At 43.3% G+C, this 131,781-nt stretch overlaps 5 protein-coding genes, 1 long non-coding RNA gene and 1 pseudogene across 22 annotated transcripts; 5 read left to right on the top strand and 2 right to left on the bottom strand.

The window, feature by feature from the left end:
• Positions 1-306: 306 nt before the first annotated feature.
• LOC122544010 (uncharacterized) lies at positions 307-1,765 on the top strand (annotated as a pseudogene).
• Positions 1,766-25,371: 23,606 nt separating this feature from the next.
• On the bottom strand, positions 25,372-40,218 carry LOC122543910 (uncharacterized). 7 transcript variants are annotated; one of them, XM_087983652.1, is made up of 3 exons: positions 40,040-40,218; positions 35,636-35,801; positions 25,372-26,793 (listed from the first exon to the last, which is right to left on the bottom strand). In XM_087983652.1, exon 3 carries the CDS (start codon positions 26,669-26,671, stop codon positions 25,721-25,723), a length of 951 nt encoding a protein of 316 aa, XP_087839778.1. In that variant the 5' UTR covers positions 26,672-26,793; positions 35,636-35,801; positions 40,040-40,218; the 3' UTR covers positions 25,372-25,720. The 7 variants fall into 7 exon arrangements, 5 of the variants coding, with proteins under 5 accessions (XP_087839778.1, XP_087839779.1, XP_087839780.1 ...); XM_087983653.1 differs by having other exon boundaries at positions 35,636-35,804; positions 40,040-40,088; XR_015754569.1 differs by lacking the exon at positions 25,372-26,793 and adding an exon at positions 32,721-32,987 and having other exon boundaries at positions 40,040-40,114.
• On the top strand, positions 40,101-75,118 carry LOC122543909 (uncharacterized). Of its 4 annotated transcripts, XM_087983627.1 has the most exons (3): positions 40,291-40,408; positions 43,861-45,677; positions 57,910-62,380. In XM_087983627.1, the coding sequence occupies exons 2-3, from the start codon at positions 44,587-44,589 to the stop codon at positions 59,045-59,047; spliced, it is 2,229 nt and encodes a 742-aa protein (XP_087839753.1). In that variant the 5' UTR covers positions 40,291-40,408; positions 43,861-44,586; the 3' UTR covers positions 59,048-62,380. The 4 variants fall into 4 exon arrangements, with proteins under 4 accessions (XP_087839751.1, XP_087839753.1, XP_087839752.1 ...); XM_087983625.1 differs by lacking the exons at positions 40,291-40,408; positions 43,861-45,677 and adding an exon at positions 40,101-40,239 and having other exon boundaries at positions 57,577-62,380; XM_087983626.1 differs by lacking the exons at positions 40,291-40,408; positions 43,861-45,677 and adding an exon at positions 54,937-54,956 and having other exon boundaries at positions 57,577-62,380.
• On the bottom strand, positions 52,103-56,352 carry LOC148136220 (uncharacterized). Its single transcript, XR_015754581.1, has 3 exons — positions 56,307-56,352; positions 52,907-53,036; positions 52,103-52,168 (listed from the first exon to the last, which is right to left on the bottom strand). It is a non-coding gene; the product is annotated as an uncharacterized LOC148136220 (long non-coding RNA).
• Positions 75,119-79,704: 4,586 nt separating the features above from the next.
• LOC122543900 (uncharacterized) lies at positions 79,705-105,910 on the top strand. 8 transcript variants are annotated; one of them, XM_043682783.2, is made up of 4 exons: positions 79,919-80,534; positions 87,452-87,587; positions 102,103-102,882; positions 105,506-105,910. In XM_043682783.2, exons 3-4 carry the CDS (start codon positions 102,186-102,188, stop codon positions 105,511-105,513), a joined length of 705 nt encoding a protein of 234 aa, XP_043538718.1. In that variant the 5' UTR covers positions 79,919-80,534; positions 87,452-87,587; positions 102,103-102,185; the 3' UTR covers positions 105,514-105,910. The 8 variants fall into 8 exon arrangements, with proteins under 8 accessions (XP_043538719.1, XP_043538718.1, XP_043538722.1 ...); XM_043682786.2 differs by having other exon boundaries at positions 80,531-80,645; XM_043682784.2 differs by lacking the exons at positions 79,919-80,534; positions 87,452-87,587 and adding an exon at positions 79,705-79,911.
• Positions 105,911-113,781: 7,871 nt separating this feature from the next.
• Positions 113,782-115,667, top strand: LOC122543895 (uncharacterized). The gene has a single exon (XM_043682765.2). The coding sequence runs from the start codon at positions 114,574-114,576 to the stop codon at positions 115,513-115,515; it is 942 nt and encodes a 313-aa protein (XP_043538700.1). The 5' UTR covers positions 113,782-114,573; the 3' UTR covers positions 115,516-115,667.
• An 8,810-nt stretch (positions 115,668-124,477) lies between these two features.
• Positions 124,478-127,294, top strand: LOC148136221 (uncharacterized). Its single transcript, XM_087983616.1, has one exon. The coding sequence runs from the start codon at positions 125,567-125,569 to the stop codon at positions 127,145-127,147; it is 1,581 nt and encodes a 526-aa protein (XP_087839742.1). The 5' UTR covers positions 124,478-125,566; the 3' UTR covers positions 127,148-127,294.
• The last annotated feature ends 4,487 nt before the right edge of the window (positions 127,295-131,781 follow it).

The following is a 131,781-nucleotide window of genomic DNA, read 5'->3' on the forward strand; positions in this document are numbered from 1 at the left end:
CAGCCTGCTAAAGTGACTGGAATAAAGCACTTACTTTTGTAAAGGGCTACATAACTAACCCTTCTGTAAAAGATATCCAGTCGCTTTTGCTTGAGTTGCTTGTGTTTCTTTATTTTTGCAGCGTTTTCACATGTTCTTCAGTACAGGTAATCCAAATCCATTTTTAATCATTGTAAACAAAAGACACAATCGTCGCACCATTGTCGGTAACACCTCTTTGATGTAATGTTTTTATGGGACCTTGAGATCTTGTTCAGAAAACTAATGTTCTGTATTTGAAATCACAAACTTTCAGAGCATGCTCCTTTGTCAGGTGAAGCCATGTTAGAACAGTGCTCCAAAAGCTTGTGATTTGAAATAAATCCGTTGAACTATAACCTAGTGCTGTGTGATTTCTGACCTGGTCCTTCTCAGTGGTGAACTTTGTTACTTTGAAAGATTCTACAAACATTTTGGTCAAGTTATAGATATCTAAAATCCCACTCCTTTTCCCCTGACCTCTCTCCTCCCACACAGCGTCTTGTTTAGATTCATATTGGGTAACCCTGTAGGAAATCAATTGACCAAGTACAACAATTCAGCAGCTTTCATGTTAGTTTTTCCTTATGCCAGTTCCATAAATGACTGGGCTCAGTCAGTTCAACTTCATAACCTGGCTTTGTTTTCATAGGCTTCTCTCAATCCCTTTTGTTTTAAAACAATTCCACAGCAGAGGGGAGAATTTGGAGTGGGGTTGAAATCCAATGAAGTCACCTGATTTATCACAATTTGAATCTCATCAGTCTTCGAATATGGAGGGAAAAAGCACTGTTCGGAGTGGGGAGAAACTGTACTCATGTGTGTGTGGACGAAGCTTTAGCCAATCAGCTGGCCTGTCAAGACACAAGCGCAGTCACACTGGAGAGAAACCATGGAAATGTAGGGACTGTGGGAAGGGATTCGGTTACCCGTCTGAGCTGGAAACACATCGGCGCACTCACACTGGGGAGAAGCCGTTCATATGCTTGGATTGTGGGAAGGGATTCACTCGGCCATCAAATCTGCTGACACATCAGCGTGTTCACACCGGGGAGATGCCGTTTGCCTGCTCCAAGTGCGGGAAAGGATTCATTGATTCATCAAACCTACTGAAACACCAGCGGGTTCACACTGGGGAGAGGCCGTTCACCTGCTCCAAGTGTGGGAAGGGATTCACTCATTCATCCACTCTTCTGCGACACCAGCGAGTTCACACCGACAAGAGACCTTTTAAATGTCTGGACTGTGGGAAGTACTACAAAAGTTCTGGGGAACTGATGTACCATCAACGTGTTCACACTGATGAGAGACCTTTTAAATGCGCAGACTGTGGGAAGTGCTTTAAAAGTTCCTGGGAACTGATGTCCCATCAACGTGTTCACACTGACGAGAGACCGTTCAGGTGCTCCCACTGTATGGCTGGATTCTTGCGTTCATCTGACCTTGCTGTACACCAGCGCATTCACACTGGTGAGAGACCGTTCACCTGCTCCGAGTGTGGGAAGGGATTCAGCCAGTCATCTACCCTGTTGACACACCAGCGGGTTCATACTGATGAGAAACTTTATAAATGCCCAGCCTGCAGGAAGTGTTATAAAAGTTCCTGGGAACTAAGATGCCATCAACGTGTTCACACCAATGAGAGACCGTTCAGGTGCACTCACTGCAGCGCTAGGTTCAGACGATCATGTCAACTCACTGTACATCAGAGAATTCACACTGGGGAGAGGCCGTTTACCTGCTCTGAGTGTGGGAAAACATTCACCCAGTCATCCCACCTGCAGAAACACCAACGAGTTCATAAGTATCCACAGTGATTGGATTTCATTGTTAATCACATCTAGGACTGAATTATGTTCACTGTGGTCTGTTTTTGCTGATGTTAATAAACTCCATTGCAGTCATACTGATTAATAAAAAGATTAAAAGTCAAAATAAAATCAGCCTTGTGTTAAACACTGTAATAAGAATCATACAGCACGGAAACAGACCCTTTGGTCCAACTCGTCCACGCTGACCAAGTTTCCCAAACTAAACTAGTCCCACTTGCCTGTGTTTGGCCCATATTCCTCAAACCTTTCCTATTCATGTATTTTGTTAAGTATCTATTAAATATTGCAACTGTACCTGCATCTACCACTTCCTCTCCCATTCATTCCACCTATGAACTACTCTCTTCTCATGTTAAAAGTATGCGAATAAACTAGTTCCTCACTAGTTTTTCCCCTCAGGAAATTACTTTTGAAAAATTTTATGAAACTATACAAAATACAAACCACCAGTGAATAAAAAACAGCAGTTTACAAGAAACAGCAATTTATAGAGGATAGGGGTAGCAGCACCACAACCAATTTGACGGAAAATGCGGATGAACAAATGACCTTTTCAATTCACCTTATCTCTGCCCCTCATTATTTTATACACCTTTATACGATCACCCCTCAGCCTCCTATATTCCAGTTAGAAAGAAAAATCCCAGTCTATCCATATAACTCAAACCCTCCATTCTCGGTAACATCCTAGTAAATCTTTTCTATACCTCTCCAATTTAATAATATCCTTGCTATAGAGGGAATTGTACAGCAATTGTACAAACCACAAAAGTGGCCGTGGCCTCAATGTCCCAACTCCTGTAAATCAATAGTCTGAGCACTAAACACCTCCTTAACTACTCCCAACGCTCTAAATCCCCATCCACACATTCTCACTTCTCCTTGTGCCAAAATCAAAACCCATCACACTAACTCAACTACTTATTTCCCTGAAATCCATTTTCTGACCGTCTGTCTGAGTATGCAGTGCTCAAGCTCCCATACAGAGAAGGAGAATATAAAAGAATCATTTTTGCTCCTAGTCACCAGGACTCCAGAACACCAACAAGTGTTTTGTTTTTGTTATTGAGAATAGCACCATAAAATTATAAATCATGGAAAGAGTCCATTCGGCCCATCCAGTCAACAATTCGTTTCCCCCCCCCCCCCCCCCCCCCCGCCATCCTAATCCCACTTCCTAGCTCTTGTTTCATAGCCCTGTGGCCTCTGACATTTTCAAGAGTGCATCGAAATCCATTTTAAAATATGATGAGGCTTTCTTTCAGACACTGAGTTTCAGAGCCCCACTAGCCTGAGTGAAAACAATATTCTTTCTAAAGGTATCACTTCTTCCCCTAAATATGTGGCCCTTGTAACAGGCCCTCTGTCAAAGAGAGGGGCTCCTTCCTATCCACTCTGTCCAAAATGCGTCATTTCATACATTTCCCTGAGTTCTCCCCTCAGCCTAATCTATTCCAAAGAAAACATCGCCAACTGTCCAATCGTTCCTCACTATTAAAATCTTTCAGGCACACCACCTAAGGTGCGGTCACATTATACCACAGAAAGCATCCTATCCGGATGCATCGCAGCTTGGCATGGCAACTGCTCTTCCTAAGACCGCAAGAAACTACAGGGAGTTGGGAACATAGCCCAGTCCATCACACAAACTAGCCTCCCATCCATTAACTTCATCTATAGTTTCCACTGCTTCAGGAAAGCAACCAACATGATCAAAGACCTCTCTGATCCTTGTTATACTCTCTTCCACCCACTTCTGTTAGGTAGAAGATACAAAAATTTGGATAATCCTGTTGTTAACAGACTTTTGAATGGACTTCTTTAATGTTAATCTCTCTCTGCACCTTCTTGGCAGCTGTAACATTGTATTCTGCGCTAGGTTCTGTTACCCTGATGCACAGTATGATCTACTTGTAGATTTTCTCTTTTCTCTGTACACGTGACAGTAATAAATCAAATCCTTCCTGTATGGTAATCAGTGCTCTAACTGTGGCCTAACTGGTGATGCATACAGTTAAAATACAACCTTCCTGTTCTTACATTCCTCATCTGGCTAAATAGGTAAAAAAAACCTGTGTTTTTTCTTAATTGTTACTCTCCAGTTGTGGTATGTTCAGAGATCAATTAACATAAACTCCAAGATAGTTGCAGGGAGATAGGATAGTGAAGAAGGCATTTGGTATGCTTTCCTTTATTGGTCAGAGTATTGAGTGCAGGAGTTGGGAGGTCATGTTGTGGCAGTACAGGACATTGGTTAGGCCACTTTTGGAATGTTGTATGCAATTCTGGTCTCCTTCCTATCGGAAAGATGTTGTGAAACTTGAAAGGGTTCAGAAAAGATTTACAATGATGTTGCCATGGTTGGAGGATTTGAGCTAAAGGGAGAGGTTGGGTAGGCTGAGGCTGTTTTCCCTGGAGGCTGAGGAGTAACCTTATAGAGGTTTATAAAATCATGAGGGGCATGGATAGGATAAATAGATAAGGTTTCTTCCCTGGGGTGGGGGGAGTTCAGAACTAGAGGGCATAGGTTTAGGATGAGAGGGGAAAGATATAAAAAAGACCAGAGGGGGAACTTTTTCACGCAGAGGGTGGTGCGTGTATGGAATGAGCTGCCAGAGGAAGAGGTGAAGGCAAGTACGATTACAACATTTAAAAGGCATCTCGATGGGTATATGAAGAAGGGGGGTTTGGAAGGATATGGCTCGGGTGCTGACAGGTGGGACTAGATTGGGTTGGGCTATCTGGTCGGCATGGACGGGTTGAACCAAACAGTCTGTTTCCATGCTGTACATCTCTATGACTTTATATCCCTTTTCGAGCATAATTCCCAGAATCCTACCATTTACTGTAGAATTCCAACACAGACAAATGTTCCCTGTGCTAAATATTCAGTGTAATTTTACATCAATCCTTTTAAAGCTTATTAGAAGCATATAATTTATGGACAATAAACTCAATATTGATCAGGGTCACTCGATATGATCGGCCTGTGTATGTCAAAATAGAAATGTTTGTTTATCCCGTGTGTTGACTGAGCTTCAACATATCATCTAAGTTGGTGAGAGACAAGGACAGCCACACAAAGGAGAACTGTGGAAACATATGACTGGTACTTGGGTGGCTCAGTGGTTAGCTCTGCTGCCTCACAGTGCCAGGAACCTGGGTTGGATTGTCTGTATGGAGTTTGCACATTCTCTCTGTGTCTGCATGGGTTTTCACCAGGTGCTCCAATTTCCTCCCACTGTCCAAAGATGGACAGGTTAGGTGGATTGGCTATGCTGAATTGCCCATGGATGGCAAGCTAGGTGGATTTCCCATGGGAAATGCAAGGTTTCAAGGATAGGACAGGGTGTGGGTCTGGTTGGGATGCTTTTTGGAGCGTCAGTGTGAACTTGATGCGTTGAATGGCCTGTTTTCACACTGTAGGGAATCTATTTATACATATGTGCAACAGGGAAAGAACATTGTCGTCTGAGGAGATGTTAGAGAGGCTGGGCCTTTAGCTATTGATATTTAGGAAAGAAATGAGAGATACAAGATCCAAGGGTGGAAGTTGAAACCATGTTCTCCTTTGTGAAAGGCACACTGTACACATAAAAGTAGCTGGGGATCCCATATCTGGTCTTGTGAAACTTTGCCCTGTCACCTGACATTCTTCCTGATGTAGGAGCAGAATTAGGCCATTTGGTCCATCATATCTCCTCTGCTGTTCAATGAGATCATAGCTGATCTGACAATCTTTAACTCCACTTTCTTGTCTTCTCCCCATAACCCTTGATTTGCTTCCTGATTAAAAATCTGTCTATCTCAGCCTTTATTATACTTAATGACCCAGCCTCGACAGTCCTCTGTTGTAAAGAATTCCACAGATTCACTAACAGCAGAGAAAAATATTCTTCCCCATTTGACTTAAATGGACAATCCCTTATTCGGAGATTCTGCCCTCTAGTCCTCTGAAACAACCTCAAGTCCCTTCTGTTTCAATAAGGTTGCCTCTCACTCTAGTGAATGCCTGTGAATACAACTGATGGGCTGTTCTGATCTGTTCACTTCCTGTCCCAATTCCAGACACATCACTTTATTTCCCGTTAAGCCTACCCTTGTACCTGGTCGTAAACTCACAATGAGTTTGTAATTTATACTGCAGAATTGGCACAACCTCAGTTCAGCAGTAGCACCTACAGTGCGTATCAGGAGCAAACAGATGATGCTGAACTTGCATTAGACACTCAGCTGGAGTATTGTGTACAGTTCTGGGTGCCACACTGCAGGAAAAATCGTGACTGCATTGGACAAAATGCAGACGAATCAAGAATGAAGTAAGAAAAACTTTTTCATTCAGTGAGCAGTAGAAAGGCACTGCCCAGAGGTGTGATGGAGGAAAGTTTGATTGAGGCATTCAAGAGAGTATGGGATGATTTTTTGGATAAAAATAATGTGTAAGGGCATGCGAAAAAGCAGAAGATTGGTATTAGGTAAAGATGCTCATTTAACAAGTCTGTATTGGTGTAATGAGCTGAAAGGCCGCCTTCCAAACCCTAACACTTCTGTGACTCTGTGATGCTCCAGCTCCCCATGTCTGTGAGATTTATAGTAGATCTGGAATAATAGGGGAATGGGGCCGTTCTGAAGGACAAAGGCTGAAATAGCTGACCCTCCATCCATTCCAAAGATGTGGTTAGATAGATTGGCCATGCTAAATTGCCTATAATGTCCAGGGATGTGTATGTATGTCAGGTGGATTAGCCAAGGGAAAATGTAACGGTTAAAGGCGTAGGGTGGGAGTGGGTTTGGGTAGGATGTTCTTCAGAAGGTTGGTGTGGACTCAATGGGTGAGTGGCCTGTTCCACACTGTAAGGATGCTGTTGATTCTAAAGAGAGTTGGGTCTAGGCCTGGTCCTACTCTCCCTTGATAAATGAAACTCTGCACTCTCTGCACTTTTCGGCAGCTGTAACATAGTATCCTGCACTCTGTTTTGTTACCCTGATGCACTTGTTCAGTATTATCTGCCTGTAAATCGTGGAAGACAACACTTTTCACTGTACTTTGGTACTCGTGACAACAATAAATCAAATCAAATTTGGAAACCTTATTTGTGTCAAACTCCTGGAGAAAACTCAATCTTTCTGTTTGTGGTTTTAAACAGATGAAATCCTGTGGGACCAGACCAAACTTTTCAACATTTGTACACTTCCATGAGCAAGGAAAGGCAGTCTAGGCTTGGAGAGCTGGGACTTATAACTGAAGAGAGGAGGAAATGAAAAGTGAATATTCAGTATTATAACATCAATTAGTCTCCCCTTATCAAAGTGAAACTAAAAGACTGACAGAATTATAACTGATTTATGACTTAAATTGGAATTTTAAGTTTCAACCCAGTTGAGATAACTAACGTCAGCAGCAATAAATACAAACCATCAAAAGGAAGATTGTTCAGTCCTGGATATAATTAACAGCAGGAATAACAACATGTATTTATATAGCACCTTCAAAAACATCCCAAGATGCTCCACAGGAGCAGTATCAAAGAAACCTCCATGCAAGTCCCAGAAAGACGTATTAGACCCATTGAGAGTGCCCTGTTATTCCAAGACTATCTCAGCTAATCAAACACTTTGATGCCTTTTACACATCCCCTCCTCATAATCCTGTATGACACTGATAATCAGAAATCTATCTTAAACATACTCAAAGACTGAGCCTCCACAGCCCTCTGTTGTACTCAATTGCAAAGGTTCTCAACTGGCAGAGTGAAAAAAAATTCTCCTTATCTCACACAAGTAACACCACTCCCTCCCTTATTTTTAAATTGGTTTCAGGCTCATTAAAAAGGGAAACATCTTCCCTCTCTATCCCTTTAAGTATTTTCTAAGTTTCAATGAGATCACCTCTCAATACACGTCCAGTTTGCTTAATCTTGCTTCACACGACAGCTCTGCCAGCCGGAGAACAAGAAAGGGCGATAACATATTTCCCGAGATAATGAGAACAAAACTGCACACAGTATTCCAGGTGTGGTTTAAAAAAGTTTCTGTACATGTGATACTGCTCCTGTACTCAAATCCTCATGCAATAAAGGCTACCATTCTATGAGCCTTCTTAATAGCCTGCTACACTTACATATTAGTCTTAATTATTTACTAACTGGGACACTAAAGACCTTGTAGAATACTCCACACAGAATCACAGCATGGAAACAACCTTCAACCAGTCCATGCAGAACATTATCCCAAACTAAACTAGTCCCACCCCTCTGCCCCTGGCCTACATCCCTCCAAACATTTCCTATTCATGTACTTAACCAAATGTCTTTTAAGCATTGTAACTGTGCCCACATCCACTACTTCCTCAGGTGGTTCATTCCATAAATAAACCACCCCAGGTAAAAAAAATTTGCCCCTCGTCTTTTCTAAATATCTCTCCTCTCACCTTAAAAATATAACCTTAGTATTGAAATCTCCCCTCCTAGGGAAGGTACACCTACCTTTAACCTTATCCATACCCCTCATGATTTTCTAAACCTCTTTAAGATCATCTCTCAACTTTCTGTGCTCGAATAAAAAGTCCCAGTCTATCCAGCCTTTCTTGTTAAATCATACCCGGCATTTGTTCCTCCTAGCAAAGTGGATGACCTCACATTTCACATTATGTTCCATCTGCTAAGTTCCTGTCAAAAAGCTCCTGAAGCCACTACACATTTGCCTTTTATAATATTTGCAAATTTGGAAACATGACACTTGGTCCCCAACACCAAATCACTGATATATATATTTAGTGATCATTCATCACTGATTAGTGATCAGACCCTAAGTACTGATCTTTGCAATACTCCACCAATCACAACTGGCCAATGGGAGGTTGATGGATTTATTTCTAATCTCTGTTTTCTATCTGTTGGCCAATCCTTAATGCATGCCAGTACAAGGCAGCACAGTGGCTCACTGGTTATCACTGCTGCCTCACAGTGCCGAGGTTCAATATCACCCTTGAGTGACGGTCTGTATAGATTTTTTATGTTCTCCCTGTGCCTGCGTGGGTTTCCTCCTGGTGCTCCAGTTTCCTCGCACAATCCAAAGATGTGCAGGTTAGGTGGATTGGCCATGATAAATTGCCCAAAATGTCCAGAGATGTGTAGGTTAGGTGGACTAGCCATGGGAAATGCAGAATTGTGGGGATGGGCTGGACGCTCTTCAGAGAGTTGGTGCGGACTCAACGGGCCGAATGGCCTGCTTCACCAGGATTACTTATAATTCCATCTTAATTTTTCTAACTAGCCTCCTTTAAGGACAATCAAAAGCCTTCTGAAAAAGTAAATATATTACATACAACAACTCTCCTTTATCAGTTTTGTTAGCAAGATATCCATTCCAGTCCCATTGAGGTGTAACCTATCCAGGTTGTCCAGGTCTCACTGCCTCACAACTGCTCAGAAACCTGATGCTCTCCCTCCTACACCTGTCCATTGCCACGAGTGCAATTGTTCGATCTTCCTGTTCTTATATTCATTAAGCACTGAGAGCACTCCTGAGCTTACTGCTCGAGATCCTCCTATTTAATTTCTTAATCATAATTGTTAGTTTTCTAATGTTCAGAGAAAATGTACAGAACCTCCCCCCCCCGAGCTGATCTTCGTGGGTGCAGTAAGAATGTTGATGTGTTTTGAACATCAATTCACCCACAATGCAAATCAGAACCGTTATAATTCTCCCGACTCCACTCTCCAATGTAATCAGCAATTAGCTGATTAGTGGGCAGCATGGTGGCACAGTGGTTAGCACTGCTGCCTCACAGTGCCAGAAACCCAGGTTCAGTTCCCACCTCAGGCGACTGACTGTGTGTAGTTTGCACATTCTCCCAGTGTCTGCATGAGTTTCCTCCGGGTGCTCTGGTTTCCTCCCACAATCCAAAAATGTGCAGGTTAGGTGAATTGGCCACGCTAAATTGCCCGTGGTGTTAGATGAAGGGGTAAAATGTAGGGGAATGGGTCTGGGTGTGTTGCGCTTCGGCGGGTCGGTGTGGACTTGATGGGCCGAAGGGTCTGTTTTCACACTGTAAGTAATCTAATCTTATGCCTATTTACCAAATATATAAATCAGATAGGACTGGGTGGTTTCTAAAACAAGTAAAACACAAATCCAAGGATCGACTTAACTTCAATGAAGTGGCTACGTTCAATCTTCTTTTGAGCTTCGGAGGGTGAGGGGTGACCTTATATAGAGATTTATAAAATCATGAGGGGCATAGATGGTGTAAATAGACATGGTCTTTTCCCTGAAGTGGGGGGGGGGGTCAAAAACTAGAGGGCAAATATTATTCGCCTCCAAACCCGCCACTCATGTGAACCATCTTCTATTTGCTGCTCCAGGGTGACTGCTGTTCCACTGTACCTCTTAGAGAGAGAGAGAGAGAAAAATAACTATAAGACCATGAGCTGATGGCTCTGGATCAGGGTCTGGCTTCACAGTGCTCCCAATACCACCTGGGCCAGCTATCAGCTCCATTGCATCCTCCACATGCTGGAGAGGCAACAACACTTTTGGTCAGACCACATTTGGAGAATTGTGCGCAGTTTTGGGCCCCATATTTCAGGAAGGATGTACTGGCCTTGAAGCATGTTCAGAGGAGATTCCCAAGAATAGTCCCAGGAATGAAAAGCTTAACATCTGAGGAACGTTTGAGGACTCTGAGTCTATACTTGACGGAATTCAAAAGGATGAGGAGGTATTTAATTGAATCATACAGAATAGTGAATGGTCTGGACAGAGTAGATGCTGAGATGTTTCCACTGGGAGAAGAGACTAGGGCCCAAGGGCATAGCCTTAGAGTAAAGGGAAGACCTTTTCGAACGGAGACCACGAGAAATTTCTTTAGCCAGTGAGTGGTGAATCTATGGAATTCATCGCCACAGAAGGTTGTGGAGGCCAAGCCATTGAGTATATTTAAGACTGAGATGGATAGATTCTTAAGTATCAAGGGGATCAAGGGTTATGGGGAGAAAGCAGGAGAATGGGGCTGAGGAAACTTAGCAGCCATGATTGAATGGCAGAGCAGACTCAATGGGCTGAATGGCCGAATTTCTGCTCCAATGCCTTATGCTCTAACAGTGGGAGGTGGTGGCCGAGAGATATTATTGCCAACTATTAATCCAGAGAGAAAAGTAACAAAGAAATGCAGATGCTGGAAATCAGAAACAAAAGTCAGAAAACTACTGGAAAAAACTCAGCTGATCTGGCAGCATCTGTGTTATATAGCATCCACAGTTCTTTGCTTTTTATCCTCCAATCTTTTCCTGGCTACGATAATTTGTGAAGAAAGGTCTGTGGACCCGAAGCGTTAACTCTCTAATATAAAAGCAAATTACTGTGGATGCTGGAATCTGAAACCAAAAAAGAGAAAATGCTGGAAAATCTCAGCAAGTCTTGCAGCATCTGTAAGGAGAGAAAAGAGCTGACGTTTCGAGTCTAACTGATCCTTTGTCAAAGCTAAAAAAAAGGAGAAATTTATACTAGGCTGAGAGAAGGTGAGTCATGGATCCAGAAGCAAAGGTGATAATGACAGTGCATAGAGAGATTATAGGGAGATTAGGAGCGGTGAATGACCAAGCCTGAAGCCAGTGTTATGTGACAAAATATGTGGGGATGGGTGAAGCAGAGGCAAAATGGAAAACAGGGGAGAAGGGTAGCAAAGGGGGAAGAGGAGAGGAAAAAGGTGATGAGTGGGGACCGACAAAAAGAGAGACCATCAAGAAATAAGAGGTACAGAACAGTGAAAGAAATATATATATAAAAAATAAAATTACGGAGCAGAATGAAAACAGAGGGGTCGAGATGGGATAATCATCTGAAGTTGTTGAATTGAATGTTGAGACCGGCCGGCTGTAACGTGCCTAGTCGGAAGACGAGATACTGTTCCTCCAGTTTGCGTTGAGCTTCACTGGAACATTGCAGCAGGCCAAAGGACAGACATGTGGGCATGGGAGCAGGATTGTGTGTTGAAGTAGCAAGCCACGGGAAGGTCCGGGACCTGATTGCGTACAGACCGGAGGTGCTCAGCAAAGCGATCACCCAGTCGGCGTTTTGTCTCTCCGATATAGAGGAGACCACATTGGGAGCAACGAATGCAATAGACCAAATTGAAAGAGGTACAAGTGAAACGCTGCTTAATCTGCAGATGCTACCAGACCTGCTGAGTATGAACCCAGAGACCCAGGTGATATTCTGGGTACCGAGTTCAAATCCTACCATGGCAAGCAGTGCAATTTGAATTCAATATAAAGGTTAGAATTAAGAGCCTGTGACAATTGTCGATTGTCTGAAAAATCCATCAGCTTCCCCTTTAGGGAAGGCATTATTTACTTGGTCTGGCCGACACATGATTTCAGACCCAAAGAAACGTAACTGACTCTTTAACCTCTGGGAAATTTGAAATGGATGTTCAAGTTTTGCCTGGGTCAGGTGAATTGGCCATACTAAAATTGCCCGTAGTGTTAGATAAGGGGTAAATGTAGGGGTATGGGTGGACTTGTTGGGCCGAAGGGCCTGTTTCCGCACTGTAATCTAATCTCATCATCCCTACAGAAAGCCTCCCCATCACTGCGCATGTTCACAAATAGGCGTGATTGACGGCAGTATAGACCAATAGACGAGGCGGGCGGCACCGGAACACACTGAACCAACCAATCAGAACGAAGTGCAACGGTTTGGCTTGACTCGCGCAGCGGGCGGGGCTTCCTTGAGCGCCAACGTTCCGCTGTTCGTTGAAACATGGGGGCGTCCGGCCTTCGAACGGAAAAAGCCGGAGCACGCTAGTTCGAATGTCGCACCGATACCGTCCTATTCATGATTTCCGGCCTGCGCGGGGTATCTATGAAGCCGCTCCACCTCACCTCATCCATTTCGCTAGTTTTATTCCGCCCAGCTGGTGCCGGCCGAGCCAAGCTGCAACGTCGGCTTTGCGCATGCTCCAAATCAAAGGGCCGGCCAGCCTCAGTCATTGATGGTAGGTCGGGACCAATAGGAAGAAGGGGCGGAGTCCAAGCAATCACAGTGAATGAGAAGCGGGAGTACTCCTGGAACTATGTGGAGTGAGAGGTTAATTTCCTATTTCAGAACAACACAATTTGAAAGCTTTAAACTAGAAATCTCAGCTGCTTTTCTTCAGATATGCTGAGTTTTTGTAGTGTTTTTTGTTTCATATTTCAACTTTGGTATTATCTCTTTTGAATGCACAAATATTTTACAATTTGAGTTCCCTCTTACTCTTCTAAACTCCAATCAATACAACCTGTCCTCCCTGTCCTGATCAGACAACTCAGCCTTCTCTGAACTGCTACAGTCACACATTTTCTGGAATAAAGTGACCGAGAGACCTTAAGACACTAGAACAGAATTAGGCCATTCTGGCTATGAAGACTTCCATCTGTTGACTGTGGCTGATATGTTTTTCAACCTCATTCTCCTGCCTTCTCCCTGTAACTCTTCATACCCTTGCTGATAATAAATCTATTTATCTCTGTCTTAAATATACTCAATGACTTGGCCTCCACAGCAATGAGTTCCAGAGGTTCATCACCCTCTAGCTGAAGAAATTCCTTCTCATGCCAGTTGCAAAGGATTGTCCCTTCACTTCAAGGTTGTGCCCTTGGGTTCTAGTAGCTTCTATTAGAGGGAACATCTTCTCCACATCCACTCTATCTAAGCCCCTCAGTTTACTGTCAGTTTGAATGAGATACCCCTCAATCTTCTAAACTCCAGTACAGATTCAGAGTCTTCAACTATTCCACATCCGACAAGCCCTTCATCCCCAGGATCTTTATTATATAGAGTCATACAGTATGGAAACAGACCTTTTGGTCCAACTAGTCCATGTCGAACATAATCCCAAACTAAACTAATCCACTTACCTAAAAGTCTTTTAGACATTGTAACTGTGCCCACATTCACCACTTCCTCTCCACCCTCCATGTAAAAAAAATTGCCCCTCATGTCTTTTTTAAATCTTTCTCCTCTCACCTTAAAGACATGTCCCTTAGTCTTGAAATCTCCCACCCACAGGAAAACCCACCTGCAATTCACCTTATCCATGCCTCTCATGACTTTACGAACCTCTATAAGGTCACCTCTCAACCTCCTCCCTCTGATGAAAATGGTCCCAGCTAACCAGCCTTTCCTTATAACTCAAACCTTTCATTCCCAGCAACATCCTGATAAATCTCTTCTGAACCCTTCTCCAGCTTGATAACATCCTTCCAATAACAGGGTGACCAGAACTGACCACAATTCTCCAGAAGAGGCCACACCATCATCTTGTACAACCTCAACATAACATTCCCAACTCCTATACTCAAAATGTCTGAGCAATGAGGCAAGCATGTTAAATGCCTTCTTAACTACTCTGCATAAGTTCTGCCCTTATTTGTTGTACAAAAATGCAATACTCACATTTATCCAAATTAAACTCGATCTTCCACTCTTTACATTAGATTACATTACAGTGTGAAAACAAGTCCACACCGACGCACAACCCACCCATACATTTACATTTACCCCTTACCTAACACTACAGGCAATTTAGTTTAGCCAATTCACCTGACCCACACATCTTTGGACTGTGGGAGGAAACCGGAGCACCCGGAGGAAACCCACGCAGACACGGGGAGAATGTGCAAACTCCACACAGTCAGTTGCCTGAGGCGGGAATTGAACCCAGGTCTCTGGCGCTGTGAGGCAGCAATGCTAACCACCGTGCCGCCCACTCTTTACCCCATTGGCCCAGTTGATCAAGATCTCTTTGTAAGCTGAGATAATCTTTTTGACTGTCCATTATATCACCAATTTTTGTGTCATCCATGGACTTACGAACCATGCCTTCTATATTCTTATCTAAATTATTTATATAAATGACAAAAAATGTGGACCAAGCACCAATCTCTTTGGAACGTTGCTGGTCACAGGCCTCCAGTCTGAAAAACAGTCGTCCACCATCACTGTTTCCTGGCATTAAGTGAATTTTGTATCCAATTGGCAATCTCACCCTGAATCCAATGTGATCTAATTTTACTATATACCTGTAGTTGACCATGCTTAACAATGTCAAAGGCTTTTCTAAAGTCCAAGTAAACAGTGTCTACTGCTCTGCCCTCATCAATTTTCTTGGTTACTTCCTCAAAAAACTGATTCAAGTTTGTGAGACACAATTTCCCTCACACAAAACCATGCTGACTATCCCCAATAATTCCTTGCCTCTCCAAATGCATATAAATCCTATCTCTCAAAATCAATGTCAACAACTTACCACCGCCAAAGTCAGACTCGCAGTTCCTAAATCTCCTCTGGAACCTGTGACAATGCTGTCACTTTAAAAAGGTTATTTTTGAAGAAAGGTTGTAAAGGCAGAGATGCCAAAGGGTCTTGTTCAACAATGGGAGACGAGTGGCCAGTTTGCCCAGTTCAGGATTTTTCTAACTTGTTTTTAGCTGTAGCCATCAGAAGAGGAGAGTCCAGGGGAGTTTCAAACTTCAGTAAAGAACTCCTCTGACCCTTTTCTGAAATCTCTCTTTGGATTTTGTTCCCTCCTGCCTGTAAGAATCTGTGTTTGAATTTACCTTTTTGCCAAGGGGTGTGTTTATGGAATATTACTGGAATGGAACAGTTAATTAGTAATAGTTGCTATATCAGGTCAGTTAAGTTTTCCAATAGTTAAGTTAGTTAGTTCTCTTATAACACCAAGGCTGTGTTCCAGCAAAATCTCACTTAATAGAAAATTGCTTAATAATGGAGCCCATGGGAAAAGTGGGGTTAGGTGTTAGGTAGATCAGCAAGAAATATCACTCACATCGTTCAAAAATCATCCAATTGGCTAATACAAAGCAAAGCATAGCCTGAATGAAGGTTGAAATCATATTTATTAACAAAACAAAAGTAAATTTTAAAAATGTAAGAAAGCTTTTCTCTGTGCAGTACCTCTCACAGAAAGATGCTCTGTCGGCAGCTGACATTGCACATGTGCAGAATGGCACGAAGACCGTTGCAGAGACATTGGCACATGTGCAGAACAAAGTGTGCGAACCAATCCTACTGGAATCTACTATTGCGAACAGAGATAAGCATTCTCAAAAATACCATTTCGTAATTCTTCAGCAATGTTATAGCCAAATTGCGTGTTTTTCAAGAACTACCCATACTCTATATTCTGTTTTCTTTTATTTGTGTTTCAACTATAGTGTTTAAATAAATTCTGTTTTGTTTAAAGCCAAGTGGTTTGATCAGTTGCATCACACCTAAATATCCACGTCACATCTGCCTTTAAAATAAGTTAGGGTCTAGGCTACCTTCTGAAAATATTTTGAGGGAGTCTGGCCTGGTCCATAACAACCATCTCCAATGGCAGCACATCCTTCCTTAGATACGGAGCTCAAAATGTCTCTCAATATTTGAAATGCAATCTGACCAGAGCCTTATACAGCCTCAGCAGTACATCTTTGCTCTTGTATTCTATCCTTTTGAAATGAACATTAACGTTGCATTTGCCTTCCGACCGCCAACTGAATCTGCATGTTATTCGTAAGAGAATCCTGAACTCAGACTCCTAAGTCTCTTTGTCCTTCAGATTTCCAAAGTTTCTCTCCATTTAGAAAATAGTCCATGCTTCCATTCTTCCTACCAAAGTGCATAACCTCACACTTGCCCACATTATATTCCATCTGTCGCTTCTTTTCCCTCTCTCCTTGTCTGTCCAAGTCCTTCTGCAGACTCCCACTTCTTTAACACTCCTGCCCCTCCACCTATCTTGGTGTCATCTGCAAACATAGTAATGATGACCTAGGTTCTTTCATCCAGATTGTGAATGCCAACTACGTGAATAGATGTGGTCCCAAAACCAACCCCTGTGATCCACCACTTGTCACCAGCTGCCATCCTGAAAAAGACTCCTTCATTCCCAACCTCTTTGCCTTCTGCAAGTCAACCATTCCTTACCCATTACCTTGCCCTGAACACCATGGGCTCATATCTTATTTAGCAGCCATCTTTGCAGCCTCTCTTACTCTAGTCATTCCCTAAAGATCACAACCAATGCCTCCACAATCTCCTCAGCCCTCTCCTTCAGAATACTGGGGTGGAGCCCATCTCATCTGGGTGATTTAGCCACATTCAAACATTTCAGTTTCCTCAGCACCTTCTCTTTCGTGATGGCCACTGCACTCACCACTGCCCCATGATTCTTCTGAAGCTCTGGTATATTACTGCTGTCTTCCACCATGAAGACTAATGCAAAGTACCTATTCAGTTCCTCCAACATTTCTTTGTTTCCCATTACTACTTATAGAGCCCAATAGTACAGAGACAGCCCCATCAGCCCAAACTGGTCCAAGCCGACCAAAATGTCTATACACGCTACCCCATTTCCCTGCACTTCGCCCATATCCTCCTTAACCTTTCCTATCTATATAGTTGTCCAAATACCTTTTAAATGTTGTTGATGTACCCAACCCAACCAATTCCTCTGGCATATCATTCCATATACATACCACCTTGTGTGTAAACAAAAGTTGCCCCTTTGGTTCCCTTTTATTCATTCCCCTGTTACTTTAGACTGATGCTCTCTCGTCCTCAATTCCCCAACCCTGGGGAAAAAAGACTGAGTGCATTCACCCTATCCATGCCTCAGATTATCTTATATACCTCTGTAAGATCCCCCTTGATCTCCCACACTCTAATGATAAAAGTCCTAGCTTGTCCAATGTCTCCCTATAACTCAGATCCTTGAGTTCCAGCAACAGCCTTGTAAATTTATTGTGCACTCTTTCCAATTTAATAACATCTTTCCTATAGCAAGGTGACCAAAACTGAACACAATACTCCAAGTGTGGTCTCACCAATGTCCTTTACAACTGCAACATACCTTCCATACCCAATGCCCTGACTGATGAAGGCCAGTGTGCCAAAAGCCGCCTTTACTGTCCTGTCTACCTGTGACTCCACTTTCAGAGAACCATGCCCCTGAACTCCAAGGTCCCTCTGTTCCGTACGCTCCTTAAGGCCCTACCATTCACCACGAAACTCCTATCTTGATTTGACTCTCCAAGATGCAAGACCTCATACTTATCTCTAGTAAATTACATTTGCCAATTCTCAGCCAACTTCCCCAACTGATCAAGATCCTTATGCAATTTCTGATGCAACTTTCCTCACTGTAACCAAACCAATTTTGTATCCAATAAGACAGTTCCCCCTGCATTCCATGTGACCTAACCTTCCAGAGCAGCCTACCATGTGGAACCTTATGAAAGGCCTTTGAAATGAAATCCATACAGACTACGTCGAATGCCTGCCCTCATCAGTCCTCCTGGTCACTTCATCAAAGAGCTCTAATAAATTTGTGAGGGATCATCTTCCAAGCAGAAGGCCACTCCTGATCACACTTTGTCTTTCCAAATGCATGTATATCTTATCTCAGAATTTTCTCAATTAACTTACCTACCACAGATGTTAGGTTTACTGGTCTTTAGTTTCCAGGTTTTTCTTTGCAGCCATTATTCAATAAGGGCACAACATTTGCTACCCTCCAGTCTTCTGAGACTTCACCCATGGCTGACGATGATGCAAAAATATCAGCCAGGGCCCCTGCAATTTCTTCTGTCGCCTCTTGCAGTGTTCTTGGATGTATCTTGGAAGTGCCGGTGTTGGACAAAGTTAAAATTCACACAAGAGATTATAGTCCAACAGGTTTGTTTGCAAGTACAAGATTTTGGAACACTGCTCCTTTGTCAGGTAGCTAGTGGGGCAGGTACATAGGACACAGTAAAAGATCAAAGTGTCATACAATTGATGTGATGTATTAAACAGACCTAGATGGGCTGTTAAATCTTTAATCACTTAGAATGGGAATGCAGGTTTGATTGATTAATATGTAAATTCCAGAATTTCTTTCAAGTCACAGCCCCAGATAATTTAATGTTTTATCATTAGATTACAAAAAGGTGAGCTCAGACAATGCATTAAAAGTGTGAGGTTAGAGTCTGTCTGTAACCCAATCTGGAGTCAGACTGGTTGTATTTCCAAAGTAGGAAGTTATAAAATATCACATTCATTGACTGCCTACAGATTGTGCACTTTTTGAACAAAATAGAATGTATCTGCAAATTCTACAAATCTGCAATCTACAAATTCACCCCATAGAATTAAGTGTATGTCTGCATGCGCTGGTGTGTGTGTGTGTGAGAGAGAGAGAGAGAGGAAAGAGTGTGTGTGCATGCTTGAGTGTGATAGAGTATATGACTGTGAGCACTTGAGTGAATGTGTGTGTGTGAGAGAGTCTGTATGCGTGTGTGTGCTTGTGTATGATTGTGTGTGTGAGAATGTATCGTGTAGTGGGGTCACCTGTAGTAAGATCCCCATTGAGGCCATCCTCATGGTGCCGAACATCACTACCAGCCTCTGCTCGGCGACTCTGCATTGTTGCTTATCCCAAAGTTCGCCTTGGAGGACCTTCACCCGAATATCTGAGGCTAAATATCCTTGACTGCTGAAGTATCCCCCAACTGGGAGGGGACATCCCTGTCTGGCGATTGTTGCGCGGCATCCATTCATACATTGTCATGGTTTCGCCAATATACCATGCCCTGGGGCGTCCTTCCTTTCAGCGTATGAGATGGACAATGTTGGCCAATTCATGCAGACGCTACATTATACACTCTCACTTATACATGTTCTCTCTCACACACTTGCGCACACCCTCTCACAGGCATATACTCCACCACACTGACATACACACACACCCACACTGTCTCACTCTCTCCCATACACTCTCTCTCTTTCTCACTCACACACACATATAAGTCTATGGGGTGAATTTGCATTTGCAGATACATTCTATTTTGTTCAAAAAACACAATCTGTAGGCAGTCAGTCAATGTGACATTTTATAAATTTCTACTTTGGAAATAAAACCAATCCAACTCCAGGTTGGGATACAGACTCTAACCTCACACCTTTAATGCATTGTCTGAGCTGAAATGTCACCTTTTTTTAATCCACTGATAAAACCTTAAGTTACCTTGGGGCTGTGACTTGAAAGAAATTCTGGGATTTACATATTAATTAATCAAAACCTGTATGCCCATTCTAAGTGATTAAAGACTTAACAGCCATCTAGGTTTGTCTAATACATCACCTCAGTTGTATGACACCTTGATCTTTTGCTTATAAATTCTGTGTCTGATGTACCTACCCAACTGATGAAGGGGTAGCACTCCAAAAGCTTCTACTTTCAAATAAAACTGTTGGACTATAACCTGGTGTTACGTGATTTTTAACTATATCTAATCAGGACCAGATTTATCCACTTTCATACATTCTAATACATTCCAACACCTCCTCTACTGCGATATGGACTTCTCCAGCCTCATTTTCCAGCGGTCCATTGTCCACTTTAGCCTCTCTCTTACCTTTTATGTATCTGATATAATTCTCACCAGTACCCAGTATGACTGAAGTGTGACCCCTCTACTTTGTATTCAGTTACCCTCACAATAAATGATAATATTCTGTTAGTTTTCCTAATTACTTAGAGTACTAACCTCCTCAGATTGATGAACAAGGACACACATTCCCCACTGCATCTCAACTCTGTAATCTTTCACTATGTAGATCATGTTTTTTTGAAATTATTCCTTCCAAAATGGACAATTTCACCTTTTCCAACATTATACTCAATTTAACAGGTCTTTCTCACACACTCAACCTATTTATATCCTTTTGTATCCTCCTTATGTCCTCTTCACGGCTTAGATGTTTTTCTACCTATCACTGCTTCATGAGCAAATTTGGTAAAATTTCCTTTTGGTCTTTTATATCTGAACATTTACATATATTGTAAACAGTTGAGGTTCTGTAAAGATTGCATCCTTTTATTTTCTGTAATGTTGATTGTGGATTGGAATGAGAACCGGACTGTTTTGGAACCAAGGACTGGTGCAACTCATTATGAACTAAGTTTACACGGTTGCTTTGGAGGAATTTAGGAGGAGGTAAGACAGAATGGCACTGAAGTGTGTGTGCAAAGTGAGATTCTGCCAGTAACAGGTAACTGATTCATTTGTTCCTTTGTGACTAGTTGTGGATTCCAAAGGTCATTAGCCTAGCAACAATCTCTGGTACCTGGAGAACTGAAGTATATAGTAGCTGAAAATTTCCAGACAGCTTAAGCCAACTCAGTCACGCCTGGAGACAGACAGTTACTTTCTCCCACCATTTGCTGTATTTTATTACCTTCAACCAATAATTGTGAAAATGAACAATTAAATCTCCTATGTCTTCAGCAAAGAACCAAGGATCTGAAAGGATGGACTTTGGAAGACAAGGATTTGGGAAAGAAAAAGGAATACCTCATCTCAGCCTGTAGATGTGTGCTTTTGAACTATGATTCCCTAATACTTTTCTCCTGCATTCACAACATCCATGGTTTGTCTGTCCCTGCCCGTATGGTGTGGAGGGATTTTAAAGGAGGTTTTAACATGTACAGCCAGGTATAGATAGTTCATGGCTGAGTACTTCTGTTAGAATGTAATTATTTACAATAAACAGAAGTTCTTGTTCAGTACAGGAACCTGGTCAATGTTTTCTATTAAATTGTTCCATCAGACGGTATATTGGGACTTTGTGTTGTGACAATACTATGGCTTTAAGCGATGTATTTTATCCTTGTTTTTGAAGAGAGGTTTTGACCCATAGGTAACAAGCTGTCTCCTCCAAACCAATAAACAACTTGTGAGGCCTTAGGTTTTTTTGAGTTGGAACAATGGAAGCAGCCTGAATGGGTGGAGTCAGGCTCCCACAGAACCAGGGTTTTAGTTTAGCTTTCAGTAGTTGTTGGGGTTTTCAAGTTGGTTGCGGAAGCAGCCATACATCTCCCTCTGCCAGAACTTTCTCTTGGTGCTTTACTCCTGGACAGGAGAAACATCATATTTCAGACAAACTATTTTGCTAAATTTGCCTTTGTCAAGAATAGAATGTGACTATATTGGAACAGTTGCTGTTCAGTAGCTAAATAATCAATTGTTCTGTTAAGTTTTCTAATAGACTTAAAATTATAACAATTCTTTCTTTTGCTTGTATTTAACTGTGTTTTGCTTAAAGCCAAGTGGTGTAACCAATCGAATTACATCTGGAACACAGCACCTTATACTTGCCTTTAAATAAAAGTTAGGTTCTAGATTATCATCTTGATATATTTGAAGGGGTTTTGGTCTGGTCTATAACAGTGTACTTCGATTGAATCATTGACTTTTGTTGCAACCATAAGGGAGTGAGGCTTGAGAATCTGTGCACTTTCCCAAGTGGATCACAATATATGGCAGTTCAGGATTATTTTGAAACAGAAATAATGAGGATTTCTTGGGGTATTAATTAGTGATAACAGTTAAGAAAACATCAAAATTGCAAATAAGAAGTGGACTAGGAATTGCAATGAATTGACTGCATTTAGAAGAGTTGCCCCTGACTGTACGAAGTGAACTTCCAAAGATCCAATTAATTAAATTGGCAAGTAAGGTGGGGTGTGCATTTGCCTGCTAAAGCTAGGAAAACAGATACAATTAAAGCATTAGCACAGCATTTGAATTCAGCAGAAAGACAAGAAAAGATACTCCTCCTGGCAAAACATCAGAATCACATGAAAGCAGTGTGAGCATGAAGAAAAGCTGGAGACAGAAGTAGGAAAGGAAATGGAATTAAAAAGGTAGAAAGTGGAAGTGAGAAAATTCAGATTAGAATTGGAAAGGGGAGAGAAAGACAAAGAACCCAAGTAGAGGTTTTAAAATGCTGCAGTTTAAAAGAAGAGACATCAGATGCTGATGTGGGCCCTAGTGCAGAAAATCTGAGTCATAAAGTCCAGTAATTAATTTTTTTAAATTTGTACAGGTTCTATCAAAATTTAAGGAAAAGCATGTGGAGACGTTCTTCGCGTCCTTCGTGAAAACAGTGGGACAAATGGATTGGCCAAAGGAAACTGGACTTTATCGATGCAGAGTAAGCTGACAAAGCACAGGAAATTTATGCTTCATTGTCAGAAATTTCTAGGGATTATGACTGTTTAAAAAAAAACTTTTGATTGTAAATGAGTTAATGAGGCATATGGTAAAATAGCTTGAAATTTAAGGAAATAATTTAGGCAAACCTACATTCGAATTGAAAGAGTTAAGCAAAGTAATTTGTCAAGTGGGTACGTGCAATAGAAGTTGAAGCCATTTATGAAGTCCTCTTAAAGAAATGTAAAAACTCACTACCTTCCATAATAATACCCATGTTGAGGACAAAAGGGTTGCAACTACTGGACAGACAGCAGTAATAGCTGATAAATACAGCTGATCCATAAAACAAAATATTGTTTCCATCCTACTCAAAAATTCAGAAGTGGGAGGATGAAAGGAAAGGCAAGTAACAAGTATAAAAGATATAACATGAAATTTTGACTTGTATTTTTTTTGTGGGAAGTGATCAGTTATTAAGTACTCCCATTTTACAAAGTTTAAGATGACTTTTACTGTCAGAATCTTACAAAATGGAAACAGACCTGTCAGTCCAAGTCATCGATGCTGAGCAAGTATCCCAAACTTAACTCGTCCCATTTGCCTGCATTTGGTCCATATCCCTCTTCTTTAGCAACATTTAAATAGACAGATATATGGATTTGTTGCGGTCAAGTGGTTAAGACATTGGATACATTGAGAGAATGAATTTATAAACTCAAATAATCAAAATTTCAGTTCTGCGATTAGATCAAAGAAATCAGGGCTGTTCTCCTTGGAGAGACGCCCGAAAGAAAATTTAATAAAGGTTTCCAAAATGAGTGGGCTGGATAAGGAAAAGCGGTTAGATTGGATTTTAGATTAGATTCCCTACAGTTTGGAAACAGGCTCTTCAGTCCAACAAGTCCACATCAACCTCCGAAGAATAACCCACCCAGACCCATTCCCCTACCCTATATTTACGCCTGACTTGGCAATTTAGCATGGCCAATTCACCTGACCTGTACACCTTTGGATTGTGGGAGGAAACGGGAGCACCCGGAGGAAACCCAAGCAGACACGGGGAGAATGTGCAAACTTCACACAGTTGCCTAAGGTGGGAATCAAACTCCCGTCCCTGGTGCTGTGAGGCAGCAGTGCTAACCACTGAGCCACCATGCCGTCCCAAACAAGTTTCCTGCTTGCAAAAGAAAAAAATGAGGGGCATAGATTTAAAGTAATATGCAAACAAAGCAAAGGTGGTGCGAAGAAAAACCTTTCTCCCCACAGGTAATGGGATGCATTGCCTGGAAATGTGGTGGATACAGAATCAATTGAAGAATTCAAGAAGACATTGGATGATTATTTAGATCTAAATGGTATGTAGGGATATGGGGAAAAGGCAGGAGATTGGCACGAGTTGACAGAACCAGTGCAGACACAATGGACTGTCATGAAGGTATAAGGGGTACTGTATCTTTAAGAGTTGAAAGCTAGCAAAGGACTTAGAGAGACACAGAGTACTGGAAAATTTACAATGTAACATTTGGTCCAGCATCTAGCAGTACCTGGGTTGTTATGAGACAAAAACAAATTCAAATTCAGCCAATCAGTTTAAATTAAGCTCCCAAGATACTAAACTCCAATCAAGTTTGAATTTGGTATTTTGACAACATTAAAACCAATGAAATGATCCAATGCTTTGGGGTATTAATATTAAACAAATTGTACAGTTAGAGGAGAACTGCCAATAGATGGAGACTGCTAGTAAGAACTCTGAGAGGTACCTGTCTGGAGAAGGAGTTTGTACAGAGAAAAAACATCGACACTGACCTGGACAGCAAATCTACTGAGGAAGATACAAAGAGACTGTTGGCTGGTTTTGAAAATTGATTTTTTTTTTGTAAATTTTAATCGGAATTTTTATCAGACCAGTATTGTAGAAGGGAAAGTAAAAGATAGGATAGAGAAAGGAGTTGTAAATAGTTGTCAGTTAATTATTCTGTTAGACTTTAAAAAATAAAGTTGTTAGTTGTTATTTTAAATAGTGACTTTTGGGATAGTTCTTTGCCTCTTGAATTTTCACAGATTACCTACCGCATGGGGTAGATCTTTTCTGTGCTCCTGGTTTAAATTGGCAGGGGGGCTTTACCCTGTGTTGTAATAAGACCAAATGGCCTCCTTCAATGCTGTAACAATGATATGATTCACACTGAAGTCTCTCAAACATGGAAATAGTTTCTGATGTTGGACGAGATCAGCTTGTGCTTTCAACCTCTTCTTGACATCACATGGAGTGAACCGAATTGATTTAAGACCAGTGTCTATGATGCCAGGCACGTCAGCAGGAGACCGAGGTAGATCCCTGAAGGAATTGGATCAGATTGTCTGAATCTTCGTGTTAAAGAAACTCCATGAGCTCATCGTCCTTGTCACTGGAGGAGAGGATGGAAGAGATAGTCCTTTGAAAGGAACTGACACATATCACAGAGATAAGAAAGACTTGACACCCTGTATTTAATATGAAGCTGATTTATTTGATTCTTATAAAGAATATTACCCAGTATAACCAGCAGACATATTCCCAGTAAAAATGGTCATGTTCAGGGTATACTTAACAGAAAAATCCAATGACTGTAGAGGGAGTAAATAAACAAGTTCCTATCATCACCTGGAGCAGGAAAACGGCCTCCTTCACTGTGAAGTTAATGGTGCACGCTGAGTTGAGATGATTTCCTGAATTCAGTCCTGCATGGAGGATATGTGCAGAGTCTCTGGGTCAGTGTGGACATGCTGATCAGATCCCACTTCTGAAGATTTCACAGCAATTCTGACAAGACTGCGTATCTAGAAGGTCCTCCCCAACTATGGAGTCACTGCTGTGTCAGTAGGTTGGACATTTGAATGAAGCCTTTCCCACACTCGCAACAGGTGAATGGCTCTTTCCCCATTGTGCGCTCGCTGGTGTCTCATCATGTTAGATGATTGAGTAAATGTCTTCCCACATTCTGAACAGGTGAATGGCCTCTCCCCAGTGTGAATTCGCTGATGTGCAAGGAGGTCAGATGACCTCAAGAATCCAAACCCACAGTGAGAGCACCTGAACGGTCTCTCGTCAGAGTGAACATGTTGATGGGACACCAGGTCTCCAGAGCTTTTATAGCACTTCCCGCAAACTGGGCATTTGAAAGGTCTCTTGTCAGTGTGAACTTGTTGATGTCTCAGCAGATGGGATGACCGAGCAAATCCCTTCCCACACTCAGGACATGCGAACGGCCTCTCCCCAGTGTGAGATCGCTGGTGTGTCAGCAAATCTGATGACAAAGTGAATCCTTTCCCACACTCAAGGCAGGTGAATGGTCTCTCACCAGTGTGGGTTCTTTGGTGTGTCAGCAGGTCGGATGACCGAGTGAATCCTTTCCCACATTCGGAGCAGGTGAATGGCCTCTCTCCAGTATGAACCCGCTGATGTGTTAGCAGGTTGGTTGAATTAATGAAACCCTTTCCACACATGGAGCAGGTGAACGGTCGCTCCCCAGTGTGTACTCTCTGGTGCGTCAGTAGGGTAGACAATTGAGTAAATCCCCTTCCACACTCAGGGCAGGCAAATGGCCTCTCCCCAGTGTGACTGCGCCGATGAGTTTCCAACTTCGACTGGTAGTTGAATCCCATTCCACAGTCCACACATTTCCATGGTTTCTCCCCATTGTGACTGCATTTGTGTCTTGACAAACCAGATGATTGGCTGAAGCCTCGGCCGCATACAGCACAAATGTACGGTTTCTCCCCAATGTTAATGGCACTACTTCCTTCCATGTTCAAAACGCTATGATACTTTGTGATAAGTTGAGCGACTCTGCCAGATCCTGATGTAATGTGATGTTCAGTTTGAAGTCTCTGTCTGCATATCCTTCCCTTCTGATATCTCGTGAAATTAACTTAAAACAAAAAACAAAGGAAGTGAGAGAGAAAACCTACTAAAACATAGCAGGTTGTGTGATAGAGCTGAGTGAATCTGGTCATATGTGGGGCCAGCATCAGGGGAAAGTGACCATGCATTGTCACTAAACTGAATGTCTTTCACGAAATGTCCTTCAGAGAAGGGAACCTGCCATCTAGTCCAGGAGAATGCAACAGGCTTCTTCTGAGGACAGATGTGTGAGACAGACAGAGAGAGAGAAAGAGAGATGGCAGCAGCTGGTAATGAAGGAGAGGGACTTTATATAAACTACAAATCAATCAGATTTTTGACAGACCAATCAACTTGAAAGACGAGATTATCAGGTAAAAAGAACGCCATCTCCTCCAGGTCTCACACAGCATTGACTCATCTGATATCCAGTACTGGATAAACACAAATTTCATTCTTTTAGGTACTGAACAAATCAAAGCCATTGTCTCCAGTCCCTCCTAAAAACCCCATTCCCTCGAGTCTATCCATCGCAACTGTCTAAGGCTGAACCATGATGAAATATTTCACTTCAAAATAAACTTTCACCCTCGTATCCCCATCATCACCAAGATCGCCTTTTCCACGTCTGTAATTCTGTTTGATTCTACCTTAGTCTCAGCTGCTACTGAGACTCCCATCATTCTACTGCTACCTGTAGACTTTTCCATTCTAAAGCACTCCCAACCGCATTCAACCTCCCTGTAATCTTGAGGTCACCCAAAGCGCTTCAGTCCGTTGTGCCTCACACCAAATCTTGTTCACTCACCACATCATGCTCTCTTGACCAGTGAAGACTCTGGCTTAAGAAGCATGTGTTTTCAAATTTATCATGCCTATTTTCAAATCCATCCATTGTCTCACCCCTCACAATCTCGACAATATCCTCCAGCTTCTCAACCTTCCCACATATATGTGCTCCTCAAATTCGAGCCTCCTCATTGTTCCCACTCTTATTCTCTCCACCTTTGTTAGTCATGCTTTCAGTAAGTAATGGAATTTTCTCCATAAACCTCTTCATCTCTTTTACAATACTCCTTAAATTTGACCTCTGAACAAAGCCTTGCTCATCTATCCTTAATACAAACACAGGAACCAGAGTAAGACATTTAATCTGTTGAGCTTGCCACTCAGTATGATTATATCTGACCAAACATTTCAATGCCTTGCATCCACATCAACCCCAATCTCAACCTTAAGAATACTCTCAAAGACTGCACTTCCTCAGTTCTCTATGGTAGAGATTGCAAAGATTCATAACCCTCTGACGAAACAAAATTCTCTTCAAAGACCTAAGTGACATCCCCCTTAGATTTAAATTGCAAACCACCCCCTCCCGCCTCTCCAACCAGAAGAAACATCTTACCTGAATTTATCCTTTCTATCACTGCAAGTGTATTTGTAAGTTTTAATAAGATTGCCTCTCGTTCTGTGAAACCTCTGTGAATGTAGGCCAGTTTGCCAAATGTCTCTTCATATGATAGTCCTGACATCTTTGGAACAAGTCTAGTGAATGTGTGTTATGGCCACAGAGGAAATGTAATATCTTTCCTAAGTTAAAGAGATCAAAACTGCGCATGGTACTCCAAGTACGGTCAAACTAAGCTCCTATACAATTGAAGCAACACTTTACTACTCCTGTACTCAAATCGTCTTGCAATAAAGGCTAACATTCCATTAGCCCTTCTAATACTTTGCTGAAACTGCATGTCAGCTCTTCATGTCTTATTGACAAGGATACCTAGATCCCTCTGTACAACTACACTTTCCAACATCTTATCTCTGGACATCTGCGCCTCCCACCAAAGTTGATAACTTACATTTCCCATATTTACTAAGTGTCAAATATTGACCTATAACACACAGGAATGTTTTAACATGAAAGGTGCTATATTAACAGAGGGTACTATTGTTTTAAACAAATGTCACTGTACCTTCTTTGTCACCACAAGCATAAACTTTAACTCCTTGCCTAACAGCTTTGTGAGAGCACCTGCAAAATACTGACTGCAGCAGTTCAAGATCAAACACACTTAGGCAATAGGGACGGGAGCAGGTACTAGCAGATTTCTGCTGCAAAGAAGTCATTCAAAGATTCAGTGGAAAAAAAATCAAGAGGAGCCAACCACTGATATCCATACTAATAAAAACTGACTGTTAACTAGCCTGCCCATGTTTCTAGACTCAGTTCTGGGAGCAAGCCTGCAATAAGATAGTAGCAAACGACTGAAGCTGCTGGAAATCTGAAAAAAAATACTAGAATTAGCAATATTTGTGGACAAACAAATTTAATATTTCAAGATGTGTAGAATGAATTACGGGTAATAAGCAAGCAGAATTCAATGGTCAATATAAGCTTGGAAAGAAAAGATAAGTGCCAAATTGCCCATAGTGTTCAGTGATGTGTAGGTTATGCGCATTAATCAGGGGTAAATGTAGAGTAATTGAGTAGGTGAATGGGTCTGAGAGGGTTATTCTTCAGAGGGTTGGCGTGGACTTGTTGGGCCTAATGGCCTGTTTCCACATTGTATGGATTCTGTGTCTATGAAATCCTGATTAAAAAAGATCACACTAGAAGATAGAGCTGGTAAGTCAGCAGCATGTGGTCAGTAGATGGGCAACAGTGGCATTCTCATTCAGATACCATGAGTGAAAATAACAGAAGAGACCTAAACATAGCAAAACTACCTGAAGGAAAAGTAGTTCTGCCATGGCTAGGAAGTGATCAAGTAGGACAGTGGGAAAAAGAGCAATGAATTTACATATTTTCAAGTCCACAGTACAGGTGTCACACCAGGCCTAGTGCTATACAATCTCTCAACGGCAACAGAGCACAGCACTGAAATCTGCAGCTGGAAAGATATTGGAAGGGCATATAAAATGCAGAGCACCTGCATCAACACAAACTGTGATCAGCGCACATCACGAAAAATGTGTGGGTGTACAATAGATTTACCAGAGTAAATCTATTTTGACAGATATCAGTTTCATGGTTAGATTGGTGGAACTGGGTTTGTTCTCTTTGGAGGAAAGGTGGTTCTAAGGACATTGGATAAAGAGAGATACAAATTTGTGGGGCGGTACAGTGGCTCAGTGGTTAGCACTGCTGCCTCACAGCACCACAGACTTGGGTTCAATTCCCGCCTCGGTCGATTTTGTGTGGAGTTTGCACATTCTCCCTGTGTCTGCGTGGTTTCCTCCGGGTGCTCCGGTTTCCTCCTACAATCCAAAGATGTGCAGGCCAGGTGAATTGGCTATGCTAAATTGCCCATAGTTTTAGGGGAATGGGTCTGGGTGGGTAATTCTTCAGAGGTCGGTGTGGACTTGTTGGGCCGAAGGGTCTGTTTCCATACTGTAGGGCATCTAATTTAATCTAATTAGGGCATATTGAAATAAGGTGGATAATATAAACTTTTCCCATTAGCTGATCACAAAGGATTAAGGGACACAGTTTTAACAATGTGTACATGGGAATTCAATGAAAACTTTTCCAGGTTTTAATGACCTGGAGCTCAACGTTTACACTTAAATGCCGTTAATGTCCAGGTCCTGATGTATTGAATGATTGTCATATTTTGACATGCTGTTTGATTTTAGGGCCCTATTTTCAAATTTCTCTTTTAATCTGGTGAAAAAGAAATTTATAAACTCCATCAATGTCAGTCTAGGGTAGAAATTCGTAATATTCTCTCGCTTTGTTGCCTGGCCCAGAAGGAACCCTGCTACATGTCGACCCTCGTCGACTGACCCACAATTCAAGGCTGTTGACTCCTCAGGGTCACGTGTAGCTGCTGAGGGTTTTCAGGTGGATGGACAGAACCACATATCTTGGGGCACATGGGGGCAGGAAGCAGTTTGATGGGGGAAGTTGTTCCCACTCTGTTAAAGTAATCTCAAGACCTTTGCCTGTCCAGGGCCCCCTGCACTGGAGCTGTTGTCTGAGCATGCGCCTACAACAACAAACATGGCGGTGGGGACCGGCGCCTAGATGAAGAATGAAGCCTTCAGCTGTACCCTCACTCTGCGCAAACGGGGGAATCGATCAGTTATTTCTGGTGGTTTTCGCCTTCAACGGCGAGTTTTCGGAGTCTTCCCATTCACCCACCGGATCCACCACGCCCTCGGTCTCCGCCTTCATTCTCACCGTTTGCGGTCCCGAGACACCAGCACCTCTCTGCCGTTGAGTCTGCGCATGCTCTGCACAACGTCTGGCACTGCGCCTGCGCATTGCTCTGCAGTGGTATGGCTGGGATGTGGAGAGTCTAGAGGTGGTGCTGGAAATGGTCCAAAAATCACTGGACAACAGGTTACAGTCCAACACTACCACCTGACGAACGAACAGCGCTCCGAAAGCTAGTGTTTTCAAATAAACACGTTGGACTATAACCTGGCGTCGTGTGATTTTTGTCTTTGACTAGATAGGTCTTCTCAATTGTAAGGAGGTGTGGGTAAATACACCCCTATTTGTAGACCCAGTCTGTAACAGGACTTCACTTCATCTCCTCCGATCGTGGAGAAATCATGGATTTAACAGACTGAGTTGATTTACTTAACCAATATAAAGATATCAAACTCAAGCAAAGTGACAAAAACTATGCACGTCAGTACTAATAAATGTCAGAAGTCACACAACACCAGGTTATGGTCCATCAGGTTTAGTTGGAAGTGACACTTCACCTGATGAAGGAGCAGCATTCCAAAAGCTTGTGATTTCAAATAAACCTGTTGGACCATAACCTGGTGTCAATGGACTCCGGACCTCGTCCACCCCAATCCAATACCAGCACCTTCACATCATGGCTAATAAATGTAAACTGTCAGAATGAGCATGGTTCAGTTTGAGATGTGAGTAACAGCAGAAGCAAACATATTTAGGTGACTGGAGGGTAAATATCACTTACTTCCACTGACCTGACAGTCCACGACCTGGTGATCCCTCCTTAATGCATATCATTGTTGTTTTAGTGCATCAGAGGATCCAGGGAATGGCCTCTCTCCAATATGAATGCACTGATGTATCAGTGCTTGGGATGACTGAATTTAATTTCTTCCCACAATAGTGAATGGCATCTCCCCAGTGTGAACTCACTGGTATATCTGCAGACTGACTCACCAAGTGAATCCCTTTCTGTTAAAACTTTTGGAGTCTTAAGTTCTATGTTCGGCAGTACGAGTGATCTTTAATCAGAGTTGTTTTGCCACATGTGTGAGAGGCCAGAGACCACGCAAATCTAGTTTTCACATGGGGACTGCTTGCCCTCTTAAATATAGCTCAGACTGGAGGACAGTGACAGTGCTTCAGCTGAATACAACATTTATATATCTTTTGCATTACAATAATTACATGTCATTGTTAGTTTTGCCAATGTTGAGAGAGGTTGATCTCATTGTACGATGCCACCAAGCCCACTATCTCCTTTCTGTATTCTGACTCATCATTGTTAGATATCTGTCCTACCACAGTGGTGTCATCAGCAAAATTGTAGATGGTGTTTGTTTGGAATTTGGCAACACAGTCATGGATGTACAGGGAGTACAGTAGAGGCCTGAGGCCACACCCTGGTGTGGCGGGGGGGGGGGGGGGGGGGGGGGGGGAGAGGTTCCACCTTTTACAAACATATGGACTTTAAACAGTTCCTTTGGACTGGAGGGCAGCTAATGTAACCCCACTATCTAAAAAAAGGAGGAAGAGAGAAATCAGGGAATTATAGATCAGTTAGCCTGACATAGTTAATAGGGAAAACACTAGATTCCATTAGAAAAGATTTAATAGCAAAGCACTTGGTAAATGATTGAGGTGAGATTATAGCAGGCATACTTAGTATGTTTGCAGATGACACCAAAATTAGTGATATAGTAAGAAAGGCTATCGAGGAATACAGTAGGATCTTGATCAACTGGGCCAGTGGGCCGACGAATGGCAGATAGAGTTTAATTCAGATAAATGTGAGGTGTTGCATTTTGCTAGGACAAACTAAGGCAGGTCTCGATTCACCTGCTCCTTGGATGCTTTTCCAGCACCCCACTCTCGATTCTGATCTCCAACATTTGCAGTCCTCACTTTCTCCTAGTTGATGAAAGGCTCTTCCCCGAAACATCGATTCTCCTGCTTCTCCGATTCCAGCACCCCATTCTCGACTCAGGTCTCACACAGTTAATGGTAGGGCCCGAGGCAGTGTTGTCCTACAGAGAGACCCAGAGGTACAGGTACATAGTTTTTTGAAAGTGGCAACACAGGTAGACAAAGTGATGAAGAAGGGATTTGGCATGCTAGCCATCATCGGTTAGAGCACTGAGTAGGAGTTGGGTTGTCATGTTACAGCTGTACAAGACATTGGTAAGGCCACTGCATACAACTCTGGTTGCCCTGATAAAGGAAGGATGTTATTAAACTGGAGAAGATACAAAACAAAATTTACAAGGTATTACCAACACTGAAGGGTTTGTGTTATAAGGAGAGGCTGGATAGGCTGGGACTTTCTTCCCTGGAGCATAGGAGGCTGAGGGGTGACCTTTTGAGGTTTATAAAATCTTATAGGGTGAATAACCAAAGTCTTTTCCCCATGGTAGCGGAGTCCAAAACTAGAGGGCACAGGTTTAAAGGTGAGAGGGGAAAGATTTAAAAAAGACCTAGGGGACAATGTTTTCCACACAAAGGTGCACGTATGGAATTAGCTGTCAGAGGAAATGATAGAGGTGGTTACAATTACAACATTTGGACAAGTACATGGATAGGAAAGGTTTAGAAGAATATAGACTAAATGCAGACAAATAGGTCTAGTTCAGTTTAGGAAACCTGGTCGGCATGGACAAATTGTGCCAAAGGGTCTGCTTCCATGCTCTATGATTCTCTGACTCTATGACAGGATTAGACAGAATCAGCATGGATTTACAAATGCAAAACTATACTTGGCAAATCTATGAGAAATCTTTGAGGTTGTGACTCACAGAATTAGTAAGAGGGGAGCCGGTGGATGTGGTTTACTTGGGCTTTCAGAAGGCTTTCAATAAGGTTCCCATAAAGAGCACAGGATTCAGGTATTCTACTGATATGGATGGAAAACTCACTAGCCAGGAAACAGAGTAAGAATAAATGAGCCATTTTGCTAGTGACAGACTGTGACTAGTGCTTAGACCCCAGCTATTCACAATAATGTTAACAATTTAAGTGAAGGAACTAAAAGTAATATCTCCCAGTTTGCAGATGACACAAAGCGTGAACTGTAATGAGGATACAGAGATGCTTCAGTGTGATTTGAATAAGATGAATGAGTGGGCAGAAATGCATGGCAGATTAATTATACTGTGGGAAAATGTGAGGTTATCTATTCTGGTAGCAAAAACAGGAAGGAAGATTATCATCTTGAATGGCAACAGATTGGGAAATGAGACCTTATACACCAGTCATTGAAAATAAGCATGTAGATACAGCAGGTGAAGGCGGCAATGGCATGTTAGCTTTCATAGCAAAAGGATTCAAATAGGGTAGCAGGGATGTCTTTCAGTAATTGTATATCTCCTTGATGAAACCACATCTGGAGAATTGTATGCAGTTTTAGTCTCCTTATCCGAGGAATGATGTTCTGGCTATGGAGGGAATGCAACAAAGCTTTACAGAACTGACATTTGAAGAGAGACTGAATCAGTTAGGACTGTTTTCGCTAAAGTCCTGAAGAATGAGTGGGGAATCTCTCATGGAAACCTATAAGTCTAACAGGACCAGGAACGGTAAACGTGGGAAAGATATTCCCAATGACTGGGAAGTACAGAATCAGGGTCACGGTCTAAGAAAACAGGGTAGGCCATTTAGGACTGAGATAAGGAGTAATTTCTTCATCCAGAAAGTAGTGACCCTGTGGAAATCTCTGTCACAGAAGGCAGCTAATGCCAAAACATTGACTATTTTCAAGAAGGAGTTAGATATAGTTCTTAGGGCTGAAGGAATTGATGAGTATGGGGAAAAAATGAGAACAGGGTACTTAGTTGGATGATCTGCTATGATTGCATGGGATGGTGGAAAGGGCTGAATTGCCGACTCATTTGTTTGTTTGTTTCTCTGAAGCCAATGGCCCCACAAAGCTTGCTAACTGCCCTCTCATTGTATCCTGTCACTTTCAAAGATGTGCATGCATCAATCTCTCAGTCCCTATGTCCTTACACACTCTATACAGCTCTGCCATGTGTACATTTCCTCTCACTCTATCTTCTTCCAAAATCCAGCACCTCATTGAGAGATTCAAAGACATGTCACATTCAACTCTTTCCTTCTCCATGGATACTGCCTGAACAGTTACTAGACATTTTATTTTTACACCCCCAAACTGAGAGCAGCAGAATTCTCTCTTGTAAGTATGAAGGTGCTGATGCTCCACAAGATGAAGTGACTTGCTGAATCTCTTCACACGTATTGAGTAGTTGAATGGCCTCTTACTATTGGGAGCTTGCTGGTGCATCAGCAATGAATACCCACTACGTTGATCCTCAACAGGAGGGAAGAATAACAGTATCTTGTTACTGTGAGCTCTCAGAAATTTCAATGTCTTCCCACTATGTCAATCCTTCATGGATTTTGGATCCAACATGCCAAGTTACCCTGAATAGCATGCTCTTTTCCTTTCATCAGTTTTCCATGTTGGACCTATAATGCTCCAAGCTTTAAAGGAGAGGTCGTCCAGCCTCATCCTACTCCCTTGAAACTCAACATGGCTGAACTCCCTCTGTCAGAGTTCCTTTACTATACGAGTAGTTCTGGGATAACATGCTTTTCAGCAGCACGATTTGGCTAGAACGTCACTGAAGAATTAGGGATCGGTATCATCGAGAACGCTTACCTCTTCTGCAATAGCATGATTCCCACAGGGCTCAGTTCACCCGCTTCGTTCTGTGCATGCGTCGATGCTCATGGCATTCTGCACATGTGCTGATGTCCGCACTGTTCTGCGTATGCACAAAATCAGCGAAGGTCTTTGTGCCACACTGCACATGCACCAATGTCAGCTGCTGACAGAACAACTTTCTGTGAGAGGTTCTATACTGAGAGCAACTTTCTTAGATTTTTTAAATGTACTTTGTTAAATTTACTTTTGTCAATAAATATGATTTCAATCTTCATTCAGACTGTGATATACTTCGTGTTAGACTTTTGGGTGATTTTTAAGCGATCTGGAGTGATAATTTTTGCTGGTCTGCTCCAACCCCACTTTTCCGCATTGGTCCTACTATTTTCTTAAGCAATTGTCTATTAAGTGAAGTTTTGCTGTAATGCAACTACGGTGTTATAGTTTGCTATGTCTGTTCTTCTTGTACTAAAGCTCTGTGTTCCCTCCCCCTGCCAAACTAATTTAAACCCCTCTCAACAGCACTAGCAAACTCACCCACAAGGATGTTGATCCCATTCTTGTTCGGTTGCACACTGTTCCACTTGTACAGGTTCCACTTTCCTCAGAAGTGGTCTCAGTGATCCAGATATCTAAAATCCTCCTGCACCAAATCTCGAGCCACACCTTAATCTGCTCTATTCCTCTATTTCTGTACACACTAGGACATGACATTGAGAGCAATCCAGAGATTACAACTCATGAAGTCTTGCTTTTTAATCCACTGCCTAATTCCCTAAATTCTTGATGTACGAACTCATCCCTCAGGGCGCAGAAATGTCTGCCTAATGATTCCTCTATCATTATTGCTCCTCCTTTTCTCTTATCTTCCTCTTCTATACAGTCAGGCTGCTTATGGTGCCAGAGGTTTGGCTCTGTCTGCACTTCCTTGACAAACCAACATCCTCATCAACTTCTAAACTGAAAAACTGATTTGTGAGCAGGACCTAGGAGCAATCTGCTAGTATCAATAGCAGAGACCAAGCCCTTTACTATTACACAATGAATATTCTTAACCTTGTTAACTGGATTTATACAATGGATACTTTTCCCCTTGTTAGCTGACCTTGCACAATGAATGCTTCCAATACTGTTAAATGGCTCTACATAATGACTGCTTTTCCACCTTGTTAACCCATTACCCTTGCCTCCAGCACTCCATTGTTAACTGTAAGTTCTTTTCTGATCTGAGTCATGCTCAGCTGAACTTCGTTTCACAAAACTCAGAACTTAACACTTTCCCTGCCTGCTTATACCCTACATACATTCTCAAAGAAAGCACACCAACACCTCTACTTCCTCAGAACACTAAAAAAAATTGACATGTTCCCAATGACTCTTACCAATTTTTAAAGATGCACCATAGAAAGCATCCTATCCAGATGCATCACAGCTTGGTATGGCAACTGCACTGCCCAAGACCGCAAGAAGTTACAGAGTTGTGAACACAGCCCAGTCCATCATGAAAACCAGCCTTCCGTCCACTGACTCCACCAATATTCCTCACTGCCTTAGGAAAGCAGCCAACATAATCAAAGCCCTCCGGGCAGAAGATACAAAAGTTTGAAAGCACACACCAACAGGTTTAAGAACAGCTTCTTCCCCAATGTTATCAGACTAATAGATAGGCTTCTCATATATTAGAGTTGATCTTTCTCTGCACCTTCTCTGTAGCTGTAACACCATATTCTGCATTCTGTTCTATTATCTTGATGTACTTGAGAGTCTGAAACCTGAATACAAACTGAGCGAGGACATGGAGACTCATGACCTGCGCCCACATGATTAGTGTGACTAGTTGCAATTAGGAGAAACCGCCTGACGGATGCTCTTGGTAACTTAGACTGCAACAAGATGGCTTCTTGATGCAAGTTAGCATGACAAAATGGCATCTCGGCTGCAAACTGCTGATTCTGCTAGAGTTGCATAAACAACTAACCACAGACTGCTGCAAAAAGAGATTAGCAGACAATGCGCCCTATAGAATACAGAAGTAACTTGACAAGATAAGAGAGTACTAACTGTTCTGGTTGACCTTTGGGCACAGGTGCAGCAGCTCTGTGTTGTGAGCTAAAAGTGACCTAAGCATTGGGACAATAGTTGTTGCCCAGTTAATGTCACTGGACCAAGTAATTGCCAATGAAGCAATATCATGTATTGGTTTGTAATTGTTTGAATCTATTATGCGATCACGCCCTGTAACCTGCTTTAATAAAAGTATAAAAATGTCTTTGTATTAAGCTGTCGTGTGCAGCTCCTCCAAGGAATACGGATGTGCTCAACATCTGTGTTTCTGGGTGCTCTGCACCTGACTGTATGAAAAAATAAAAAGTGAAGTCTTAAATAGCCAGACAGATTGTGAGTGCTTACTAACCAATCGTGAAATCAAGAGACCCCACCGGGGGTCAAGATCTTCATATTTATGTAAGGTATGATTTGTCTGGTTAGTACAGAATATAACACTTATCTCAGTATGTGACAATAATAATACTAATAAAAAACCAAATTAATAAACCAAACAGAGGGTTGTGGTAGAAGGCTGTATTTATGACCAGACGCTGGTATCCAGTGGGGTACAAGACGGATCAGTGCTGGGTCCCTTATTTTTTGTGAAATATATAAACAATATAGATGAGAAGGTAACTGGGGGAGAATAAGTTAGTTTACAGATGACACAAAGATTGGCTGAGTGGTTGATAGTGAGGAAAAAAGGTCTTATATTACAGGAAAATATAGACAGATTATTCAGATGCACAGATCAGTAGCGGATGGAATTTAACCCTGACAAGTGTGAAGTTATGCACTTTTGAAGAAATGACAAGATAAGGGTGTATTCAATGAATATCAGGTCACTAGGAAGCTCAGAAGAACAGAGATCTTAGGGTGCTTATCCACAGATCCTTGAAGGCAGCAGGACAGGTTTGTAGGTAGTTAGGGCAGCATATGGAACATATGCCTTTATCAGTCATTGTATAGATTATAAGACCAGGGAGGGTATGATGTAGAAAACTTTGATCAGGCCCCAGTTGAAATACTGTGTGCTGTTCTGGTATAGGAACATAGTATAGGAAGAAGGTGATTGCAGGAGTTGCAGAGGAGCTTCACTAGGACGTGGACTTGGATGAAGCATTTTTGCTACGGAGAGGGACTGGATAGGCTTTAGAGTAGAGAAGGCAGTGGAGGTCCTGACTGAGATGAGTAAGATTGTGAGGGGGCATGGACAAGTCAGATAAGAAGCAGCTGTTCTCCTTAATTAAGATCAAGGGGGAATAATTTTAAGGTGAAGGGCAGGAGGTTCAGGGAGAATTTGAGGAAAAAGGTTAACCAAGAGAGTGATTGAAATCTGAATTGTAATGCTTGGGAGGACAGGAAAGATAAGAAACTTCACAACCTGGGAGAATGTAGTCAAAGAGATGTACAGTACAGAAACAGACCCTTTGGTCCAACTCATCCATGCTGACCAGGTATCCTAAATTAATCTGGTTCCATTTGCCAACTCTTGGCTCATATGCCTCTAAACCATTCCTATTCATGTACTAATCCAGACGCCTTTTTAATGTTATAATTGTACCAGCCTCCACCACTTCCTCTAGCAGCTCATTCCATACATGCACCACCCTCTGCTTGAAAAAGGCATCTGGATGGGTGCATGAAGAGGAAAGGTTGACAGGGATATGGGCCAAGTGCCGGCAAATGAGACTAAATTGATTTAGGATATCTGGTCGGCATGGACAAGTTGGAACGAAGGGTCTGTTTCCGTGCTGTACATCTCTATGACTCTGACTCCCTTGAAATGTCATGATGTGGAGGTGCCGGTGTTGGACTGGGGTGGACAAAGACAAAACTCACACAACATCAGGTTTTAGTCCAACAGGTTTACCTGAAAGTTCCGAAAGCTTGTACTTCCAAATAAACCTGTGGGCAATAACCTGGTGTTGTGATTTTTAACTTTGAAATGTCATAACATTCAAGACTATTGGAAATTGCTAGAAAGCGAAGGATCCCTTTCTGGACCCGAAACGTGAACTCTGCTTTATCTCCACAGATGCAGCCAGACCAGATGAATTTTTCCAGCAGTTTGTTTCTGACACGGACTAGTCCCGCCTCCCGTTCACCCTGATTGGTTGGAGGACCAGACGCGCCCACCTGGTCCTCCAGCCCAATCCCTCTTTCGATTGGCCCGTAGCCGCTGTCAATTAAAAACCGCAAGAACCGTCCATCAGCCGGGCGCTGCACATAACGTCCGCTGAGGAGGTGGCCTGGCAAATCGTGCAGGTGACTGCACTCGGATGGGAGTGACGGAGACCGCCCGTAGACTTATAATTCGACAACAATATTCAAAGTCTGAGTAAACGTTACCGGTGCGAGGACTGAAGCGACAGCACCTACTCGAACTGTCTCCACAAATAACGCCGAGTGCTCGGCGGCCATTTTTACAGGGTAGTGCCGTTGGCGAGGCGCATGCGCAACGACGGGGACGGCTCCACCAACAAGCCCCGCCCTCCGACGGGCTCTCCGCTTTGACTGGCTGGAGGACCGAATGGTTTTGGTCACTCCGGGTATGCACCTTCTTTCTATTGGCCCTCGGTTGCTGTCAATCACTCCCGTGGGCATTGTGAGCTAGTTTCCCCGGGAGGGCTACGGATGTTGTATAGGCACCTGGTGGAGGTCGCGCGCTTTGAAGGTGAATCTGCAGCTCAGGTGCTTTCTACCTCGGAATAGGGACAGGTAAAAGTAAAATACTGTGGATGCCGGAAATCTGAAAGGCCCACGTTAATGACCGGCACCCTGGTTCAGGAGAGAATTGATTGATTCACTGAGATAAGTAGCCTAAAAATCAGAAATCTATTTTTATAATTACTTACATAAATTCAAGAACCATGCAAGGTGAAGTAAAGTTAAAATACGTAACGTAAGGTTAAGGTATGATAGGACAACTCAGCCTCCTGGAGTGGGGCTATCGTGGACATTAGAGCGACACGGGTAACAAGTCAAGGAAAGCCACAGTCTACCAGCACCAATGCAGCTTGAGATCATCCAACTCGCTAAAGGGTGCTCCATTTTCATTGGGTAAAAAGCAGGACTTTAAAAGCAAATAGTAGCAGGAATATTCCCAACGCCACATGCTAGTGAGAGTAGGAAAAGGAAAATTGAGTGAACGCATGGCTGGAGAATTGGGGTCAAAGAGAGTGCATTAGATGTGAGGTACTTGAATGACTCTGTGGCAAATAGAACATGTACAAGATGGAAAAGTTGCATTTTAGCAGATTCTCTACAAATATGTAGATTTGCTAGTGCAGGGGTGGGGGTGTCAACAAAGTTGTTAACTGTAGGTACACTCAAATGTTTATCCTCCCTGTTCCTTGCTGCCATTCTCTGACCTTTGTTTTTCTTATTAATATTTCACTGTTTTGTTCTACCCCATGATTTGTCACATCTATCCCTTGATTTGCCACATCTACCCAAGCTGGATCCCTCACCTCCATTGTTTTCTTTTAAAGGTCTCCCTACTTCACCTAGTTATATGGTTCCATGGAATACTAGACCCATCAGGACTCAGATGCAGACTGTCCCACTGGTTCAAGTGCAAACTGTCCCATTGATGCCATTGCCCCTACTGCCCTACAAACTGGAACCCACTCCTCCCATACTAGTCTCTATTTGTATTTATTTCACCAGCCTAATGCTGTCAATTTTCAACGGGCTGAAGTAATAATGCAGAGATTCAGGTGCTGCTCTTAAATTTGGTGCCTTACTCTCCAGATGTCTACACCGAGTCTTCTTAATAACCCTCCTTGTATGTTTGGTATCTACATGGGTAATGACAGCTGGATCCTATCACTACAACCTCCTGTCCAGTGTTGAGTAAATGTTCCAAAACCTGGCACTGGAGAGTTAACATCGCCTTCTGGAATTGTGCTCTTGGCTGCACCAAACTGTGTGTATCCCCCCCTCAATTACTATCCCTTATTGCTACTACATTCCTTAATACTCCCCTTTTCACATAAGGTATCCTGACCAAAATGTCCTAATCTGTCCATCTTTCCTCTTTACAAACCTTGCTTTCATTAACACAGGTGAGTACCTTGAACTTGTTTCATCGTTGTAAGGTCTAATGCTGCTGCACTCCAGTATTTCCTGACCGGTACTTGCCTCAATGGCAGTCAGACTCTCCTGTCCCTTACTACAAACTGATCCTTCCAGCTGCAATGGCTGTATTTACCACCTCCTTGAAAACTCAAATGCTTTGGCCTCAATGACTTTCTGTAATAGTGAATTCCATAGGTTCATCCCTCTCTGGGTGAAGCAAGTTCTCCTTACCTTGGTCCTAAAGATTCTTCCACTCCCATTCTTCTAAAATACAACAATAACTGACTTAGTCTGTCCTTATTCATCAGTCCTGCCATCACAAGAATCAATTTGGTAAACATTAACTGCATTTCCTTTGCAACAAGAACATCCTTCCTCAGATAAGGAGACCATTCCCAACACATTCTTTGGATCCAGAAATGTCCAAATTCAGCAGCTGCTGACAATTCTTGTCTCACTGTTGTCTGTGTGCTAAATAGTTAAAAGTAATTCATTATGTAAAATTAATTCCTGTTCCTTATCACAGTTTAATTAATGCACATATCTGAAAGTTATCTGGCCCTTAATTAAACAAGTAACTGTTTCAGCTACATACACTAAGCTTTAATACTTTTTAAAATTCATAGCCCGTCCCCTAACTAGTGTCCTAATCAGGTTACTCACATAATCCTTTTAAACTGTGAGACCCTTGTACATTTCCAGAATCCTATGTTGTTTCTTGTTTTTCAGTCTGGACTTTCTAAACTGAGCATGTACTGGCTTCCAACTCCTGAAGTACCGGGCTCTAAAAGAGTTAAGACAGGAAAACCAAAGATACACTTGCTTTCCCTGCACTCCAATAGCTGCCAGACTTCCAGATCACTCTGTGCCTGCTGTACTCAGTGCGAGCTGCACTCCACAGGCACTATGTATATTACTGCTTGTGACTTAGATGAGTCAGCTTTGCTTGCTATTCTTCAGGAACTCATTTTAGCTAGCTCTGTGATTAACTAACTATACTTCACGAGTTTGATGACAAATTGAGTAGGAATGCAAATTATGAGGACACAACAAGCTTCAAGGAGACTTGGGTGAGCTACGTGAATGGTGAGGAATATGGTATCTAGAATATAATGTCAGTAAGTGTGACGTGATCCACTTTGGCAGGGAAAAAAAAGGCAGTGTGTTTGTTAATTAGTGGGAGGTGTTGATCTCCAAAGGGACTTGATGTATAGGAAAGCATTAGAAGGATATGGGCCAAATGCCGACAAGTGGGACTAGTTTAAGGGATATGGTGAGAGCGTGGGTAAATGGAGCTGAGTCCATGAAAGATCAGCCATGGTCTTGTTGAATGACGGAGCAGGCTTGGAGGGCCAGATGACCTACTCCTATTCCTGGTTCTTACGTTCTGTGTTTAGTTTGGAAAACTTGGCCGGCATGGATGAGTTGAACCGAAGGGCCTGTTTCCAGGCTCTGTGGCTGTGTGACTGTGACCTTTTTTGAGTTGTGAAAAGCTAGGTGTAAGTGCCGCAAACAACTAGGGAAGGCAAATAGCATGTTGGCTTTCTTTGTGAGGGTATATAATGTACAATTATAAAGAACCTTGGTGAACCCACATCGGTGCGTTCATATCTAAGAAAAGATGTACTTCGCATAGTGATTGCAACAGATACCTTGGATGGCAGGATTGCTTTAGAGGAGAGATTGAGGAAACTAGGCCTATATGCTTTAGCGTTTTAAAGAATGCGATTGTGTCTCACTCTATTTTACACAACTCTTACAGGGTGGATGTAGGTAGAATGTTGCCCCTGGCTGATGTGCCTATAAGCAGGGGAAACAGTCTGTGAATAAGGGGTACGCTATTTAAGACCTAGATGAGGAGGAATTTCTTCAGAGGTTACTGAACCTTTTGGAATTCTCTATTCCCGCAGACTGTGGCAGATCAATCACTGAGTATGTACAAGACAATACTTGAAAGATACTAAGAATGTGGAGAAAGATGGGGATAGCATTGAGGTAGCTGACCAGCCATGATCTGATTGAATAGTGGGGCAAATTTGTTGGGCTGAATGGCTTATACCTATATATTTATTTTTTTAAAAACCCTGCAGATGCTGGAAATTGAAACAAAAACAGAAATTGCTGGAAAAGCTCAGCAGGTCTGGCACCATCTGAGAGAGAAATCAGAGTTAACATTTCTGGTCTAGTAACCCTTCCATAGAAGCAAGAGCTTATGCCTGTGTTCTGTGTGCCAAATGACAACCTCCCTCTGTCTGCAGGACCTTGAGAAACCAACCAGACTGAAAGGAGGAAGAGAACTGACAGTGGAGCAAAGAAATGGTAGCACTTTTGGATTTTTGCACTCTGAGGTAGAATGTGGGAGACCAACTTGAGAGTTTTGGAGAAATGCAAGAGGAAGAAAAATGTTGCAGCAAAACAGGAATAATCTGTTCTCACTTTCTATCCTGTACTTAGTGATGCTCTTTGTAAACTGTTAACAGGGTGTGAGAAGGCAAAGACTTGAAGATACAAAATTCAGATCAAACATCATGGTTAAGTCACTCAGTGATTCAGGAAACAGATTTTGTCACCCCTGAAGTGTGGCAGGATAAAGTGTTTCTCCATTATATTTATGGGAGAAAGTTTTAAACATCAATGTGACCACAAAAGCATTGAAATACTCTCTCACCTAAGTGAGAACATTCCAGTGCACTGACTGTGGAAAGAGTTTTAACTAGTTAAAAATGCCTTATGTTTCACAGCAGTGAGAGACTGCACGTGTGTCGTGTGGGCAAGGCTTCAACTAATCGTCCAATCTGCAATGACACAGTAACACTATGGAGAAGCCATGGAAATGTCAGGACTGTGGGAAGGGATTTCGATCTCCTTCTGAGCTAGAAACCCACCGACGTAGTCACACTGGAGAGAGACTGTTTAACTGCTCCAAGTGTGGGAAGGGATTTACTCAGTCCTCCCATTTGCTGACACACCAGCGCGTTCACACTAATGAGAGACCTTTTAAATGTCCAAACTGCGGCAAGTGCTACAAAAGTGCCCGGGAACGCATGTCCCATCACCTTGTTCACTCTGAGGAGAGGCCATTCAGGTGCTCTCACTGTGGGACTGGGTTCAGGCGATCATCTGAACTCACAGTTCACCAGCGAATTCACACAGGGGAGAGGCCGTTCACCTGTTCCATCTGTGGGAAAAGATTCACTACCTCATCCCACCTGCTCATACACCAGCGAGGTCATGCTGCGGAAAGGCCATTTACCTGCTCTGAGTGTGAGAAGGGATTCACTAATTCATCGGACCTAATGATCCACCAGCGAGTTCACACTGGGGAGCGACCGTTCACCTGCCCAGAGTGTGGGAAGGGATTCACTCAGTCGGCAACCCTGCTTAGACACCAACGCATTCACACTGGAGAGAAGCCGTTCACCTGCCCTGAGTGTGGGAAGGGATTCACCGATTCGTCCCACCTTTTGAAACACCAGCGAGTTCACACCGGGGAGCGGCCATTCATCTGCCCTGATTGTGGCAAAGGATTCTCTGATTCAGCCACCCTGCTGAGGCACCAGCGAGTTCATACTGGGGAGAGGCCGTTCCCCTGCCCCGAGTGTGGGAAGGGATTCACTTCGTCCTCCCACCTGCTGAGACACCGGCGACTTCACAATGGGGAAAGACCATTTTCCTGCTCTGGGTGTGGAAAGGGATTCACTAATTCATCTGATCTGCGGATACACCAGCGTGTTCACACTGGGGAGAGGCCATTCACTTGCTTGGAGTGTGGGAAGGCATTCACTCTTTCGTCCAGCCTGCTAAGACACCAGCGAGTTCACTCCGTAGAGAGGCCATTCATCTGCTCTCAGTGTGGGAAAGGATTCACTCGGTCATCCCATTTGCTGAGTCACCAGCGAGTTCACAAATAAGGATATTTCTTGTTTGTCGCAAACAGGCCTGAACCATGTCTTTGGTTTACATTTCTGCTGAGGTTAATCAACTTGAGCACAATTCAAAGCATTAATGTTCTGGATCAAAGTCAAATAAAACTTCTTTTTTTTTCTACAAACATATGTTGTCAGATCTTTTTAATAGCTTACACAAGTTACTTTTTTGAATGGGTCTTCTCCCGGTCTTATTTCCTTCCTGACCTCAAGGAACTCAAGGAACATCTTTGTCACCTAAGTTTGAGAAAATATGATCAGCTGTTTCTGCTGCTTCTCACAACAACTTTGAACATTTCCCACTAGTCCCGAACCTACGCCTTTTTATAGTTTATATTTCTCTCATGCGGCTCATTTTATCCATGTGACAACCTATTCCCAATAAACTGGTCACCCAGCTTACCCATGTTCATTGATAGTCTTGAACTTCTGGTAACATGCCCCCCATCCACCCACCAAAACATCTGAAATCAATATCACTACTTCAATATATTAGCCTTGGGTCCCTACAACCTCTATCTGCAACCTCCCTTTCCTCCCAAAAGTCTTTGATCATTTTATCAACTCCTTTAACCTATGCCTTTTCCCCTGGCACTCCATGATTGATTCCGCCCACCCCCCCCCCCCCCCCCGCCCCAATCATGTCTCTGCCCTGTCACAGTACTGAAGCAAGGTAAAAATACAAACCCACCGACTCCCACAGCTACCTGGATTACACCTCTTCCCATCCTATCTCTTGCAAAAATGCCATCCCGTATTCCCAATTCCTCCGTCTCCGCCGTATCTGCTCCCAGGAGGACCAGTTCCACCACAGAACACACCAGATGGCCTCCTTCTTTAGAGACCGCAATTTCCCTTCCCACGTGGTTAAAGATGCCCTCCAACCCATCTCGTCCACATCCCCCACCTCTGCCCTCAGACCCCACCTCTCCAACCGTAACAAGGACAGAACGCTCCTGGTGCTCACCTTCTACCCTACAGACCTCCGCATAAACCAAATCATCTGCTGACATTTCCGCCACCTCCAAAAAGACCCCACCATATATTTCCCTCCCCACCCCTTTCTGCCTTCCGCAAAGACCGTTCCCTCCGTGACTACCTGGTCAGGTCCACACCCCCCCTACGATCCACCCTCCCATCCTGGCACTTTCCCCTGCCACCACAGGAACTGTAAAACCTGTGCCCACACCACCTCCCTCACCTCTATCCAAGGCCCTAAAGGAGCCTTCCACATCCATCAAAGTTTTACCTGCACATCCACCAATATCATTTATTGTATCCGTTGCTCCCGATGCAGTCTCCTCTACATTGGGGAGACTGGGCGCCTCCTAGCAGAGCGCTTTAGGGAACATCTCCGAGACACCCGCACCAATCAACCAAACCGCCCCGTGGCCGAACATTTCAACTCCCCCTCCCACTCTGCTGAGGACATGGAGGTCCTGGGCCTCCTTCACCGCCGCTCCCTCACCACCAGACGCCTGGAGGAAGAACGCCTCATCTTCCGCCTCGGAACACTTCAACCCCAGGGCATCAATGTGGACTTCAACAGCTTCCTCATTTCCCCTTCACCCACCTCATCCTAGTTTCAAACTTCCAGCTCCGCACAGTCCCCTTGACTTGTTCGGACTTGTCCGACCTGCCTAGCTCCTTTTCCACCTATCCACTCCACCCTCTCCTCCCAGACCTATCACCTTCATCTCCTCCCCCACTCACCCATTGTACTCTATGCTACTCTCTCCCCACCCCCACCCTCCCCTAGCTTATCTCTCCACGCTTCAGGCTCTCTGCCTTTATTCCTGATGAAGGGCTTTTGCCCGAAACGTCGATTTCACTGCTCGTTGGATGCTGCCTGAACTGCTGTTCTCTTCCAGCACTACTGATACAGTACTGAAGCAGTTTTAATAAAGATGCAAATTACATCCAATGTGATTTAAGCGACAAGTCCATCTCATCCTGTCGACAGACTTTGTCAAAGTTGATCACACTATCTCCCTCCAAAGCCTCTGCATTGTTATCCACCTGCTCTTGGGTATGCAAGATTATGTGGTTTACCATTCACACTGATGATGTAAAACTATCCCTGCAGACAGACCAAACATTTCTCTCACCACAATGGATGACATGGTGGTTCAGCAATTAGCGCTGCTACCCTACAGTGTCAGGGTCCTAGTTTCAATTCCACCCTCCGGCAACTGTGTGGAGTTTGCATGTTTTCCCAATGTCTGTGTGGGTTTCTTCCCAGTGCTCCAGTTTCCTCCCACAGTCCAAGATATGCAGATTAGGGGTTATGGGAATAGGGTGGGGGATTTTTCTGGGTGGGATGCTATCTTGAGGATTAGTGCACATTTTATGGGCCAGATGTGGAAAAGTCTAAGGTGATTCCATTTGGAAGGAGCAACTGGAATAAAGGGTACTGACATAATGGTAAGATTCTTGGTAGTGGCGATGAGCAGCGAGATCTCTGTGTCCTTGTACATAGATCCCTGAAAGATACCACCCAGGTTGATAGGATTGTTAAGAAGGCATACCGTATGTTAGCTTTTTGTTAGTTGAGGGATTGAGTTTTGGAGCCACAAGGTCATGTTGCAGCTGCACTTGGAGTATTGCATACAGTTCTGGTCATCGCATTATAGGAAGGACATGGAAGCTTTGGAAAGGGTTCAGAGGTGACTTACTAGGATGCTGCTTGGTATGGAGGGAAGGTCTTATGAAGAGAGGCTGAGGGACTTAAGGTTTTCATTAAAGAGAAGAAGGTTGAGAGGTGACAATTGAGATAAGATAATCAGAGGGTTAGATAGGGTGGACAGTGATATGGGGACATAGGTTTAAAGGAGGGGTGATTAAATATAGGACAGATGTCAGAGGCAGTTTCTTTACTCAGAGAGGTAAGGGTGTGGGATACTCTGCCTGCAACAGTAGTCGACTCGCCAACCTTAAGGGCATTTAAATGGTCATTGGATAAATATATGGATGAAAATGGAATAACGTAGGATAGATAAGCTTTAGATTGTTGCACCGACCTGTGAAACCATTGAGGGACAAAGGGCCTGTACTGCAATGTAATGTTCTTATGTTTCCACACTGTAGGGATTCTGTAATCAGAACCCAAGATCTCATTGAGATTTTTCAGTTTCTCATCAGCAAATTGCCTCCCTCTAATTACCATGCAAACAGCATCTACCATTGTCAGTATAAGATAGGAACTTGAATAATCTGTTCTATGGAGCATTGTTTTCCCCTTTCTTCTGTGAATCTACAAATCCTTGTCTCAAACAATCCTTCTTCTTTCTCTCTTTGCTCCTTGCTCCAGAATCCGTGTGTTCCCACATCCCCCAACTTATTCTTCTCAGTCCTCCTGTCCTTAAATTTGTGACTCAGGCTGTGGTTCACCTCAATCTCACTCCCTCACTCTCACTATACGCGATAATACAGTTCACTGCAACAAGTCACCTTTTATTAATTTTTGTAATTTTGAATGCACAAAATTATTTCTAATGGTAGGAAACAAAAAGTCCAGTGATTAGTTCAGAGCTGCTTTTTCCCAGGTTTGTTCTAACAAGCCTGTCTATCTGAGTAACATTTATATAGACTCACTCACCTAGTGATCTGATTTTACAGAACGATGACTGCACCATATAATTATAGAGAGAGTCTTTCAGCATTCAGGGTTGGAATTTACCAAGCAAGACCACATGCTGAAATCAGTCAGTCTCGATCCATTGGGATCTGAAGCATTTGCAAATCTGAAAGGATTTATTTGACCATCTTGGTTTGAAACTGGTGAGAGTCCAATTACTACTACTACTGTTGACCCAGCTGGGAAGCATGCTGACAGACCAGTGAGCTTGCAATGGTGAGAGACTTCACCTCTTCATCCAAACTTGTTCAAATTTGGTGCGAGACCTTTTCATTGCTCTGCCATTGGGGATACCATTGAAATGTCTGAGGAACTGCTCCAACTCCAGCAAGATCACAGTGATGAGAGATCGTCCAGTTTCTCTAATTGCAGGCAGAGGTTCAGGCAGGTGCCATTCCCACGACCTCTCACCCTTGCCTTGAACAGCACCATAGGCCTTCACACACAGGAGAGACTGGACAGTTACTCCCGCTGCAGGGAGTGTTTCAGTGAGTTAGTGCATCTCTCTGAGCACCAGCAAGTTATTAGGTCATGGAGTTGTACAGCATGGAAGCAGACCCTTCAGTCCAACTTGTCCACAATGGCCACATATACTAAATTAATCTAGTCCCAGTTGGCCTATATCCCTCTAAACCCTTTCTATTAATATATCCATCTAAATCCTTTTAAATATTGTAATCATATCAGCCTCCTTCACTTCCTCTGGCAGCTCATTCCATACAGCACTACCGTCTTCATGAAAATGTTGCCCCTTAGGTGCCTTTTAAATCTTTCCTGTCTCACCTTAAAACTATGCCCTCTAGTTTTGGACTCCTATAACCCTGGGGAGAAAAGATTTTGACTAGTCACCCTATCCATGCCTGTCATGATTTTATAAACCTTTATAAAATCACTCCTCAGCCTTTGACATTCTGGGAAAATAGCCCCAGTCTATTGTTACGATACAGGGTAAACCCCTCTGCTAATTTAAAGCCCGCAACACTGAAAGGATTTATCTCATGCAATAATCTGTGAAAATTAACAACTTTATTTTTTTAAAGTATAACAGAATAATTAACTCAAATATTTACACCTCCTTCCTCTAACTTATCTTTTACATTCCCCTCTATAATACTAGTCCAATAAAACTCCTGATTAAGGTTTATAAAACAAAACTTCTTATCACAAAGCCAGGGAGCTTTCAGTTCTTCTCTGTATTCTTGTCGTCTTTTCTTCTTCTTTGGGATTCTGCTTCACTGGTTACTCATCGATAAAGGTACCTTTTAAGAGAGCTATTTTTCAAGCAGTCTTTACATGTTGGTATCTTGGCAGTTTTCCTCCCAACTGTTCAATTTTCCCCAGTCTTATACCCCCAAAGCATTGGATTGTGTCATTTGCTTTTAAGATTGTCAATATACTACATTCAAACGATTGGGATTTGGGATTTTTGGGGTATAATTTAAATTGATTGGCTGAATTCAAATTTGTTTTTGTCGCCTAGCAACTCAGCCAGTGCTATTTGTTCTGAACCAAATGTTACTTTGTAAATTCTCCAGCACTCAATGTGCTTGCCATGTCCTTCACTCTCCTAAAGGTACAGTACACTTCCAAACCTTCATCATACTATTTAGCCTTTCCATTTAGCTCATCCTGGCAACATCCTTTTAAATCTTTTCTGAACCCTTTCAAGTTTAATAACATCTTTGCTATAGCAGGAAGACCAGAATTGAATGCAGTATTCCAATAGTGGCTTAACCAATGTCCTGTACAGTCACAACATGACCCCCCTCCAACTCATATTTTTCATGCACTGACCTATAAAGGCAAGCACACCAAATGCCTTCTTCACTATCCTGTCTCCCTGCAACTCCACTGTCAAGAAACTATGAAAATTCACCCTAATGTCTCTGCTCAGCAATACTCCCCAGGACCTTACCATTAAAGGTATACGTCCTGCTCTGATTTGCTTTGCCAAAATGCAGCACTTCACATTTATCTAAATCAAACTCTATTGGCCATTCCTCGGCCCATGGGTCCATCAGATCAAACTCCTGATGGACTCTGAGATAACCTTCTTCACTGTCCACTACTAGCAACTTCAGCAATTTACTAACCATTCCTCCCTAAGCACGGGACATTCAGCTTCTCCCAGTGTAGAAAGAGGTTCAGTCAATCCTCCCATTACACTGACCACCAGCTGTTCCAGTTGGTTAAGCAACCTTTAAATGCTCTGAATGTAAGAATTATTTAAAATTTGAAGATGTTAAAATTCTTCTCAGTGACTTCTTGTTTATCTGAGCTCCAGCTGGGTCATGTTAAACATGAAAGACAAAAAAAAACACACCTGAGATTCCCTGGCTTTTTTTTTCCTTTTGTTATTGAACTATTAACCAAATGGACTCAAATCAATTTAACTTTTGAGTCTGAATCATTGATATGTCACAAAATGTGGATTCCAACTGGAAGCAGGTGTTGATACATGGTTTATTCCTGGATGTGGTGAATAGCAGCATTAATAGTGGAATACAACCGCTGCTGTTGTGTGTGAACTTGCTGGTATCTCAGGAAGTTGTTTGCCTGAGCAAATCCATTCTGACACAAAGTGCAGTTGAATGACTTGTCCCCAGTATGAACTCACTGATGTGTCAGCAGATGCAGTTAAATTTTAAATCTCTCATTCTGAATGTGACTATGTTGATGAGTTTCCACCAGATAATTGGATCCTTTACCACAGTCTGCAGATTTCCATGGTTTCTCTTTTGTGTGAGCATCCTTGTGTCTTTCCAGGTTGAATGTTCAGCTGAAGTCCTATCCATGCACACACAGGTACCATTTCTCCCTGTTGTGAACATATTGCTGAAAAAGACACATTTTGTTTGAAGCATTATTATCTTGTACTCATCAAGATATGTTGCAAGAATACAAATTCAAGGGTAAAATTGAAACTTATCTTGCATGAGATGTGATTGTTGGACTCTGGTTAGGGGATTACAATTCTGATTGACAGCCAGGCTTTGTAAAATTTTAAACTAGGCAAATTGACTCTGGTCAGGATATTTCCCTAAGAAATGAATCAACAATACTTATTTTGTTGATCTGAAAAAATTGCAGTACATGTACACAAACTTTCTGTCTAAAATTTAAAAAGGGCCAGTTGCTTCCAGTACCCAAAGGTGTGACACAATGTGCATAATTCCTGCACATTCAAGATTATTCAGTAATTAATTGTTGTCCAAAATGTAGGGGGTGGTGTAATTTCAGCCGCTTATCTCGCACAAAAAACAGAATCACGTCGAATATTAGATGCTGTGTAATAGGCTTCGCAAGCATGTGTTGGTTGGGTATGGTCAGTACCTTGATTACTGCAAAACGTCGAGGGACACATTGTTTTAGAAAATCTGTCATTCATTGGGATGAATGACCTAAATATCTATCTTTACACTTGCACTGAAATTCATATAATAATCATACTAATTTCTACAATAGACAGGATTTTGTTTTCATGCGTCAACTGTGGCAGATATCACTTGTGGTTCCGCTGCAGTGCAATTCATAATGCCACTAACCAGATAGCAAATCTCTCTGACCACATACCGTTTCAAGTGAGGAGTTTGTTTTTGTGTATAATTTCAATCTTGGCGTGCCTTTATATGCTTCAAAGAGGAAGAGATATTTGCTGAGCTCGAACTTCTCTGCTTCCAGCTATCCTGCTGCAAACCTCTGTCTACAGAAGACAATAAATCTTGAAAGCGTACATAGCTGATCTAGCAATGTATATTGTGGATTATAAATGATTAAACAAAATGGAATATTCTCAATAGAGCTCATTTCAAATTAGTACTACAGCAAAGTATCAAGATGCTGAATTTCATTTGATTTTAGCATTTCTTAAGTGTGAGACAGTAACACTGATGGGTGAAGGCTGCTTTGTAACAGTTGTAATAGGTGTCTGGTAACTGCTGGAACAATACAGGTAAAAGGATGAAGATGTTATAATCAATGTTTCCTATCTTAGAATGTCCCACTGTGCTTAGGTCAGAATATTACTGACAGTTTATTATAGCGGGCAGCAATTAAAAGCTTCCAGTTTATGGGAGCTCTTGATTACCTGGTTGTAGGTGGGCATAGTGGTAAACACTGCTGCCTCACAGCACCAGAGACCTTTGTTTGATTCCAACCTTGGATAATTGTCTATATGGGAATTTGCATGTTCAGCTCACGTCTGTGTGGGTTTCCTCTGGATGCTCTGATTTCCTCCCATAGTTCAAGCATGTACAAGTTAGGTGGATTGACCATGCTAAATTGCCCCATAGTGACGAACGATGCGCAGGCTAGGAGGATTATCCAAGGTAGATATAGGGTTACGGAATATGGTGGGTGTTTGGTCTGGGTGGAATGCTCTTCGGAGGATTAGTGCAGACTTGATGGACCAAATGGCCTCTTTCAACACTAGGGATTCGATGATTCTATTCTTTTCTGTGAAGGTTTGTAAGGGTTAAGACTCTAGAACTTTCTAACAGCACTGTGGATGTCCCTGCACCCCAAAGTCAGCTATTTTTCAAGAAGGTAGCTCACTACCACCCTCTCCAGGGCAGCTGGGGATGGACAATAATGCCCACATCCACGAATAAATTACAATAAAATGTTGAATTTGGGTGTTGTAAAAAACTGGATGTAAAGTTGAAAGATCAGGGGCCACTGTCCCTCTGTCAGTCTGTGACTGTCCTTCCTCCTACGGTCCATTTAAACTTCACATTACCTCCTTATCTCCCTACTCTCACTCTGCCTTTCTCAGGGCTGCATAACACTCATTCTTCAGTATTCTGATTTAGGAATCCTCATGTCTGGCAGAAAGAAAGGAGGCACAGTGCTCGGTAAAGTGTCGAGGAAAGTGAACCCCGCAAAGTGTTTTGTGATCATGTCAAGGGCATCAACAATCTGGCACTTGGCTTGCCATGCTGGGATCAAGCGGATCTTGGGATGTGTGAGCATGCTGAAAATCTTCCTGAAAAGTGCGATTGGAATGCAGTTACCAATACTGGACTTGCCAAGTGAGAGACGGTCACTACGGATGTGGTGCGTGCTCTGAAATACCAGGGCTGCACTTCGGATTCAGCTACTGAACAACTGGAATCTTTTTGGTCAACCATCTCCTTGCATCGCATTGAGACTGGAATCTGTACAACCCTTATTGCTACGTGCAAAAATGTATTGAATACGGTTGCGCTGGGAGCAAACAGCCTTCCCAATCTGAGATTGGGACGGGAAGTGGGTGAATTGCACATTTTCATTTGTAACAGGAATGAGTGTGTAGCTGGGTGATAATACCACTAGACCATCACCCACCCGAAATACACGCGATGCATTTGCGTGTCTTCCTAACTGTAGTATTTATTCTGTACATTTTCCCGATTAGGATTCCAGGAGAATTAACTGTCAACCAGGGAATCGATGGCGTTAATGTATACCCAGACTGCTCCGCGCTGCAGAAAGCCCCCTACCAATGCATACAGGAGCCCAATACGCAGGAGCAGGGGAGGGCTGTGCTCTGAGCATGCTCAGTGGCAGTCATGGGGACAGTCTGAAGAGGACTGGACGGTTGGAGCAGCAGGAGGAAATTGTGAGGGTAGGAACGGAAACCACGGTACTGGGGCCTGGCAACTTTTTCAACTCTTGGCGGTGGCTTGGGGCCTCAAAGGCCCGTATTTACCCTCCGCAGGCGGAATCAGACCCCGGCGGAGCGGGCTCCCTAACCGCCATCTTATGGGAGTGGGAGCCCAGCGGCCGAGGGAGGAGGGGTTACCCAGGTAACCGGCCACCTGCCATCTTGGTGAAGGGAAGGCGGGGTATGTTCGCTGTGCAAGGCGGACGGGCGGCCATCTTGATGAAGTATCGGGGGAGGCGGGGTTTGTGTCCTCGTGATGAGAGAGAAAATCATTGAGGTTATCACTCACTCTTGAGCTCAGGAGCTGGAGAACCGAAAGTGAGATAACTAGGCGTGGACGAAAGAAATGGTGCGATAGGTTTGGATTTCAGCCAGGAAGAATGGAGAGCGTGAAGTACAGGCATTTAAAACTTTGGAGACAGAAAGAATGGAGGAATGGGGAGCTGCAAAATGATACCTCCTCTGATCGTGTCTGAATGCCATGTGATCAATGTTCCTCAGTTACTCATAAGCGCACACACCCCCTTTACACATCTTTCATCGATATTGAAATGTTACTTTTAGAAATAACAAATTTGTAATTTTCCTATCTGTCTCCCATGTATTTATACAGTTATACAGCTTAGAAACAGATCCTTCATTCTAACTTGTTCACGCCGACCAGATATCCTAAACTGATCTAGTCCCATTAAGACAGCATTTGGTCCATATCCCTCTAAACCCTTCCCATTCATGTCCTATCCAGATGCCTTTTAAATGTTGTAATTGTACCTGTCTTCTCCACCTCCTCTGGCAGCTCATTCCATATGTGTACCATCCTCTGCATGGAAAAAGTTGCCCCTCAGGTGCTTTTTTTAAAATCTTTCCGCTCTCACCTTAAACCTCTGCCCTCTAGTCGAGAAAAAGACCTGGGCTACTCACCTTATCCATGCTTTTCATGATTTCATGAACCTCTATAAGTTCACCCCTTAGTCTCTGATGCTGCAGGGGGAAAAAAAAAAGCCCCAGCCTGTTCAGCCTCTCCCTGTAGCTCAAACCCTCCAATCCTGGCAACATCCTTGTAATTCTTTTCTGAACCCTTTCAAGTTTCACAACATCTTTCCCATGTCAGCGAGTCCAGAATTGATCTCAGTATCTTAAAAGCAGTCTCGCTAATGTCCTGAACAGCTGCTTTTGATCCAAAGCATAAGTCTTTTTTTCTGAAGGGTCCTTGAGCATCAGTAGTGGTCTCTATGTTCTAACTCATTACCCTGCCCAAAAAAAGTTGTTTCCCTCATGATCTGTAACTTATAACCCTAGGCAAATATACCTTGCCTAGGCCTGGGTTACCTGCAAAAAGCCAGGAATGTGCACCGTCTGCTCGAACAGCCTTTCTGCTGGAAAGAGAGGAAAGAAAATAAAATGTTCCATAAAACTTAGTCATGTCAGTTCTGAATTTGCATCCTGAGCTTGTAGTTACATCTTCTGTGAAACACTTTTACACTGAATTTGAAAAGTAGATTTGTAGTAAATTAAATGGGCGGCACGGTGGCACAGTGGTTAGCACTGCTGCCTCGCAGCGCCAGAGACCCGGGTTCAATTCCCGCCTCAGGCGACTGACTGTGTGGAGTTTGCACATTCTCCCCGTGTCTGCGTGGGTTTCCTCCGGGTGCTCCGGTTTCCTCCCACACTCCAAAGATGTGCAAGTCAGGTGAATTGGCCATGCTAAATTGCCCATAGTGTTAGGTAAAGGGGTAAATGTAGGGGTATGGGTGGGTTACGCTTCGGCGGGTCGGTGTGGACTTGTTGGGCCGAAGGGCCTGTTTCCACACTGTAAGTAATCTAATCTAATCTAATCTAAATATCACTTCAAGATTTGATTAATCAAGATATGAATATCATTGGCTTTTAAATATGGAAGAAACAAACATTAATCACGGTGCTGAGAGACCTGTTGTGCTAGAAGTGTGGACAAGGGGTCAATGCATGGTTTGAACTGACAAGATACTTAAACATTTGTTGGAGATGGCATTATGCAGCTTGGAAATGTGTGGAACAATTCGGTTCGAGATCCGAACTGCAAGCTCAATGTCGCCACCATGCCAAGGAACGATGCAACACCTACCCGATTTGTGGGAGGGAATTCACTTTGTCATAACGCCTGGTGGCGTGTCAGTATGTTTACGCTGGGGAGATGCCATTCACCTGCTCTAGAAATCACTTCCTACCCTGTTACAGGACAGTTCATTGTCAGACAGTGGATGAACTGCACCCCTCACAGACCTTAAAGGAGAGTCTAGGACCAGAGGGCATAGTGTCAGAATAAAAGGGTGCCAATTAAGACTGAGATGAGGAATTTCTTCTCTCTTTTGGGATCAAGAGCTGTCAGAGCAATTAGATTGTGGCATTAACAGGAAATGGTTGTGGCAGGAGTTTCTTTTAAATAAAGAAATTAGATGAATGTATGAGAGAAAAGGGATTAGAAAGATCAGTTGAAAGGCTGAGGTGACATAGAGTGAATGGGACTAGAAGCATGAGATGCGTAAATACCTACAGAATAGTTGGACCTAACAGCCAATTTATTTGTTGCATATTCTAAATACTTCAACTCCTTTTACAGGGTATTCAGAGCAGTGGATTTGCAGATAGTAAATTCAAACCAAATATCAAGATTTGACAGAACCATTCAATTTATGGGGACATGAACATCATTGGTCTTTGAATGTACAAGAAGAAATGTTTGTCTCTGGGGGACAAAAAAATTCAAACATCAGTGAGACTGGAAAAGGACTGAAACAGAGACACCTAAATGTGAGTGTTCCAGTGCGTTGACTTTGGAAACAGTGGTTACTGATTACATCACATCACTCATGGTGGATGGGAACCATACACTCGTGTGTAGATGAAACTTCAAATGATCATCCAAACTAGGGACACCCAAAGACAACCATACCATGGAGAAACCATGGAAGTGTGGAGACTGTGGGAAGGGGTTCAGTTACCCATCTGAGCTGGAAACACATCGACGCAGTCACACTGGAGAGCGGCCGTTCACCTGCTCTGTATGTGGGAAGGGATTCACTCAGTCATCTAGCCTCTATACACACCAGCGGGTTCACATTGGGGAGAGGCCATTCACCTGTCTTGAATGTGGGAAAGGATTTAATGCTTTATCCAATCTCCGGACTCACCAGCGGGCTCACTCTGATAAGAGACCATTCAAATGTTCTGACTGCGAGAAGAGCTTTAAAAGCAGAAAGGATATCGTGACACATCAACGCACTCACACTGGTGAGAGGCCATTTACCTGCTCCCTGTGTGGGAAGAAATTTACTCAGTCATCCCACCTCCTGACACACCAACTTGTTCACTCTGATAAGAGACCTTTTGAATGTTCTGACTGTGAGAAGAGCTTTAAAAGTAAAAAGGATTTACTGAACCACCAACGCACTCTGACTGGGGAGAGGCCATTCATCTGCTCTATATGTGGGAAGGGGTTCACCTGTTCATCCCATCTTCTGTCACATCAATTTGTTCACACTGATCAGAGACCTTTTAATTGTCCTGATTGTGAAAAGAAATTTAAAACTACAAAAGACCTTCTGAAACACAGACACACTCACACTGGGGAGAGGCCATTCATGTGCTCTGTCTGTGGGAAGGGGTTCACTCGTTTATCACATCTGCTGAGACACCATCGAGTTCACACTGGGGAAAGACCGTTCACCTGCACTGTGTGTTGGCAGGAATTTGTTGATTCGTCCGACCTTCTGATTCACCAGCGCGTTCATACCGGGGAGAGACCCTACAGCTGCATGCTGTGTGACAAGCGATTCACTCAGTCATCTCATCTCACGACGCACCAACTTGTTCACACTGATATGAGACCTTTTAACTGTCCTTACTGTGAGAAAAGATTTAAAAGTAAACAGAATCTGTTAACACACCAACGGGTTCACACTGGGGAGAGGCCGTTCAACTGCCCCTTGTGTGGGAAGGGATTTGCTCAGTCAAACAACCTCTTGAGACACCAGCAAGTTCATATGCGACAGCAGGGGTTGTATTCCACTGTTAATCACATCCAAGACTGAACTGACGCTGGTTGCCTGTTTACTGTGGGAATCCAGTTTGTTGCACATATTAAAGATTAGACTTAATATTGCGGTCAAGATTAAAAAGTTTGAGGAGAAGACTAAAGTTAATTGACAATGAGAAAGAACTGAAGGAACAGGGCAATAGATTATTGAAGAGGAAAGCAGTGAATTGGAGTCAATCTGCAGAAATGTGAGTTAATGACTTTGGGGAGGACAAACAAGAAAATGGATGGACAACAAATGGCAGGATACTGAGTGTCGAGGAATAAAAAAATCTTGCAATGCTTTCCACCGATCTCTGAAGGCAGATGTACAGGGGATCGGGTGCTCAAGAGGCACTTGGGATCCTTTCTTAGTCAAGGGCTAGAACACAAAAACCCAGGAAAACGGTGCTGTTTAGAGCACAACTAGAGTTAGAACATAGTTCTGGTTACTGCATTAAACAGTTTCATTAGTTGATTGAAATAATCTTTTTAACAGTCATCTATTAGAGTGAGCCCATTGAGAGTCCTGATAAGTTGTTAATTATAAAGGGAGCCTAGACTTAATTCACAAAAACTGAAGTCAATTTGATATTTGTGTGTGTTTGTTTAATCAAATGTAGCGAATAAAGATAACTAATAAGCAAGAGATAGTATAGGTGAAGAAGACTGATCTCTTCAGTAATTTACTATTTGAGATGTTTAGATAATACAAGTTCAGAAAAATACTGGTTAATTCCTGATAAACTAAAGTGATTTAATCCCAATGGAAGAAGCTGATTAGTGAGTATGAAGATGAAGTATGGAATGAAGATGAACCTTCATTTATGTTAAAAGGATATTACTAAACTGGAGAGGGTTTAGAAAACATTAACCAGGGTGTTGCCCAGAATGGAGGGTTTGAGTTATGAAAAAAATAGTCTAGATAGGCTGGAATTTCTTTCATTGGAGCATAGGAATTGAAGGGTGAACTTATAGATGTTTATAAAATCATGGGGGGGGGGGGGCATAGATAAGGTGAATAGTCAAGATTATTTTCTGTAAGGGAATTTCAAAACTAGGGGGCATATTTTTAAGGTGAGAGGAGAAAGATTTAAAAAGGATATGAGGGGCAACATTTTTACACAGTGGTTAGTGAGTGGAATGAACTGCCAGAGGAAATGTGGGATGCAGGTCCAATTCCAAAGTTTAAAAGACTTTTGGATAAGTACATGAATAGGAAAGGTTGGAGGGATATTGACCAGATGCAGGCAAGTGGGACTGGTTTAGTTTGGGAACATGGTGGATGTGGACCGAATCATCTGTTTCCATGGTGTATTACTGTGACTGTTAATCTATGCTTATTTTGGTTAATACAGTTAATAATTGAATGAATAAGGACACAGCAGGACATCTCAGTCCCATGGAATACACATTTAGTTATACCATAAGATATAGGGCAGAAATAGGGCATTCAACCAATCAAGTCTGCTGCACCATTCAAAAAGATAATCGTCAACCTTCCTACTGTTATACTCCATTCACTTTTGAAGTAACAGCCAATATTTCATTTGTTTTCCCTATTACTTGCTGAAATTGTATGCTAGCTTTTTGTGATTTCTGCATGAGGACCCCTGTCTGTGCTGCACTTTCTATAGTCATTCCCATTTAAATAATATTCAGCACCTCTGCAATATGCATAACTGAACATTTTTCCACATTATATCCTGTCTGCCAAATTTTTGCGCAATCATGTAACCTATTTATATTTGTAGACTCTTTCTGTCATCCTCACCACTTGTTTTCTCACCTATTTTTTGTGTCATCAGCAAACTTGGCTATACTACATTCACTTTCCTTATCTAAGTCATTCGTATATATTTTAAATATTTGTGGCCTCAGCTCTGATCCCTGTGGTACTCCACTAGTTATAGATGGCCTTTCAGAAACCCCTCCCCTTATCCCAGCTTTCTGTCTTGTATTAGCTAGCTAATCCTCTGTGCTAATTTATTAACCCCAACACCATGGGTTCTCACTTTATTAAGCAGCCTAAGGTGTGGTATTTTATTGAATGACTTTCAGAAATCCAAGTATTTTACTACTACTAGTTTCCCTGTCCTGCCTGTAACCTCCACAAATAATTATGATAAATGTATCAGACGTGATTTATCTTTCATGAAACTCTGCTTAATTACATCTTTCTAATAGACAACAACTTTTTCCCAAAGACAGTTGGGCAGCACTAGCCTAGGTTGACTGTGTGGAGGTTGCATGTTCTCCCTGTGTCTTTGGATTTCCTCCCATAGTCCATAAATGTGCAGATTAGGTGGATTGACAATGCTAAATTGCCCATAGTATCCAGGGATGTGCAGGTTAGGTCCATTAGCCATGGGAAATGCCAGGTTACAGGGATGGGGAGGGTTTGGGTGGAATGCTCTATTGAGGGTCAGTGTGGACTCGATGGACCAATTGGCCTGCTTCCACAGGATTCTACGTTTCCATGTCTAGGTACATATGTTCAGGACAATTGCAAGATCAGGGAGGTTCTGCCAGAACTGTCAAGATGATTGCTCAGACCACAGATAGAGCACTGAGTACAGTTCTGGCCTGCCAATTACAAGATAGGTGTGATTGCTTTGGAGACTTTACAGAAGACATTAATGAGGATGTTTCCAGGAATGGAGAATTTTCACTAAGATGAAAGAATAGGTAGACTGTGATTGTTTTCTTTAGAATAGAGGAGACTGAGAGAAGTTTTAATTGAGGTGCATACAGTTATGAGGGAGCCAGACAGAGTGGATAGGAAGGACCTATTTCCATTAACAACTCCATGACCAAGGCATTGAGATTTTCAGTAACTGGCAGAACATTAGACATAGGAGCAAAAATTGGCCAGTTGGCCCTTTGAGCCCGCTCCCCCATTCAATAAGATCATGGACTCGACTCTCCTTACCCACCTGCTCACCATAGCCCTTAATTTCTTTACTATTGAAAAATCCATCTATCTTTGCCGTAAAAACATTCAATAAGATAGCCTCAACTGATTCACTGGGCAGGGAGTTCCACAGATTCACATCCCTTTGGGAGAAGAAATTCCTTCTCAACTCAGCTAAATCTGCTTTGCCTTATTTTGAGGCCATGCTGTCTTGTTCCAGTTCAACCCACCAAAGGAAACAACCTCCCTGCTTCTATCTTATCTATTCTCTTCATAGAAGATGGAAGACCTAGAATGGGAGTGGAGAAAGCTTTTCACTCAGGATGGCAGGACCTGGAACTCAATGTCAGTTCAGATTATAAAGGCAGATAAACTCATTGTATTTAAAAAAAAAAGACTTGGATCAGCACTTGAAATGCCAGATGATTCCGAGCAACAGGTATAAAAAGAGATTGGTGTGGATCACTCTGTTTTGGCCAGTCAGCATACACCTTAGGCTGAATAGCCTCCACTTTTACTGTACCTTTCCAATGATTTCACTCTGATAGTTGGATGTTTTTCCTGGTCATGTTGATAATCTTGCTCATTGAGCTGTTATTCAATATTCTGAATAAATGCAGAAAAAAAAAATTGGTTTGAAACTCGTTGCTTTTTCTTTTTCTCATCTGAGTGTTGAACGTTACCTAATCAGGGCTCAGAAAGAACAGTCTTGGGGTGGGGGGAGCTGAAAGAGGATTGTCTGACAAGAACAGAACTTCATCCTGGTCACAGTCTTTCAGGATCTCGTGGGAGAGCCAAACCTCACCGGCTTTCTCACCTCTTCACTGACAGTTAAGTCCCCGTGTGAGTTAATCCTGAAGCGTGTACAAAATATTTCCCAGCCACTCTCTACCATCATTCATAGTTGCTTTATAGCTCTACTTGGAATCAGGAAGATCAACAAAGAATACGGGAAACATGTCAAATCAAAGATTGGTGTCAAACTGTGATCTACTCCTGACTGAAAGTAATACAGCAGAATTATATTTCTAGTCTAAAAGTGATATTGTTTTGTATCCACTATTTTAAGGCAGATCTTAATTAATTTAAAATAAATTTGATTAAAAATAAAAAACAATGAGTTCACAGGAGCCTGTAAATATCTGGGACAATTCACAGAATCTCAATATTGCTGAATGAAGTCAATGAAGCATATTGATGCCAATCTCCTACATTTCCTCATACCCTGAATGATGTTTCTATTTAAATAATAATCCACGAATGCATCAATTGAGCCTGTCTCCAGCAGACTTTCAGATAAGTTATACAATTGATATCTCTAAATAAAGATGAAATTGTGTGGGAGACAACAGGATAACCAACAATGCACAAATGGGAACAACCACAAGGGTCACATCCTGACAGTTATTCTAAGATTACTCCACTACTCACTCTGCTGAAGATTGTAAGCCCAATGTGAGAAACCTCCAGGACTGGACTGTAAGAAAGTTGGGTTTTAGCATCCTGACTGGAATCTGTCAGGAACCACAGAAGTCCTTACTAACAAACAAACACAAAAGTAGAAATTGCTGGAAAAACTCAGGAGGTCAGGCAGCATCTCTAGAAAGAAAACAATGTTTTGAGTTCAGTTACCTTCTTCAGAACTAACCTTGTGGGCGGCACGGTGGCACAGTGGTTAGCACTGCTGCCTCGCAGCGCCAGAGACCCGGGTTCAATTCCCGCCTCAGGCGACTGACTGTGTGGAGTTTGCACGTTCTCCCCGTGTCTGCGTGGGTTTCCTCCGGGTGCTCCGGTTTCCTCCCACAGTCCAAAGATGTGCAGGTCAGGTGAATTGGCCATGCTAAATTGCCCATAGTGTTAGGTATAGGGGTAAATGTAGGGGTATGGGTGGGTTGCGCTTCGGCGGGTCGGTGTGGACTTGTTGGGCCGAAGGGCCTGTTTCCATACAGTAATGTAATCTAATCTAATCTTTACCATAAAGCTGTCTGGGGTTTTACCTCTCAGTGTAGGTCTAGGAGTGAATAATGCCCTACTCCCTGCATTGTCTGATACAAAACTATATTTGGAACAAGATGATCTCCAATTCCAGTAGAACAGAGACAAATATCATCCACAGTTGAAGGAGACCAAAGCAGCCACTGATATTAATGACTTGAATCAACGCACCAATTGTGGTGTCGCAACCTTACTGCTGATGCAATAATAAGTAGGAAAGCAATTTGTCAGGCTATAAAGAGTCCGTGAAGGGATACAAACAAGTTATGTGAATAGAAAAAGCTTTGACAGATGGATTATAATGTGGGGTGATGTGAATGTATCCATTTTGGTAGGAGAGAACAAAAAGCAGTTTATTGAATGGAGACAGACTGCAGAATGCTGTAATGCAGAGAGATCTGGGTATCCTTATATGTGAATCTCAAACAGCATGCTGGTACAGCATGAAATTCTGAAGACAAATTGAATTTTGGTATTAATTGCAAGGGGGATACAGTATAATAATAAGGAAGTAGTGCTAAAACCACAAAGTGCCCTGGTGAATCTGCACCTGGATTACTGTATCTAGTTTTGCCTGCTTAGGGAAGTTTATACTTGTATTAAAATCAGTTCATAGAAGACTCACTCAGATGATTCCAGCAATGAAGAGGTTGTCTTCTGAGTAAAGATTGTGCAAGTTGGAGTTTAGGAGGATGAGAAGTGATCTTACTGAATTGTATAAGATGCTGGAGGGCTTGACAGAGTGCACACTGAGCGACTATTTCCTCGCAGGGAATCTTGAACTTCTAGCCACTATTTAAAAGTCAAGAGTTTCACATTTAAGACTGAGATGAGGAGGGATTCATTACTTTGAATACTGTTAGTCTTCGGATTCAGAGAGCAGTGGAGATTAGGTCATTGAATTTACACAGAATGGAGGTAAATATATTTCATTGTACAAAGGAATCAATTGTAATGTTTACTTGAATTTCTCTAACATTGCTGTTCATACTGACGCTGACACTTTACCCCAGTGTTAGTTGGGTTGATTGCTCTTGTACACTCAATGGGACAAAAGCTTTTGCTTTGTAGGTGTGTACATAATAGTGTGTATGTGTCCGCTGTTGCGGGAGGCAGGGTGCAGTTGTGATGCCAGTATGTTTGTCAGTCTCTGTTTGTGCAGGAGTATATATGTGTGTTGTGTGTGTGCTTATTTGCTATAACACAAACCTTCCTCTCTCTGACCACATTATGTTTGTTCTCTGAAAATTCCATAGAGCGATTTGTACGAAACATTTAGGAAATTGCTCATCCAGGGTGAAGCCACAGGTTGACAGTGTGCTGTGTAAAAACTGACATCTGCACCAGACCCCATTTCTCCTGGAATAATATGAAATATCTGCTGTTTTCCAGACCCCTTCCTTTCCCCTTATTACTGTCCTCAGATAATTCATAGATTACTTTTGTACATCATCCTTCAACATGCCAAACGTCTTCATCTTAAATATTTCCATCAGTCTGAATAACAGCATGGAAATGCTATCATCACAAGAATCAATTCGGAAAAACTGTCATTCAAATTTTAAGGCTTCCTGGAATAACACACTGATATTCCTTTCTAACACCAATCTATATCATCATCCAAGTTCTACATTTCAATCTGGTTGTCCAATAGAGAAAACATATATTCTTTAATCTTTTTGAACCTGATTCAGTACATTCCCCCAAACACATGCTGCAACAGTTTATCTTTGAGATCAGTTGTTTCTTTATAGTCTTTGTTTTTATATTTCAAAATGTACTTTATTTGTTTTTTAAAAAATCTTTAACAGCATACAAAGGTTCGAAATCAGTTCAAAATCACCCCACCCCCAACTTCATTCTGTGTCCAGCCCTCCCTCTCCTCCCCACCTCCTTCACCTGACATAGCTGTCCATCTGGGTGGTAAAAACAATGACTGCAGATGCTGGAAACCAGATTCTGGATTAGTGGTGCTGGAAGAGCACAGCAATTCAGGCAGCATCCGAGGATAGGCGAAATCGACGGTTTTGCCCGAAACGTCGATTATAGCTGTCCATCTTCCTTCTCGCCTATCTGCTCCACCCTTCCCATTGACGAATCACAATAATCCCCTATCTGCATTCACCTATCACCATCCCACCTACCTTTCCTCAGCCCCACCTCCTCCCCCCATTATTTCTGAGCTCTCTTGCCCCTCCCTAGTGCTGATGAAGAGTTCTGATCCCAAATGTGGACTTTCCTGCTTTTCCGATACTGTCTGACCTACTGTGTTTTTCCATTCCACTATCTCTAAATCAGTTCTGTACAGTTCTTGCAGAATTTTGACTTTCCTCAGAGCTTCTCTGATGTCCTGAATGGTGCCAGTATTAATCTTCTCCATAACCAGTCCTAGCCCTGCTGCCAATTCATTTGTTGAAACCTGGGACTTGCCTTGTCCAATATTGACATTTCTTTTTTGCCCACTTCTTCTGTTAAATCAGACCTTGACTTATAAGACAAAGGAGCAGCATTAGGCCATTCAGTACATTGAGTCTGCTCTGCCCTTCAGTCATGGCTGACATGTTTCTCAACATCATTCTCTTGCATTCACCCTGTAACCCCTTCATACTCAAGAAACTATCTGTCAGCCTTAAATATACTCAATGACCTGGCCTCCACAATCTTCTGTGGCAATCAATTCCGTTGATTCACCACTCTGGTTGAAGACATTTCTCCTTATCTCTTTACTCTAAGGTAATGCCCTCGGATCCTTGTCTCTCCGACCAATGGAAACATCTTCCCAACATCCACTCTGTCCAGTGCATTCAGTATTCTGTATGTTTCAATTAGAACCCTCCCTCATCCTTCTAAACTCCATAGAGGATTAACCAGAGTCCTCAAACATTCCTCATATGTTACTCTTTTCATTCCTGAGACCATTCTCGTGAAACTCCTCTAAACACACTCCAGGGCCAATACATCTTTCCTGAGATATGGAGGTGAAAACTGTGCACAATACTCCAAAGGTGGTCTGACAAGAGCAACGTAGAGCATCAGAAGGAAATCTCTGCTTTTACACTCAAGTCCTCTCAAAATAAATACCATCATTGTATTTGCCTCCCTAACTACTGACTCAACCTCCATGATTACCTGGACTAGAACTCCCAAGTCTCTTTGGTAGGAAGAATAGAGGCATGGACTATTTTCTAAATGGGGAGAAAATTCAAAAGTCTGACACTTTCCCCACGTTGTACTCCATTATTTACGAATTTGTCTGAACATATTCCCCTATTTCAGAAGCAAATGTGGAAACGTTTGCACCGGCCCCAGAAAGGTCGAGGTTTTCCCTGGCGTTTGACACAAATGAAGTTTCCAAATAAGGGAAGGTTTCAGAGATTGAAGGAGGGCCGACCTCGGTCCCGCCCCTCATTTGCCACGATTGGCTGTAAGGCCTGCCGCTCTCGTCCGGCTTTTACCATTGGTCTGGAGCCTCCACCAACCAAATGGGTAACGTGAACTGAGCACGCGCATGTGTGAAGCTGATGCAGGATGGAGAATTGTTCGTAACTAAATTCGCGGAGTTTTAAACATCTACCGGGTGAGCTGCATTTAACATTCTGTGTAATCTAGAGTCGAATAAGAAACTACCGATTCAGGTTTTCCTTAAGCGAGCAGCAGTTTCGAGCTTTGGTGGTGTTTTCGTGAATGGGCTGCGTTAATGACCGCCATCTTTATAGGGGCAGGGTGCAGCAGGGTACATGCGCAGTGCCATCTGCATGGCGGCGCAATGCGAGCTAGGGCGCATGCGCATCCGTCAGCACTCGCTGGGCAGGACAATGAAGTGGATCTGGGTGAGATCAGGAGCTGACACCGATAGAATTAGGGTGTTATCAGAAAATGAAGGTTGACAGGCAGGAGAATATGTGAAATGCTGATTTGGAGAGCTGGCTTAGACACAACGGGTTGAATTCCCCACTTCAAAAGTTCTGTGCTTCATTCAGCCCGCTGTTTGTACCAGTTTTCTGTAAAACCAAAATCACCTAATCCCACTGCCCTAGCTCCACATTCCCCCAGCACTGTCAAGTATTTATTATGTTCAGATGATATAAACGATTTCGACTTGAATGTAGGACGTTTGATCAGTAAATTCACGGGGGGGGGGGGGGGGGGGTTACGAAAATTGATGGGATAGTAAATAGTTAGATTATAGGCTATGATGTGGAGATGCTGGTGTTGGACAAAGTAAAATAATCACACAAAACCAGTTTATAGTCCCAACAGGTTTATTTGAAAGTACAAGCTTTTGGAACACTGCTCCTTCGTCAGGTAGCTAGTAGATTTGTTCAATACATTGCATCAATTGTATGATACTTTTGATCTTTTACTGTACATTCTGTGTCCTATGACCCTGCTGCACTAGCTACCTGACAAAGGAGCAGCGCTGCAAAAGCTTGTACTTTCAAATAAACCTGTTGGACTATAATGTGGTGTTGTGTGATTTTTAATTTAGATTACAGGAGGATTCATAGAATAGAATCCCTACAGCATGAAATCTGTCCATTTGAATCCACACTTACCCTCCGAAGAGCATCCCATCAGAACCACCCCTCCACCCAATCCCTGTAACACTGCATTTCCTATGGCTAATCCACCTAGTCTGCACATCCCTGGACATTACGGGGCAATTCAGCATGGCCAATCCACCTAACCTCATACAGATGAAAGGGCAAAACAGTTCCCTATAGAACAAATCATTCCAGTTTTTATCCTATACTGACAATAGTAGATGTTGTTTGCATGGTATTAGAAGGAAATGATTTGCCAATGGGAAACTTGAAAATCTTGTGCAGTCACTTCATTTATACAGGATTGGGTTCGGTTTACAGAATCCCTATAGTGTGGAAAAAGGACATTATTCCCATCAGGTGTGCACTGATCCTTAAAAGAGCATCCCACCTAGAGAAGGCCTCCACCCTGTTCCCATAAACCTGCATTTACCATGGCTAATCCACTTAGCCTGCACATCCCTGGGCACTACAGGGCAATTTGGCATGGCCAAGCCACCTAACCTGCACATCTTTGGACTGTGGGAGGAAACCAGAGCAGCTGGAGGAAACCCATGCAGAGCGGGGAGAATGTGCAAACTCCAGATATGCTAATCAGATGAGCTGACTAGTGGTAAATGGAATTCATTCCAGATAAGTGTGAGGTAATGCATTTGAGCAGAAGAAACAAGGCAAGGGAATATATGATGAATGGTAGGATACTGAGGTGCACTAAGGATCAGAGGAACCTTGGTGCACATATCCACTGGCCTGTCAAGGAGTGGGGCAGGTAGATAAAGTGGTTAAGAAGGCATGTGGGATACTTGCCTTTCTTAACTAAGGCATAGAGTTTATTACAGGGAGGTTGTGCTGAAACTGTATAAACTGTTGGTTAAGCCACAGCTAGAGCACTGTGTGCAGTTCTGGAATCCATATTATAGGAGAGATATGATTCAACTGCAGAGGTTGTGCACAGGCTATAACTGTTTATTTTCAATCTGTATCTGATACTGATAGGTGATAATTCTTGTAATCTTATTACAGAACATTGAAAGGAAGGATTTACAGAAAGGTATAAGGAATCAAACACCATGCTGAGGTCGAACACATTCACTTGAGTCACCCAGTCCTGAATATCATCGACATTTGACTGTAGACAGAGAAATATTTTTTTGTGACTGTGGCAAAAGATTTCAGATATCAGTGTGACTGGAAAAATACCAAGACACTTATACACACAAACATCTGAGTGGAAGTGTCCCAGTGGAAAGAGCTTGAACAAGCCACATAACCTGAGTGCAAGTGTTGCAGTGGACTGATTGTACAAAAAGGTTTAACCAGTTATAGAAAGTTTTAAAAGGTACCATATCATTCACAGCAGGGAGGGATCATTGACGTATCCTATGTGTAGATAAGGAAATAAACAGACACATGCGCTATGGAGAAACCATGGAAATGTGAGGACTGTGGTAAAGGATTCAATTATCCATCCCGGCTAGAAATTCATCGACGCAGTCACACTGGGGAGAAGCCATTCACCTGCTGTGTGTGTGGGAGGGGATTCACTGATACAACCAAACTTGTATTACATCAGCGAACACACACTGAGGAGAGGCCGTTCCACTGCACTCATTGTGGAATGATGTTCAGGAGTGCCTCCACCCTGCTGAGACACCAGCAGCTTCACTCTGGGGAGAGACCATTCACCTGCTCTGTTTGCGGGAAAGGATTCGCCCAGTCCTCTGGCCTTTGTACACACCAGCGAATTCACAACGAGGAGAGGCCGTTTGGTTGCACTCACTGTGGGAAAAGATTCAGGCAGTTTTCTGAGCTCAGCGCACATCAATGGGTTCACACCGGGGAGAGGCCATTCACTTGCTCCATGTGTGGAAAGGGATTCACTCAGTCATCCACCCTCCTGAGACACCAGCGAGTTCACACTGAGGAGAGGCCATTCAGCTGCACTTCGTGTGGTAAGAGTTTTCGGCAGTCATCTGACCTCAAAGCGCACCAGAGAGTTCACACTGGGGAGAGACCATTCAGCTGTTCCGTGTGTGGGAAGAGATTCACTCGGTCATCCCATTTACTGACACATCAGAGAGTTCATACATGACTGCAGTGGTTTGATTCCACTGTAACTGCTGCTGTCAGTTACGTCAGAGATTGCCCGCCTGACAATGTCATTTACATCAAGGAGCCTGAACAAATCTGGAAGGAACAGGTGGATTTCTGTCCACCGGTGGAATTATGCTGAACACTAAAGAAGGTGGTTGTGGTTGTCAGGGGTCAATTATCTCATTCCCATGACATCACTGCAGGGTCATATGCCTAAACATCTTCTGTACTTCATCAATGCCCACTCCCCCATCATAAGGACAGGAGTGGAGTTGTTCGTTGATGATTGCACAATATTCAGCACTGTTTACAAATCCTCATAAACTGAAGCGGTCTAGGTCCTTATGAAGCAAGTTATGGCAGTATCTAGGCTTGGGCTAATAAGTGGCAGGCAATGGCCATCTCCAAAATCAGAGAATCCAACTGCCTCCTCTTGCCAATCAATTGCATTACAATCCCTGAATCCCTCACTATCAAAATCCTGGTGCATGCCATTGACCAGAAACTGAGCTGGACAAGCCATATAAATACTGCCTGCTACACAGCAGATCAGAGCTGAAGAAGGACTTATGCCCGAAACGTCGATTCTCCTGTTCCTTGGATGCTGCCTGACCTGCTGCGCTTTTCCAGCAACACATTTTCAGCTCTGATCTCCAGCATCTGCAGCCCTCACTTTCTCACACAGCAGATCAGAGGCTAGGAATCCTGAAGTGATTAACTCACCTCCTGTCTCCCCAAACCCTGTCCACCATCTACAAGGCGCAAGTCAGGATTGTGTTGGGAATGCTGTTCACTTGACTGGGTTAGTGCCGTTACAATACCTGAGACTTAAGCAGCTTTATACCATATGGGATGAAACAGCCTGCTTGATTGGCACCACATCCACTAGCAACGTAAAAGGACACGGACATCACATGTCATGAGCATGGCCAACTGCAAATTCCCTCTGAGCCGAACACCAGCTTAACTGTGAAAACATACCAGCATTCATCGCCACTGGGTCAAAATCCTGGAACTCCCTCCCGAACAGGAATGTGGCTGTTGCTGAAGAAGGACTGCAGCAGCTGAAGAAGTCACCTTCTCCAGGGCAATTTGGGATGGACATAAATGCTGGGCCTAGTGAATGGCTTCTCCATACCCTGGACAAATTTTTCAAAAACTGTTTTATTTCTGCTCAAGTTGACAAAACTCTATAACTGGCTTGAGTTTAATATTCTGGATATGTCACAGGTTTTCAGGGCTGTGGTGTCCCTTTTCAAAAGAACCCTCTGTGATCTTTTCCCTGAACTTTTTCTTCTTTCATCTTTCATCACAGAATCATAGGATTGTTACAGCACAGAAGGAGGCTGATCTGCCCTTCATGCCTGCACTGGCTATATCCCTGAGTGCCAATCTCCTGCCTTTTCCGCCTACCTCTGCACACCATTTCTATTCAAATAATCATTCAGTGCCCTCATGAATGCCTCAGTTGGACCTGTCTCCACCACATTTCTAGGCAGTACATTACTTGCTTCATTTGGATGTCTCTTTAAAAATGGGATCCGGCTGTTACTCACAAGCCCAGCATTTGTTGTTGATTCCTGATTTTCCGTTGAGTGGTTTGCTAGGCCATTTCAGAGGGCAGTTAAGAGTCTACCACATTATCGGTTTTAATTCATACGTAGGACAAATTGGGGAAGATTTCCCTCCTTAAAGGAGGGTGGTGAACCATAGAATCCCTATAATGTGGAAACAGGCCATTTGGCCCAACAAGTCCACATTGACTCTCCGAAGAGTAACCCACCCATTCCCCTACCCTATTACTCTACATTTACCTCTGACCAATGCACCTAATCTACATATCCCTCAACACTATGGGCAATTTAGCTTGGTCAATTTATATAACATACACATCTTTGGATTGTGGGAGGAAACCCACACAGACACGGGGAGAATGTGCAAACTCCGTACAGACAGTCGCCCAAGGTTGGAATCGAACTGCTGTGAGGTGGCAGTGCTAATCACTGTGCCACTCGTGGGTTTTGTAAACAACAGTCTATGGTCACCATTACCGAGACCAGGATTTTTAAAAAAATAGAAAAATTCTCAACAGGAGGCTAGTTTATAATGAGATTATAAACAGTTACTTCAATCCTAAATTGATCTTGTTGCAAAATCTACGATTCAGTGTCTGAAAGGTTTCACTGATTTACATCTCCAATTAGAAAGTAATGATTAGTCCTAGCTGACAATTCTTACTGACTTGCACATTGTAAACAGTGACACCTGAATTATAGAATTAAATGACCAAGGAACAGTATTGTGATATATCTTACAGGCACATGAATAAAAGCTTTATTAATCAACATTGATATTGCTGAAGTTTGGGAGTTGCTGAGTTCAATCATTTATGACACAGCTGCAGCAACATTTGGTAAAGTCAGAACACACAACAAAAGCCTGCTCGTCAGGGCTGATATCTGTCTTTGAAGCAAAAAGCAAAGCCAACTTGCTGCAAAACATAACAGCTGGAGCACTGCATCATCTAAAAGTTAGGGAGATACTGTGCAAAATAAATACTGGATCAAACACGTTAACAACTCCAAACTGGTTGTGGCAGTGGAAATCTACATGATGTGCATCAGCTGAGCACTTGATTTAAGTCTCGCCAAAGCTGTCTCCCTGATAACAGCAGATGGTGAAATAAAGCATAAGTAATGTCCTACGTTATCTGTCTTTCTGGTTCATTCATCTAGCAATGTATTTACATAGGGTCCAATCTTATCATCAGTATGAGAGTCTGCTTCTATTGCAGATCCGTATCATCATGGGTGTGAACATTTTTATAATAAATTATTCAAATTATTTGGGTTTTCTCTGCCTGGCCTCCTCCTGTCCACATTCCACACCTCAAACCTCAAGAAGATTATTCCTTTGCAATTCTTAGTCCTCTTTAAGTGTAAACATTTCCATTCTTCTAGCAACCTGTCTTAGAATTCTCTTCTACAAGCAGACCATCTCTCGGAGAGAAATTAGCGCTAAGAGGAAACAAGAGGCTATAATTATTGGGGAATGGTGTCCTGTGTATTACATTATCTCCAACTTGGGTTGATCACCCAGATTGCAATAGGGATGGGATTGGATGGTCAAAACTGCAAGTTTTTATGAGAAAGAGGAGAATCTGTTTGCATCACTCGTTGTAAGTCTGTAAGTTCATATGCTCTTTCTGTGACTCAAACAGTTCTTCACAAGAAACAATATGGGTCTTCCAAGAATCTCAGTGATTGATTGAAATAGTACAATTCAAAGATTCTTCATCCAGGTTGAAATCAGAGGCTGTGTGTGTAAAGCCTAAAATCAGTCCTCAGTTCTTCCTGAACAACATGAAGTGCTTCCTACTTCCCAGATCCCTGCCTTTCCACTCACTGTTATTCTTAGATACTTCATACATTCTTAGTGTAAATCATCCTCTAACACGTTCATGGATTATTCTTTCAAACTTTCCATTGGTGTTACCAAGAATGGTTTCACTGCTATCACCTGAATCAGTTCTGAACTCCTGTTGGTTTAATTTGAAAGTTTCCTAAAGTAATACATTGATCCAGATCCTCTCACTTAACATCAATTCATACCCCCATTTGAATTCCAGATTTTAATGTAACTATTAATGGAAAAGCATGTTGAATGTAATCACTTTGTAGTTAATTCAGAATAGCCTGTTCATACGACAAGATTGTTTTAGAGATCAATTTCTCCTTTGTAGACTGTGTTCTGAATGATGACAGTATTACCCTCCTCCCTAAACAGCCCTAGCCCATCTGACAGACATTTATTGAAAGCAAATCTCAACAAAGAAATAAAACTGGATGGACCACCGGCTTCAACCCAGACAACGACAGAAAACATGCCTTTTTGACCCTGCGAGGTCTTCTTTACTAACATCTAGAAGCTGGGAGAGCTGTCTCACAGATTAGTCCAGCAACAGCCTGACATAGTTATCCTCATGGAATCACACCATACAGACAATGTCGCAGACAGCACCATCATCCCTGGATATGCCCTGTCCCACCAGCAGAGATGACAACGCACTGGTGTACAACTGGGTGAGAGTTTTCTTGGGAATCAACATTGACTCTGGACCTCATGAAATCTCATGGCTTCAGGTTAAACATCATCAAGGAAACTTCATGTTAGTTACCACATACCATCCTCCCTCAGCTGATGAATCTGTGTTCTTGCATGTTGAATAATACTTGGAGGAAGCAGTAAGGATGCAAAGGTCATAAAATGTTCTCTGGATGGAGAATTTCAATGTCCATCATAAAGAGTGAATCAGCAGCAGCACTACTGATTAAGCTGGTCAGGTCCTAAAGGACATAGCTGCTTGACTGGGTCTGCGGCAATTGATGAAGGAACCCACAACCCCACCTTAGCTATAACTGAGTAGTACAAGATGGCCAACAACATTTTTTTGAGGTTGCAACTGACAATATTTGACATTTGATTCAACTTTGTAAGGAGAAACTCTGTGGGGACTGCAGATGCTGGAGGTCAGAGTCAAAAAGTGTGGTGCTGGAAAAGCACAGCCAGTCAGGCAGCATCTGAGGAGCAGGAGAGTTGACATTTCGAGCATAAGCTCCTGATGAAGACCTTATGCTCGAAACATTGACTCTCTTACTCCTTGGATGCTGCCTGACCGGCTATGCTTTTCCAGCACCACACGTTTTGACTTCAACTCTGTAAGCCATCGATAAAACAATTTAACATTTGCAGCTAACACATAAGATACAAAACTTGAACAATAGAAGCCATAGAACATTTAAAGAATAACATTTGCAACTCTGTAAACCATAGATAAAACAAATAACATTTGCAGCTTACACTTAAGATAACAACATTAGACCTCATACTAATGAGTTGTTTAATCAATAATTATCAAACCAAATTAGTTCATAAAAGGATTCAAACCTGACCCCAAATAGTTAACAATTAGTTCAGCAAATGCAGCAGGAAAGCTCACTTAAGGTATTGGAATTTTAATTGGAATGTGCTAAACCACTTAATTTTGGATCTGATCAAAAGTCAATATTCTTTCGTTTACTCTGAAATGAGAAATTTCTAATTAATTAGTAATTCTGGCAAATATTACTTGGACAGTAATCATTGTGAGAAGTTTCAAAACCATCATTGTGACCATGATTGGGCCCCATCGCGGTGAAAATGCTGAGAGAGCCAATCACAGACCAATAACTCGGCCCTGCTGACCAATATTGAAGTGGGGGGGGGGGGGGTGTTCTAAAGTTAAAATATATACAGACATTCTGAAACCTGTGGGTTCTGCTTCTTTATGTTTGTGCCTTTATGCTTTCTTTTTGCTGAATGCTGTAACTGAGCTGTAACCAAGCAAATCACCTTTTGAATGCATTTCGCGATTCGGACACTCATTGATATAAATGAGATCTATCACTTACCTGCTGCTGCTGCATGTGTTCATGTCAGCATCGGTGAGAGTGACCACAGTACAGTCCTTGTGGAGATGAAATCCCACCTTCAAATTGAGAATAGCCTCCAACGTGTTGCGTGGCAGTATCACCGTGCTAAATGAGGCCGTTTTAAACAGACCTAGCAACTCAAGACTGGGCATCCATGAGGCGTTGTCGGCCATCAACTGTAGCAGAATTGTACTCCAGCACAATCTGCAACCTAATGATCTGGCAGATCCCACATTCAATCATTACCATCAAGCCAGGGGATCAATCTGCAAGCAACACCAGGCATACTTAACAGTTACGTGTCAACCTCGTGAAGGTACTAAACAAGATCGACAGGAAGTGATACAGCTAAGCAACCTAGCAATCAAGAGATCAGATATAAGCTGTGCACTCCTGCCATATTCAGTCATGAATGTTGGTGGACAATTAACGATTCGCTGCAGGAGGAGCTCCACAAATATCCCGAACCTCAAAGACCAAAGAGATCAGTTCATCAGTGCAAAAGACAAGGTTGTAGCATTTGCAGCAATCTTCAGCCAGAAGTGCCAAGCTTCTAGTCAAGTTTTTTGTCACCCTCTAATCTGTATGTCTTTGCTTAATACTGTTAGAAATGGGAAAAGTGTTGTTTTTGCAGATATAGAAAAAGCATACAGAAAAGGGGTATAGCAAGAGAACTATTAACTCTGCAGGTATTTAGGGAAGAGTGTATCTACTTTTCAGTGCATAATTATCGATAATTAAGTACTAACTTTAATGTAGATTTATTAAAGAAAATAATTCCTTTTACCATAATGTTTAAAACAACAGTTTCAGCAAAAAACTAAGATTACTGAAACATATAAGCGAAGCATGAAAAAGATACATTGTTAAGAAGTATGTACAAGAATGGAATGTTTCGGGCATAAGCCCTTCATCAGGAATGAGGAAAGGGTGTTCAGCAGGCTAAGATAAAAGGTAGGGAGGAGGGACTTGGGGGAGGGGCATTAGAAATGTGATAGGTGGAAAGAGGTCAAGGTGAGGGTGATAGGTTAGAGTGGGGTGGGGGCGGAGAGGTCAGGAAGAAGATTGTAGGTTAGGAAGGCAGTGCTGAATTCGATGGATTTGACTGAGACAAGGTGGGGGGAGGGGAAATGAGGAAACTGGTGAAATCCGAGTTCATCCCTTGTGGTTGGAGGGTTCCCAGGCAGAAGATGAGGCGCTCTTCCTCCAACCGTCGTGTTGTTGTGGTCTGACGGTGGAGGAGTCCAAAGACCTGCATATCCTTGGTGGAGTGGGAGGGGGAGTTGAAGTGTTGGGCCACAGGGTGGTTGGGTTGGTTGGTCTGGGTGTCCCAGAGGTGTTCTCTGAAGAGCTCTGCAAGTAGGCGGCCTGCCTCCCCTATCCGCGTTCCGTAAAGACCATTCCTTCCGTGACTCCCTCGTCAGATCCACACCCCCCCACCAACTCAACCTCCACTCCCGGCACCTTGCCCTGCAACCGCAGGAGGTGTAAGACTTGCGCCCACACCTCCCCCCTCACTTCCCTCCAAGGCCCCAAAGGAAACTTCCATATCCGCCAGAAATTTACCTGCACCTCCACACACATTATCTATTGCATCCGCTGCACGCAATGTGGCCTCCTCTATATTGGGGAGACAGGCCGCCTACTTGTAGAGCGCTTCAGAGAACACCTCTGGGACACCCAGACCAACCAACCCAACCACCCTGTGGCCCAACACTTCAACTCCCCCTCCCACTCCACCAATGATATGCAGGTCTTTGGACTCCTCCACCGCCAGACCACAACAACACGACGATTGGAGGAAGAGCGCCTCATCTTCCGCCTGGGAACCCTCCAACCACAAGGGATGAACTCGGATTTCACCAGTTTCCTCATTTCCCCTCCCCCCACCTTGTCTCAGTCAAATCCCTCAAACTCAGCACTGCCCTCCTAACCTGCAATCTTCTTCCCGACCTCTCCGCCCCCACCCCAGTCTGACCTATCACCCTCACCTTGACCTCTTTCCACCTATCACAATATCCAATGCCCCTCCCCCAAGTCCCTCCTCCCTATCTTTTATCTTAGCCTGCTGAACACACTTTCCTCATTCCTGATGAAGGACTTATGCCCGAAACGTCGATTCTCCTGTTCCTTGGATGCTGCCTGACCTGCTGTGCTTTACCAGCAACACATTTTCAGCTCTGATCTCCAGCATCTGCAGACCTCACTTTCTCCTCCAAGAATGGAATGTACCTATGGATAATGAAAGAAGTTACAAAGGGGAACATCGAGATAAGAGTTTAGCGTAATGACAGCACGTGCAAGGGGGAAATTGCCAACTTGGAAAGAAAGGGGCAATGGGCGTGGAGCATAGATGGGTAGAGGTGAAATAGTAAGAGAGATTGGGCAATTAGGAGTCTGGAGAGATGACCTCACTCAGCTCAAAGGGTATAACTGTACAATAACCTAAGTTCTAATTTGCTTATGCAATTGAAGCCCTTACTTGCAAGTTGGTAATAAATTGTCTTGTTTCCATCTTTGGTGGTCTCGTCTAAATTTTATTGATTTTTGTTTCTAACAATACGATCAATAAATGCTGGCCAACTAGCAAGGCCAGTGTCCCACAAATGGTTAAAAAGAAAGCTGGAAACTAGTCTTATTTTAATGGTGACGCAGGTATTTCTGTTAACCCAACGCTTACATTGTTTCATCATGTGCTCCATCTGTTTGAAGCAACAAAGAGAACGCTCCAGTTTCCTCCTGGGATTTGACACAGTTCGTACAGGCTCCGAAAGAGGTTCCAGCAATAAGGGTGTGTCAGATCCAGCCCCGCCCTTCACTCACCTCGATTGGCTGGAGGCCCAGTCCCGCCCTCTATAATGGTCCTCCAGTCCCGCCCTCTGACGGTCCTCCAGCCCCGCCCTTCACTCAATTCGATTGGCTGGAGGCCCAGTCCCGCCCTCTAACGTTCCCGCAACCCCCAACCTCTAATGGTCCTCCAGCCCCGCCCTCCAGCCCCCGCTCCCTGTCGGTCCTCCAGCCCCCGCTCCCTGACGGTCCTCCAGCCCCCGCTCCCTGACGGTCCACCAGCCCCCGCTCCCTGTCGGTCCTCCAGGCCCCGCTCCCTGTCGGTCCTCCTGCCCCCGTTCCCTGTCGGTCCTCCAACCCCGCTCCCTGACCGTTCTCCAGCCCCCGCCCTCTAACGGTCCTCCAGCCCCCGCCCTCTAACGGTCCTCCAGCCCCCGCCCTCTAACGGTCCTCTAACCCCGCCCTCTGACGGTCCTCCAGCCCCCGCCCTCTAACGGTCCTCCAGCCCCCGCCCTCTAACGGTCCTCCAACCCCGCCCTCTAACGGTCCTCCAACCCCGCCCTCTGACGGTCCTCCAGCCCCCGCCCTCTGACGGTCCTCCAGCCCCCGCCCTCTAACGGTCCTCCAGCCCCCGCCCTCTAACGGTCCTCCAGCCCCCGCCCTCTAACGGTCCTCCAACCCCGCCCTCTAACGGTCCTCCAACCCCCTCCCTCTAACGGTCCTCCAACCCCCGCCCTCTAACGGTCCTCCAACCCCCTCCCTCTAACGGTCCTCCAACCCCCGCCCTCTGACGGTCCTCCAACCCCGCCCTCTAACGGTCCTCCAACCCCGCCCTCTAACGGTCCTCCAACCCCCGCCCTCTAACGGTCCTCCAGCCCCGCCCTCTAACGGTCCTCCAGCCCCGCCCCCTCTTCCCAGTGTGTCATTGGTTGTCGGTCAATCCCAGTGCGGCGGTGAAGCGGCAAGAGGCGGAGGCGGCCTGTTTGAACGTTGTGACGCCGATCCTCGGGATCCGGCGTGGAGTTTGAGAGACGTCGCTAGCAACCGGTGTCAGCCACTGCCCCCGAATAACGAGGTACTGCTGCTCGAAATGCGGCCTACTTCCTGTGAAAGCCCTGGTTAAGAGTAGCAGTCTGGCTGCAGCTTTTTACCTGTTGTCCTGATGTGCAAATCGCTGACTCGGCCCAGCATTTATCGCCCATCCCAAATCGCTTGCCTTTTTGTGAACTACTGCAGTCCGTGCTCTGTCTGTCGACCCACAGTGTTGTTCCGATGACTCGAAAACCTCACTCTGTCCTCCCACAGATGTTGCGTGACCTTGTTGACTTTCATCAGCTGTTTCTGTTTCGCATCTCCAGCATCTTCGTCTTGTTTTGATGTCGATAAGGAGTTAGTTCTAGGATTTTGACACAGCAGCGCTGAATGAACAGTAGTACGTTTCCAAGTCAACGTGCTGAGTGGGTCGAGGGGAACTTACAAGTGTTCCCACGTATCCACTGCCCTCTTCCGCCTGGGCAGTAGAGATCTGACACGGGAATACTCACTCATCATTACATGGTGTTCGGCAATCTTACTGAGTAGCCCCTGTCCATATGCATCAAGACCTGGACAATATGCAAGTTTGGGCAGACAGCTGGCGAGCAACATTTACGCTACAAGTGCCAGACCATAACCACCTCTAAGAGAAGTTAACTTAAGGTCATTGCTGATCCTGCACTATCAAAATCATTGGGGGGGGGTATAACCATTGATTAGAGACTGAACTGGATCAAACTTATCAAAGAATGTGTCGAAAAGGACAGATCACAGGTTAGGCAGTCTATTTCATGTTATAGATTCATACAGCATGGAAACAGATCCATCAGTCCAACCAGCCCATAATCCCAAACTAAACTAGTCCCACCTGCCTTGGTCCCTATCTCTCCAAACCTATCTTATTCATATACTTTTCCAAATGTCTTTTAAATGTTATAACTGTACCTGCATCCATCACTTCCTCTGACAGTTCATTCGACGTACAAATGACTGTGTTTAAAAAAATTGACCCTCATGTCTTCTTTAAATCTTTGTACACTTGCTTTAAAATATGCCCCCTAGTCTTGAAATCCTCCACCCTAGGGAAAAGAAATCTGCCATTCACTTTATCTTTACCTGTCATGATCTTATAAACCTCTATAAGGTCACCCTCAACATCCTCGTGAAAAACGTCCCAGCCTATCCAGCCTCTCCCTTTAACTCCAACCCTCCACTTACAGTAACATTGAGGTACATCTCTTTGAATCCTCTCCAGCTTGTTAATATGTTTCCTACAACAGGGGAACTAGAACTGGACATGGTAGTCCAGAAGAGGCCTCATCAACATTCTGTACTACCTCAACATAATGTCCTGTACTCAAAGATCTGAGTAATGAAGGGAAGCATGCTAAATGCTTTTCTTAACTATTCCAAATATGTGAGGTGCATACTTCAAAGATAAAAATCACACAACACCAGGTTATAGTTCAACAGGTTTAATTGGAAGCACACTAGCTTTCGGAGCGACGCTCCTTCATCAGGTGCATACTTCAAAGATAAAAATCACACAACACCAGGTTATAGTCCAACAGGTTTAATTGGAAGCACACTAGCTTTCGGAGCGACGCTCCTTCATCAGGTGATGAAGGAGCATCGCTCCAAAAGCTAGTGTGCTTCCAATTAAACCTGTTGGACTATAACTTGGTGTTGTGTGATTTTTAACTTTGTACACCGCAGTCCAACACCAGCATCTCCAAATCATGAATACTTCAAAGAATTATGTACCTGAATTCCTGGGTCTAACTATTCTACAATGTTACTCATGGCCCTATTTTTAATTGTATTAGTTCTGCCCTTATTTATTTTATCAAAATGCAAACCTCACATTTATCCAAATTAAAATCCATCTGACATATCAGGCTATTGACCCAATTGATCAAGATCTCTTTGTAATCTTAGATAACTATCTTCACTATTCAGTATACCACCAATTTTGGTGTCATTTGAAAACTTACTAACTACGTCTTCTATATTCTCATCTGAATCATTTATATAAATGATAAACATAAGTGGATCCAGCACCGATCCTTGAGGAACATTGCTGGTCACAGGCCTCCAGTCCAAAAAACAACTCTCCACCATCACTGTCTGTCTCCTATCATAAAGTGAATTTTGTATCCAATTGTAAAGGTCACCCTGAATCCCACATGATCTAAATTTACTAATTAGTCTACCATGCAGAACCTTGTCAAAGGCTTAACTAAAGTCCAAGTAAACAGTTGTCTGCCCCTCTGCCCTCGTCAATCTTCTTGGTTACTTCCTCAAAAAACACAATCAATTTGTGAGACAACTTTGACTTCCCTTGCACAAAACCATGCTGGCTATCCCCAAACATTCCTTGCCTATCCAAAATACTATTTTTCAGAATCATTTCTGACAACATACTGAAGTCAAGGCTTACAGGTCCACAGTTCCCAGGCTTCTCCTTACATTCTTAAACATTAGCTACTTTACAGACATCTGGCACCTCACCCGCAGCTATAGATGGTATAAATATTTCTGCAAGGGGCCCTAAAACTTCCTCCCTAACTTCTCTCAATGTCCTAAGGTACAGGAGATCAGGTCCCGGAGATTTATTCCCCTTTATATTTTCTAAGACCTGCAGCATTTCCTCTTCTGTAATGTGAATTCTTTTCAAAACATCAATGTTTATTTCCCTGAGTTAGATCAAAAAGCAATACAGTAAAGGGCTAGGCCCTTTGGCCCTTCAAGCCTGCGCTGGCACATTTCCTCCACGTGCCTGGATGGATGTAGTTCTAAAAACACGTATGTTTGTGGATGTGGTGCCAATTAAGTGGGCACCTTTGTCCTGGATGGTGTCAAAGTTCTTAAGCGTTATTGGGACTGCATTCATCCAGGCAAGTCAGGAGAATTTCATCATCCTCTTGATGTGTGGGTTGTAGATTGTGGACAGGGTCTGGGGAATCAGAAGATCTTTCCTAAGAGGAGTAGAATGAATACTTTACATAAGTCTTTGCAGTAGAATACGCTTTTAGCATCCCAAGATTACTAAATATTCAAAGTGCAAATAAATTCAATAGCTCGAGAAAAAAGGAAACTAGTTGGGCTAAAGATCGATAAATCCTCTAAAGCTGATGGAATGCATCTGAGGTTATTAAAGGAAATAGCTATAGAGATAGTGGATCCACTGTGAGTAATATTCCAGAATTGCTTAGATTCTGTAGAAGTCCTAAAGGATTGGAAAACTGCCAACGTAATACCTTTATTTGAAAATGGAAACAATAAAGCCAGGTAACTAAAGGCTAGTTGGCTTAACATCTGTGGTTGGGAATGTGTTTATAGTCCAGTATAAAGAATGCAATGGCCGATTATTTAGAAGTAGATAATTTTATCAAGCAGAGTAATATGGCTTCATTAAGAGGAAATCATGCCTATTAAATTTACTAGAATGATTTGAGGAGGCAATATGCAGGGAAGCAGTGGATGTAATGTAATTAGTATTTCAGAAGACATTTGATAAGTTACATTAAGCTACTTAATAAAATCCATGGTGTTGTAGGTAATATATTAGCATGGACAGAGAATCAGCTAACTAATAGAATACTGTTTTTCATTCACTCATGGGACGTGGACGTCTCTGGCTGGCCAGCATTTATTAGCCGTCCCTAGTTGCCATTGAGAAGATGGTAGTGAGGTGCCTTCCTGAACCACTGCAGTCCACATGCTTTAGGCTGACCCACAATACTGTTAGGGAGTGAACTGCAGAACTTTGACCCAGTAACAATGAAGGAACGGAAATCTGTTTATAAGTCAGGATGGTGAGTATCTTGGAGGGGACCTTGCATGTGATCGCTTAACTCTGTCTATCACTTACAGAGTCACTCAGCAGGGAAACAGTTCCTTTTGCCCAACTTGTCCGTGCCAATCAGATTTCCTAAACTGAACTAGTCCGTTTGTCTGTGTTTGGCCCATATCCCTCTAAACATTTCTTATCGACGTACCTGTCCAAATATCTTTTAAATGTTATAATTGACCCGCCTGTACCACATCCTCTAACAGCTTGTTTCATATATGCACCAAGCTCTGTGTGAAAAAGTTGCCTCTCAGGTCCCTTTTAAATCTTTCCCATCTCACCTTAAACCTGTGACCTCTACACTTCCATTAGATTATTAGATTACATTACAGCGTGGAAACAGGCCCTTCGGCCCAACAAGTCCACACCGACCCACCGAAGTGAAACCCACCCATGCCCCTACATTTACCCCTTACCTAACACTACCTAATTTAGCATGGCCAATTCACCTGACCTGCACATCTTTGGACTGTGGGAGGAAACCGGAGCACCCGGAGGAAACCCACGCAGACACGGGGAGATCGTGCAAACTCCACACAGTCAGTCGCCTGAGGCGGGAATTAAACCCGGGTCTCAGGCGCTGTGAGGCAGCAATGCTAACCACTGTGCCACCGTGCTGCCCACTTGCTTGAAGTTGGACATTGCCCAATTTGCTCTTGTCCATTATATCTCTACTACTGTACTCCATTCACAAGATCCAAATGATCACCTTGCCCATTATCCAAAATCTACAACAAAGATAATTTCAAGGTGACATCTCTTATTTACAGTTTAAACATCTGATCTGTGTTACACATTTAGATTTTCCAATTCTTATGCCAGTTGGCTAGTTAAGCAGCTTCTTCTCAACTGGCTGGTGTCTCCCCTTTCCCACTGTGGGGGCATTTTGTTTCTCGACCACTTTCTCCTTTTCCTAAGAAACCTCCCTCCTGGGGGGGTTTAATCCCCTGAAGGTGTGTGGTGAAGTTTCTCATCCTGTTCAACCAGGGCCAGAGCTTGAACAGGTTCCTCATCTTCTGCCATGTTTGATGGCACGTAACATTGATGGCAGCTATTCTGTGCCCCACCCAATTTTCCCATATCTCTTAGCATTTTGTGGAACTGGCTTTATCTGTCACTGATAAGCACTTGTGTACCTTGGGGACAGGAAGGTCTCGGTCTGGAAATGTTCTAACATCTCTCATTGCCCTATCGCGTATTCTGTCAGTTTCACCTTTCCATCAAAGTAGGCCTTTCTCCGGATTTTCCTTTTCCTGATCTTAACTGCTGCAGCTCCCTGGATATTTTCTGGGATCATCTGCACAATTTTTTCATGTGTAAGGGCCTGTACGTTCTTGAGGTCCAACACAAAGGACCTTCCATTTCCCGCATCAGACACTCTGTGTTATACGTGGGGATAAATTCTGTGAAACCCGAAATGGTGTTCGGGCAAATGGTAGAGCTACATCCCAGATTCTGTTCTTTTACTGGACCATTTTCCTGGTCATCTCCTTATGGATTCTATTCATTCACTCCACTATCCCACTAGACTGGGGCTGATATCAAACTTCTGAATTATCACAAGCAGCACCATTACATTCTGTAGTAAACGTGTACCCTTGTCAGACTCGATACTTTTCAGTAGGCCCAGCACATAATACATGCTGGATTAGCTCTGACGTTAGCTGTGTTATTTTGAGTTGGAAAGCTTCTACCCACTTTGTGGACATATCTACAATAACCAAGATGTACTTGTATCCCCTCTGATGGTGGCAAGGGCCGTTAGCAGTCTGATTGTAGATTAGTCAAAGCACCCTCTACAGGCTGGTGTGTCTCAATAGCCCTGTATTTGTGTACCTCTCTGGATTGTTCTGGGCATAGACTATACAGTTCTATCCCCAACAGTTTATATCCATTTAATCCATCTGGTTGGCACCTCCAATCCTTAATGGTCCTGTTTATTGTGACACTGGTATATCATTTGATTTCAGTTCCCTAATGGTACTGTGTTGCTTTCCTTTCTCAAGGACCAAACCATCTTTAATCTGGATCTTATCCTTTCATATTTTGTACATTTCTGGGTACACTCCACCCCTTATTTGCTTCAGTTCTCCGTCGCTGTCCTCTGCCTGAATAATAAGATCATCAATTTTAACTTGGTTAGTACTGACTGCGTTTATCAATTCCGTCTATAACGGCAGTTGCCACACTTCCATGGCTTCCTGTTTAGCTAACTCATCTGCCCTGCTGTTCCAGGCTGGGGAAGGAACGGTGGTGTGCCCACACCTTAATGGCTCCATATTCTCTACCTCATGTAAAATATATTTCAGTAACTGGGTGGACAGCAATGGTTTCCCCCTGGCCGACACAAATCTCACAACGGATGGAAATCAGTCAAACTATTACACACATACATGCTATCTGAATATATGTCTGCTGAAGTGGGGAATTCATTAGAGTGGCTTCCTACATAGACCACGGCTGCCAGTTCTGCAGCCTGCATGCTCATATTACATGCTCAAGTTTAGTGCTCGTTCTGTCACCTCACGGGCCTCCTTTGCTGGTCTTCTACATAAATGCTGCACCCTGTTTTCCACCTTCTGTCCTCTACAATGAAGAACTATCTACAAAGATTTTAAAACTGGCTGGGTCTCCTTGTTGATGTTCCTGCTGACTTTAACACACCACCACTATGTCTCTGTAACATCAGGGTCCATCATACTCTCTGTTTTGACTGTTTTCCCCATTTTTGATACGACCTTCCTATAGCAATTAGACAGGGGTGTGTTTAGTCAGAATAGCAGATTAAGCCCTATTATACAAGCAAAGTGTTGGACCACTCAAAGCATTGCCAGGCTCTCAATGCCTTTAGAGAGAGGTGGGCACCACAGGCGATACAGTGCTTTATTTTCCCCTTCCCACTCCATTTTGGTTTTCGTCCCTTCTCTCTTTCCTTACTTCCCCATCACTTTTGATGGTTTGCATCGCCTTTAACAGCCTTTTTTTTAAAAAAGCCTCAGTGTTTTTGGTGGTGGGAAGGTCGTTCAGGTGTGTATAACAGCACTCTGGAGTATAAAAGAAAAGTCTGTGGGGAGATGCCTTTCACACACTGACAGTCCATGGTTCACCAGCATAAGAACCTGGGAAATGTCTATCACAGGACTAAGTTTCTTCTAGTAGTCTCTTGTGATAATATGGCCACAATGTCCTCCCTGTGGCCGCTAATTCCACAGGAAAAGGTGGTTCCACATATGGACTCGCAAAGCTGTTGGTAACGCTAAGTTCAGAGCTACAATGGCTTGTGTATGTTGTTCCTTCCTTACCAGTTGTGCATTCCTTTTAAAGGTCAGACAAAGGGCTGCCTTTGTAGCAAAACCATCACTCCGATATCTGACAGTACTGTTATGGACCAGACCAAACCCCTTCAAAATATTCAGAAGATAGTCTAGACCCTATATTTTTCTTAGTTTAAAGGTAAATGCAAGATGTTGCATTCCAGATGCAATTTGATTGTTTAAGTACTGGATTTAAAGCAAAACACACTTTATTCATCTGCCATTCTTCCACAGGCACAATGTATTGATCACATCATTTCCAGAAACACTGTAATGTAAATCATCCCTTCATGGCCAGATCTGTTGTGAATCGTTTTTTTAACTGTAGGGAGTAGTCAGAATTTTAATTGCAATGTTCTTATTGATTTGTGAATAGTGGATGATAATGTAATTCTTTTATTCTGAATGACTAGGAAATGGCCATGCAAATGGCTCTGAACGGCAAGGGATGGGAATGTAAATTCCTTACATTCTACCTGTAAGACAAAGACATACCACCTTAAGACAGAAGCAAACCACCCTACTCCTGGAGCATCCAATTTCTTGCAGGTCAGCAGAGCAAATAAACCTTTTAATATCTCACAACAAGTCTATACCAAAGATAATCCCAAACTAAACTAGTCCCACCTGCCTGCACCTTCCCATATCCCTCCAAACCTTTACTATCCATGTATCTCTCTAAATGTCTTTTAAACCTAATTGTACCCACAGCCAGCACTTTCTCAGGAAGTTCATTCCACATGCGAACAACTCTGTGTGTTTTTTAAAAAAAATATTTTTTAGATCTCTCTCCTCTCACCTTAAAAATGTACCCTCTCGTTTTGAAATCCCCCATCCTTGGGAAAAGATAACTATCATTAACTCTGTCTATACTTCTCATGATTTTATAAATCTCTATCAGACTGCCCCTCAACTCCTTTGCTTCAGTGGAGAAAGTCCCAGTCTATGCAGCCCTTTCTTTATTACTCAGACCTTCTGTTCCGAGCAACATCCTGGTAAATCTCTTCTGAATTGTCTCTAGCTTGATATATCCTTCCTATAACTGGGCGACCAGAACAGTATTCCAGAAGAGGCATCACCAATGTCTTGTGCAACCTTAACATGACGTCCCAACTCCTATACTCAAAGAACTGAGCAATGAAGACAAGTGTGCCAAACGCCTTTCTAACTACCTTGTCTATATGTGATGCAAACTTCAAAGAATTATGTGTCTGCACCCCAGGTCCCTCTCTTGTCCCATTTCCCCCCTCAGTCGAAGAAAAATGCTCAGAGACACTGTAGTTTTAACTCCTTCATCTTTATTCTGGGCCCTGGAGGGAGGGAGAACGATCGCCCACGTGCACAGAGACATGAGTTCACGGTCTTCTCTGGAACAGCAGTTTCTCAATGAACTATATTGTCATTTTACAGGAGGAGTATCTAGATAAGGCAACATACATATTGATTAGGTGACCATTACAATCAGTGATTGTTAATGATAGAGATTAAGATATTTATTGTTACACAATAAATAACTGACTTCTCGTAATGAATACTTTTCACCTTGTTAACTGATGTTACATACTGAATGCTACCTCATCTTGGTAAGTGGCTCGACATAATGAATGCTTTTCCACCTTGCTAACCCATTACCCTTGCCTCCAGCACTCCATTGTTAACTGTAAGCTCTTATCTGATCTGAGTCATGCTCAGCTGAACTTCTTGTTTCACAAAACTCAGAACTTAATGCTTTCGCTGCCTGCATATACCCTACACATATTCTCAACTCTGTTCTACAACACTATCCAGGGCTGCTCTTGTATTTCACCCTTCATCCAGCTCCTGTTATCTCTGCTCATGGAAAAGACAAGTTGGAACTAAATTGGAAAACGGTGTCTTGGTGTAATGTCATTGTTAGTCATTCGATGTCCCAGGCTAATTTTCTGAGGGTGAGTTTGAATCCAAGCGTGGCAGATAGTGAGGTTGGATTCAATTAAAAATATGGAATAAACAAAAGGGGTCAAGGATATTGTCCGGGTTGGATGATTTGAGATGTTGGGAGAGGCTGGAGCTATTTTCCCTGGAATACTGGAGGCTGAGGGGTGACGTTATAGAGGTTTATAAACTCATGAGGGGTATGGACAGGATCATTGGATAAGGTCCTTTCCCTGGGGTGGAAGAATTCAAAACTATAGAGGATGTAGGTTTAAGATAAGAGGGGCAAGATTTAAAAGGGACTGAAGGGGCAGTTTTTTCATGCAGAGGGTGGTGTGTATGGAATTAAGTGGGAGAGGCTGGTACAATTACAACATTTAAAAGGCACCTGGATGCGTACATCAATAGGAAGGGTTTAGAGGGACATGGCCCAATTGCTGGCACATGGGACGAGATTAATTTAGGATATCTTGTCAGCATGGATGAGTTGGACTGAAGGCTTGTGTCCATGCTGTACAACTCTATGATTCTAGGAGTCTAATGGTGACCATATAAACATTGCTAATTATCATTTTAAAACAATTTGGTTGACAAATATCCTTTTAAAAGGAATTCTGGCATCCTTATCTGATCTGGCCTCCATGTGACCACAGGCCTGCAGTAATGTGTTTGACACTTCACTGCCCTCCTGGCAATTAGGCATGGGCAACAACTGCGGGCCTAGCCAGAGAACTCCAGATCCCATGAATGATTAATAAAAACTCAAACAGCAGTTTCACTGCTGCAATGGGTCACTGGGGGAAAACATTTCATTCCCCCTCAGTGAGTTATTCCAGTCTGGAATGTACTGTCTGACAGTTTGGTGGGAGCAGATTGAACAGTACAGGTAGTTCTCCGATAACGCAGTAATTGCGTTCCCGTGTGACACCGTGTTATAGAAACTTGCACAATGTAAATAATTGGGCCTATGGGAAAAACAGGGTTGGGGCAAGCCACCAAAAATATCAGTAAAAATCGAAACAAAAATAGTAGTTCATAGAGAGGTACAGCATGGAAATGGATCTTTCGGTCCAACCCGTCCATGCCGACCAGATATCCCAACCCAATCCAGTCCCACCTGCAAGCACCCAGTCCATATCCCTCCAAACCCTTCCTATTCATATGCCCATCCAAATGTCTCTTAAATGTTGCAATTGTACCAGCCTCCACCACTTCCTCTGGCAGCTCATTCCATACACGTACCACTCTCCGTAAAAACGTTGCCCCTTATGTTTCTTTTATATCTTTCCCCTCTCACCCTAAACCTATGCCCTCTAGTTCTGGACTCCCCAACCTCAGGAAAAAGACTTTGCCTATTTACCCTATCCATGCTCCTCATAATTTTGTAAACCTCTATAAGGTCACTCCTCAGCCTCCGACATTCCAGGGAAAACAGCCCCAGCCTGTTAAGCTTCTCCCCGTAACTCAAATCCTCCTAACCTAACACAAACGATAGCACAGTCTAAGTTAATCTTTAAATCATACATTTTAATGAAATAATACAGTAAATTTAACACTAAAATCGCTGACTACAGCACTGTAACTTTCACAAAGCTCGTCACCAGAAAGTGTACAACTGACTGACCACATGATGCTGACGTGGAAGTCCAGATCTCCTGAATATTCTCCACCCGGTTTGAAATAAAGTTCCTTCTAAATGTAGACTACAATTCCCAATTTCAAGCTAAGTTTCAAAGCTTGTGCCCTGATTGCATTCCTGTTTTAGCTGAACACACTGAATTTGCATTTTGCAGACAGAGGATCCTGAAGCTGGGTTTTGTTGTTCATCTGGTGCTGGACATTGAACTGCGTAACAGCGAATGGACGTTCGCTTTATTTTAGTCTGCTATTCACAAATCACGTTACAACCAAATTGTGTTTAATGAATATGCATTATAGGAGAACAACCTGTACGTTTCAAAGAAGAATTGAAGAGAAGAGAGAATTTCACAAGCAGACATGATTTGGAGACGCTGGTGTTGGACTAGGATGTACAAAGTTAAAACTCACACAACACCAGGTTATACTCCAACAGGTTTATTTGGAAGCACTAACTTTCGGAGCACTGCTCCTTCATTAGCTGGTTGTGGAGCACCTGATGAAGGCACAGCGCTCTGAAAGCTAGTGCTTCCAAATAAACCTGATGGACTATAACCTGGTGTTGTGTGATTTTTAACTATGGGCAGTCAGCAGTTGAATGAGACTAGGTGGGCAGAACGGCCTACTTCTGCTTCCATTTTATAGGTTTACCAATAGCTTTGGTAGTGAATCTCTCCTGTACACTCTCCATAGCCTTTACATCCTCCCTGGTGTCAGATACCCAAACCTACAATAGTCCTACTGTAGCCAAATCAAGCATTAGGCAGTTTATTTTATGAAATAGAGGGTAACATTTTGAAACAGCTTGGAAACTTGTTCTCCAGGTTTAAAGATTTACATATCCAAACCTCTTCCAATTATAATATATCGAGTTAAAATGTCTGATTTGAGGTGTGTTGTGGGAAAGCGAAGTTTACTCAGTTTAAAACCTCAAAAGAGTCACTTTGTTGCAAACAGGTTGCCAATAGTGTGGAGGAACAGAGGGATCGTAGGGCTTATGTCCATAGTTCCCTCAAAGTTGCCACCCAAGTTGATAGGGTTGTTAAGAAGGCGTATGGTGTCTTGGAAGTCATGAGCAAGGGAATTGAGCTTAAGAGCCACGAGGTTATGCTGCAGCTCTATAAAGCCATGGTTAGACCAGACTTGAAATATTGTGTTCAGTTCTGGTTGCCTCATTAAAGAAGGATGCGGAAGCTTTAGAGAAGGTTTAGAGGTGATTTACCAGGATGCTTCCTGGCTGGAGGGTATGTCTTAAGAAGGAAGGTTGAGGGAGCTAAGGCTTTTCTCATTGTAGTGAAGAAGGATGAGAGGCAACTTGATAAAAATGTACAAGATGATGAAACACATAGATAGAGTGAATGGCAGAAATGGCTAACACAAGGGGGCATAATTTTAACGTGATTGGAGAAAGGTTTAGGGGAGATGTCAGATGTCAATACTTTACACAGAACATGGTGGGTGTGTGGAATGCACTGCACCGGTGGTGGTAGAGTCAGATACATTAGGGACATTTAAGCGACTCTTGGATGGGCACATGGATGATAGTAAAATGAAGGGTATGAAGGTTAGTTTGATCTTAGAGTAGGATAAAAGGTCAGCATAATATCAAGGGCCAAAGAGCCTGTACTGTTCTCTATTCATGGCACCACTAATAAGACAATCCATTCTGTAGAATTGAAATGCAATCAGATCAGAGGAAAGGACAGGATTTGTCTGTTCTTAGCCATGTTAAAAGCTCAGACAGAAGTATGAAATAGAATTGGTTGGTTTTTGATGCATGGTGTCAGATCTATCACTGAAACTAGAAGAAATAACAGCAGGCAGGGCAGGTAAAGAGAAATGAATAAATTAGAGTCATAGTCCTACAGCACGGATACAGGCCCTTCAGCCCAAACTGGTCCATGCTGACCAAAATGTCCATCCACGCTAACCCCATTTCCCTGCACTTGGCCCATACCCTTCTAAACCTTTCCTATTCATGTATTTGTCCCGATGCCTTTTAAATGTTGTTAATGGACCCGCCTCAACCACTTCCGTTGGCAGCTCATTCCATGTGCATACCACCCTCTGTGTAAAAAAGTTGCCCCTCAGGTTCCCTTTTATTCTTTCCCCTGTCACCTCAAACTGATGCCCTCTAGTCCTCGATTCCCCAACCCTGGGGAAAAGACTGAGTGCATTCACCCGATCTATGCCTCACATGATATTATACACTTCTATAAGATCCCCCTTCAGTTCTAAAGAAAAAATGTCCTAGCTTGTCCAACCTCTCCCTATAACCCAGACCATTGAGTCATGGGAACATGTTTGTAAATTTTTTCTGCACTCTTTCCAATTTAACAACATCCTTCCTATAGCAAGGTGACCAAAACTGAAGACAATACTGCAAAATGCAGCCTCACCAATGTCCTGTACAATTGCAACATAACTCCCCAACTTCTATACTCAGTGCCCTGACAGATGAAGGCCAGTGTACCAAAAGTCTTCTTCACTGCCCTGTCTACCTGTGACTCCACTTCCAGTGAACTGTGAACCTGAACTCCAAGATCCACTACACTCCTTAAGGCCCTACCATTCACCATGAAAGTCCTACCTTGATTTGACTTTCCAAAATGCAACACCCCACGCTTATCTATATTCAACTCCACTTGCCATTTCTCGGCCCACTTCCCCAGCTGATCAAGGTCCTGCTGCAATTTCTGACAACCTTCCTCACTGTCCACGATGCCTCCTATTTTAGTGTCATCTGCAAAATGCCTTGTACGTTCGCATCCAAATCATTGATATAGATAACAAACAGCAATGGGCCCAGCACTGACCCCTGAGGTACATCACTAGTCACAGGCCTCCAGTCCGACAAGCATCCTTCCACTATTACCCTCTGCTTCCTACCATCAAGCCAATTCTGTATCCATTTTGCTAGCTCCCCCTGGATTCCATGTAATCTAACCTTCCAGAGCAGCCTACCATGTGGGGTGGCACAGTGGCTCAGTGGTTAGCACTGCTGACCCATAGCACCAGGGTCCCAGGTTCGATTCCAGCCTCGAGCGATTGTCTGTGTGGAGTTTGCACATTCTCCCCGTGTCTGCATGGGTTTCCTCCGGGTGCTCCGGTTTCCTCCCACGTCCTGGTCACTTCATCAAAGAGGCTTTCTGATCTATAGTTCCCAGGTTTTTCTTTGCAGCCCTTCTTGAATAAGGGCACCACATTTGGTGCCCTCCAGTCTTCTGGGGCCTCACCGGTGGCTAACGATGATGCAAAAATATCAGCCAGAGCCCCTGCAATTTCTTCTCCAGTGTCTTGGACATATCTGGTCAGGACCAGGAGATTTATACACCTTCATACATTCCAATACGTCCAACACCACCTCCACTGTGCTATGGACTGTCCCTATGATGTCACCACTTCCCAAGTCTTCATGTCTTCCTCCACAGTAAACACAGACGAGAAATATTTATTGAGGACCTCACCAATCTCCTGCGGTTCTACACATACATGTCCACTTCGATCCTTAACTCTCTCTAGTTATTCTTTTTCCTTTCATATACTTAAAGAATCTCTTTGGATTCACCCTAATCTTCTCAGCCCCTTTTTCACCCTCCTGATTTCCTTCTTCAGTAAATTCTTGTATCCCCTACAGGGATTCCCTTGATCCCAGCTGCCTGTACCTTAGCCATATCTCCTTTTTTCTGGTCAAACCCTCAATATTTATTGTCATCCAGGGTTCCTGTAGGAGTGTTTTTCCCTGAAAGGGAATGAAGACTTGGGGAGCAGGATGCAGGCATGTGGAAGTTTATTCATGCAGAAACCAGTTAAAGCAGGGAGAGGGCCAAAGGATCTTCCCTGAATCTGGCCTCGACGTATGAACTCAATTATTCACTTAATCTTTAGCTCAGGTCAGAAGATAGATTAATGACACTAACTCATACAGTAAAAAGTAGTATTTTTATACATTTCTGTATTACAAGAATTACATAAAACGTAACTGCAGACCTTTCCTCCTAATCCATACACCCAATCTGTGTTAAATACCTAATCAGTGGTAGACACCTATCTGACCAGCCTCAGCTTCCCATGACCTCGTAGTGTTTACCGGCCATTACAATCTCGAGACTTTGGGATCTTTCGATGCATCTTGTTCATTTGCATTCCAAAGTCACTGGCCATACTCCCTTAGATCTGTTTCAGGGTGGCATGGTGGCTCAGTGGTTAGCACTGCTGCCTAACAACACCAGGGACCCAGGTTCGATTTCAGCCTCGGGCGACTGTCTGTGTAGAGTTTGCACATTCTCCCCGTGTCTGTGTGGGTTTCCTCCGGGTGCTCCGGTTTCCTCCCACAATCCAAAGATGTGCAGCTTAGGTGAATTGGTCATGCTAAATTGCCCAAAGTGTTAGGTGAAGGAGTAAATGTAGGGGAATGGGTTTGCTCTTCAGAGGGTCGATGTGGACTTGTTGGGCCGAAGGACCTGTTTCCACACCGTAAGTAATCTAATCTAATCTAAATTGCCCATAGTGTTTCGGTGCATTAGTCAGGAGTAAATACAGAATAATAGGTTTGGGTGGGTTACTCTTTGGAGGATCGGTATGGACTTGTTGGGCCGAATGGCCTGTTTCCACACTGTAGGGATTCTAACATTCTAACAGGCTGGCTTATCTCTTCAGGACAGCTTGAGTTCTATTATTCACTGTATTCCATTTAATTATGCCCCTTATATTTCCCACTTTTCTAATCATATATGTAAAAATGTTTTAATTTTAACTTGTTGCTGAATATTGCTTAATATTGCAGAGTAGTTAAGTAGTTAACTGTTTACTAAGAAATAGCTATCGTTGTTCTGGTACTGTTCAGAGAGTTTAGCATGCTACTATCTTGCAACTGGTATTTACTGTTTAGTGGCACAATAATTCTTTCATAAGCGAACTGAGAATATTTGCTTATTTGTAGGCATGTTCTTATCATAATTGTTTAGGATAGGCCCCCTTTACTGGCTTTGCAGTAAATTTGTTCAAAGGTACCATTGTTTTCTTTACTTAAAGGCTGGGATGGTCTGTTAGTCTTATTCAACTCCTTTCAGCCATCTTGTATTTTAATGTGTTCTGGGTTATCCTTTTTGTCGGCCATTTTGTTGTGAGCAGGTACAGGTCACCCCTACAGTTCCCCATTTCCATCAATCTTGCCTTTCACCCTCACAGGAACCGATAGATCTTGACCTCTAGCTATCTCACTTACAAAGACTTCCCACTTGCCAAAGGGCCCTTTGCTTGCAAGCAAACTAGTCCAATCCACCCCTGCCAGCTTCTGTCCAATTCCATCAAAATTCACCTTGCCCCAATTTAGAAACTGAACCTGTGGATCAGTTTTGTCCTTCTCCATAACTATTTTAAAATTAATAGAACTATGGTCACTGGTCCCAAAGTTTATCCCCTTCGCAAGTAGGACCGTCTGTATACTACTTGAGGAAACATGCCTGAACGTACTTAACAAATTCCACCCCATCTAAGCCCTTGATGCCCTGGCAGTGCCAGTCTATGTTAGGAAAATTAAAAACCCCTACTATGAATACCCTATTGCTCCTGCAAGTCTCCCCAGTCTCCTTGCTATTTGTTCCTCTAATTCCCTTTTGGATGTTTTGGGGACTTATGGTACAACCCCAATAACATCACCAGCCCCTTCTTATTTCTTAGCTCTATCTACAAAGCCTCAGTGGATGATTCTTCAGTTATTTATCTCTGACTACTGCTGTGATATTTGCCTTGATCAAAAATGCAACTCCCCCTCCCTTCTTTCTACTACCTCTGTCCCGCCTAAAGCACCTATACCCTGGTACATTAAGCTGCCAGTCCTGCCATGTTTCTGTAATGCTATAATAGCCCAGTCTCACATACCTGTCCATGCCCTGAGTTCATCAGCCTTACCTGTCAGCCCTCTTGTTTTGAAATAGATGCAATTTAATCCAACTGGCATTCCTTGCTCCTGGTCGTGTTCCAGCCAGACCTGTCTCTTCACTTTACTATTTCTGATGACTGTATTTCCTTCCAGCCTCACACATGCCTCCCTGCTGTTGAGAATCCCATCCCCCGCCAATCTAATCCCTTGTAGCACTAGCAAACATAGCTGCCAAGATATTGGCCCTTGTTCAGTTCAGATGTAAATAGGTTTTGTGAAGATTTGTAGCTTAAGTTGAGGCTCTGGATCTATGTTTGCTTGCTGAGCTGGAATGACTGCCAGACTACTCAGACCCCTTGGCATCATGGTAGCCCACAAACCCACCAACACACTAAAACAGCAGCTAATTAACTTGAAAGACACTATACAGATAATAAACAAAACTAATATCATTTACGAAATAGCTTGCAAGAACTATAACAAACACTACATTGGACAATCAGGCAGAAAACTAGCCACCAGGATGCATGAACATCAACTAGCCACAAAAAGGTATGACCCAACCTCACTAATATCCTTACATACAATGAGGAAGGACACCACTTCGAGGAAGGACACCACTTCGACTGGGACAACACAGCCATCCTAGGACAAGCCAAACAGAGACATGTGCGAGAATTCCTCAAAGCATGGCATTCCAAACGGAACTCTATTAACAAACACATTGACTTGGATCCCATTTACCACCGCCTGAGAAAAAGAACAGGTAATGACATCACCACAGGAAATGAGATCACCAACCCAAGTAAACCTAAACACATAAGTAGAAAGCGGGCCATGCCACCAGTAATTCATCCAGAGGCTCACTGAAGATGTTACCTAGTATGGTAACAAAATGTCTGCAAACAAACCATCCAGTTCAGATGTAATCTGTCCCTCTCGACTGGGTCACCTCTGCCCTAGAAAAGATCTCAATGATCTAAAAACTGAATTCCTGCCGCCTCCACCAATTCTTTAGCCACGCAGTCATCTGCCATTTCCTATTGTTCTTACCCTCACTAGCCTGTGGCACCAGAAGTAATCCAGAAATTACCACTGACCAAGTCCTGGTTTCTAACTTTTTTCCAGTTCTCTATAGTCACTCTGCAGGATCTCATCACTGTTTTTATCTATGTTGTTTGTGCCAATGTGAACAATGACTTCTGGCTGCTCACCCTCCCTCTTGAGAATGTTCTGCAGCCACTCCGAGACATCCTGGCCCCTGGCACCTGGGAGACAACACACCATCGTGAATTCCCATTTGTGGCCATAGAATTTCCTATCTGTCCCCCTAACTATTGAGTTTCCTATCACTAAGATCCTGTTTATCCCTCCCCTTTCCCGCTATGCCCCAGAGCCAGTCATAGCACCACCAACCTGGCTACTGCTGCTTTCCCCTGAACATCCCTCCCCAACAGTATCCAAACCCCAGCTACTCTCTGCTTGCACCTTAGGTGTGACCACCTCATTAAAACTCTTTATCGATGAAGTGCTCAGCATTTCAGCTGATCCTGGGTGCATCCAGCTCCAAATCCAGCCTCAATTTCTCTTGTCATCTAGTATTCCCTACACCTAGCAGCCTTTCCTTTCATACTAATAGGAACGTACTGCCTCTGGACTCTCATTTTTAAAGGCTTCCCACTTCCCAACCATCCCTTTACATGTGGATAGCCTACCAAATCAATTTTTGAAAATTCCTGTCTAATACAGTCAAAATTGGCCAAACTCCAATTCAGAACCTTAACATCTTGATTAGTTCTATCCTTTGCCATAACTATTTTAAAACTAACAGAATTATGATCACTAGGCCTCCAAGTGCACTCCCATTGGCACTTACCCTGCCTTAATTCCCAACAGAAGGTCAAGTATTGCCACCTTTCTAAAATTGTATGCACTTGTACTCACTTGACAAATTCTTCTCCACCCTAACATGGTAGTCCTAGTTGATGTTTGGATTTAAAATCCCTTATTATTACAACCCTATTATTCGTACAGATACCTGAGATCTTCTTTGATATTTGCCTCTCAGTTTCCCACTGACAATTGGAGGGGCCTGGTAATACAATCCCAACAAGGTGAATCATCCCTTTCTTATTTCTCAGTTCCACCTATATAACTTCAGTGGTCAGCCTCCCAGGAATATCCTCCCTAAGTACAGCCATAGTGTTATCCTAAACCAAAAACACCACTCCTCCTCCTTTCTTGCTTCCCTTTCTATCCTTCCAATAGCATCTACATTCTGGGACATTAATCTGTCAGTCCTGCCCGTCCCCAAGCCACATTTCTATAATACCTATGTATCCCAGTCCCATGTTCCCAACCATTCCGAAATCATCTGTCTTATCTGTTAGGTCTCTTACATTGAAGTAAATGCAGTTTAATTTATCAATCTTACCTCATTTTCTGCCAAGCTCTCGTCTGTCTTGATTACTTGACTTTGTCCCTTTATCTACTCTTACGAGCCTCACAATTGCTTTGATTTTCCCCCCTTACTAGTTTGAAGCCTCCTGAGTAGCCTTGACAAATGTCCCTGCAAGGATATTGATCCCTTTCCAATTCAGGTAGAACCCATCCCTCTCATACAGGTCAGTTCTACCCTGAAGAGATCCCAATGGTCCGAAAATGTGAATCCTTGGCTGCTGCACTAGCTCCTCAGCCAGGCATTCATTTGGTCTGTTCTATTCTGATTCTCAGTAGCTCATGGCGCCAGTAGTAGTCCAGATATTACTACCCTCAAGGACTTATTTTTTTGCTTCCTGCCTAATTTCTGATATTCTCTCTGCAGAACCTTACCCCTTTCCCTACCTAAGTGGCTGGCACCAACGTTCCCAATGACCTTCTGTTGCCCTCTCAACCTTTCCAATTCATGTACCGGTAGAAATCTCTTTTAAATGTTGTAACTGTGCCTACATCTACCACTTACTCTGGAGGTTCATTCCTCTATGTGAAAACGTTGCCCCTTTTCAATCTTTCTCTGCTCAGCTTAAAAATATGCCCTCTAGTACTTATCCATATCCACCTTGCAGGCTCCTTATGTCCTCTTCGCAACTCACTTTCCTACCTAACTTTGTGTCATCAGCAAAATTAGCTATCATATCTTCAGTCCCTTTGTCCAAATTATTTATGTATATTGTAAAGAATTGACGCACCAGCACCCTATGGCACACCACTCATGACATCCTGCCATCCTATAAAAGACCCATTTATTCGTCTCTACTTCCTGTTAGACAGATTTCTATTCCATGCCAATATGTTACCCCTTACACCATGAGCTTTAATTTTCTGCAATAATCTTTGAAGTGGCATGTTATCAAATACAATATCACTGGTTTCCCCTTTATTTACAGTTATAGTGTCATAGAGATGTACAACATGGAAACAGACCCTTCGGTCCAACCTGTCCATGCCGACCAGATATCCCAACCCAATCTAGTCCCACCTGCCAGCACCAGGCCCATATCCCTCCAAACCCTTCCTATTCATATACCCATCCAAATGTCTCTTAAATGTTGCAATTGTACCAGACTCCACCACATCCTCTGGCAGCTCATTCCATACACGTACCACCCTCTGTGTGAAAAAGTTGTCCCGTAGGTCTCTTTTATATCTTTCCCCTCTCACCCTAAACCTATGCCCTCTAGTTCTGGACTCCCCAACCCTAGGGAAAAGACCTTGTCTATTTACCCTATCCATGCCCCTCATAATTTTGTAAACCTCTATAAGGTCACCCCTCAGCCTCCGCCGTTCCAGGGAAAACAGCCCCAAATCGGTTAAATATGATTTCCCTTTGAGAAAAGCAGGTTGGCTGTCTTTGATTACCTTAAACTTATCCAAGTGCCTTGTTATAATGTTCTTAATAGCTTCTAATGTTTCCCTCTGAAAGATGTTAAGGTAAGTGGCTTGTAATTTGCTGCTTTCTGCTGCTGCCCTCCCCCCCCCCCCAACCCCCGCTCTTTTTGAAAGGAACCTTTCTTGAATTTAATGAGCTTTGGAAATTAAAACCACTGCATTAACGACCGTATATTCTCAAGTATTAGTCAATCTCATGTAAAAGTCGACCCCCTATTTTTGGCCAAATAACCTGGAATTTTCCATACATCTCATGTAAAAGGCGACCCTTGTTCTTCACAGATAACAGATCAACGTTTATGAGTCAGTGTGCCAGCTGTCACATCCGCTCCAGTCTGCCGGTTGTTCCGCCCCACTCACGTTTTTCCAGTCCACTGGCCATTGTGTTCCTCCACGGGTTTTCAGAATTACCGTCATTTGTTTTTTAGTCTCTTTATTCGTTAACAGATCATTTGGGCTTCTGCTCATGATATGGTATGAATTTTGCTGGGCATGAATTTCAGCCCCTCAAAAGTAGCATGCTTGCAATAGTCGACCCCATAAATTTAACCTTAAGAAATGGTAAGAAAAATGTGACTATGACTCAAGTATACAGTATCTCACTAGCAACTGAAGGCCCATGGATTAAACCCATCAGGACCTGGGGATTTGTCAACTTGCAGTTCCAACTATTTGCTCAGTATTACTGGTAATTGTAATTTTCTTGAACTTTTTGACCATTGGTCACCACGCAGCAAAACCATCAGTTATTTTTTTTGCTAGCTGAATGTCTCTTCATACACATACCCGGCTCCAGCTCACCTGCATCTAATGCACACTCCCCGACTCATTGAACAAACAATAGCATCAATGGCACTTACAATAAGTATTGATAGTTTGCTTTTAGAAAACTGCAACAATCCCTTCCACAATCCTTTTTTTTAAGAACAGTTGTTTTCCCATTTCAGTCCACAGTTTAAAGTGCTCATCTCGTTAACAAAGGGTTGAAGATTAAAGTAATAATGCTGTTCAGACATGTCATTAACATTATTAGATAAGCCTCCAACATCAGCTTGTTTCAACTAGTAATTCAAAAACTCTGCTTGTACGATTAACCTATTGCTTGAAGAGGAAACACAGCCCCCATGTTGGCCCTGTCCTTGTCCCCAGACCCTGTTCCCTGTACTGAACAAGTCGCCATTAATTCTCAGACTGTCACTGACCTGAGCAAGGAATCCAGTCATTGTAAGAGTAGATACGGTCAGAGTCAGTACCTTCAGGAGAGACAGAGGTAGGAACCAGTGAGTGAAAAACTGAAGGCAGTCAGAGAGAGAGAGAGAAACTTCAATTTACAGCTTTGAAGAGGTGAAAAGAAAGTAGCGATGATCTGCACAACGGCAAGTCCTCTGCTCTCTTGCATGTTCCTCATGCTTTCCTGATGCTTTCCAGTGTGTGTTGCAAGGAAACACGTGGTCTTCCTGAAGGATCCTCTGTGAGAAGTTCCTGTTTCTCAGGGCTCCAACTCCTCAGCCATCACCACTAAAGATGAACGAACTGCCATTAGCTGCAGCTCATAATCCTGAGCCTGAAACCCTCACCTGGGATGGGGGCAATTCATAATACTCCTGGGCCCCTGGAGACTGACCTTCATACCCTAAAGAGAGAAAAGAAAGACCAAAACATTTGTAGAAAATGGAATTGTCTTTTTTTGGATTTCTATCTGGTACTGATAGTGATGACTTTCGTATATTCTGATTTCAGGAGATTATAAAGGACAGGTTTGCAGGCGATAAACCCTTGAGCCAAACACCACATCAGGAGCAGAATAAGATTGGCCTTTTAATATGCAGGAAGAAAGCACCGCTCACCATGTGGAAAAATCGCACACGTGCTCAGAATGTGGACAAGGCTTCAATCAAACATCTGCTCTGTCAAAGCACAAACGCATTCACGACATGGGGAGATATTCCTGTGGTGATTGTGAGAAGCGATTCAATTCTTTATCCAACCTGGATTCTCATCGGCGCAGTCACTCGGAGGAGAGACCTTATACCTGCTCCACCTGTGGGAAGGGATTCACTTGGCCATCCAGCCTTGCGGCGCACCAGCGAGTTCACACTGGGGAGAGACCATTCACGTGCTCAAAGTGCGACAAAGACTTCACTTTTTCATCCAACCTGCTGAGACACCAGCAAGTTCACAGTGAAGAGAGGCCAATCAACTGCTTTGTGTGTGGGAAGGGATTCAAAAATTCAGCTGGCCTGCGGAAGCACGAGGTCATTCACACCGATGAGAAACCATTCAAGTGCTCCGATTGTGGAAAGAGGTTTAAGCAGTCGTACCACCTGCAGGCACACCAACGCATTCACACCAGGGAGAAGCCGTTCAGCTGCTCAGAGTGTGGGAAGGGATTCAGTCAGAACAGTAACCTGATGGAGCACCAGTGGATTCACAAGGAGGAGAAACCTATTAAATGCCCTGAATGTGGAAAGGGGTTTACTCATTCCTACCGCTTGAGAGTGCATCAGCTCGTTCACACGGGTTAGAAACCATTCACCTGTTTTGTGTGTGAGAAGGGATTCAATAATTCAGCCACCCTGCTGAAACATCAGCTTGTTCACATTTGACACATGAGGTTTGCATACTGCTGCTCCAACTGATAATCACAACCAGACTGAACTGGATTTATTTAGACAGTCAGGGTTTATTCCTGTTGGTGGTAAACATCCCACCACCTGCACTGGGATTTAATATTCTCGACATGACAAAGGTGGAGGCTATAGGATTATTTTCTAAAAGGCTTACTGGAATTTTATGCAAGTGTTAGGGCTGCTATGACTAATGAAGCAGAACATGGCTAACAGTAGAGTGTTTGGGAAATTCCGTAAGCTCAAGGTCAGCAGTAACTGTTGAGACACAAGACCTAGATAATAACATTTCACATTGGATAACAATAGCAGCTCAAGTTGCAGTTGACACATAAGACATAGTTAAGAACATCCCACACTAATTGGTTGTTTAATCAATAATTTTCGATGTAGATTCCAAATTAATTATAGATCCAAATATCATAAAAGGAAAAGGTTCAAACCAGTTTCAGACGTAACCGGGGAAAATTAATTATAGGTACAGAAAGTAAATTGAATCAAAAATCAATATTCTTTTATATTCCCTGTATTGAGAAATTTAACGAATTGGCAGTTAACAGTGCAGTTGGCAAATGTTACTTGAATACAGTATCCATTGTGAAAAGCCTCAAGAAGGGGGATAAGAATATAAGAACCAGGAGCAGGAGTAGGCTATCTGGCCCTTTGAACCTGCTCCTCCATTCAATAAGATCATGGCTGATCTTTTCGGGGCCTCAGCTCCACTTACCCAGCTCTTACCATATCCCTTAATTCCTTTGTTGTTTAAAAAAAATCTATCTTAGCTTTAAAAACATTTACTGAAGTACGTCAACTACTTCACTGGGCAGGGAATTCCGTAGATTTACAACCCTCTGGGTGAAGAAGTTCCTTCTCAATGCAGTCTTCAATCTGCTCCCTCTAATCTTGAGGCTATGCCCTCATGTCCTAGTTTCACCTGCCAGTGGAAACTTCTATCTTATCTATTCCCTTCATAATTTTACATGTTTCTATCAGATCCCCTCTCATTCTTCTAAATTCTAATAAATATAATCCCTGTCCACTCATTCTGTCCTCATAAGCCAACCCCCTCAATTCCGGCATCAACCTCGTGAACGCCCCTCTCATGCCAGGACATTCTTTCTCAAGTCAGGAGACCAACATTACACGCAGTATTCCAGGTGTGCCCTCACCAGCACCCTGTACAGCTGCAACATAACCTCCCTGTTTTTAAACTCCATCCCCTTGAGCAATGAAGGAGAAAATTCTATTTGTCTTAATTACCGATGGCACCTGTGATTCATGCACAATTGCTGCAATTTCTTACCATTCAAGTAATAATCCTTTTTACTGTTACTCCTATCAAAATGGATGACTTCACATTTATTAACACTGTATTCCATCTGCCAGACCTTTGCCCACTCACTTAAAGTGTCTATGTTCCTCTGCAAAGTTTCACAGTCCTCTGCACACTTTGCTCTACCACTCATCTTGAGTGTCATCCACAAACTTTGACACAGTACACGTGGTCCCCAACTCCAAATCATTTATATAAATTGTGAATAATTGCGGTCCAACACTGATCCCTGAGGCATACCACTAGTTATTGATTTCCAGCCAGAATAGCACTCATTTATCCACATTCTTTGCTTCCTGTTAAATCAATCAATCCTCTATCCATGCTAATACTTTACCCATAATGCCATACATTCTTAGCTTACACAGCAGTGTCTTGTGTGGCACCTTGTCAAAGGCCTTTTGGAAGTCTAGGTACACCACTTCCACTGGGTCCCTGTTGTTCACCTTGCTTGTAATGTCTTCATACTATTCCAAAAGATTTGTTCCGCATGACCTGCCTTTCATGAATCCATGCTGCATCTGCCCAATGGGACAATGTCTATTGAGATGCCCTGCTATTTCTTCCTTGATAATAGACTCAAGCATCTTCCCCACTACGGAGATTAAGCTAACCGGCCTATAATTCCCCATCTTTTTTTCTACCCCCCTTTTTAAACAGTGGTGTCACATTTGCCGTTTTCCAAGCTGCTGGGACTCCCGCAGGGTCCAGCAAATTTTGGAAAGTTACCACCAGCGCACTTGCTATTTCTCCTGCCATTTCTTTAAGTACCCTGGGATGCATTCCATCAGGGCCAGGAGACTTAGTTCCATTAGCTTGCCCAACACTACCTCTTCCGTAATAATTGTTTCCTTACTGGCATGTTATTAGTGTCCTCCGCTGTGAAGATTGATACAAAATACCTGTTCAGTGTCTCGGCCATTTCATCATATCCCATAATTAAATGTCCCTTCTCATCCTCTAAAGGACCAATGTTTACTTTGGCCACTCTTTTTGATTTTATATATTTATAGAAGCTTTTGCTATCTATCTTTTATATTCTGTGCTAGTTTTTTCTCATGTTCCATCTTACATTTCTTTATAGTGTGTTTTGTGGTTTTCTGTTGACCTTTAAAGTTTTCCCAATCTTCTAGCTTCATGCTGTTCTTGGTGACTTTGTATGCCTTCTCTTTCAATTTGATAGCCTCATAAAGAGTCTGGAAAACGTCATGAACGACTCGGGGTGGACTACAAGCCTGTGTATTGCTTTATCATTTTGCTGACGCAAGTTTAAATTGTATTAAGATGCTGTACCAGAGAGCCAATTACAGAGGGATAACTTGGCTCCGTTGACCAATAGTAATCAAAGGGGGAGCATACGCGCTCTGAGCTTGAAGTGTATAATTAAGACATTCTGAAGCTTTTAATGTGCCCTTTTTGCCTTTGTGCCTTGTTGCTGTATGCTGTAACTGAGCTGTAAATCGCAATATAGGTCACCTGAATACGTCCCACGACTCAGACTCTCATTAAAATATGAGATCTAACAGTAAGCTGTCATAACTGTGGTGAATTATTGTAAAACAAATGGAAAATAAATGTAATGCTTGTAGCTGTTCATTGTATGTGGATTGCTGTGGGATACAAGTGGCAGAGACTTGATGAATCAGTCCATCCCTTGAACTCTTTCTGAGAGCAGAGTGGTAGCCGCAGACAGTAAGTTGTGAGTGCTGCTCAGGGTCAAACACTGAATGAATTCCACTCCTCTGCCATCACAACTTGCTCTGTCCCTGGGCCCTGAACACTCAGTTCCCATCAGAGATATCACAACTTGTCCTCCACCTGGGACAGTTCTGGATCAGACACTGAACATCATTAGTTGCCTCTAAATGACAATTATTGCTGGAGAGATTGCAACCCGAACATAGGAACAGAAGCAGACCATTTATTCCCTTACATCTGCTGCACCATTACAGTAGATCATTGCCCATCTGCACCTCAATTCCATTTTCTGGACTGTGAGCCACGTGCTTTGTTATCTTCAACAAAATTCTATCAACTACCATTGCAGAAGTTTACAGGACATCCGACATTTACAGCTGTTGGGGAAGACTGGTCATGATATCCATAAGCCTTTCTGTGAACAAGTTATTCCTCATTTCACTCTGGACTCTTTAAAGACTGTGCTTCCTCATTCTGGATTCCCCAGTTGAAGAAATAGTTTCTCCTAATCTAGCTCTTAAACTGATTTCCTGTTATAAAAACAAGTATTAGATTGTCCAAGATCCATCCATATTTAATGAAATACAAGCTCCCTGCAGCCTGCTCTCTTTGAACCAGAGCAATACTGTTCTTAATAGCCATGAGAAGCTGGCACCACTTGGGGTCAGGCATGCACAGCACGGAAACAGACCCTTCAGTCCAACTCATTATTGTCAACCAGATTTCCTAAGTTAGTCTAGTCCAATTTGCCAGTGTTTGGCCCATATCCCTCCAAACCCTTCCTATTCATATCATCCAGATGCATTTTAAATGTTGTAATTGTGTCAGCCTCCACATTCCATTTGCGCACCACCCACACTGTGAAAAATTGCTCTTTAAGCCCTTTTAAGATTTTTCCCCTCAGCTTAAACCTATGCCCTCTAGTTTTGGACTCCCATACCTTGTGGAAATGGCCTTGGCTATCACTGTATCCATGCCTCTCATAATTTTATAAACTTCTGTCAGGTCACCCTCAGCCTTCGACACCCGAGGGAAAACAGCCCCAGCCTATTCAGCCTCTCCCTATAGCTCAAATCCTCCAACCCTTACAAAGTTAAAAATCACACAACACCAGGTTATAGTCCAATAGGTTTAATTGGAAGCACACTAGCTTTCGGAGCGACACTCCTTCATCAGGTGATAGTGGAGGGCTCAATCCTAACACAGAATTTATAGTAAAAATTTACAGTGTGATGTAAATGAATCTTTTTAAAAAAAAAGGTTTTGTGATTTACACATGAAAGAAGTGAAACTATCACTGTGTTCTAACAGATGAAAGGCTTAACAGACAATCAATTTTTCAATATATAATTTCAGTTACATCACACTGTAAATTTTTGCTGTAAATTCTGTGTTAGGATTGAGCCCTCTACTATCACCTGATGAAGGAGCGTCGCTCCGAAAGCTAGTGTGCTTCCAATTAAACCTGTTGGACTATAACCTGGTGTTGTGTGATTTTTAATTTTGTACACCCCAGTCCAACACCGGCATCTCCAAATCATGACTCCAACCCTTACAACATCCTTCTCAATCTTTTCTGAACCTTTTCAAAATTCACAACATTTTTCTTAGAGCAGAGAGACCAGAATTGAAGGCAGTGTTCCAAAAGTGGCCTAACTAATGGGGCGGCATGGTGGTTCAGTGGTTAGCACTGCTGCCTCACAGCACCAGGATCCTAGGTTCCATTCCTGCCTTGGGTGACCGTCTGTGTGGAGTTTGCACATTCTTCCCATGTGTGTGTGGATTTGCTCCGGTTTCCTCCCACAGTCCAAAGATGGTGGATTGGCCAGGTCCATAGTGTTAGGTGCATTAGTCAGAGGGTGGGTTACTCTTCAGAGGGTCAGTGTGGACTGGTTGGGCCAAAGGGCCTGTTTCCACACTGCCGGGAATCTAATGTCCTGTGTACAGCTGCAACATGACCTCCAAAGTCCTATACTCAATGCACTGACTGATAAATATTCACAATGGTGACAAATTGTCATTAGCTGCATCACGGAGGAGAAAGTAAGGACTGCAGATGCTGGAGATCAGAGCTGAAAATGTGTTGCTGGAAAAGCGCAGCAGGTCAGACAGCATCCAAGGAGCAAGAGAATCGACGTTTCGCGCATGAGCCCTTCTTCAGGAATCCTGCTGCGCTTTTCCAGCAACACATTTGCAGCATTAGCTGCATCACACTTTGTGTCATAATGTATTCATGATGAGGCAGAATGATGGCAAAGATAATAATCCTCCAGTTTAGATTCGCTACCACATTGTCACCCTGGCTCACGTGCTCAAAGATTTGCAGGTTGAGAATTGGCCTTTGCGGATACTCTGAAGGCCCATGATAAGAAACATAGCTTTGAGAGCAGATACCATTCTCGATTGAGAGACTGTGGCTGGGCAATTTCACAATTGAATTTGACCATAGGAAGTTCACTGGAGCAAAACAGACGGAACATGATAAGGCAGAAAAGGAAGCAGATGTATGTACATGGTCAAGCTGAAATAGAGTGACCGTTGGGCAATGATTAGATTTATAATTACTAATGTAGAATAAACAGACGCTTCATTGCAGCATAGGATTCTGGGCAATCCAAGATGGAGGATGTGAAAAGAATTGTGGCTGTGAGGGTTGCTCCTTTTTGAGGCATTTTCACCGTTGGAACTGATTTCCTCGAGTTCTAGGAACAATAATTACTGTTGTATAAATTCTTGGATTGTTTTGGAAGAAAAGATCAAAACAATAGCACTTTTAAAAGGAGGAAGACAAATAAAGGCAGTGACCATACGGGAAGTGATTCAAACAAAAAAAAACCTACACTGCTGTCTGACCCAGCAGTAATCTGCACAACTGCTGCCTTTGCTGGCTTGTTTCAAGTATCTCTGGAAATCAGAGTTTGTTCTAAGAAAAATAAACAAACAGTGTAATTCACAGCTGACCTTGGAGAAACCTGTATGTGGGAGCTTACAGCAGAGGAGCAGCTAAGTGGCTTTTTAACGTGTAACCTTACTGTTTTTCTTTTGTAAATCTACAATAGTGAGAAGTGGGTTTTTTTATTATGTTGTTATTGAGAACTGTGTCTTGATTAAACGTTAAAAATATAAAAAACATAGGTATTGAGCTAGCCTGGAACAGTATTTTTTAGTGCAGTAAGACAGTGCTATTTTCTGGGTTTGTAGATTACTAAGGTGAAAAGATGGTCTTTAGTAGAGTGATGTGGTCTTCCTGTTGGATGTGGGAGATTAGGGAGAGTTTCAGTGTTACTGATGAATATGTCTGCAGGAAGTGTGTTTGGTTGTGAGTCCTTTCAAATCGGCACCTTGGAGGCAATGAGGAATTTACAGGAGCTAAGGGGTGTGATGGATGGTGGTTGCATGGAAGGAGATAAACTGATGGAACAGTCAGTTAGATGAGTGACCTCCAGGAAAGGTAGGAGAGGGAGGCAGGTATTGCAGGAGTCTCCTGTGGCTATCCCCATCTCAAACAAGTGTGCTGTTTTGGAAAGTGTAGGGGTTGATGGACCCTCAGGGGAATGTAGCACTGACAGCCAGGTTTCTGGTATTGAGACCGAGTCTAATGTAATGAAGATTATGCCATGTTCCAAGCAATCCATTCTGGTAGGGGACTCTCTGGTCAGAGGTACAGACAGATGTTTCTGCGGCCAACAGTGAGACATCAGAATGGTGTATTGCCTCCCTAAAGCTAGGGTCATAGATATCTCGGAGATGATGCAGAATATTCTCAAAGGTAAGAGGGACCAGCAGCAGGCCATTGTACACATTGGAACTAACAATGCAGGAAGGGAAAAGGACGAGATTCTGAGGAGAGAATACAGGAAGTTAGGCAGGAATTTAAAAAGTAGGTCCTCGAGAGTAGTAATATCTAGATTATTCCTGGCACTTTGTACTAGGGTAGGAATAGGAGGATAGAGCAGCTAAATGTGTGGCTAAAGAGCTAATGCAGGAGAGAAGGATTCACAGTTTTGCATCATTGGAGTCTCTTTCAGGGTAGAAGTGACCTATGCAAGAATGACAGATTGCACCTGAATTGGAAGAGGATTAATATACAGTACTGGCAGGGAGAATTGCTAGAGCTGCTTGGGAGAATTTAAACAACTAAAAGAGGGGGGGAATCCCAGGGAGATAGTGAAGAAAGAGATCTGTCTGAGAATGGTACAGTTGGGTAAAAGTGTGAGTCAAGCACTCAAGGCGGGCAGGAACAAAGTAGAGATAAATAAAACTGCATTTATTTCAATGCAAGAGGCCTAACAAGTAAGGCAGATGAACTCAGGGCATGGTGAGGAACATGGGACTGGGATATCATAGCAATTACAGAAAGATGGCTCAGGGATGGATAGGCAGGCAGCTTAATGTTCCTATAGATGCTACAGGAAGGATCGAAAGGGGGCGAGACAGGAGAGAGAGTTACATTTTGAATAGAGATAACATTGTAGCAGTATTTAGGGAGGATATTCGTGGGCATATGTCCAGGGAAGTTATTTGGGTGGAACTGCAAGATAAGAAAGAGATGATCACCTTACTGTAGACAGCTCAATAGTTAGCGGGAAATTGTGAAACAAATTCGAAAGGAGATCGTAGTTATCTGTGAGAATAATACAGTGATCATGGTAGGGAATTTTAACTTTCCAAACATAGACTGGGAGTGCCATAGTGTTAAGGGTTTGGATTTCCAAAAGGTATTCGACAAGGTGCTGCAGAAAAGGCTGCTTCATAAGACAAAGGTACACAGCGTTATGACTAATGTATTAGCATGATTAGAGGATTGGATAACTAACAGGAAGCAAAGAACGGGAATAAGTAATTTCTGGTTGGTGATCAGTAACTCGTGGTGTGCCTCAGAGATCAGTGTTGGAACTGCAATTGTTTACAATTTACATAGATGATTTGGAGTTGGGGACCATCTGTAGTATGTCAAAGTTTATAGATGACAAAGTGGTAAAGCAAAGTGTGCAGAGGACTATGAAACTTTACAAAGGGACATAGATAGTTTAAGTGAGCGGGCAAAGGTCTGGCAGATGAAGTACAATATTAGTAAATGTGAAGCCATCCATTTCAATAGGAATTACAGTAAAAAGGAGTTTTATTCGAACAGTAAAAAATTGCAGCATGCTGCTATGCAGAGGGACCTGGGTGTCCTTGTGCATGAATCAATGAAGCTTGGTCTACAGGTGCAGTAGGTAATTAAGAAAAATGGAATTTTCTCCTCCATTGCTAAAAGGTTTGAGTTTAAAAGCAGGGAGGTTATGGTACAGCTGTATAAGGTGCAGGTGAGGCCACACCTGGAGTACTGCTTGCAGTTTTGGTCTCCTTACTTGAGAAAGGATGTACTGACACTGCAGTGGGTGCACAGTAGATTCACCAGGTTGATTCCACACTGAGACGGTTGGCTTATGGGAAGATACTGAGTCGACTGGGGTTATATTCATTGTAATTTAAAAGAATGAAGGGGGATCTTATAGAAACATAAAAATTATGAAGGGAATAGATAAGATAAAAGCAGAGAGGATGCTTCCACTGGCGGGTAAAACTAGAATGAGAGAGCATACCCTCAAAATTAGGGGCAGCAGATTTAGCATTGAGGAACTTCTTCACCCAAATGGTTGCGAATCTGTGGAATTCCCTGCCCAGCGAAGTTGTTGAGGCTTCCTCATTGAATGCTTTTAAGGCTAAGGTAGATAATTTTTTAAACAGTAATGGAATTAAGGGTCATGGTGAGAGGGTGGGTAAGTGGAAGTAGGCCACGAAAAGATCAGCAACGATCTTACTGAAGGGTGGAACTGGCTGAAAGGGACAGATGGTCTACTCCTGCTCCTGGTTATGTTCTAATTTTTTGTCCCTTTTTAAAGCATGAATTGTACCTCAGGACCATGCAAACATGAGCCTAACTTCACTAGTTCTGAATATTGTATCTCCGGAAATAAATGTGATTTTAAAAAAGTGATTTGTTGGCTTGTGACTGTGTTTGCAATTAATTATTAACTTGTCTACAGAGATTTTTTTCTCTTTTACACCAGTAATGGACTTATTACTGTAAGGTGTAGAATGATTTTCATCAGTTTTCTAACCAAAGTACATCATAGCATATTACCACTGAAGTTCATTTGCTAATTCACTATCCAGTCTGCATTTTTTCTCAAATCTTCTTGTATTATTCTGCATTCCTTCTCGTTTTAAACATACACTCCCACTTTGGTTTCTATTGTTCATCTTAATATTTAGCTATTCACAATTAGAACAGTGGTGCCAGCACAGATACTTGGAAATTTCCACTTCTGCCTCTTTTCCAGTTTGGTCAGAGGAGGTATTGCAGGATGAACAGGCAGAAGGGCCTACACATTTGGGCTTTTACATAATTTCAGTGCTTATATTTTGTTTTAGATGAGCAGGAGGCTGGAAGAACACAACAATCCAGGCAGCATCAGGAGATACAGAAGTCAATGTTTCGGGTATAACCCTTCTTGAGGACTGGGGGTAAGGGGAGCTACAGATAAAGGGGGGAGTGGTGAGGTAGTGATAGATGAATACAGGTAGAGGGTACCTGCCTAGTTGGTCGATGGAAGGAATGAATCTGGTTGATAATGGAAAGGAAGGGCTGGTCAGAGGAAAGGAGGAGGAGGGGCTGGAAAGGGAGACGGGGGATGGGAAGGAAATTGAAATTGGAGAACTCAATGTTGAGTCATAGAGATGTACAGCATGGAAACAGACCCTTCAGTCCAACTCGTCCATGCCAAACAGATATCCTAACCTAGTCTAGTCCCGTTTGCCACACTTGGCCTATATCCCCCTAAACCCTTCATATTCATACAATCATCCAGATGCCTTTTCAATGTTGTAATTGTACCACCCTCCACCACTTCTGGCAGTTCATTCCATACACACACCACTCTTTGTGTGAAAAAGTTGCCCCTTAGGGTCCCTTTTAAATCTTTCCCCTCTCACCCTAAACCTATGCCCTCTAATTCTGGACTTTGCCACCCCAAGGAAAATACCTTGTCTACTTAACTATCTATGCCCCTCATGATTTTATAAACCTCTATCAGGTCCTCTGAGCTGTAGGTTGCCCAGGCAGAAGGTGAGATTTTGTTCCTCCAATTTGTAGTCTGATTCACTGTGGCAGTGGAGGACACCAAGAATGGTTATGTTGGAGAGGGAATGGGAAGGGAATATAAATGGGTATTAACTGACCCTACGTTATAGCTATCAACTGGATTCATTCCTCCCACTTAGGCGGTGCCCTCTACCTGTGTTCACCTATCACTATCTCACCACCCTCTCCTCACCCAAAACCCTCTGTCACTTCTCCCTTTATCGGCAGTACCCCATTCCACCCAAACCGAGTCCTGAAGAACGTTGACTTCTCCACCTACTGATGCTGCCTGGCTTTCAGCCTCCTACCTGTGTACTTTAGATTCCAGAATGCACAGTTTTTTTGTCTCTAACTGTATTTTGTTTTAGGCTTTTGAGTTTGACTTTGGTGATATGTGGAATCATTAACTACTAGTCACCAATTCAATGTCAATGTTATATAGCCAGAATGCATCACACTGCTAAGGTTGCATATCAGTGATGATAGGAGACCAATGGCAGATTATTTACCTAGACCCCTCTGTGGTGCAGAAAGCCCCCTATCAGTGGGTAAGGGAGCCCAGTGCGCAGGTGCGGGAGCGGGCAGTGCTCTGAGCATGCTCAGTCCCAGTCATGGGGACAGTCTGAAGAAGCGCGGACGATTCGGGCGGCGGAAGAAGATTGTGAGGCAGGGTAGGAAAGGAGACCGCGGCCATTGAGGCCTACGGCTCTGAATAACAGTTTACGGTCTCCCGTGCTTGCCCTGCGGGCGAGTCCTTCCCGATGGGACCGTGCTCACTGAACACCACCTTGTGAGCGGGAGTCAGGGCCGGGTTCCCTCCCTTGGGTGGAGGTGGAACAGGGTTACCCAGGCAACGAGCCGTCCGCCTTTTGGGGGTGGGGCAAAGTCACCCAGGCTCGCGGGGGTCCGCCATTTTGGGGATGGGCCAGGGTTGCCCGGGAAACGGGCCGTCCGCCATTTTGGGGGAAGTGCAGGCCAAATCGGCGGCCATCTTGGTGAGGTAACTGACTGAGCTGAGCTTCCGGGTCTGTGATCAGGGGAGATCTGAACATGAGAGCTGGAGATCCAAACACGGAGAGGAAAGCGCTCACCTGGAAGTAGAGTGACGAGGTGGTGCTATAGATTTGGATTCAAAGGCTCTGTGAAAATATACGAGGAAAACAAATGCTCCATAGAACTTAACAACTGACTGCTCTGTGTTTATCTTTGGGAAAAGATTTCAAATATCGTTCTGAATGGGAAAAATGCCAACACACAGGATTGAGAGTGTTCCTGTGCCCTGACTGTGGTAAACCCTCCACTTGCTATACACTCTGAAAATACATCACTCCATTTTGCAGTGGGAGAAATTGTTAACACATTCTGCATGTGAACAAGGCTTTGATTGATTGCTCAAACTGGAGAGACACAAGGACAGCGGCAGCATGGAGAAACCATGGAAATGTGATGACTGCGGTAAAGCCTTCATTTACCGATCCCGTTTGGAATATCATCAACGCAGTCACAATGTGGCTGACAGTGCAGATAAACCATGGAAATGTGAGGATTGTGGTAAAGGATTCAATTATCCATCCCTGCTGGAAATTCATCGACGCACTCATACTGGGGAGAAGCCATTCATATGCTCCGTATGTGGGAGGGGATTTTCTAAGTCAGCCAACCTCATGTTACACCAGAGAGTTCACACTGAGGAGAGGCCATTTACCTGCACTTATTGTGGGAAAAGATTCAGACAGTCTTTCACTCTCTCTGCACACCAGCGACTTCATACTGGGGAGAGACCGTTCACCTGCTCTGTGTGTGGGAAAGGATTCACTCAGTCCTCCATCCTGATGATACACCAACGTACTCACACAGGGGAGAAGCCATTTACCTGCTCAGTGTGTGGGAAAGGATTCACTCAGTCAGCTAACCTGGTAGTACACCAGCGAATTCACACTAAGGAGAGGCCTTTCAGCTGCACATCCTGTAGAAAGAGATTCAAATCTTCATCAGAACTCCTGTCACACCAGCGAGTTCACGTTGGCGAGAGACCATTCACCTGCTCCTTGTGTGGGAAGGGATTCAAAAATTCATCTGGCCTGCGGAAACATGAGGTCATTCACACTGATGAGAAACCATTCGAGTGCTCTGATTGTGGAAAGAGGTTTAAGCAGTCATACCACCTGCGGGCACACCAACGCATTCACACCGGGGAGAAGCCATTCACCTGCTCGGAGTGTGGGAAGGGATTCAGTCAGCACACTAACCTGGTGAAACATCAGTGGATTCACAAGGAAGAGAAACCTATTAAATGTCCTGAATGTGGAAAGGGGTTTACTCATTCCTCCCGCTTGAGAGCGCATCAGCTCGTTCACACGGGTTAGAAACCATTCACCTGTTTTGTGTTTGAGAAGGAATTCAATAATTCAGCCACCCTGCTGAAACATCAGCTTGTTCAACTTTTGACACATGAAGTTTGGATTCTTCTGCTACTACTGATAATCCTAACCAGATTGAACTGGATTTATTTAGACAGTCAGATCCTGCTGGTGGTAAACATCCCGACACCTGAAGTGGGATTTAATATTCTAGATATGATAAAGATGGAGGGTTAAGGATTATTTTCTGAAAGGCTTACTTCCATTAAATGTAAGTGTTAGGGCTGCCATGACTAATGCAGCAGAACATGGCTGACAGAGTGTTTGGGAAATTCTGTAAGCTCAAGGTCAGCAGTAACTGTTGAGACACAAGACCTAGATAATAACATTTCACATTGGATAACAATAGCAGCTCAAGTTGCAGCTGACACATAAGACATCATTAAGAACATCCCACACTAACTAGTTGTTTAATCAATAATTTTAGATATAGATTCCAAATGAAAGGAAAGGATTCAAAGCAGTTTCAGACCTAACCGGGAGAAATAAATCATAGGTACAGAAAGTAAATTGAATCAAAAATCAATATTCTTTTATAAACCCTGAGGTAACTGGAGCACCCGAAAGAACTCACATAAACAGGGGAAATGTGCAATCTCCACACAGACTGCCACCCGAGGGTGGAATTGAACCCAGGTCTCTGGTGCTGTGAGGCTGCAGTGTTCACCACTGAGCCACCATGCCACACTTCATATTCCCTGTAGTGAGAAATTTATCTAATTGGTAGTTAACAGCTGGCAAATGTTACTTGAATACGCTATCCATTGTGAAAAGGCTCAAGAAGGGAGATAAGAGTTTGGAAAACATCATGAAGGACAGGGGTGGACTACAAGCCTGACTACTGCTTTGTCGTTTTGCTGAAGCAAGCTTCAATTGTATAAGATGCTGTACAAGAGAGCCAATTCCAGAGGGACAACTTGGCTCAGCTGACCAATAGTAATCAAAGGGGGAGCATATGCGCTCTGAGCTTGAAGTGTATAAGTTAAGACATTCTGAAGCTTTTTGTGTGCCTTTTTGCCTTTTTTGCTGGATGCTGTAACTGACCTGTAAATCGCAATAAACGTCACCTCAATCCGCCCCACAATTGGAACTCACTTTAAAATATGAGATTGACAGTAAGCTGTCATGACTGTGGTGAATCACTGTAAAACAATTGGAAAATAAATATAATGCGTTTAGCTGCTCTTTGTATGTGGATTGCTGCAGGATACAGGTGGCAGAGACTTGATGAAGCAGTCCTTTCTTTGAACTCTTTCTGAGTGCAGAATTGTTCCTGCAGATGATGAGTTGTGAGGACTGCTCAAGGTCAGACACTGAATGAACCCCAATCCTGTGCCATCGCAACGTGCTCTGTCCCTGGACCAGCAACGTCAGTTATTGAACAAACCGCCCCCATCAGAGGTATCCCAACCTGTCCTGTCCCTGGGACAAGCACAGCAGGTCAGGCAGCATCCAAAGAGCAGGAGAGTCAACATTTCAGGCATAAGCCCTTCATCAGGAATGTCGGGGGGAGTGGGGTAGGCTGAGAGATAAATAGGAGGGTAGGGGTGGGGCTCGGGGGAAAGATCGATGGGAAGATGATAGGTACTTGCAGGAGGGGCTTGACGGTGATAGGTTAGAGGGGAGGGTGGAGAGGATAGGTTGGAAGGAGGTGCCGAGTTGAAGGGTTGGATCTGGGATGTTGGGGGGGAGATTTGGAATCTAGTGAAGTCGACATTGATGCCGAGTGGTTGGAGGGTCCAAAGGCGGAAGATCAGGTGTTCTTCCTCAAGGCCTCAGGTGGATTGGATTTTGTGGTGGAGGCGGCCCAGGAGTTACATATCCTTGGTGGAGTGGGAAGGGGAGTTGATGTGGTCAGCCACAGGGTGGTGGTGTTGTTTGGTGCGTGTGTCCAGGAGATGTTCTCTGGAATGTTTCGTGATTTGGCGTCCTGTCTCCCCGATGTAGAGGAGACCAAATCGAGAGCAATGGACAGAGCAGATGAGGTGTTTGGATGGGCAGGCAAATCTCTGTCAGACCTGGTGGGATCCTTTAGGGCCTCAGACAGAGATGTGGGGTGCAGATTTTACACCTGTTGCGGCGGAAAGTGAAGGTGCTGGGAGTGGAGGGTGCGTTGGTGGGTGGCTCTTCTGTATTGGGAAGATGGAAGACCACTGGTATCAAATTGAAAGAAAACATATACAATGTGGCAAATGTAAACTGGAAGTTTGGGGAAGTTTAAAAACCAAAAAATGATGAGCAAAAAAAAGTAAAGAAGAAAAAAAAACACGATGTAGGCTGTTACTAGCAAGTAGCACCACTACAGACAGTAAGAGCTTCTTTAAATATTTGACAAGGAAGTGAGAGGCCACAGTGACTGTAGATCATTTGGAGAATGAGGTTGGTGAAATAATCATGGGCAGCCAGGAAATTGGAGAGGATTTGAACAAATATTATTCATAAGTCTTCACAGTGGAGGACGTTAATAGCATTCCAAGAATACTAAATAATTGAGGAACTAAAGGAGGAATGGAAGAACCAAAGTAATTATCATCAAAAAGAAAGTACTAGGGGAACTAATGGGGCTGAAGAATATGATGGGTTTTATCTTCGGATGGATGTAGGTTTGCTCGCTGAGCTGTAAGATTCATTTTCAGATATTTCGTCACCATACTAGGTACCATCTTCAGTGAGCCTCCTATTGAGGCACTGCTGGTGTTTCCTGATTTATATTTATATGTTTAGGTTTCCTTGGGTTGGTGATATCATTTCCTATGATCTCATTTTCTGTTCTTTTTCTCAGGCGGTGGTAAATGGGATCCAAGTCAATGTGTTTGTTGATAGAGTTCAGGTTGGAATGCCATGCTTCTAGGAATTCTCGTGCATGTCTCTGTTTGGCTTGTCCTAGAATGGGTGTGTTCTCCCAGTCAAAGTGGTGTCCTTCCTTATCTGTATGTAAGGATACTAGTGAGAGAGGGTCATGTCAATTTGTGGCTAGTTGATGTTCATGTATCCTGGAGGCTAGTATTCTGCTTGTTTGTCCAATGTAGTGTTTGTTACAGTTCTCGCACAGTATTTTGTAAATGACATTAGTTTTGGCTGTATAGGGTATTTCAAGTTAATTAGCTGCTGTTTTAGTGTGTTGGTGGGTTTGTGGGCTGCTATGATACCAAAGGGTCTGAGTAGTCTGGCAGTCATTTCCAAAATGTCTTTGATGTAGGGGAGAGTGGCTAGGGTTTCTGGACACGCTTTGTCTGCTTGTTTGGGTTTGTTGCTGAGAAATCGGCAGACTATGTTCATTAGGTATCCATTCTTTTTGAAGACACTATCGGTGATTTTCCTTCCCCACTTCGACTGGGACAACACACCCATTCTAGGACAAGCAAAACAGAGACATGCACGAGAATTCCTAGAAGGATGGCATCCAACCGGAACTCTTATCAACAAACACATTGACTTGGATCCCATTTACCACCCCCTGAGAAAAAGAACAGAAAATGACCTCATCATAGAAAATGACGTCACCAACCCAAGGAAACCCAAACATATAAATAGAAAGCAGGAAACAGCAGCAGTGCTTCATCCAGAGGCTCACTGAAGATGCACACTTAAACAAGTACAGGGAAATGCAGTCCAGTCCCCATCCTCACTTCTCTCCCCAAACCCTGTCCTCACTTCTAATTTCCAGGGAATTGTGTGTATTCCCAAATTAGCGCACATGCAGTTGGCCATAGTTGCGGGTGTCAGCAGACACTACCTTTCTTATGAGGAGAGTTTGAGTAGGACTTCTACTCATTGGAATTCAGCAGAATGAGAAGTGACCTTGTTGAAACGTGTAATGTTCTTTGGAGTTTGACAGGGTAGATGTGGAGATATTCTTTCTCCTGGTCAGAAAATTTAGTTCCAGAGGACATATTCTCAGACTAAGGGACTGCCTATTTAGGACAAAGATGAGGTTTTTTTCTCTCTCAGTAAATCTGTGCAACTATTGACAGCAGAATACTGTTGAAGCTGGGCCATTAAGTATATTCAAGACTGTGATGGACAGATACCTTATCAGCAAGAATATCATGAGTTATGGCATTAAGGCAGGTAAGTGGAGTCAGATCAAGTACTGATTTCATGGAATGGTAGAGCACATCTCTGTCCTATACCTTTTTGCCCACTATGTCATAGTTCAATGATATACAACACATTCCATATACCTTGTCAGCCTGTTTGCTTTCTATTCTGTTTTCTCACATACAATCGCCTACGCTCCTCTTGAAGCACCTAAGCTAGTCACATCAAACATTTCATGTGGTTGTGAATTTTACTTTCTAACACAATGCTTCCCAAACTTTTCCCATCGTGATCTTGTTTTTAGGCTTAAAAGTTACTGTGAGACCTGTGTTGGAGAACATAGTCTCAGAATTAAGAGGTGCGAATTTAAGATTAAGATGAGGAGGAATCTCTTATCAGAGGGTTGTGAGTCTTTGGAACTCCCTGTCCCGACGGGTTTTGGGAGCAGAGTTGTAGAGGCATAGAGATGTACAGCATGTAAACAGATCCTTCAGTCCAACTTGTCCATGTCGACTGGATATCTGAACCTAATCTAGTCCCATTTGTCAGCACTTGGCCTATATCCCTCTATATCGTTCCCATTCATATGCCGGTCCAGATGTTTTATAAATGTTGTAATTGTACCAGCCTCCACCACTTCCTCTGGCAGCTCATTCCATACATGCACCACCCTCTGCGTGATCCAATTGAATAATGCAGAAGTCTTGACGGGTTGAATGGCCTACTCCTATTCATATTTCTGATGGTTTTATGGAGTTGGGTGTAGGTAAAAACAATGACTGCAGATGCTAGAAACCAGAGTCTAGATTAGAGTGGTGCTGGAAAAGCACAGCAGTTCAGGCAGCATCTGAGGAGCAGTAAAATCGAAATTTAAGGCAAAAGCTTAAACTGCTGTGCTTTTCCAGCACCACTCTAATCCAGACTGGAGTTGGGTGTGTGTGGGTTAGAGAGTACAGTAAGGGAGAGAGACCTGTGAGACTGGAAGTAGACCAGTGGGTTTGGGTTTGAGACTTTTGAGAGTAGGGAGGGGCCAAATCCAAAAGTGTGGGTACCTGTTAGAGTGGGAGCATAGCTTTTATTTTCACTTGTGGGACATGGGTGTCACTGGCTGGCCAGCATTTATTGCCTACCCCTTGCTACCCTTGAACTGAGTGACTTGCTAAGCCATTTCAAAGGGCATTTGAAAGCCAACCACATTGCTGTGGATCTGGAGTCAAAGTAGGCCAGACCAGGTGAGAACGGCAGATTTCCTTCCCTGAAGGAATTAATGAGCCATATGTGCTTTTCTTCTGACAATCGGCAATAGTTTCAAGGTGTCAGCAGCTTCTTAGTTAAAAATCACACAACACCAGGTTTAATTGGAAGCACACTAGCTTTCGGAGCGACGCTCCTTCATCAGGTGACTACCACCTGATGAAGGAGCGTCACTCCGAAAGCTAGTGTGCTGCCAATTAAATCTGTTGGACTATAACCTGGTGTTGTGTGATTTTTAACTTTGTACATCCCAGTCCAACACTGGCACCTCCAAATCATAGCAGTTTCTTAGTTCCAGTTTTTTATTGTTTGTTTCTTTTTTTCGTCTTTCTAAGTCAGTTCTTTTTCTTGTAACTTAGTTGGAGTTTCACTGTGGCCATTGCTGCCTTGGAGCTTGTGACCCCATTTGAGGTTCCAACATCCACTTTGGAAAATTCTGTTCTAACAACTCGCTCATCAGACATTTCTCCTTATTTCCTTGTTAGATTCATTAGTTACTCTCTTGCATTTATGGTGCTTATTTTTAACTCTCCCACGAGTGGGAAAATGTGGGTCCAAATCTATATTATCCATGAATAATTTTTAAAAACTTGTAGCAAGTCATCTTGAAGGCTTCCCTTGCAGTAAAAGCCAAACCTATTCAATCTTTCACAATGACTGAAAACTCTCTGTTCTGACATTGTTTATAAATTCTTACTTTTTCACATTCATTGGCAATATATAAAATAAAAAAGATGGCAAGCTAAACATTGGTCCTTTAGAGGATGAGAAGGGGGATGCAATAATGGGAAATGAGGAAATGACCGAGGCACAGAACAAGTATTTTGTGTCAGTCTTTACGCTGGAAGACAGAAGAAACATGCCAGTAATTGACAAGAAGGCTAAGGTAGGTGAGGACCTAGAAATGAGCATTATCATAAAAGAAGTAGTCTTAGGCAAGCTGTTGGAGCTAAAGGTAGACAAGTCTCCAGACCATGATGGAATGCATCCCGAGGTACTAAAATAGAATGGTTGGAGAAATAGCAAATGCGTTCATGGTAATTTTCCAAAATTCACTGGACTCCGGGGTAGTTCCAGCTGATTGGAAAACAGCAAATATGACACTACTGTTTACAGAAGGAGGTAGACAAAAGATGGGGAATTATAGGCCAGTTGGCCTAACCTCTGTAATGGGGAAAATGTTTGAATCTACCATCAAGGAAGAATTAGCAAGAAATCCAGATTGAAATTGTCCCATTATGCAGACGCAGCACGGGTTCATGAAAGGCAGGTCATGTTTAACCAATTTGCGTAATTCTATGAAGACATGAGCATGGTAGACAATGGGGACCCAGTAGTTGTGGTGTTTCTAGATTTCCAAAAGGCATTCAACAAGGTGCCACACAAAAGGCTACTGCATAAGATAAAGGTACACAGCATTACGAGTTATGTATTAGCATGGAGAGAGGATTGATTAAATAATTGCTGGTTGGCGACTAGTGACTTGGGCCGTGCCTCAGGGATCAATGTTGGAACCGCAATTGTTTATAATTTCCAAAAATGATTTGGAGTTGGGGACCATCTGTACTATTTCGAAGTTTGTAGATGACAAAGTGGTGAAGCAAAGTGTGCAGAGGATTGTGAAACTTTGCAAAGGGACATAGATAGTCTAAGTGAATGGGCAAAGGTCTGGCAGATAGAGTACAATGTTAATAAATGTGAAGCCATCAATTTTGATAGAAATAACACTAAAAAGGACTCTTACTTAAACAGTAAAAAACATTTGGCATGCTGCTGTGCAAGGGTATCTTCATGCATGAATCACAGAAGGTTGGTTTGCAGGTACAACAGGTAATTCCCACTCCGCCAAGGACTTGCAGGTCCTTTGCCTCCTCCATCGCCAGACCCTGGCCACACGACGGCTGGAAGAAGAGCGCCTCATCTTCCGCCTAGGAACCCTCCAACCACACAGGATGAATGTAGATTTCTTCAGCTTCCTCATTTCCCCTCCCACCACCTTATCTCAATCCCAACCCCCGGATTCAGCACCACCCTCTTGACCTACAATCTTCTTCCCAACCTCTCCGTCCCACCCCCTCTCCGGCTATCACCCTCACCCTCACCTCCTTCCACCTATCGTATTCCCAGCGTCCCTCCCCCAAATTCCCCCCCACTACCTTTTATCTCAGCCCGCTTGGCACACCAGTCTCATTCCTGAAGAAGGGCTTATGCCTGAAACGTTGATTCTCCTGCTCCTCAGATTCTGCCTGGCCTGCTGCGCTTTTCCAGCACCACACTTTTCAACAGGCAAATGGAATTTTGTCCTTCATTGTAACAGTGATTGAGTTTAAAAGGAGGGAGTTTATGTTACAACTGTGTAGGTTGTTGGTGAGGCCACACCTGGACTTCATATGCTGGAGATCAAAATCTAAAATTGTGGTGCTGGAAATGTACAGCAGGTCAGGCAGCATCTGAGGAGCAGAAGAAGGGATGTTTCATGCATAAGACTCATCAGGAGGGCTTATACCCAAAACATTGCTTCTCCTGCTCCTCAGATGCTGCCTGACCTACTGTGCTTTTCTAGCACCACACTTTTTGACACACCTGGAGTAATACACTTTGTGTGGAAAAAAGTTGCCCCTTAGGTTCCTTTTAAGTTTTCCCTTCTCACCGTAAACCTATGCCCTCTAATTCTGGACTTTGCCACTGCAAGGAAAAATAACTCATCTTACCCAAACTATGCCCCACATGATTTTATAAACCTCGATAAAGTCTTCCAGGCTGTCGGCTTCCCAGGCAGATGAAATTTGCAGTCTGATTCAGTGTGCAATGTGTGGGAGATTAGAAATGTTGTTTTTGCAGGTGGGGGGAGGGGTGTTAATTCTTGTAGCATGTAGTATACTTAAGGCTAAGACTTTAATGAATATAGAGGGTCTTTTAAAGAAAATAGTTTTAAGCTAGGAAATAACTTTAAAGGGTTGTAGCTGACCACAAAAAGCAGCAGCAAGAGCATTTCACAATAAAGCTTATAGTATGATAAGAGAAACTGATAAAAGAACAAGCTGTAACAAACAAGGAACAAAGAATGCAGACAAGGACAGCAGGATGGCCAGATAAGAAAATAACTAACAAGGGAGGTAATCGGCTTATGATAGGATGGGAAAAGGGAGGCGTGATTCCGCAACTCGTAAATTAAATAAGAATGCTAACAGGCTCTGTTTTCGTGCGCATTTCTGCTTGATTGCAGAGGCGTCCAGTTCTTGCAAGACTGTAATAAATTGTTCTTGTTTCCAAGGCTTTGTCTCAGGCTGATTGATTTGTGAGTGAGTTCTGTTTCTCACAATGGATGAGGCCGAAGATGGTCATGTCAGAGAGGGAATGGGAAGCGGATTTGAAATGGGCGGGTGAACGACCCTTCCTTCCAACTACCAACCAGGCCATACCCTCCACCTGTGTTCACCTGTCACAACCTCATCATCCCGCCCCCTCTCCTCACCCAAAACCTCCACCACCCCCCCCCCCCCCCCTTATCTGCAGTTTCCCGCACCCCCACCCCCAGTCTTGAAGAACAGTTATATCTGAAACGTTGACTTCTTCACCTCCTGATACTGCCTGGCTTGGTGTGTTTTTCCAGCCTCCTGCTTGTCTCCTCTGTAAACGTGCAGTACTTTGTTTTAGGCCTTTGGGTTCAGTTCCAGTTGGGATGGGAAATCATTAACTCTTAGTCACCAATTCAATGGCACTGTTATGTACCCAGAATGTATCACACTGCTAATCAGTGATGATAGGAGACCAATGGCAGATTATTTACCTAGACCCCTCTGTGGTGCAGAAAGCCCCCTATCAGTGGGTAAGGGAGCCCAGTGCGCAGGTGCGGGAGCGGGCAGTGCTCTGAGCATGCTCAGTCCCAGTCATGGGGACAGTCTGAAGAAGAGCGGACGATTCGGGCGGCCGAAGAAGATTGTGAGGCAGGGTAGGAAAGGAGACCGCGGCCATTGAGGCCTGGCAACTTTACCAACTGCGGCAGGAGGTCTGTGGTTCTGAATAAGAGCTCAGGGTCCCCCGTGTTTGCCCTGCGGGCGGATCAGGCCCTGGAGGACAGTACTCATTGACCGCCATCTTGAGTGGGAGGCACGACGGGGCTCCCTCCCTTGGGCTGGGGGGGGGAGGGGTTGTGAACCAGGGTTACCTAAGCAACGGGCCGTCCGCCATTTTGGGGATGGGCCAGGGTTGCCCGGGAAACGGGCCGTCCGCCATTTTGGGGGAAGTGCAGGCCAAATCGGCGGCCATCTTGGTGAGGTAACTGACTGAGCTGAGCTTCCGGGTCTGTGATCAGGGGAGATCTGAACATGAGAGCTGGAGATCCAAACACGGAGAGGAAAGCGCTCACCTGGAAGTAGAGTGACGAGGTGGTGCTATAGATTTGGATTCAAAGGCTCTGTGAAAATATAAGAGGAAAACAAATGCTCCATAGAACTTAACAACTGACTGCTCTGTGTTTATCTTTGGGAAAAGATTTCAAATATCGTTCTGAATGGGAAAAATGCCAACACACAGGATTGAGAGTGTTCCTGTGCCCTGACTGTGGTAAACCCTCCACTTGCTATACACTCTGAAAATACATCACTCCATTTTGCAGTGGGAGAAATTGTTAACACATTCTGCATGTGAACAAGGCTTTGATTGATTGCTCAAACTGGAGAGACACAAGGACAGCGGCAGCATGGAGAAACCATGGAAATGTGATGACTGCGGTAAAGCCTTCATTTACCGATCCCGTTTGGAATATCATCAACGCAGTCACAATGTGGCTGACAGTGCAGATAAACCATGGAAATGTGAGGATTGTGGTAAAGGATTCAATTATCCATCCCTGCTGGAAATTCATCGACGCACTCACACTGGGGAGAAGCCATTCATATGCTCCGTATGTGGGAGGGGATTTTCTAAGTCAGCCAACCTCATGCTACACCAGCGAGTTCACACTGAGGAGAGGCCATTTACCTGCACTTATTGTGGGAAAAGATTCAGACAGTCGTCTACCCTCACCGCACACCAGCGACTTCATACTGGGGAGAGACCGTTCACCTGCTCTGTGTGTGGGAAAGGATTCACTCAGTCCTCCATCCTGATGATACACCAACGTACTCACACAGGGGAGAAGCCATTTAACTGCTCAGTGTGTGGGAAAGGATTCACTCAGTCAGCTAACCTGGTAGTACACCAGCGAATTCACACTAAGGAGAGGCCTTTCAGCTGCACATCCTGTAGAAAGAGATTCAAATCTTCATCAGAACTCCTGTCACACCAGCGAGTTCACATTGGCGAGAGACCATTCACCTGCTCTTTGTGTGGGAAGGGATTTACTCAGTCATCTGCTCTACTGACACACCAGCGAAATCACACTGGGGAGAAGCCATTCAGCTGCTCGGTGTGTGGGAAGGGCTTCACTCAGTCGGCTAACCTTGTGGTACATGAGCGAATTCACACTGAGGAAAGGCCATTCAGCTGCACGCAATGCGGAAAAAGTTTCAGGCAGTTATCCACCCTCACTGCACATCAGCGGGTACACACGAGGGAGAGACCATTCACCTGCTCTGTGTGTGGGAAGGGATTTACTCAGTTAGCCAGCCTCACATTGCACCAGCGAATTCATCGCGAGGAGAGGCCGTTCAGCTGCACTCATTGTGGGAAGGGATTCAGGCAGTCTTCCGATCTCACTGCACACCAGCGAATCCACACTGGGGAGAAGCCATTTATCTGCTCCGTGTGTGGGAAGGGATTCACCCATTCGTCTGGCCTTTGGTCACACCAGCGAGTTCACACTGAGGAGAAGCCATTCAGCTGCAGTGCTTGTGGAAAGGGATTCAGGCAGTCATCCTACCTCCGGTCACATCAGCGGGTTCACACAGGGGAGAAGCCATTCACCTGCTTTGTGTGTGGCAAGGCATTTGCTCGGTCTTCAAACTGCCTGATACACCAGCGAATTCACTCTGAGGAGAATCCATTCAGCTGTGTCTTCTGTGGAAAGAGTTTCAGACAGTCATCCACCCTTAATGCACACCAGCGAGTTCACACTGGGGAGAGACTATTTACCTGTTCTACGTGTGGGAAGGGATTCCCTTGGTCATCCCAACTGCTTACACATCAGCGGGTTCACACTGGGGAGAGACCGTTCACCTGCTCCGTGTGCGGAAAGGGATTCACTCGGTCCTTCAACCTGATGTTACATCAGCGAGCTCATACGTGTCATCAGAGTTTGGATTCTGCTGTTATTGATCCTGCTGATCAGATCCAGGAATAATTATCTGACAATACTTGGGCTGTTTCGACTGAATGTAACATCTATAATTGTCATTTTTGTTGAAAGCAACATCTGTGATCTTTCTCCATAATGCATGATCTTATCTACAGGATCAAGATTAAAATTAAATTAAAAACCTTAACTTGATCTTTGATGAAAGGTCTACAGTTTGGTGTCTGAATCATTCCACTGTTCAACATATCCAATTAGAAATGTTTGATAAACAATTAATCATTGCTGACTATTCTTACTGACTTTCATATTCTCCACAGCAACACCTTTTGTAATCAAAATTGAAGTGTTAAGGAGCATGAAACAAAATAGTGAAATATTTTCCAGACACATTCAATCAAAGCTTCATCAATCAACATTGATGCTGATGAAGTTTTGAAGTCACTGGTTTCAATCTTTTATGACACAGAAGCAGCAGCAGTGTTAAGTGAAATCTACAAGCAGTGGAGTAGTGATTTCAGCATGGATTAGGAGCCTCTATGCTTGCTCAGCCATAGGTGGCCCAGTCCAGCTCAGTGACAAGGGTTTATTGTCCAATTTAGCCATGACAGCAAGCTGCAGGAGAGTGTCAGATGGAGACTGGGAGATGACCAATTGTGTGCAGTCCAGTGAAACACCTGTTCGATTCCAAACTTTGGACAGGATGGGCAACTTCCGTAATGGTGGGACTAAGCGCTCTTTCAGTCCTATTTGTAACATTTAGATTTCCATTGAAAAACTGATTTGAGACTTGCTAAGCAGTCGTGATATCTCTAACTTAAGCAAAAGGCATAGTCTATCTAACACATAACAAAAACATAGAATCTGAAACACTTGAAAATAATCTTGACAGTTGTGTGCAGATTATGGGGAAATACTGTGCAAATAAACACTGGATAAACCATGTCAGGGAATCCAAATGGTCTGTGTCGAAGTGCTATGTCTGAGGTCAAGAGAGTACTTGGTACCACCATCCCTTGGATTTGGCAGAGAAAATGTGGAAGCAGGCAATTCGGCTCATCAAGTACACATCGACCTTCTGAAGAGCATACCACCCAGACCCACCTTATCCTTGTAACCCTGCATTTCCCATGGCTAATCCACACATCCCTGGGCCCCATGGGCAATTTGGCAGAGCCAATCAACCCTAACCTGCACATCTTTGGACTGTGGGAGGAAAACATACAGACACAGGGAGAACATGCAAACTCCACACAGACAGTTGCCCAAAAGTGGGATTGAACCCAGGTCCCTGGCACTGTGAGGCAGCAGTGCTAATCACTGAGCCACCATGCTGCCCAATATGGTGAGGTACTCACAGAATTAAACAGATATCCCATGGGGTTAAACACGACTATGAAATATACTCCCCCAGATATCCCCCAGTTGCTATCTAATGCTCTCCTGCAGCTTCCGGTCATGGCTGTGATTGATGTGTTACTCTCATCACCTGACCTTGCAAAGGCCAATAATTTTGGAGCAACCAGAAAGATCCTGGACAAGGATGCAGTCACAGCTTTACTGAAAGTCCCGTCTACTGCTGCACCTTCATGACCTCCTTCTCTGTTAGGAGCTGGATCTGTTGCATAGGACATGCATGATGTAAAAATGTCATCACTATCTGCAAAACCAAAAGAAGACAGAGGAGATTGCAGCAACAACAGGAGCATCTCACTCCACAAGTGACAGGGCAAACATTCATCAGGTTCATGTTTAAAAAGTTTCTATCCAGTCGTCGAGTGTTTGTGTCCAGAAGTACAGTGCAGTTTCAGTGCTGATGGATTGACAATGGACACTACCGTCTCCATACAAAAGAGGTGTATGGAATAGGAGAGACCTCCTGAGGGGAAACTGTTCACCTGCCCAAGTGTGGGAAGAGTTTGCTCAGTCAAATTACCTGCTGAGACACGAGCGAATTCACACTGGAACCAGGTCATCCACCTGTCCTGTGTGTGGGAAGGAATTCACTTAGTTATCCAGCTTGTATAAATACCAAAGAGCTCATACCAGGGAAAGACATTTCACACCAACATGCTCATTCTGACTCGAGACCTTTTAAGTGTTCTAACTATGAGAAGAATTTTAAAAGCAACCAGGATCTGTTGACTCACCAGCAAGTTCACCCTGGGAGAGACATCACCTGCTATCTGTGCCTGAAGAAATTCACTCATTAATCCATCCTGCAGATATACTAGAATTCACAAATGACTCCAGGGTTATATTCTGCTGTTATTGCTGCTCTTAATCAAACACAGGACTGAGCCATGTATAATTTGGCACTTAGAGTCATAGAGATGGAAACAGACCCTTCGGTCCAACCCGTCCATGCCGACCAGATATCCCAACCCAATCTAGTCCCACCTGCCAGCACCCGGCCCATATCCCTCCAAACCCTTCCTATTCATATACCCATCCAAATGCCTAATTGCTATGATATCCCAGACCCATGTTCCTAACCATGCCCTGAGTTCATCTGGCTTCCCTGTTAGGCCTCTTGCATTGCAGTTTAATTTATTAGTCTTACCTTGTCCCTGCCTGCCCTGACTGTTTGACTCACTTCTATTCTCAACTGTACCGGTCTCAGATTGATCTCTTTCCTCACTATCTCCCTGGGTCCCCCCACCCCCCACCTTACTAGTTTAAATCCTCCCGAGCAGTTCTAGCCAATTTCCCTGCCAGTATATTAGTCCCCTTCCAATTTAACTTGTTTCATTTTTTATTAATAATCCCTGTAACTGGGCTGATTTCTGAATTGGAGGTTAAATAAATCAGCTTTGTGTCAAACACATTTTATTGAGTTCTTGGTTTCTCAAAATTAAGATGTTCAAAATTCTGAACAACTTTGTCAGGGTAAAAGAAGGATATGCTGTTTCCACTATTTGGTATGTCTAACTCGAGGTCACAATTTTAAGATTGTCTGCAAGCGAGCTAGGAGTGAAATGAAGAGAAAGTTCTTTACTCACAACTTGTTAGGTGCGCTGTCTGGGAGAGTGGTGGAGGCAGATTCTGTAGGAGATTTCAACAGAGAGCTGAATATATATTTGAAAGTGATGGCTACGGAGATAGGACTGGAGAGTGGGACTCACTGGGTTGCTCCTTTGAGAGCTAATACAAAGATGATGGATTGAATAGCCTCCTTATGTACTGCAAAATTCTATAATGTCCTGTTACTGACCATCCTATTTTTGAATCTTTGTCTTTGGAAAGCTTTCATTTATGTCACCTGTCACAACAATGGCTATAGCTGAATGTCTCATGGGTTAATGGGCAGGAAAAAGCGGGCTTGGGTTCAATCTGGATAAATGCGATGTATTGCATTTTGGTACAGCAAACAGAGGGTAGGACTTTTACAATTAATGATAGGCCCTTGGGTAGTGTTGTAAAACACAGGGATCTGGGTGGGGGGGGGGGGGGGGGTGGGGTTCAGGTACATAATTCTTTGAAGTTTGCATCACATATAGGCAGAGTGGTTAAAAAGGCATTTAGCACACTTGCCGTCATTGCTCACTACTTTGAGTATAGGAGTTGGAAAGTCATGTTGAGGTTATACAGGATTTCACGCAGAAGGTGGTGCATGTATGGAATGAGATACCAGAGGCAGTGGTGGAGGCATTTAAAAACATTTAAAAGGCATCTGGATGGGTACGTGAATAAGGCGTATTTAGAGGGATATGGGCCAAGTTCTGGCAAATGGGACTAGGTTAGGTTAGAATATCTGGTCGGCATGTACGGGTTGGAAGGAAGGGTCTGTTTCTGCGCTGTACATCTCTGACTCTGTGACATTGGTGAGGCCTTTCTGGCATATTGATTCCGGTTTTGGTCACCCTGTTATAGGGAGGATATTATTAAGCTGGAGAGGGTTCAGAAGAGATTTACCAGGAATGTTGCTGGGTATGTAAGGTTTGAGTTGTAAAGAAAGGCTGGATAGGCTGAGACTTTTTTCACTGGAGCGTAAGAGGTTGAGAGGTGACCTGATTGAGGTTTGTAACATCATGAGGGATATAGATAGGGTTAATGGTCAGTTCTTTTCCCTAGGAAGGAGGATTTCAAGATTAGTAGGTACATTCTTAAGGTAAGAGGAGAGAGTTTTTAAAAAGGCATGAAGGGTAAATTATTTATACAGAGGACAGTTTATGTGTGGAATGAACTTCTGAGAAAATAGTGGATGTGGGCACAATTACAACATTTAAAAGACACTTGGATAAGGACATGAATAGGAAAGGTTTGGAGGGATATGGGCCTGGAGCAGGCAGGTGGGACTAGTTTAGTTTGGGATTATGTTCGGTATGGACTGGTTGGGCTGAAGGGTCTATTTCCATGCTGTATGACTCTATGATGTTGTAGTGCTCCCTCACTGCAGCATCAGAATATCAACCTGAACTTTATTTTCATGTTTTTAGAAATGTTTTTGAACCCCTCACCTGACCCATGATGAGCCACAACTAACACCTTGTCATGATTCTAGATTATTTCTGTTTTCATTCCCTTCCCATAAAAAGGTAGATTTTAGACCAGGAGTTACAGGTTATTCAAGGAGAAAGTCAAAGTCATTTTACAGAAACTTTTCTTAAGAAGCATCAAGCTTGAGGTGGTGTGTAATCAAAGGTCAGAAAAGACATACAGCCCTTCACATGAGAACAATG

The sequence above is a fragment of the Chiloscyllium plagiosum genome, unplaced genomic scaffold, assembly GCF_037043375.1.
Source record: "Chiloscyllium plagiosum isolate Xiang-an unplaced genomic scaffold, Cpla_swu_hap1 HiC_scaffold_46, whole genome shotgun sequence".
NCBI classification, from domain to species: Eukaryota; Metazoa; Chordata; class Chondrichthyes; order Orectolobiformes; family Hemiscylliidae; genus Chiloscyllium; species Chiloscyllium plagiosum.

Coding starts and splice junctions, on each gene's coding strand:
- LOC122543909 (XM_087983627.1), top strand. CDS start 44,587: ATGGAGAAGCCATGGAAATGTCAGGACTGTGGGAAGGGATTTCGATCT. Junction 45,678..57,909: donor AGTCACCAGCGAGTTCACAA/ATAAGGATATTT, acceptor AGACAACCATAC/CATGGAGAAACCATGGAAGT.
- LOC122543910 (XM_087983652.1), bottom strand. CDS start 26,671: ATGGAAGGAAGTAGTGCCATTAACATTGGGGAGAAACCGTACATTTGT.
- LOC122543900 (XM_043682784.2), top strand. CDS start 102,186: ATGCAGGAAGAAAGCACCGCTCACCATGTGGAAAAATCGCACACGTGC.
- LOC122543895 (XM_043682765.2), top strand. CDS start 114,574: ATGGAGAAACCATGGAAATGTGATGACTGCGGTAAAGCCTTCATTTAC.
- LOC148136221 (XM_087983616.1), top strand. CDS start 125,567: ATGGAGAAACCATGGAAATGTGATGACTGCGGTAAAGCCTTCATTTAC.